Source organism: Cetorhinus maximus, chromosome 10, assembly GCF_964194155.1.
Source record: "Cetorhinus maximus chromosome 10, sCetMax3.hap1.1, whole genome shotgun sequence".
Lineage (NCBI taxonomy): Eukaryota > Metazoa > Chordata > Chondrichthyes > Lamniformes > Cetorhinidae > Cetorhinus > Cetorhinus maximus.
In genome coordinates this window covers 96,862,671-96,984,566 of record NC_135888.1, presented here as the reverse complement: position 1 = coordinate 96,984,566, position 121,896 = coordinate 96,862,671, and the positions used below count along the sequence as shown (strand labels likewise).

Here is a 121,896-nt window from a genome sequence, read left to right as displayed (position 1 = left end):
CAGAAGAACTATAGAACAAAAAATAACACCAAACTACATAAGTGATATTAGGGCAGATAATCCAAGGCTTGGTCAAAGATTTTAAGGACCATCTTAAAGGTGGAAAGCGAGGTAGAGAATCGACAAAATTTCAGGAGGGAATTCCAAAACTTAAGGCAACTAAAGACAAAGCCACCATTAGTGGACCAATTAAAATCAGGGCTGATCAAGAGGCCAAAATGAAACGTATGTAAATATCTTGGGAGGTTGTCATGCTGGAGCAGATTGTAGAGATAGGAAAGGGAAAGGCCAGGAATGGATTTGAAAACAAAGATGAGAATTTTAAGAGCGAGGCATTGCTTAAACAGAAGTCAGTGTAGGTCAGCAACACAGGGAAGATCGATGAATGGGACTTGGTGCACATTAGGACAGGGGAGGAGAGCTTTGGATGATTTTAATCATTTAAAATTCCTCATTGAAGCCATACTTTTTCTTGCTTAATAAAACTCCAGAAGTTCCCTTGTAGCTGAAATGGCCTGTAAATAAGGATGCAAGTAAAGATGTTTTACTTCTGTGACATTTCACTGTATGTAATTGAGTCCAATGAAAATATGTAAATGTTTCAATACAAGGATAGACATCATAGCTGAAGATCGCACTGATTTAAAACAACAAAATTAAATGATTAAGAATGTAGATTAACTTGTCCATGGTTCCTTTTCAATTCAAAAGAGCAATGAAGGGTAACCTTTTTGAACAGTGTAATGCAAAGTTAGTGTTCATTATCAGGCCAGAATAATCCCCTTTTACTTCTTCCAGAGCTTGCTTCCAACATTAGATATCAACACTTCAAGTTTGTCTTTCACTGTGGCCTTTACTCTCGCAGGGTATTCTCCTGTCAAAATACAAGTAGATAATGGCTAATGCATGGAAAAATTATGACAAACTGTCAGCAGCAGTTAATCTAGTTTTCCATGAATTTAATATATTAGTGTTTTGTTGACATTTGTTGATATTTTTATTATTTGTTAACTTTCTGAGAAATTGTATTTTAGAGTTTGGGGAGTAATATCGCATATGCTTAAAATATTGAGATTATACATACAAGCTATGTTGATAATGCTAGAATCATATATACAAGTGTTTGTCATGGTTACGATGAAACTGCTGGATTGTCAGAAAAACCTATCTGGTTCATTAATGCCCTTTAGGGAATGGAATCTGCTGTCCTTGTCCAGACCAGTCTATATGTGACTCCAGACCCACAACAATGCAGTGAACTCTTACCATACGCTTAAACAGCTCAGCCAGCCACTCAGTTCTACCCAACTGCTGCAAAGTATAACAAGGATAAAATCATGGATTGCAGCTGCTCACAATCACTTTCTCAAAGGTCAGCTAACCCCTCCATGGACCACAGAGTGCCAGAATAAGAGAGACTTCCAGGATTTACCAGTTGGCCTCCCAATGTGGCAGATGGCCCACCCACCACTGGTAAAATGCCAGTGGCAGTGGAAAGATGCCCTTAATTGGCCACTTAAATGGCTTAATTGACTTTTGGGCACGAGGGCCATCATCTACCTTCCCCGCGGCAGGTAAAATGCCGTAGCTGAAGGAAAATGATGGCACTCCACCCTCCACTTTCCCTTGCCATTTTATAGTACCTCTGCCTCCCAGCCTATCCCTCATGGTCTGGTAAAATCCAGCCCATGAAATCAGATGGACAAGAGCACACAAGCATTGTTCTCTCAGTATACACCCACATAGAAAATAGTAAGAGTACATTCCATTATTTTCGTTTTCTCCTTTGCGGCCTTCAGTCTCTCATACACCAATAACTGTAGAGCCTCCACTGCTACTGCTCTCCAACGTACTTGCAAGACTGCTGAAGTGTAAGTCCTGGAGGAACTCTTTTCAATTTTCCTGCTGCCAGACTCGCATTTTCCCTCAGCCTTGTACTTTGCCTGAAGTTCTCATAAACCTCCATGGCCTGCTGACTAACGGAAGATTAAACACAAATATCTGCTGACACTGAGACCAAATTTTAGTTCATAATCCAATGCACCAACTTTACAATTTCTCCCTCAGCCCAGATTTGTTCTCGATTCTAATGGCAACCCTGGAAATCCATTTCTCACTCAAATTAACTTCATCACTCAAATAAATGACTGGAGGAAAATATCTCCAATAGTTTCCATTTATGTCACATTGTTGTTTCCCTTGCTCACATTACACAACATCTTGCAATTATATAGTACCCCTAATGTAGCATAACATTCTAAGGCTTGAGAAGGAGAACACTAATGTTATCTTCCTTCTATCGGGTCACTTTGTTCAGCGAACACGGTTGCGTGCCTAGCTACTGGCGAGTGAGTTGGTAATCAAGATGCTGCTGACGAAGGGACCATTGTAAGGTGAAACACATACTGTTTATTAACATTGTGACGGAGCATTAAACCATGTGTGCTTCTCAAACCAAGTGCTATTCTACAACTACTGATTAACAATATAGCCCACACTACACAGAAATTGGGTAATACAATCACGTGGTCAATCTGCTCACCTTCTCTTAAAGGTATATTGCACCTCAGATTACCACAACTAAAAAGCACCAGACGCATAGCCATTGTAACTGAATTCAGAAAGATAACCAAATCTTGTCAAGTGGAAGTTAGAAAGGGGCAGGATATATCTACACACACACATAAAAAAATTTGTATATATATATATTTTTTATCTCCATAATGAAAAGGCTGATCTTTGATCTAGGCCACCTCTTAACAGTTTGACAAAGATCAAGAATTCTTTGTCTGAGAATGACATGTTAGAGTTGCATCAGCATAATTGTTTTAGCAAATGATGAGATTGAGGATAAAAACAGTTTGGCACTAATTATTAATTATTTTGTCAAACTAATTAATGTTTAAGGAACAGGAGCGGACCATACAACCCCATGAGCCTATTACACCCATTCTAGTAGATCATGGCTGATCCATACCTCAAATCCATTTACTTGTCTTTGTTCCATATCCCTCAATATCCTTATCTAACAAAAATCTATCTCTCTCAGCCTCGAAAATGTCAACTGACCCAGCATTCACAATCTTTTATGGGAGAGAGTTCCAGGTTTCCATTTGTGTGAAAAAGTGCTTCCTGATTTCACTCCTAACTCTAATTTTAAGATTGCTCCCCCTTGTTCTGGATTCCTCTACCAGATGAAGTAGATTCTCTGCCTCTACCTGAATCCATTTAACATTTTAAACACCTCAATGCAATGATTCCTGAACTGTCTAACCCCAAGGAAATACAAACCAAGTTTACGCAACCTATTCTGAATGTTAGAAATCTGTGCTGCAGCCTCTCCAAGAATAATGGCCAGAATTTTACGTCCTGTGGGCAGGTACGCGCTTGACCCATTTGGCTGCGAAATAGTGTGAGATGACGTCGGGTCAGCGTCCTGATGTCATCACACACTCGCGCAATATCTCACTCGGTAGGCCGCGCAGCAGTTGGAAGGGCGCCCGCCGACAATTAAGCAGGCAATTAAGCCCATTAAGGAGGCAATTGAAAGCGATTTTTCATGGCCCGTCCGCTTTAACGGTTGGCAGACGGGCCAATCGGCCAGGCGGCCTTTAAATTGTTGCTCAAACCTTGATCCAGGGCGGGATGAAATCTCCGTGTGGAAATAAAATAAAATGAGATATCTGGAGACTGTTTTTTATAAGGTATGCTTTCAGGTGCTTGATTGTGCTAAATAGACATATTTTGCGGCATTTTTGTTATTCTGTTTATTCTGTGGAGGTCTGCAACTCTCTGGGGCAGTTGCCTGCCTCCAGGGAGCTCAGTAGAAGTGCTTATCAGCACCCACGGTGATGTTGGCACCCACCCTCTTCCTGCCCCCACTGGTAGTGCTAAGCCTTTCTCAGAGTGTGTTTCACAGCCAGCCAATGTAAAATTGTAGTCGGGGGCTGACTGAGGTTGGGGGCCCGTTTCCCGTCCGCTCCCGGGCCCGCCAACCACGTGTGCCCAACGAGTGAAAAATTCAGGCCAATGTATCTTTCCTGGGACACAGGATCAAGGAAAGATCGATTATCATAGCTACAAGTTGAATTCACATTACTGTTGCATGCAAAACAGAAGAATATTATCTTTTTCATTTGGCCTGATCCAGGCCTCTAGTTTGCCCTCTTGGAGCTGATTCTCACATGTGCACCCATTGCCCCATTATTTAAATGGCTCCATCTTCAAAATTTGAGTGAAAGCGACAAGAAGTAGTTCTGACCCAAGAACTTTTGGTGGCACAATGGCATCACTGGAACTTTTATGCTGATATATATATATATATATATAAATAATGAAAAGGTACACACATAATTTACACAAATAAATAGATATATTTTGACAGATTTTAGGTATTTTCATTAATAACATGGCACGTACCAGAGTCCTAATTCAGAAATTCGTTTACTTCAAGAAATATTTTTCAGTTATTCCATATTATGTTTTTTTTACTGTTAGACATACTTTCATAGTCAAAAGGTTATCTGCACAAAACACACAGCTGGTGATGAATGTGGTATGGTAATACCATTGACTTACCATTTATTCTTTCAATTCACAGAGATATTTATATCAGGACCTTTTTGTAGGTACAGGTATTCAGACTAGAGGAAGAAAATAATTTGCAAAATGTTAAATTAATTTTTAAGCACAATTTCAGCTATTTAGAGCTGTTGATGTAATTCACACAGAATATTAATTCCTTTGCTGCAATAGAGTTTTTTCCATTTATTCTTCTGCTAACACATTCTTCTGATGACACTAAGAAACGCTGGAGCACAGATTCTTAGGTATCAAGAGCTTATTGTTATCTTTCCGAATTTACAAGCCTCCATGTGCAAGTTTATGAGATATGGTTAGGCTTTGAAATAATGGGGGTGCCACAACCAAGCCCTATTCTGCCCTTGATAGGGTTCCCCTTATCCTCACTTATCACCCCACCAGCCTCCGCATTCAAAGGATCATCCTCCGCCATTTCCGCCAACTCCAGCATGATGCCACCACCAAACACATCTTCCCTTCACCCCCCCTGGCGGCATTCCGTAGGGATCGTTCCCTCCGGGACACCCTGGTCCATTCCTCCATCACCCCCTACTCCTCAACCCCCATCTATGGCACCTCCCCATGCCCACGCAGAAGATGCAACACCTGCCCCTTCACTTCCTCTCTCCTCACCGTCCAAGGGCCCAAACACTCCTTTCAAGTGAAGCAGCATTTCACTTGCATTTCCCCTAATTTAGTCTACTGCATTCGTTGCTCCCAATGCGGCCTCCTCTACATTGGAGAGACCAAACGCAAACTGGGCGACTGCTTTGCAGAACACCTGCGGTCTGTCCGCAAGAAAGACCCAAACCTCCCTGTCGCTTGCCATTTTAACACTCCACCCTGTTCTCTTGCCCACATGTCTGTCCTTGGCTTGCTGCATTGTTCCAGTGAAGCCCAACGCAAACTGGAGGAACAGCACCTCATCTTCCGACTAGGCACTTTACAGCCTTCCGGGCTGAATATTGAATTCAACAACTTTAGATCTTAAACTCCCTCCCCCCATCCCCACCCCGTTTCTTCCCCCTCCCTTTTGTTTTTTTCAATAATTTATATAGATTTTTCTTTTCCCACTTATTTCCATTATTTTTAAATCTACAACTAATACCTTGTCAGTCTTTCCACCTCACCCCCACTAGAGCTGTACCTTGAGTGTCCTGCCATCCATTCTTAATTAGCACATTTTCTTAGATAATATCACCACCTTCAACACCTCTTTGATCCTTTTGTCTGTGACATCTTTTGATTATCTGCTCCTATCACTGCTTGCTTGTCCCTACAACCACCCCCCCTCAACTTCTCTCCCCACCCGCCCCCCCACCTTAAACCAGCTTATATTTCACCCCTCTCCTAACTATACTCAGTTCTGCTAAAGGGTCATGAGGACTCGAAACGTTGACTCTTTTCTTCTCCGCCGATGCTGCCAGACCTGCTGAGTTTTTCCAGGTAATTCTGTTTTTGTTTTGGATTTCCAGCATCCGCAGTAGTTTTTTGTTCTTATTCTGCCCTTGCTTGGACAATTTTCAGATAGGATCAGATGTAACAATTTGGAGTTGCAATATGAGTATATTTTTCCCTTCACCACTCAGGGACACTGCATGATGGATTTTACTATCCTCTGGAGATGGGATGGCAGGCAAGAGGCCTCGTAATATGGTGGCGGAAGGAGTCAGGAGGGAAGCCAACATCTCCTCCACTAGGAGGTATTCTCAGGAGTGGGAACCTCAGTGGCGTGGCTGCTCTCTAAATGGAAACAAGAGGCCAATTAAACAATTAAGTGCTCAAATAAGAGCCACTTGCCTCCCCTGCCAGGATTTTACTGGCATCGGGAGGGGCTGCCACCACTTGGGGAGACCACCAGGTAAACATTGGTGGTTTTCAAATAGGCTTCTGGTAGGGGCCCCTCCTTTATGGCCACTAGATGGCCCACATCAATGTTCAAGCAATGTTTTCCCTGGAGTTCAGGTGTGTCAAAACTCTAATGGACATCTGGGCTCTCAGCCAAGCCTCTTTATGCATTCTTGACTGACAGCCCAGACATCCATCTAATGAGTTAGAGTAATGAAATACCTGAGCCCCAGGGAAACATTGCTTGATTGACAGCTTTGGCTCTCTGATCTATGCTGTCATTTCCACAATGTTTATTTACACAAGATAAAGAGGTTTCAAGTGTTTGCAACTTCTGCTATTAAAACTTTAAAGGTTCTGTATGGTTGATTAGCCTATAATAAAAAGGAGGTTTTTTTTTAAAGAAAGTGGAAAGTTATCAATTAGTGACTTTTTTAAAAGTTTTTTTTACACATCCTGTTGTCAATTGATTCTATATAGTGTATAGAATGGACATGGAAATGCCATAGTTTGGCATGGGAAACATAAGGGGTCATAGGGGTGGGGGTCATACCTTGGCATGGGTGGCATGAAGGGCTATAGGGGGTGGGTGGGGGGACATAGTTTGGCATGGAGGTTATGAGAGGCCATGGGGGTGGATGAGGGCATGAGGTGGCATCATTAGGACATGGGGAGTGCATGGGGTGTGCGAGGGGTGAGGGTTGGAGGGCTTTTCTTTTTTTTATTATAACTGGGATGAAGTCCCATAGCACTGAGCCTTTTAAACAGCCCACCTCGGCGTTCAAAGCCTTTTCCTAGGTTGGCTGGCTAGGCAGCAGTCCACACCCATTCCCCAGGAACGACAATCCTGTCTTTGCAGCCACTTTCTCCAGAGGTAGACCTAGCCGGGGCCAAGCTGGGAATTTTCCTGACTCCCGCTTCCTGCTTCGAGGATGAAAATCCAGCCCATCATTGATGACCTAGGTGAGGGCAGTCTCAGTGGCATGCCATGTGCAGAATTTGAACAGGAAACCTCTGGAATTTGGCATGGAAGTGAGAGGTAATAACACTCTCTACAACCTTATGGAATAAAGAGAGATTAGAAGCATGACTGGAGAGAATGCATGAGTCAATGAACAAGTTAGGGCTGGTGCCTGTGGAAAAGGAACAGTTAACAATGTCAGCTAATATGGGATTGAGGAATTATAGTTGAGAGCTGAGGAGTGGACTAAGGAGAGGATCATGCAAGCAGCTGCTTAGGAAAAATGGGGACAGATGAAGGATAAGCTGGAAAATGATGAGGGACTTTGGCCTGAATGGTTGAAAGACTTGGATGAGTCTTTGGATGGAGGGAAGAGAAGAGGGAGAAAGCAGCAGAGTGAGCTGCACAGCTGGCCTTGGTGTTAGAGGCAAAAAATTCCATGCGCCCTTTGTATTTCATATTGAAAGCCATGGTTTAAGCAGATGTTTAGCTTTACAAAGTAGGAGCATAGGGCTGCTCTTGCAGCCCAGCATGTAGAATAGTAAGTGACTTGGCAAAATTGGAGAAAGACATGTGGGATCAGATTTCAAACAATGTTACACCTTCAAAGGAAAATGTTGCTCCATTCTCTGGAGAAATTGAGTATTTTAGCACTCGGCATAGTGATTAAGGGCATACTCTTTTTTTAAACTTATAAATTACAAATGAGACACAGAAGTTAAATCAAAAATACTGCATTTTCATTTAAAAGTTGTCAACTAATTCTTAGTTCCACTTCCTGACCTGAGTTATGATTAAGTTACATAAATCAAACCTACAATTATAACATGAGTCATTTCCATAAATTGAATTATATTTGGATAACACATTTTCACAGAATTACAGAATTGTTACAGCATAGGAGGCAGCTATTCGGCCTGTTGTGTCTGTGCCAGCTCTCTGAATGAACAATACCCTAATGCCATTCCGCTGCCTTATCCTCCTACCCCTGCACATTCTCCCTTTTAAGATAATAGTCCAATCCCCTCATTAATGCCTCAATTCAATATGTCTTGATCACACTCTCAGGCAGCACAGTCCCAATCTTAACAACTTGTATGAAAAAGTTTCTCCTCATGTCCCCATTGCTTCTTTTGCCAATTACCTTATATCTGTTAAATTTTTAAGTATCCCTTTGCGAATTTGCTCGTTACATCATCACATAAAATATTTGCTTATGGAAAACAGAAAAATAGAGAATAGTTTATATGACCTGTCTAAATTGACTTAGTTCTGAGAGTCACCTCAGTCATGTAGAGAACTTGGATGTTGTCTGCTGCTGTCTATTTTGGCTGTTCTCCATGTGGATCTAAATGAGCAGATTGGCTGCTCTCTGGACTTGACCAGACTGGCAGTTCCTTATGTGTGAAGACATTGTCTGCTGAGCATGCTTGTGACTGAACTTAAAACATCCATTTGTACATGTATCTGTGGGCAAGTGGACTGGCTGCTGTCTAAATCTGCATGCAACTGGCCCATCTGCTGTCTGCACTTTATTCAACTGGCTGGTAAGTCAGTCAGGCTGTCTATTGGATGTGTGTGACTCAGTCAAGTGTGTTTGACAGGCTGAATACAACTGGGTTGGTTCTGTTTTTGATTGGACAGACTGCATCTTTCAAACTGGGCTGGTTGCAAGTGACTGTTGGTTGTATGTAGCTGTACTGATAGTATGTGACTTGGCTGGCTGACGTCTGCATGTGACTAAGTTGGCTGCAAACTGAATGTAATCAAACGGTCTATGCGAAAGTGAGCTCCCTGACTGCTTTTTGCACTCAATAGATATGTCGTTCCTCTTGCTGAAGCCAAAGCTATTAACTTCAAGGATATATTGGGATTTTTTTTTGACCAAACAGAGAGAGACAGATTGAAAACCTACTTAAACACATGAAGCTGTGTTTATTTTCTTTGAGAGAGGTATCAAATAGGTTTCATTTCTAGAGAAATGAGCGAGCCTTGACAGGAATGGCTGAGGCTATGCTGTAAAACTTTCTATACAGGGCATGCTATTTCACAGTAACATGCTGTGAAATAAAATCTGGCATCAGTGATTGTCAAACACAATGGGCAGTAGCATTTTAGTTGGAGCTCAATTGTGGAATTGAACTGACTGACTGGCATGCATTCAATGCAGGATTTAAGAGATCACCTCTGTTGAGAGCTTAATTTTTCTCACTTAAAATGTTGAAATATATAATAACATATTTGGATATAAATAAAACATCAATGGTTACTCCACATTTGTGGTATTTCCTGAACTACTAGATGCGTTCTATTTTTAATCCAGATTTGAATCCAGTCTGACTAGTGCAAATGAGGAGGGTGGGCACTTTAAATAGCCAGGAGGGGAGTGGCATGGTGGTTTTGCACTGCATTCTCCCTTGCCCCCCGGCAGTTTGGAAGCTGCCAGCCCCAGGCAGATCGGGGGCCCATCAAAATAGGAAAGCTCTGTCTCAATGGCATTATCTGTGCTGTGATGCAATATTAACTTTTGGGATTTGGAGGCCCACACTTGTGATAAAAGTTAGCAAAAATTAGCAGGTCAGCAGAGGTCCAGGTAGGTTTTTTTTTACATTTTCTTAAATTCCTTGTGGACCAAGAGAAGCAAGAGTGACCAAAAGGAAACCTTGGTCCTCCTCTTCCCTTTCCTTCCTTTCCCTTTTCTCCTGTCACTCAGAGCATTTAGTAAAAAGTCTTACTTGAGAATTTACTTTAAAATTTTCCACTTCAAAACTGGGTAAAATTCCCTTTTATGTTCTGAAGTAGTGTAGGGTAATTTTATATCTAATATTTATCTCTACAAATTATTCAGGCGTCGACATGGTTGTTTTACAAGTAGTACTATTGTGTTTTTTGGTGGAGACGGTATTTACAGGTTATTGTGGCACACAATATTGTCTTATAATATGTTATATTGTCATATTTGTACTCGGATTAATGTGTTGTCAGTTCAGAAAGCAGCACATGGCTGAACTGTGCTCTGACCATTAGAGAAGAATCATTATTTAAATCAAATTCTAAGCCAGCGCTTGATACTACTTGGAAGTAATACTAAAATACATCTGTTGAAAAGGAATCATCACTCAATATAATCACCACCTGTTTACAGAATGAGGGGAATTAAACTGCCACTAGATGGCTGCAAAGATCTCAAGTTTCACATGTGTTACATTTCTGTATTAAGAAAAGACAAAATAAAAAGAAAGATACTCACATCTTCACTCTCATTGCTTGAAATCACTTTCTCTGTCTTCTTTTCTTCCAGTGCTTTGTTCTCTTTCTCAGGCATTGCATCATCAAGCCAGTTTAGGTCATGTCTGGAGAAGACGCATTCCATTGCCTTCCGTACCCCCACTAAGGCCAGGAGCTACCACCAATCAAACACCAACATTGTCATTTAATAAAATTCTACTCAAGCTACCAAACAACATTCTCAATTATATAAGTAAATGGCAGAAAGCATAAGGGGGCAAACTCTCCGCTGATTGGAGTCATACCTAGCACAAAAGGCTTTGGGTCAAGTGCTGGAAAATGAGATTAGAATAGATAGGTGCTTGATGGCCGGCACGGACGTAAGGGCCTGTTTCTGCGCTGTATAACACTATGACTCTAAGATGGTTGTGGTCGCTGGAGGTCAATCATCTCAGTTCCAGGACATCACTGCAGGAGTTCCTCGGGGTAGTGTCCTAAGCCCAACCATCTTCAGCTGCTTCATCAATGACCTTCCTTTCATCATAAGGTCAGAAGTGGGGATGTTCGCTGATGATTGCACAATGTTCAGCACCGTTCGCAACTCCTCAGATTCTGAAGCAGTCCATGCAGACTTGGGTTGACTAGTGGCATGTAACATTTGTGCCACACAAATGCCAGGCAATGACTATCTCCAACAAGAGAGAATCTAACCATCGCCCCTTGACATTCAATGGTATTAACATCCTGGGGGTTACCATTGAACAATGCCTTGTTTTTAAATTCAAATGATTATTTTCAAATCCCCCCATGTCCTTGTCCCTCTCTATCTCTGTAACCCTATTCTGCCTCACAACCCTCCAAAAATTCCCCAATTTTAATTTTTCCATCACTGGTAGCTGCGCCTTCAGCTGCCATCGACCTAAACTGTGGAATTGCCTCCCAAAACCTCTCCTCCTGTCTCCCTCTCTTTCTTCCTTAAAGGACTCCTTGAACTCTACCTCTTTTGGTCAACTGTGCATATAAAACGCTCCTGTGAAGCACCTTCAGTCATTCCACTATTTTAAATGTGCTATATAAATGAAAGTTGTTGTTCTTACAAAATAAAATTCGCTAACAATTTAGGAATCATTCTGCAAGTCAGATAAAACTCAGCTGCCTAAACAGCAGTTTCAGCTAAATATATAACTGAGTACAATGTTATTCACTTATAGTTCTAAATCAAGTAATCTTGATTTATGTCATATATAGTGACTATTATAATCAGACAAATTAAACTTGTGTGTTTGCAGATTAAGCTTAAATTTATGCTAGAGATTGCACATGAGTGACTGCGTGAATTTTCAGGAGAGAAGAATGAATATTGCACTCTTAGGCCTGGATTTTCACCACAACAGAGAGCCCCTCCATTGTTGCAAACATAGTGGGAGATACTGAAAATCAGAAATCCCACCATTGATCACAGCACCTACCATTTCCGCAGGGGCAGGAATAGGTCTGGATTGGGGTTTACACATGCACGTTTCATGGAGGCAGTTGCCCATGTAAATCAGCAGCTGCCTCCACTTATATATAATTTTGGTAATCCAGGTGTGTGAAACACAATGTGCACATGTTAGACCTGATAGGAGCAGGTCTGAACTTTGTAAAATTCTTTGGACTTTTGGACAGGTAAGGTACCCCTTTGGATATGGTCCTGGAACACCTATTTGGGTGGGGGGGGGGAAACGGTGCCCTTTGGGGGAGGTCAAAGCCCTTGGGATGGTTCAAATTAGACATGAATGTGCATAAAAAGTGCATAAACTCATTAACTGTCAAGCTCATTGGAACTATCAAAAGTGTCAAAATGAACTCAAAGACAACTGAAGCTGCTAAGGCATTTAAGACCCCTGCCCTTTAAATCTTGGAAAAATAATGCCTGGAGCGTTTTAAAAAATAAACCATTGATTGATATTTCACTCTGTCTATTGACCTAAGACTGAGAGATACCATTACTGGATCAGTGCTGCATGACTGATTTCACAATCTTCCATTTCACAGTTTGATTGACAGCTCCAAGTGGTTATAGATTCTTTGAAGCTGCTTCAAACATCCAATGTTTGTTTTTATAAGGATGTAACTGAAGGAATGTAAATGTAGTGAATGTGTTTTTATGAATGCGAGTGTTTTTAAAATAAAATCTACAGCAGACACTTAGAGCTTAATTTTACTTAATCTCAGCACTTTATCCCCTGGTGCCCATGGTGGATACTAGGTGAGGTGGCATGCAATTTGATGAGATATCACTTTCCTTCCACAGAAAAGGTTTTACAGCTCTCAACATGGATGCTTAAGGCACAAGTCCAAGCATTGCTCCTGAACCAGCTGCATCCAGTATAGCTACAACTCTGGCATCTAACCAACAATGCGGAAATTTGCCCAGCCATGTCCTGTCCACAAAAAGCAGGAAAAATCCAATCAGACCAACTACCACCCCATTAGTCTACTCTCAAGCATCAGTAAAGTGATCATCAACAGTGCTATCCCTGCAATAACCTACTTACTGTGCTCATTTTGGGTTCCACCAGGACCACTCAGCTCCAGACCTCATTTCAGTCTTGGTCCAAACATGGACAAAAGAGCTGAATTTCAGTGATGAGGTAAGAGTGGCTGCTCTTGACATCAAGGTAGCATTTAACCGAGTGTAGCATTAAGGAACCCTAGTAAAACTGAAGTCAATGGGAATCAGGAGAAAAATTCTCCACTATTTGGAGTCACACGTACAAAGGACGATGGTTATGGTTGTTGGAACCCAATCATCTCAGTTCCAGCACATCGCTTCAGGAGTTCCTCAGGGTAGTGCTCTAAGGCCCAACCATCTTCAGTTACTTCATCAATGACCTTCCCTCTATCATAAGGTTAGAAGTGGGGATGTTTACCAATGACTAGCACAGTGTTCAGTGCCATTATAACTCTCAGATAATGAAGCAGTGAGTGCCCACATGCAGCAAGACCTGGACAACATTCAGGCTTGGGCTGATAAGTGGCAAGTATAATTCGCACCATACAGGTGTCAGGCAATGACCATCTCTACCAAAAGCAAATCTAACCATCTCCCCTCGATATTCAAAGGGATTACCATTGCTCAATCTCCCACTATCAACATTCTGGGGGCCACCATTGACCAAAAGCATAACATGTGCATTCATGTTAATACGGTGGCTAGTAGAGCAGGTCAGAATCTGGAGATTCAGTGCTGGGGGGTGTATGTGGTAATGTGGCAAGTGGTAATGACCTGGAACTTGCTCCCTATGACGGTGGTGGAAGCAGAGGTGGTAAATGATTTGAAAAGGAAATTGGGTGGGCACTTGAGGGAAATAAACTTCCAAGGCTATGAGAATAGAGCATGGAAATGGGACTGATTGGATTGCTCTACAGAGAGCTGGCATGGCTGTGATAGGCTGAATAGTCTCCTTTTATGCTGTTGTGACTCCTGACTCTACAAGTAAATTACCTCCTGACTGTCCAAAGCCTGCTCACCAACTACATAGCACACCTGGTGATGGAATACTTTCCACTTACCTGAATGAGTGCAGCTCCAACAACACTTGAGAAGCTCAACACCATCCAGGACAAAGCAGCCCACTTGATCGGCACCCCGTCCACCACCTTAAACATTCACCCCCTCTGCACCAACGCACAGAGGCAGCCATGTGTACTAAATACAAGATGCACTGCAACAACTCCCCCAGGCTCCTTTGACAGCACTTTCCAAACCTAGGACCTCTACCACCTAGAAGAACAATTGCAGCAGGCACATGGGAACATCACCACTTGCAAGTTCCCCTCCATATCACGCTTCATCCTGACTTGAAAAAGTATTGTTGCAGGGTCAAAATCCTTGAACTCCCTACTTAAAAGCACTGTACTAAAACTACAACACATGGACTACATTGGTTCAAGAAGGTGGCTCACCACCACCTTCTCAAGGGCAATTAGAGATGGGCAATAAATGCTAACCTTGCCAGCAACACCCACATCCCACGAATGAATGAAAAAACCTATATTGCCAAAGCCTATAAGAAATTCATCTGTAAATTACTAGACTAGGACAGATGCCTATTATAAATGGGATGGTGGAAAAATAGAAAGTCCTTACCTTTTAAATGGCAAGGATTAAGAATTTTTTTAAACTATTCCATCTCTGAAGTTAATACACCATTCCTGGTTCTGTTGGCTAATTTTACTAACATAAGGGCTGAAATCAGGTTATTGCATGTTTTGGTTGAAAACATCTGTAAACCACAAAGTTGAAACTTACCATAACTGGAAAGATGATTGCAGCAGCTGTAGATTTCAAAACCCACAGCAGAACCAGACACAAGACCTGAAGTAATGTGAAAAGGTGGATACGGCGCAATGGAACATGACGCAAGAATATTAAGTCAGGCTGGTGCTTAGCAGGAGTCAACAGTAACTTCAATCTGTCCATGAACTATCAAAAAAAGGAGAGATGCAGATAGTTTTGTTATTATTGCCATGCCTTTTTCCTCCTCTCATTCATTCAAGCTTATTCATTGTTGTTCCTTTTATTTTGTTCCGTCGTTGTCAGCATTGCACTTGTTATCCTTTACAACCAGTTTTGTTCTTCCTCAGATTATTCTACCAGCTTTGGGCCCAACTTTATTGCAAAATTCATACATTTCAATGCTTACTTACCAAATTACTGTGCTTTGTCAACACAACTTAGGTTGTTATGAATGAATTTATCTTTAATATTGAAACTTCTCTTCATCAAGGCAGCAACATTCCTTCCTCAACTATTGTCCTTGACAACATCACTCAATCATGTATAGTCCTCTCAAATATAAAAATATCTCACATGAAATACATCTGATGATATTACAATAACAGTGCCCCAGCTGTTCTGTGGGACAGTAACTCTGCTAACTAAACTGGGATTACATCTGTAGCTGCCTTCCACTGTTGACCCCATTGAAGTCAGTGGGAGATCAACTAAATTAAATGCTGGCGTCAGGAATCACATCACTACTGTCGGGCTTGGGTGCCTGCCTTCTTGCCCAGTGATGCTGTAAAATGTGGCCTTAATGTCCAGCTTGGAAGAAGAGAGGTTCAGTTATCCTCCATTTAGCTCGCCTAATGTGTTCCTGAAAAATGGTGCACTAAGTGAAAGTGCGCTAAATGAAAATAATTTTGCCATAAGAAAATGTGTTATAGGGGTGGGTTACGTTCCTGCCCCAGAGCACTGCCCACTGCCTTCCTTCCTGCTTAGTGCAACTGCACCAGACATAACAAGCACTACCTGAAAAAACCTAAAACAGAAGATTATTGTAAATGCATTTTTAAAACAGAAAACATCAGGTTTGGGCTCTGCAGTTTCACACCCCCAACCAAAATAAAGATCAGAGTGTCAAAAGATAAAATGAAACTAAAATATTCCACATGTTCAGAGCTGTGTCCCAGTGTAATGTGTCTGCAGCCTCCTTGCCTCCCCCAGACTACAGGTTCTGAGTGAAGCAGCAGCAGGGTTACCTTGGCAGAGTCTCCTGAAGTGGCCACAGCTGCTGCTGGAGAAATCCAGAAACAACTCCGGCTTCCACTGCAAGAGGGGAAAACAAAAACAACAGCTTCATTGTCAGAGAAACTCTTTCATTGAAAATTGGAAACTGCAAGGTTTACTCAATGTGTGTCTTGATATTATCGCCAGGGCATAGTATTTTACAAAACTTCAGGTAGTTGTGAAAGCTGAATGCAGTAAAAGGGACTCTGTAAGATGGATCAGCAATGAAACTGAAAGGTGTGCTTTTTAATGCATGTGCGGTATGAACATGTCAAATGCAGTAAAGCAGAATTGGCCAGCAGTGCTCTTTGAGGAAGTTCATTTACGTTAAAGCCACTCCAAAACAAAACGGGTTATTGGAAAGTACACTAAATGGGGCATATTTTGTTGCCCCCACCCCATGACCCCCCCAAAGTTAAAGCTAAAGAATGCTGAAAGGGCCAAGGATTTTTGGCCCCACTATATTTAACATTGCTGAATCCCTCACTATGAACATCCAGAGGGTCATCATTGACCAGAAACTGAACCGAAACAGCCATATAAATACAGTGGCTACAAGAGAAGTATAGAGGCTGGGAATTCTCTGACGAATAGCTCACCTCCTGATTCCCCAAAGCCTGTCCACTATCTACAAAGCACAATTCAGGACTGTGATGGAATACGCTTCAATTGTCTGGTTGAGTGCAGCACCAACAACATTCAAGAAATGCCAGACCATCCAGGACAAAGCAGCCCACTTGACTGGCACCCCATCCACCACCTTAAACATTCACTCCCTCCACCACCAATGGACAGTGGCAGCAGTGTGTCCCATCTACAAGATACACTGTGGCAAGCCAAGGCTCCTTCGACAGCACCTTCCAAACTCAGGACTCCTACCACCTAGAAGGACAAGGGCACCACCTTCATGTTCCCCTCCAAACCACACACCATTCTGACTTAGACTTATATCGCTATTCTTTCACTGTTGCTGGGTCAACATCCTGGAACTCCCTTCTAAACAGCACTGTGTGTGTACCTACACCATATGGACTGCAGCAATTCAAGGTGGTGGCTCACCACTACCTTCTCAAGGGCAATTAGGGATGGGCAACAAATGCTGGACTAGCCAGCGATGCCCACAACTCATGAAAGAATAAAAGGTTAAAAAAATGCATTTCCTGTCAATCACTTCTCCTTTAGATACTTGAAGTAGAGCACTCAACTCTCTGTATATGATATTGCAACCCCTCTGAAGTGTTATCGCTCGTCATGTGTTCCACGTACCCACTGAGGTGATCATGTGATGCCATCATTGTACTATTTTGACAGTGCATCAACATGAGCTGAGGCTATGGTAGGAATTTGTAGCCCCAGAGTGCCTAAAGAGCTGCGATCTGGCCTTAAAGCTGCATTTCAGATTTTACCTAAAAAAAAATGACAGGTGCAGAACTGTTCGGTTCTGTAATCAGGAAGTGGAGGAGACAGTCCCTATCTGAATGAGAGGGCCGTCCTGCAATAATCAGTGAAGTTAGAGCAGCATAAGTAGATGTGACAGAGCATGCAAACACAGTCACACACTCGTCAAATCATGGAAGCAAGTGAAGAAACAATATTTTGGCTTATGCAAGTTTGCCAAGGGAGGTGTGCAAATAGTGTACAATATCTGAACTCATTGTCTTGCTATGTTTCTGTGTTGTTCATTACTGTACACCTGGCCCATCATCACAGAGGGAGAATACAGGAAGGTTTGCCAATTGCTGCTCTTCCTGAATATAAAACTTGGCATGCTATCATTGGGGCCCTTCTGGAGAAACTTCCAGAAAACAGTAGGGCAGGCATTCACATCTCATAGTCACCAGGGGGTCTGCTTGTGCTGTATTTTTCATGAGAACTGGACACATGGGGATGTACTGGTAGCAAGGTGCTATTAATGAAAGGTATAGGCAATTAGATCCTGCCTGATGACTGTAATGGCCTGAGCAGCTTCTTCAGCAGGTAATTCTTCTTCTTCATTACTGGTCTCATCATCTTCTTGCAGCCTTTTTTTCTTCTGGCTGCTCCATGAGTAGGCCGCTTTGCAGGGCAAGTTGTGGAGAGCACGGCAGACAACTATAATTTTACAGGCCTTGACTATTTGTTGAAGCAACAAAATTTGCATTTCAGGATGCTGAAGATGAGTTCAACACCATTCTTTGCAGTTGCGGGACATACCCTTGATTCCCTAAAATGTTTAAGTGTACATTTGGGACTCCAGCTGTATACAATAAAATTGAGGATTCCTTAAAGCTGTCAATTGCTTTTCACAGGAAATGTGTTAAAACCTCCGGCTCCTGCAGTGTGAGAATTACCTGCTAGGTACAATTTGAGATTGAAGTGCAAAGCATGACAGAAATTTGAACTGCATTTGTCCAGAAGGAGCTTGCAGCAAAGAAGTTCAAAAGAGCTGTAACATTTATAATCACTGACAAAGCTGTCCCTGTGCTGAAAAGAAACCTTGGCCCCCTCTAAACAAGTGCCAGCGTACGGGTGAGTCTGAATGAAGCATCTAAAGATGTATTTTCCTTTTCCAGAACCAGCAAATGGAGAGTTACATCATAGGAATATCATTGTTGGACACTTAGGAGCTATCCAGGACTATAACTATACAAACCATCCAAATTTAATTAGCTATTAGAAAACTTCAACAAATTCATTGAGTTCCTTTGCCCAACAAGACCAAAACATACAGAAACAGTTATTAAAAGATATAGTAATAACAGCAAATGGTAAGGACCCGATGGAAAGAAAGAGGCCTCCCTAGCAAATCTATTCTCTCCTCAGCTTATCAGGTGTCCCACACTCCTAGATCCTATTATATGGGCTCTCAATGAAATAAAATAAATAAAATATCAACACTGTGGGACTATTGCATCCAAAGTACTCTATGTGAGTCACATGCTTAATGTCACATTCAACTCCCTCCATATTACGGTCAAATAAAAGTATAATGAAATCACAAAACTTCAAATGGAGGAAAGAGAAAATAAATGAAGTGTACAGGAAGCCCTACCCATAAGATTGCATCATAGAAATATTCTATTTGAAATAAAAGTTACACCCTATTTTTTTCAGACATTGAAGTTACTTAGTGCAAAACATATAACCACTCTGATAAATGGAAAAAAATGGTATTGTGTGTGAAGAGAGGGTGAATCAATACAGTTCATCCCTGCAGAATGAACTGCAATCCTCGGTTTAGTTTAATTTTACAGTTCTTCATTCTAGTGATTATCATTTAGAGGGCTATATCGTGAATCTCTGGGCACTAATTTCTGAAGGCAGGTTTGAAGCAGACCTCTGCTTGCTCTAGAGAGATTGAGTTTGCTAAGTCTCTGCTAAATTATGCTCAGATGCACACACTCATGGCAGCATTTAATGGAGGTGACGGGGGTCTCACCCGCTAAAGGGGAGAGCCAGCAAAAGCCCTGCGTTGCCTCTTTTAGGGAAGGCCTACCGAGTTAAGTTCCACTCAGGCACTTAAACGGGCAGAGGTGGGCCTTCCCTGGGATCAAGGGCCATAGGGGCAGAAGTCCTGCTCGCTGAGAGCTACCAGCCATTCTATTGAATGGTAGCGCCACTGGGAGATGGTGGCTGCTGCTGGTATGACAGCCACACGAGGCCCAGGATTGTTGCTGGATCCCAGGCCACAAGTGAGTGATGGTGGGAGGGGGGTTGTGGTGGAGAGGGGCACGGCAGCAAGGGCAAAGGATGTGGCTCTCAGCAGGCCCCCTTTTCCCAGTGCTGGGTACCTCGATCAGGCACCAAGTGCCTTTGAACGAGGGGCCCCCACCCGGGAGTCCGTATGCAACCCTACTTGGGGTTGTTTGTCGTGCTCCCTACATGGCGAGTCCCCCGCTCACTGGTGGGTTAATACCAGCTGTGGTAATTGCCCACTTAAGGACCTCAGTTGGCGGCAGGGTGGGAAGACTGCCAACTGGTCTTCATGCCAAGGACTTAATCAGGGTGGAGGCAGGAAGGTGGCGGGGTCCTCACCCGCCACCTTCCCGCCCGATTAAATGATCACACTGCCAAACTCGCCACGGGGAGGGGATTAAATTTCACCCCCACTTTCTGGAATTTTGTAAACAAAGATGATTTTAAAAACTGAAAAGGAACAATAAGCTGAGAAGAAGCAAGATCTCTAACTTGGGGGCATCTATAAGTGATTGTGAAGTGCTTATTCACAGGAAATGTCCCATTTAAAAAAAGCTTCAATCCAACATTTAGTTTATAATGCAGTTGTTAAAATTAGGAATCATGGGATCATAGGAAGTTTATGGCACAGAGAGAGGCCACTTGGCCCAACATGTCTGAGTCCAGTTTTGGGATAGACTGTTACTAGTCTACCATTTCTAGAAATAAGTGGAGGTCTTCAGCCTAGTTAGTTTCTGATTTGAACTGTAAGATCAGGAATTACATATCTATACTAAATTGACAACCTAATGAGACCGAACATGAAGAAATGTGTACAATATAAACTCTTTACACTGATGTTTTAAGTAGATTTGAGATTTTGGTAATGCTGCTCCAGTGCAAACACGAAAATTGGGAGTATTGACAATTATCACTTTCCTGCCTCAATTAACAAGAATCACCCAAAGGAAGATTAAACATTGGCTGTTCTTGTGGGTGTACATCAGGAAATATCATGTTTGTCAGAAGCCCTGCGCAAGTAACTCAGAATAGAACAGTGAACAAATATTATTTCCTCCATAGTTCCTTCCGTTTGAGAAGCAATAGACTGGATTTTCCTCGCAATGGTGGGTTAGCAGCAGACCAGGAATAACACTGCTTACATACATAACCACGCCTGGAATCCACTGCTACCTAACTGCAATTTACTCCTGGGGCTGGATTTTCCCCTTGGAGGCAGGATCGGGAGGCAGGTTCAATTCCGTGTTGAGAACCTGTCTCCGTCGCCAACCTGCCAGAAAATGGAATTTCCTGAGGGTCAGGTCCTTAATTGGCCTGGAGACGGGTCTACCATCCAATTCGGCAGACCTGAGGTGGGAACGGAGGGGGTGGGAAATTCCAGAGTCGTTCCAATGAAAGACACGCCTCAGCCACCATCTGTGCTGAAAAATTCAAAAACATTTGAAATTGGCTGTATAAGACATCAAGGTTGCTGTGAAGTGTTGGCTGCAGCTTGGAGTGTGAGTACTGACCTTCATATTCTCTCTTCTTGTTCTCCGATATATGAATGACCCCAGGGGTGCAGTGCCAAATTTTGAGGTGCAGGAGCTCTAAGAAAATGTGTTGGCCACATCATTTCTAAATCTACTATTCCATTGTTTTCCTATGTGTCATTCATTTGAGTCCCCAAAAATCAGAAAAACTACATTTTTAAGTGAAAAATATTAGTGCTGGTTGGCTGCTGGCATTTTAATTTGAACCGTGTGGTATTTTGAATCATTACTCTTTAGCTTAATTAGAATTTCATTACGCAACATTTTAATTATTTAATTCAAACCTATTAAAAACATGAATTACAGAAAACTTTACATACCAAAATGACACTTCACAATAATTTCCACAGCGGGTCCGGTTCCACGTTTCTGCTAAAAGAAGAGGCTGATCTTGTCCTTGAATCCTCTGCCGATCAGTGACATCGCAGCCAGGTTGTGACATGTGATGTTGGGTCCCAATGCGTTGGTTGGGGGCGGGAAGTGTGGTGAGGGTGGTCCAAGCAGTCTGACAAACATAAGTGCTGGTACCCGGCTTATGAGAATTCTTGAGCACTTTGGTGTTATAAATAAGTTCATTTGACTGAACCCTCGCTCACATTCTGCAGTGCTGCTTGGAATTACTTGTGCGCAATTTAGTAATGGTTGTAAATCCTGGGGAATGCATTGTCCAGCTTCCTCCAAATAATCTCTGAATGCAGTGTTTACAGAAGTAGATGACAATTTGACCCACTCTCAGAGAGAAGATATTGCCAATTCTCCATAACCTGGTGGCATTTCAGCTGGCCAATAGTCTTGGTTACGAAGGCACAATTGGTCGATCAGAGATGCATAACAGGATTGGGCTTCAGAGGCTGAATGAGAGTCTTTCAATGACATGGTTGTGAACATTAGATTTTCTAAATTATTAACAAGACTGGTAAGAAACTGCTGATGATTAATGCTGCTAATCTTCCTGTTGCTCCCTAATGACCCGTTCCAAACTTTCCCTGTGCGACTGCATCTTTGGCCTCAAGAGTTTTTGTGCCAGATTGCCCTTTCAGTCCACGCAAAAAGCATTTGCTGCAAAGGATCTGTTTGTCTGCATACACAGTCGTTGTAGTGTGTTTCTGCAAATACTCTGAGAGCGTGTCATCTTCATGTAAGGTGTCATACATCAGAGCTACGTCTAAGAGAAACTGTTTTGAGGAAATTCTCTTTAACAGATCCTCATGGATTTTCCTGTCAGAGGCAGACCTTGTTTCACCTTTCATTGCCAGTTCAAAATGAGCACATAATGCTTCATAGTTGCACCACACAGCCGACACTGTTCAAAATGAACTTCCTACCCCTCTAGTGCTTAAAATGCGGCCTATTTTGGAAATTTGTTTCTCTAATTCAGCAGCGCATTCTGCCAGTCGCCTCTGATCGAGAGGTGATCTGTTATATCTGTTATAGGCAGAGTATAATTTGTCCATAAAGGAATGGAATTGTTCACGCCACTAACTTCTATCACCGAATCGCCCACTGCAAGTTCTAATTTATGGTTCAGGTAATGCAAAATAATATCTGGGTATTGCTCCATAAGTCTGTGAGCTACACCTGAATTGGTGCCCAGCATAATACTTGTTCCATCACTAACAAACGTTACAAGATGCTGCTTCAGACAGGAGTCATCAAAGCCATGTTTCTCGAGGCATTCAAGAAGGTATCAGCTTTTTGATCTGGAAATGCAATCAAATCTAAAAACACGGGGAAGAATATTCCCCCCATTTGGGGGAGGTGGGGAGGTAGTGCAGGAGCGGGCGCGGGCAGGTGTGCCTCCGATCGGCGTCCCCAATTGGAGGCACGCCGCCATTTTAAGTGGGTGGGCCAATTAAGGCCCACCCAGCGTGATGCCCGCCAGGAAGCGCTATGCGTTCCCTGTGCGGGCCGGGGGTAATTCCCTCAGCTAAGTGCTGCCTCAGGGAGATTGGCTCCCCATTTAAAAATGGTAAAGGTACAAAAACAACATTTCCCTGACATGTCCCCTCATGTGACACTGTCACATGAGTTGGGACATGTCCATCATTTTAACTCTAACCTTTATTAAATTTTTTTAAACCCTCACGAAACCTCATCCTGCCCATGGATGAGGTTTCATGCTTTTTCAGAAGCCCGCCAGGGCTCCCAGCCTGCTCGCCAACATTAAGGTTGGACGGGCAGGTCCATTAATTATGTCAATTACTTTTTAAATGGCCTCAATAGGCCGTTGACAGCTGAGCCCCCGTCGACCTGGAAATGGAAATGACGTGGGGTGACATCGGGAGTTCCGCCCGACGTCATCCTGCATCAGTTTACACGTCGGCGAGCAGGCCCTGCCCCCCCGTCGCTCGCCGACCTAAGGATCCTGGCCATGAAGTGTGAATTATCCTTCTTATCACTTTCACATCTCAGATAAACTACAAGAGCAGTTTTGTTACTTAGACTTGTACATTCATTAATAAGAATCAAATCTTTACCCTTGATTATTTGATATGCTGGCAAATGTTCTTCATCTCGGTAGCTATGTGGTCAATAATTTCTGCAGTACTGTAGCAGGAACACAACCCAATTCCCGTATCAACACCATTTTCATTTTGAAGTTCCAGCAAACCAAAGTGGTCAGAGTAAGGCCTGTTTTGAGCCAAGTAGTGTGCAGAATGGGAAACTGCACAAGTTGCTTTTAGATGAGATGCATTCAGGTTGTCACAAATTTTTCCAGGAGTGTCCTTGTTTGCTTTTTCAATGACACATTACGCAGTGATGTGAGCTTTCAACAGTTTGTGTTGTACAATTTTTTTCTGAGAGGTTTTAAATGTGCACTCCAGTTGGATCCATTGTATGACACTTGGTCCAAATGCCATTCATTCAAAAGTATCATTCCCTTGGACGTGAAAAGTGATAAGCTACCAACATTTGCACACACTTTACACCCAGGTTTTTCACCCTTATAGTCTAACCAAGGATCTGTCTCTTTTTCCCTCTTCCACATTTCCTCTGCTGTCACATCTGCACAGGGATACAGACCTGCCATTGTATCAAGCTCAGATTTACACTGTGTCCTCAATGTTGAATCTCAGGCAGCTGCAGCACTGAAGCTGTCCTCTCCATCATCACTCAGGTTGACTGTACATGAATGTTCTTTACTTTCTTCACTTTCTCGACGAAAGAAGGAGGTTATGCTTTTTTGTTTTGCAGCCATTGTGTTGTTATCAGGCAGTTTTGAAGCTTTGCTTGCTTCTTTCCCCTGATTACACAAGCAGCAGGTTCTTGGACTTGGGGCAGGATCTTCCGGTCGGCCCATGGATGAGGTTTCATGCTTTTTCTTAAGCCCACCAGGGCTCCCGGCCTGCCCGCCAACCCTAAGGTTGGATGGGCAGGTCCATTAACTATGTTAAGTACTTTTTAAATGGCCTCATAGGCCGTTGACAGGACGGCTGCTCCCCCGCCGACCTGAAAATTGAAATGACACCGGGTAACGTCGGGACTTCCGCATCGGCCGCTCGCCGACCGGAAGATTCTGCCCCTTGTGTTTACTCTTAGTCAGGTCTCACTTAGATAACTGGCCAAATATTTGGCAGTGTGACATAAAGGTTGTGGAGCCTGTTGCAGCAGCAGGTGAGCTGCGGTATGCACGAGGAAACTGAGAGAGATGGAGTTTTGCTCGGTGAGGGTATTATTGAATATGGAGCAAAGATGAAATTGAAATGCAGATCGAATGTGTGGCAGAACAGGATTGCAAGTGTGAATGGCTTACCCCTGCTGCTATGCTCATTGAAGATCACAGAATTGTCCCCATTCAACTGGGAATTATTTCACTATTTTAAAAAAATCAACCATAGCCAACAGTTACGATTGTGGCTGGGTGTTATGTCCCTGTGGTCAGCTGTGTGAAACATGAATTCGTTACTGAGAATTGGAGACTGGTTGATTATGATACACCTCAAGCAACAGTCTTCACAGATCCTAAGCAGCTAAATTGCCACTTGAATTAAGCACTATGGTTGACTAAAGCTTGTAATCCAACCGTGGAGTTCTTGGTCCTTTTGTTTAAGACCCCCAAGAAAATGCAGGAGAATACAATTTACCTACCGATTATTCCAGTTTATGCTGCATAATGAATTTAGGTTAAACTGAATGAAGTAAACTTCAGAAGCTGTTGCTTGGAGACGCTTTAGAAGTTCCAGCCTCTTCAGCAAATAAATGAAAACTAACCTCCCTATCTTTCCTCCTTCAGCTGTATATTTTTCTCTCTACTTACTTGGGGCTTTATTTGTCTGAGTTTTGACTGATGCCTTTCTCCCTTCAGGCTGGCAGTGAATACTGAGTAGGCCAGTGGATCGTAGGCCATTTTATTTTATAAGCTGTTAACCTGCCGTCGAGGAAAAAAGACAAAATACGTAGACATTAAACAGGTGACGACTTTTGCTGCTGGAAACAGAAAGTAGTTTTGATGCGTTGTTCAACTCTAAGATTTCAATCTCACCTTCTGCAATTCCCTTCCTCTGGGTCTCCACATACACTCAAGCTTCACCTTCCAAGCACACTTTCAGAGCTTTGGCCATGTCAAGCAGAACACCACTGTTCCAAAGGCCATCAGTAAGGAGTCACCAACCTTTGGCTCCTCCTTGGATCTTCATGGCTTCTTTCAAGCCCGATTTGCTTCAAGCCTGCTCCCCACGGCTCTTTCTTTAAAATTTGGAGCATTTTCTCTACTCCTGTTGTTTATCTTGACTCAATGGGATCTATCTCTGATCCCTATCTTTGTCCCTTACCTGGGGTTTTACTTCTGGGACCGCTCCCTGTCCCCCTCCCTGTGTTCTGCTCCATGGGATGCCTCTCTAAAGGTGCTCCTGTTTAGGTCACCTGACCTGTAGTTTCACGCTGTTTCACTTCTTTACTTCCTTTTCGTCCTTCAGGCTGGGGAACAGCCCTGAGCACTTACGCATAAGAAAAAACACTAACTGCACATGTGCAGCCAGTACCCGGCTGGCGCATGTGTGAAACTCCCAGGAGTTGCCAGGAAATGTAGTTCCTGGCCTCCAAACTCCTGATCTCCGACTTCTAGTTAAGGTAAGTTCCTCGGGGTTCGTTACAGAAGTAAACATCCAGCAGCGAATATTAAAACCTTTAAGTAGGTAGTACTGGAGTGCCACTCCAGTGCACTCCGGCAGCACTACACCCCTGAATGCCTCTAAGAAAGGTGGCCCAGCATAATGGAACATTTATGAAATAGTCAAACCATTGCAGATTTCTTGGAACCTTTACTAAACTGCCTCAGAGCCTCCTCACAAGTATACTGATGACTCAACCTGTCTCTGTTCCTCCTGCATGTGTCTGCACTCCATCATGTGCAACCACAGCAGGTCCCAGCAGAGTACTTGAATTGAACACAGCAGCCCACTTTTCTCTCCACATACCTCCCTGAAGTGAAGCAATTCCCCAGTAACCCCATTTGACCACCCTTTAGATACAAGGGCACTGACTCTGCAATATCCTGGGCACTCCTAACTTCACACCATCACAATAGAAGTGAACACCTCAAGAAGGTCTGTCTCCCAAAAACCTTGCCACACAGCAGGAACTCATTCCATGATGGCCCGCACACGGTAACAGTGAGGCAACCGCACAACACCCAGGAAATGGCCCAGGTCCTGCAGCAGGAGCAAGTTGATGATAGCGAGACCATCATCCCAGGTGCAAACGACCGTTGAAGAAGCCCATGTGCTCATAGTACGGTGATGGGGGTGAGGTAGGGGTGGGGTTGTTACCCTGTTTGGCAGGGCCTGGCTATTAGTGGAGCGAGGTGTGAACTCCTCAATGACAAGGCCACCGACATCTGTGACCATTTCCCTGGAGAGTCAGTCTCCTTTGGCACTGGCTTTCTGACATGTTCAGGTAGCTTCGCCTGATCCGGTATATCCTGAGTGCCCTCCTTCTCCTCCATGGTTCTAGCTCTGCAGCTGTGGGCTCCTGGTGCCCGGGGACTTCCTCACTGTGTATGCTGCAACTGAGATGCATAGATGGCCTCTATGTGTGATGAAGCAAGTCCCATTTTCAGGTGCATCCTTCCTGTTGTCCAGCTGATGTCCAAGTTGCCTGGTTCAATGCCCCGATGCTGAAGCAATGCCAGTTGCGTTCCCAGCCTCTGAGGTGGCAGCGACCACACCCCTGCCTCTCCACCCTCCCTTGATGAGCCCCTGCAAATTTTTAGTGTATGCAGTGAGACCTTTCAGCCAGTTCAAACAACTCCAATAAAGCCTGCTGTCTCAACTAGGTTACTGTTCACGACTCCACTCACTGGGTTTGATTGCTGAGTGACCTGATTCATAGTCGCCTTCCGGAAAATAGTGTGGCACCCGAAGTCGAGCCTTTTACTGGGCCCTCGATGAGCTTGATTGGTGGTTTCCTAGGTGTGGGTCTGGTTTGCTGCCCGCGCCCTTTCCAGCGCTGCACAAAATGGAGGAGGGCGGAAATGAAGGCAGGAATTCAGCTGCACTGCTCAGAGGCCTTTTTGTTGCCATTCCACTTCCATTCCGTCCCAATTTAGAATGGGAAAATTTCAGCCCTTGAGTTTGAATTGTACATTCAGGATTGGTTTGATATAATAGTATGATTCATGATAATGTTACCACAGCTGGGAGGAAACTTCAGCATCAGTACATCCTTAAAAAGGCTTCAGCCAGTTAAAAAGGATCACCCATTTCCCAACAACTGACACTTGTAAGATTCTGGCCGGGAGTCACAGATTATCAGAATGGGGGTTGAGCTCATTTTAAAATAGTTTATTAAGTCGTTTATTCAGAACCAACAGTTTAAATATGATACATAACCTAAATAGAGAGGACAAGCAAAAGACCCACGATAGGCAAGAAAGACAGGATCACTGACTCCAACGTCAAATCCATCCCTTTAAGTGCTGGGAAAGTAGTCACCTGGGCCAGTTTTGTGATGAATCATGATCGATCTATACAGAAGGTATTTTCCTGTACTACAGGCTCTTGTTTAGCCAGCTCCCTCTATTTGTCAGTGTGTCAGTAACTGGTATTCTATTTTGGTAGTCCAAAATGCACTATAATCTCTGAATTCAGATATCCCAAGTCACTAAATTATACACCCTGAGAGCCAGCTTGATGTTTATATTGCGAGGGCCCCGAGAAGGTGTACACCAAGAGGAAACTCAGGAAAGGAAAAAAACCCCACAAATCTTGTTTGGAATAAACTCCTGAGCATTTCTGCCTTCTCGCTGTAGTATTAACTCCTACATATTATACCACTTCCAATATCTGCTTTTCCTACTATCCCCTTTACCCTCTTCTTTAGCTCTAGATACACAGATCACACCACTGTTTCCTTTACCCTTGGTGGAAAAGTAGCTAAACACAAATCTCACTGAATGGTAGCTCCTTTTTCCTTACCGCATTCCTTTCCTTGGTTAGTTTTATTTATTCACGGGAAGTGGACGTCACTAGCAAGGCCAGCATTAGGTAATCCCTAATTACCCTCGAGAAGGTGATGAGGCCCACCTTCATGAATAAATTTCAGAGCTCAGTTAGTCTGGGATCGCATCTAGGCCAGACCGAGGGAGGATGGCAGCTTTCCTTCCCTAAAGGGCCTCAGTGGGTCCTTAGTGAGATTTTTACAACAATTCAGTGGTACACGGTCACCATTACTGGTAATAGCTTTTTAATTCCAGATTTATTTAATTGAATTTAAATTCCCCAGCAGCTGTGGTGGGACTTGAATTTATGGCCAGGATTTTACAGTCGGCGTGTGGGGGCGGGCCCGACATGCCGGCACGTAAAATGACATCCCGATGTCATCGCGCTGTCTCACGATGTTTCGTTCACCAGGCGCGCGCCGGAGTTGACTGCGCACCCGCTGATAATTGATGGGCCATTAATGAAGGAATTAATTTCAAGTTTACGCTGCCTGTCCAACCTTACGGTGGGCAGGCGAAAAGGCCAAGCAGCCGTTACATTTTTTGGGGAACATCATCCACGAGCGGGATGAGGTTTCCTAAAGCTTTTATGAATTAAATAAAAAGTTTTTCTGAAAAGTAAAAACATGCCCCATCTCATGTGACACAGTCACATGAGGGGACATGTTTCATTAAATTTTTATTACATTCATTTATTTTTTTCAAAGACGCTTCAATCTCCCTGAGGCAGCTCTGTGCCTCAGGGAGATTGAAGCGCTCTTTTGCGGGCATGCGCAGAAGAGCACTGGACCCGACTCTCCCTCTTCCCCCCACCCGCACAGGTAGCGCTACCGCTCTTGTATTATGCTGGACGGGCCTTAATTGGCCCACCCGCGTAAAAGGCAGCGCAGAGTCGATCGCTGGCAGCGGTTGTCTCCACGACTGCCCCCACCCAATCTGCCCGACGCAGGAAAAATTCAGACCTATGTGCCAGATCAGTAGTGCAGGCCTCTAGATTACTAATCCAGTAACATAACCATTCATTGGCCATGGCCAATTAATGCAGTTAAGGACCTCAACTGGCCCACAGGCGAGCAGGCCGGGTTGCCTGACATCTACCCTGCCAACTGGTAAAATTGCAGAGGGAGCAGGTAGTTGATGGGCATGGTGCCACTGCCATAGTACCCAATTTTACAATCACCCCCACCTGCCATCCCACCCCTAAGGTGGGGGGAGGGGGCGGCCATAAAATTCCAGCCAAGATTACAGCAAAACCCTGCTACAAGCTTTAGTGCATTTTCGTTTTCATTACAAAAGATCAACATAATGAAAGGTTTAATTACTTATTTTACTTAAAATAAAAATTAATGTGCTTAGAAACCAAAGGCAGTGCTTACCTGAACGCTGCTGAGAGCGGATACACCCATATACAGAAAGATTCCAAATAGCACTGGCAAAGGGATGTACTAAGGAGCAATACAAATTAATTTGTTAATTATTTTTAAAACACTCACCATCACTAAAATTCATAATTACCATAATTTATACATTTAAGTGGTGTGGAATTATCATCACCTTAAGAATTGGTGCCAGACACAATGTTAAACCAATGAGGATGAAAACAAGCAGCCCAGTCACTCGCTGTTCCCTACAAAACACACAAAGCAACAAGGAATAAAATAATACATTTAACTTTTCCAATTAAATAGGATTTTTTTTTTTAATCCTGGAATTTTAGTGTAGATGTATATGGTTGAAGAATTGCATTGTCCTTATAACACAGTGTTAATAATGCTCTATAAAACAAATTGGACTAGAAGTTGGATTACGCAGTACCAGTTCTTGACACCAAAGGATTCCATTGGTATGCAGGATTTTTGTGTTCGTCCACACTGGATATGCACTGTAAATAATATTGGTGAGGGTGCCCTATACCTGTCCAGGGCAAATCGGGGGCCTCATGCCTATTTAAGACTCCTTTTCTTAATGGTTGCCAAGCAACCATGGCATGCACCATGCCTACTTTAGTCAGTATTTTCAGATGAAAAGCAGCCAAACGAATGGGCTTTAAAAGAGATCAATGGAGCTTCCAGCAACAAGGCAAGTAAAACAAAACAATACTAATTTGAATTTGAAGTCCGAAGGAGCAGAAATGCTCTTCCTATCTCCATGTTAAAATTGTGAGCTGCTGCTGGCCTGCATTTGTCCCCCTCCCAATTATCCACCCAAATCCACCTTGGGCCTATAGCTTGCATTCTCTTAAGCCTTGCTCCCCACTGCCACTAGCAAGTTGCCTCTAGGGCCATGACTGGCTCCACAATTTTAACGTGGAGGTAGGAGGAGCATTTCTGTTGACAGCTCGCTGACACAATCAAAGAGACCAATGACCCAATTTGTCATGATCCAATTTCTAGGCCATTGTATCGTACGTTGATAAATTCCCTTAACACATTATTACAGAACTGGAAACTACTCAAAATAGGATTCATGAACTCTTTATTAATGAAGCCACAATATACAAAATATGAACTGTCAAAGTCATGTTATGTCAGAGCCTTCAACTTTCATCCAGTATTCGCTGTGTTAATTGTTTCTTTTTTTCTGTTGTCTCCTTGAAGGTTCCTTGCAGGAACCTATGCTGGATGCAGTTTTGCCTGCAAAGTCAGCCATCTTGAATCTTACTCAACTGAATTTTCTTTTCAGCAGACTGTTTAATCCAAATCCTGGGGTGCTGCAACCAAATGTAATGCCCTACTGCTACACTGGCTAAAATAGATACATAGGAACAAGAGTAGGCCATCAGCCTGCCTTCCCATTCAATAAGATCATGGCTGATCTGAACTTCAACTCCACTTCCCTTGATATCTTTACCTAAAATCTATCCATTATTGAAAACGCCAATGGTCCCAGCATCCACAGCCTTTTGGAGGAGAGTTCGAAATCTCTACTATCCTTTGTGTGAAGACAGGAGGAACTCCTCTGCTATACCTCAGGTATGTATTTTTTTTAAAACTTATCTTGTTTCTGATTTTACTCCTGAATGGTCTAGTTCTAATTTCAAGTTTCTCCTTCTGAAGTAAATATTTTCTCTGGATTTACCCTATCAAATCATTTTAACATTTTAAACACTTTGATCTCTGTAATCTCTATAAACTAAGTTTATGTAACCTACCCTTCCTGAGGCATGGTGCCCAAAACTGAATGCAGTGCTCCAGATGATGTCTAACCAAGGCTCCGTACAACTGAAGTATAACTTCTTCCCCCTTGTATACCAGACCGCCTTGAGGTAAAGCCCAATATTCCATTCCTTTTTTTTAATTGCTTTTTGTGCCTGTCTAGTGGTTTTTAATGATTTTTCTATTTGAACTCCCAAATCTCTGCTCATCCATAAACTTTAGTTTCTCACCATTGAAATCCATTTGCCATAGCTTTGCATACTTGCTTGATCTATCTGTGCTCCTTTGCAGCTTCCCACCTTCACTACTTACTATCACTCCTAACTTAGTGTCATCTGAAAACATGATATATACAACTTTCCAAGCTTCATCCACATCATAAATAAATATGGTGAAAAGTTGAAGCCCAGAACAGATCTCTGAGGAACATCACTTGTCAGATCCTTCCAGAGTACCTAACCTTTCTCCCCACTTACTGTCTCCTGCCTCCCAATCAACTTCTAACTCAAGTCAATAGACTACTACCAATTTCATATGCACTCATTTTTGTTAATAATCTCGTGTGTGAAGTGTTACTGAATGTCTTCTGGAAGTCCGTATAAATAATACCCATTGACACTCTCTCAGCTGCTTATGGAAACTACTGTCTAGCCATGAAATGAGAGCATGTACTGAAAAAAAAATCCTTGATGCAACCGTTGTAGCTGACCTGAGAATTCCAGGTATAACTGCTACAGTTCATGGATATGCTGGGTGTGGATGTGGTTTGGTTGTTTACACTAAGAACACAGTTATGCTCAAACAAAGCATATGCACCCGTTTTAAGACAACTCTAATTATATATGCATGGGTTCCATCATCATCAATCTATACAAAATCCTCAGAATATTGCTCAACATACCTCACTCCCATAAATGTGGGCTCTACCCCTGGGGCAGATGTTGCCGTCTCCATTTTCAAGCTGTCTATGTGTGCAAGGGATATTACAGTTGCAGACACGTACCAGGGCAGACCCATGAATGAAGTAAGGATCATAAGGATAGCTATCCAGAACAGGTCTAGGTGAAAGCCAGCACCTTTCTGTGGGGTAATTGTCACAGTTTGAATTGGGAAAAGAAAAGACATACTAAATAGAAATTACATCTGTCCAAAATATTTTACCAGAGTGCTTAGCCTCATTGCTATTTCTCTAAAAACTTCGGTAAAGGTCTTCTTGCATTGTTAGAACAGTACAATGGAATTCCTTTCAGATCTCATAAAATAACATTATTTACCTCACAACAATCTTCTGAATTTTCAGATCTATTATTTTGCGTGAAGTTCTATTCAATTTACCTACTATTCCATCAAAAGCATTTGTGTTCTACTTTTTCAATATATTAATTCAAGTTTATGTAGAATTGTGATCCATATAACAGGTTCATATTTTGCTTGTTGAACATGGGATTGAAACTATATGATCCTTTTCAAATAGACCAATATTTCAAATATTAATCTGATAAACTAAATTATAGCCAGTAAGTGATATTTTTGCATTGCAGCAATTATTTTGCTTGGTAGGGTATATTGGTACACAGATTATTAAAGCAGATTAATTAATTAAAATGGTTTATAGTGAAATTGAATTAGTGGTAAATTAGTTTTAAATACTTGCACAATAAATATTGTTGTTTATAGCAGGGAAAATAATATGGAAACTTAAAACACTTTTGTATTTATTTTTTTCTGCCTTCGTTGTCTTGTAATTTTCTCCATTGTTCTTCACTTGAAAGTCATTGTCACTTTGCTCATGTAAGAGTTCAACTCTCCAGTACCCCTTCCAGGTGATGAATCTTCATGTTTGTACCTAGTTAGTTGGTATTAGTAAGCTATTCCATCATGAGAGATATGATCCCAAACCCAATTCTGTGCATAGGAGATGAGAAAAATAAGACTTCAGGATGGTAATCTTTAGATTGCCTCCTCTCTCAAATACTAAATAGGTTGAAGGAAGGGTGATGAGAAAGGAAAGTATGTAGCTGCAGGGCTAGTGCAGAAGAGTTGTGTTTCCATTCCTGGAGCACTAGAGTAACTACTATAAGGCTGTAACAGTAAAAAAATTGCACTTATATAGTGCCTTTAAGAAGAAAAATATTCCAGGGCATAGGGACATAATAAGACAAAAATAGATGCCGAGACAGAGAATGAGATAATAGGAGTGGTGACCAACGCTTGACCAAAGAGATGGGGTTTAAAGAGGCCCTTGAAGGTGGAGAGGGAACTGGTGGGGTGGGGGGGTGGGGTTGGCGGGGTGGAATTAAAGGAGTTTTGAAATAGAGTTCAAGGGGATGGGGCCTAGGAAGCTGGAGGCATAGATGAATGAAGGGAAAGAGGATGCAAAAAAGGCCATAGTTAAAAGAAACAGAGGGGAATTCTCGGCCTGGAGCAGTTTAAAGTGATAGCAAGAGGAAGAGCTGCGAATGGATTTAAAGAGGAATTAAATTTTAAATTTGATGTGTAAGGGAACTGGGAGCCAGGATAGGTCAGCAAAATCATCAGATGATGAGTGAGTGGGACTTGGTGCTGGATAGCACATGGGCAACACAGCTTTGCTTGAGCTGAAGTTTACAGGGGATGAGAATGAAAAGCCAGTTAAGAGTGTGTTGGAATAATCAAGTCTGGAGGTGACAAAGGCACAGATGAGGGTTTCAGTGCCAGATAGGTTGAGGCAGGGGTGGAGGTGGGCAGCATTACATTGTCAGAAGGAAATAGCCTTTGTGATGGAGTGGAAATAGGATCAAAAGTTCAGCTTGGGGTCATATAGGATGGTGAGATTACCAACAGCCTGATTCATCTTGAGGCTGTGGTCAGAGAGGATGGTGGAATCAGTGATAATGGGCTGCAGCCAAAAACAATGGCTTGAGTCGTCTCAATGTTTATCTTTGAGGAAATTATGGCTCATCTAAGACTGGAGGTTTTACAACAGTTTGACAACACAGAGGCTGTGGAAGCCATGAGAGATGTAGTAGAGAAGTGGAGCAAGGTATCATTAGTGTGTAACTGGAAGCTGACTGCATGTCAGCCGTCTGCAGATTTCTCCCTCTATCCCATCTCCGCTGTTTGGCTGCCTGCATTACAAACTGAGAACTGGACCATTTCCATTCTCAATTCTTAACTCTTGCAGAGGAACATAGGCACTTCACAAAGGCATGGTCAGAGAAAAATGGATGCAGAGAAATTGGGTATTAGGTGTGACCAAAACCTTAGCTAATAAAACTAGGATTAACAATACTAAAGATGGTCTTGAGGAATACAGAAAGAGTAGTAGGCAGGTGAAAGGGAAACTTAAAAGAGCTAAACAGGATCTGAAAAAAGCCAACAAATAATCTAAAAGAAAATAGCAAGCATTTTTATAAACATATAAAAGGTAAAGGAACAGATAAAAATAGGATAGGAAAGCTCCAGGATGTACAAAGGAGTCTAATTATGGAGAATGAAAATAGCAGATATAGGTAAGGGCCATGAAATTTTCTTGGAGTTGCCCATGCTCCATCATTATAACTTCCAGTGAAGTTATGGCAGCAAAGTGTGAGCAGCTCTGAAGACATTGCCACTTGATATTTTGCATCTACTTTTACAAAATGATGGTGGAAGTTAGAACATTTGTATGCATTTCAAATATAATAAAAAGGTCATTGCATCGTGGAAGCTTTTTATGGATACAAGGACAAGCTAAGCCAACAATTACTATTTAACATTATTATTACTATTTAACATCATTTATAAGGCTAACATAGGCTAACATCTGCAAATGAGTTAACAGAGAATATTTATGCTGTGTTCACGGTTTTGTGCTAATATTAGTAAGGTGGCTTATTAAAGGCCAGACAATAATTGTTTTTTTTCCCAGTTTGTGACTTTTTTGATTACAAATATTGTGTAAAGTTGTTTGCTTAAAACTCAAAGCAAGGTCAAAAGGTAATGTCTTAATGTAATGCAACTGATGATTGCTGTTTGTTTAGAACATCATTGAATATGTAGAAATTTGGCAGTTTGTAATCACCCTTATGCTTGGTGGAACCGGGGACAGATGAGGGAGGTGCTGAAGCAACCGAGCAATCTCGGAGGAGATTGGCCAAACTTGCTGTGGGGACCTTCCTACTCTAGGGAGGGTTGCCGGGAGTGAAAATGAGCCAATCATAGACGTCACTATCAGAGAAAGGAGCAAATCATAGACCTTCACTATCAGAGAAAGGAGCCAATCATAGACCGTCACTATCAGAGAAAGGAGCAAATCATAGACCATCACTATCAGAGAAAGGAGCAAATCATAGACCATCACTATCAGAGAAAGGAGCCAATCATGAATCGTCACTAAGTGTGTATATGGCAGGGTGGGAAGCAGAGGCCTATTTAAGCATGGTGTTCATTAGGCTTGGGACCATCATTGCAGCCGGACAAGGAAGGGGGATAGCCTGGTCAACTATCTGAACAGAGGACAGGCAAGGATGGATCGACCACCCGATCCTGTCTGTTTCTCGGGGAAGCCAAGCAATGAAAGCACGGGGTGAGAAATCACTGGGATAAGTATTATTGAACTGTCTGTAACAGAAATCAAATAATAAAGTGCAATTTTTTGGGCTAAGTCTGGAGTTTTGGGTCATTGATATCCGGAGTAAACATCTGAATCCAGGTTGTAGGAATAGCCCACAATAAGTGCCCTAGAATTTTCTTGGAGTTGCCCATGCTCCATTATTATAACTTCCAGTGAAGTTATGACAGCAAAGTGGGAGCAGCTCTGAAGACATTGCCACTCAATATTTGCATCTACTTTTACAAAATAATGGTGGAAGTGAGAACATTTGTATACTAGCAGAGTTTTCAGATCAATAAAATAATTGAATGAATGATTGTTCAGAAAATGTTAGAAATACTCAGCAGGTCAGGCAACACCTGTGAAAGGTCATAGACCTGAAATGTTGACTTTGTTTTTCTCTCCACAGATGATGCTTGACCTGCTGTGTATTTCCAATATGTTCTGTTTATTTCTGATTTACAGCATCTGCAGTATTTTGCTTTTATATGACTAATTATTCAGGGTGGAAAAGTTAGGCTATGGAAAGGAAGCAAACAGGATCAGGCCACAATTTGTGAATCCTGATTAAGTATAGAAGTTGTGCTGTGGGACTGGAGAGTAGCAGATACAGTTTCATTGTCCAAGAAAGGATAAAAGGATAAGTCATAGAACTAGAGATCTGTTTGTCTAACAACAGATGTGGCTAAACCCTTAGAATCCATAACTTCAGTTAAATAAATCAAAGACAGACAACATGGATTTTCTTAGGAAAATTGTGTTTGACAAATGTACTAAGTGTTTTTGGACAAAACTGGATAAAGGGAATACATTATATGTGCTCTATATAGATTATCAGAAGATGCTCAATAAGTATTGTACAAGAAACTAGTTAGAAATTTTAGTTGCATGGTACAAGAGGAAATATAATAGTATAGATAGTAAGTTTTTTAAAAATTCATTTATGGGATGTGGGCGTCGCTGGCTAGGCCAGCATTTATTGCCCATACCTAATGGCCCTTGAGAAGGTGGTGGTGAGCTGCCTTTTTGAACCGCTACAGTCCATATGGTGTAGGTACATCCATAGTGCTGTTAGGAAGGGAGTTCCAGGATTTTGACCCAGCAACAATGAAGGAATGGCAATATATTTCCAAGTCAGGATGGTGAGAGACTTGGAGGTGGTGGTGTTCCCCAAGTCTGCTGCCCTTGTCCTTCTAGATGGTAGCGGTCGTGGGTTTGGAAGGCGCTGTTGAAGGAGGCATGGAGAGCACCTGCAGTGCATCTTGTAGATGGTACATACACTGCTGCTACTGTGTGTTGGTGACGGAGGGAGCGAATGTTTGTGGATGTGGTGCCAATCAAGTGGGCTGCTTTGTCCTGGATGGTGTCAAGCTTCTTGAATGTTTTTGGAGCTGCACTCACCCAGGCAAGTGGAGAGTATTCCATTACACTCCTGACTTGTGCCTTGTGGATGGTGGACAGGCTTTGGGGAGTCAGGAGGTGGGTTACTTGCTGCAGGATTCCCAGCCTCTGACCTGCTCTTGTGGCCACAGTATTTATATGGCTGGTCCAATTCAGTTTCTGGTCAATGGTAACCCCCAGGATGTTGATTCAGTGGGGGATTCAGCGATGGCAATGCCATTGAACATCAAAGGGCGATGGTTAGATGCTCCCTTGTTGGAGATGGTCATTGCCTGGCACTTGTGTGGCGTGAATGTTACTTGCCACTTGTCAGCCCAAGCCTGGATATTGTCCAGGTCTTGCTGCATTTGGACATGAACTACTTCAGTATCTGAGGAGTCACGGATGGTGCTGAATGTTGTGCAATCATCAGTGAACATCCCCACTTCTGACCTTATGATGAAGCAGTTGAAGATGGTTGGGCCTAGGACACCTGAGGAACTCCTGCAGCGATGTCCTGGGACTGAGAGGACTGACCTCCAGCAACTACAACCATAGGTTAGTGGTATGATGGCAGATGCAATTTAATATAAATAAGTAATTAGGTAATACATTTGGGGAAAAAGACAAGGAATGGGAGTATTCACTTGTACATAGGCACTGAAGGGAGTGAGTGAATAGAGAGATTTAGGGAATTGAAATGTACAATTCGCTGAAAGTGCAGATAGAAAAAGCCATAAATAAGCTCAACAGAATTTTGGGTTTTATGTGGATGAGAGGAGTGAAGAAATAATTATGAATTTATACAAAACATGGGGCAGAATTTTGCCCTGGGTGGGCGTGCTCGGTGGGAGCAGGTGGGTGTGGTCGGGAAGCCCATGATTGGCACCGCACCACAATTTCACACTGGTGGGCCTGTGCGAGAATGGGCGGGTGGCAGAAAGAGTGCGAGCCAGCCAAACGTGAACTTGGCGCATGCACACGAGTGAGCGCGGCATGATCTCCCTGAGGCACAGAGCTGCCACAAGGAGATGAAGAGATATAAAAAAAATTAAAAATATAAAAATGTAATAAAACATGTCACATGAGCAAGGACATGTTATTAGTTAAAAATTAAAGTTTTTATTTTATTTTTATTTGCTTTTGGAAACCTCATCCCGCCCGTGGATGAGGTTTCCAAAAAAATGCAAAGGCTGCTTGGCCTTTTTGCCTGCCCGCCAACTGTTAGGTTGGATGGGCAGCAAAAACTTTATGTTAATTGATAACTTAATGGCCTTAACAGGCCTTTTAATTGTCAGCGGGTGCACTGCCGGCTCCGGTGTGCGCCTGCCAACTGAACTATCGCGCGACTGCGCGTTGATGTCAGCACGATCGGCCAACATCAACGTGCATCATTTCACGCTCGAGTGAGTCATGTGCATATCCGCCCACCGAGCAAAAATTTCTGCCCATAGGCTCAGCTACAATTACAGTACTATACAATGTTATGCATCTCATTATATAAAGGACACTAAAGCCATAGACAGCATTCAATGTAGGTTCACCAGGATGATGTCAGGAATAGGACCCTATGGTTGTGAGAGGAAAAATAAGAAACTGCGACTCTTTCCATTAAAGCAGAGAAGGCTAAGAGGAGATTCTGTGGAGCTTTTCAAAAATATAAGAGAATTAATAGGGAAAGACTATTTAGACTGATTGAAGAGACAACAACATCAGATCATCAGTTTAAAATTATTAGGAGAGTGAGGAGAAGGGTTAGGAGATGTCTGTTTATACAAAGGGTTGTTGGAATGTAGAATGCTTTGCTACTGGGAATGGTTGAAGCGGAAACCATTGTTTCTTTTAAGAAAAAAATGGATAAATATTTGAAGCAGCAAAAGGTACAAGGTTATAGGGAGATTGTGGGATTAGATTCTGACTGCTCTACCAAAGAGCCAGAACAGATATGATAGGCTGTATTACCTCCTTCTTTGCCATAAACCTTTATGATTGTAATGCAAGTATGTTATATACTTAGCATAATTGCAGAAAATAATATGAATTGTTTAAAGTACTTATTTTCTAAAAAGAATATTGAAATAAAATTCAGACTTGTGCTTTACTTTTGCAAATATTTGAACCACTTGAAATGAATCATCTTGCGAAGGTTCCAACTGACAAAGTGGTAAAATAAAATATAAAGAAAAAAGACAAATTAACAACAAACCTTGAGTTTATGTTCCTTGCGGTTCAGGATGAGTGCAGTAATCTGCTGGTCCATAAAGACAAGTATAGTGACCAGTAAAGCTGGCACAATTGCAATGAGGCACATCCACCATTCATTCCCTCCAAATGGATATACAAACCACTCTCTGTGTGGGTTTGTTGGCTTTAATAAAAAGAATTATATTGATTATATTGCATTTTCTCAAGGTATTGGAAGATATTTATGCTCCATTTATCCTCCGCCCATCCTTCCTCATCTGACCATCTACATAAACCTTTATTCCCTTCTCTCTCATATGCCTATTAGCTTCCTCTTAAACATATGCACATTATTCATGTTAACCATTCCCTATGGTAGCGAGTTCTCACCATTCTTATGATTAAGAAGTTGCTTGTGAATTCTGTATTGGATTTCTTGGGACTAATAAAAAAGGTTTACTCACAGAGAAAAATATTTTGCTACATTTTCTGAAACTCTGACAGTTCGTAAGCTAGTGAACATATGTTTACTGTTTAAATATTTAAAAAAGCATTAAAATGAAGGGTTGTATGATGGCAGAATTTAATATTGGTCTTGAGTAGTTTATAATCATCAGCTTAAAGAAAAATTGGTTATATTAAAAGTTTCAACAAAGAATTATTGTATTTGGGAAGTGGAAGACCCTGAAGAGCTGCATAGGTTTCATGCTGATAACTTTATTCAAAACTCATGTGGTCATATAGTTCAAAAAGATTTGAGTTTGTAAACAAATGTTAAATGATTTAGCAACCCCTTTATCAAGGAAACAGTATCCTCTTTAAATTTATTATTGTTGCATGTGTAGTAATAGCCAGGCCAAAATCCACTAAAGCTCTAATTATGTAAGGATATAGAACTCAAATACTATTGTATGTTCTTCCTACAAATAAAATCTTCTGCTGCTGCTTTTCTAGCTGTGTAAGTCATAAATAATTATTAGTTGAGCATTGTGGTGTCAAACCAAGAAACCACTGTCTATGCAATCCTTAAAAACAGACTTTTAAGCATCCTCAAGGGACAGCAATTTGCCACTTTGCCACAACAGTGACTGACGGTAGCTCTAATATTTTGCAATCACATCTGAAAAACAAATGAGATTAATTTGTGACTGGAATGTCAAAATGGGAGTTCATTAAATTGGTGTAGTTGACTTTCTGTAACATGATAAGCTCCTGGGACAGCCAAGTGCAGTTTACCTCACAGTGCTGGCTGGAATCACAAAATCATTACAGCATAGAAGGAGGCCATTCAGCCCATCATGTCCACACTGGCTTTTGGAATGAGCAATTCACCTAGCGCCATTCCCCACCTTTCTTCATTTCTGTAGAGTGCTATTATTTTTCAGTGAGATCTTTTACCAAACAAGTTTGCCCAACTATTATTTTACATTTACATTTACCTAACTAATCCCAGAATACAAATATGGCAACGTAATGATACAGTGCCATTTCAAGGCTGTAAAAGATAGGTCCCTAGAACATTAATATTAGAGTTCAAAAAGCACCAAACTTTGCTCAAATTACATTTTTACTAATACAATCCAGTGAATAATACAACAAATGTAATGTCAGAAACAGATGATGAACAATTACATAAAACAATTTCTCTAATAATTGGACAAGTTCTCAGTCTGCACTGAACTGTCTGAAGGGAGTGCACTCGAAACGCATCCTACGGACCTGATTTCTATTCATTCAGTGCATTCTATTGCAGAACAAAATACTACTTTTCGGAAGTCATCACTTGAGAATACAGAATTCGGCAGTGTTGGCAGTGGCGTGTGTAAAATAGAATCCTGTTAAAAATAGTTGTTATAAATAGTTGTTGTACCAAGACTGGACTTCAGAGCTTTTTTGATGGGGAAATCAGCGTGAAAGGAAAAAAAAAATCCAATCCCTGCCCTATATGAACCACTCACCATGTAAAAAAGTTTGACTAAATCCCTTTGCTATAAGGACTGGTGCAAACCATCATTAGCAGGAAGATATTGTCCCAAATCTGGATGACTGGAGACCAGATGTACAATAGGAGACTCTCATCAAGACCCTGCAGAGGTCCTGACGTGCGGACCTATGTGGAATTGCCTAGCAAGTTTAAACTTCCAATGGGTAATTCCCCTTCTGCCCGGACCCTCCGCAAATGTCTCCAATTCTGAGCTAGAGACAGACTTGAGACAGGAATAGTTAGTTACCCAGGAAATGTTACAGTTTAAAACCTGGTCTAACACCTTTGTAACTCCACAACAATCCGACCCCAATCTTCACCTTGACTACCCCCTCCGACACCCCCAATCACCCACACTGACCACTCCACTACACCGCCCACCAGGTCCGACTACTCCCCCGACCTGACCTGATTATCCCCCTGACTTGACCTCACCTGACCACCCCCCTCGACCCAACCCAACTATCCTCTGATTGACCCAACTATCCCCCGACCCAACCACCACCCCCCAACCCAACTAAACCCCTCCACCCAACTACTCTTCTGACTCAACTACCCTCCTGACCTGATCCAACTATCCTCCTGACCTAACTAGCCCCTCTGGACCCAACCCAACTACCCTCCAACTCACCGAACCACGTCTGACCATCTGATTACCCCCCAACCACCCAACTACCCCGCCAACCACCCCGCCGACCACCCAACTAACCCCCTGACCACCTGATTACCATCCCCCATGATTTGACTATGCCTCGACCACTTGACTACCCCCCATTACCCATCTACCCGCTGTCCCACCTACCCACATCATAATGTGGAGTATAATGTGGATAAGTGTGAGGTTATTCACTCTGATAGAAGGAATGGAGGTGCAGAGTATTTCTTAAATGGTGACAGATTAGGAAGTGTTGATGTCCAAAGGAACCTGGGTGTCCTTGTTCATGAGTCACTGAAAGCTAACATGCAGGAGCAGCAAGAAATTAGGAAGGCAGATGGTGTGTATTGCAAGAGGAATTGGGTGCAGATGTAATGGTGTCTTGCTTCAATTGTGTAGAACCTTGGTAAGTCCACACCTGGAGTATTGTGTACAGTTTTGGTCTCCTTACCTAAGGAAGGATATACTTGCCATTGAGGGAGTGCAGTGGAGAATCACCAGACCGATTCCTGGGATGGCGGGACTCTCCTATGAGACGGGATTGAGGAGACTGAGCCTGTATTTTCTGGAGTTTAGAAGAATGAGAGGTGATCTCATTGAAACTTAACAAATTCTAAAGGGATTAGACAGGGTAGATGCAGAAAGGATGTTTCCCCTGGCTGGGTGGTCTAGAACCAGGGGATACAGTCTCAGAATAAGGGGCAAGCCATTTAGGGCTGAGGTCAGGAGTCATTTCTTCACTCAGAGGGTGGTGAATTTGGAATTCTCTACCCCGGGGGGCTGTGGAAGCTCAGTCAGTGAGTATGTTCAAGACAGGGATCAACAGATTTCTAAATACTAATAACATCAAGGGATATGGGGATAGCACGGAAAATGGCATTGAAGTAAATCATCAGGCATGATCTAGTTGAATGGTGGAGCAGGTTCAAGGGGTTGAATGGCCTACTCCTGCTTCTCTGTCTCTACATACCCATTCACCCACCTACTAATTCACTGACTCAGCCACTCAGCCACCTACCCCCTCAGCCACCTACCCCCTCAGCCACCTACCCACTTAGCCACCCACCCACTCAGCCACCCACCCACTCAGCCACCCACCCCCTCAGCCACCCACCCCCTCAGCCACCCACCCTCTCAGCCACCCACCCCCTCAGCCACCCACCCCCTCAGCCACCCACCCCCTCAGCCACCCACCCACTCAGCCACCCACCCACTCAGCCACCCAACCACTCAGCCACCCACCCACTCAGCCACCCACCCACTCAGCCACCCACCCACTCAGCCACCCACCCACTCAGCCACCCACCCACTCAGCCACCTACCCACTCAGCCACCTACCTACCCATTCACTCACATTTATTAAAAGACCATTTCAAAATCTAAATTACCTCTTCTCTACTCCCTTGTCCTTCAATCTCTTTGTTCTATTTTTGTTGATCTTACTTTTAACTCCTTCATTTGAATACATATTTTTCTGATTGTTAAATGTCTGGAGTTTTTTAAAAATCGTTTTTAAGTATAAGGTTCAGCTGTCTAAGTTGGTTAGAAGGAAAGATGTCTGACTGCTATATATGGAAGTAGGTGAATTAAATTTGTAACTCATTTAAAAATGTATTTGACTTCATGCAGAATATATATTAACTTCAATCACGCAAGCTTCCTGATAACCTAGGCCAGAATTTTATACAGAGGTGGTGACCCGAATCTCTGGCTGATGTTTGGGACCAAGCTACCTCTGCTTTGCCAAGAGGCCCCGCAGACTATTGGCTAATTGGCTCAGGGTGACTTCTGCCCCAATTTGGGAGGAAGTCCTGCCTCTGAGAGCTGGCGACCAATGTGGCTGGCAACTCTAGTCTCAGCTGCACCACTGGGAGTGGTGTACACTGTTGGGATGATAGGCAGTCCCCAAAGCAGAAGAGCCATGTTGCTGGAGACCCAGGTAAGCCCAGGGAATTGCAGGGCATGGAAGAGAAAACCAACAAAGGGGGGTGTATTGTGGCAGGGGTCGCTCTCTGATGGGCACAGGGTGCCCGAACAGGTGGGGACACCCCTCGGTCCACATAAAAACCATCTGTTGCCATATGGCATGGAAATCTCCCATCACTGATAAAATACCAGTGACAATGGGAGCAGGCCCCTTAAATGACCATTAATTGGCCACTTAAGGGACTCATTTGGCCCAAGGGAAGGCAGGTGGGTGGGCCTGATGTCTCCCCCCACTTGTAAAATACCAGCAGATGTGATAGGCGATGAATATGACCGCTGCCAAGTCACCCAATTTTATAGCTCCCCTGCCCGCCAGCCCGCTCCCGTGTGGGGGGTGGTGCACAACTCCACTCATTAACTTTGCTTTTCATCATCCCTGAATATATGAGAGGGGACGAAATCAAAGCTCCCACTCTGAGTGCTACCCAGTACCTCATACTACAAATCACACATTATAGGTATTAAGAGAGAATATAAAGAACAAAGAAAGAAAAGAACAAAGAAAAGTACAGCACAGGAACAGGCCCTTCGGTCTTCCAAGCCTGCGCCGACCATATTGCCCGTCAACTAAAACATTTTGCACTTCCGGGGTCCGTATCCCTCTATTCCCATCCTATTCATGTATTTGTCAATCTGCCTCTTAAACACCACTATCGTACCTGCTTCCACCACCTCCTCTGGCAGCGAATTCCAGACACTCACCACCCTCTGCGTAAAAAACTTGCCCCGCACATCACCTTTATAGTTTTCTCCTCTCACCTTAAATCTATGTCCCCTAGTAATTGACTCTTCCACCCTGGGAAAAAGCTTCTGACTATCTATTCTGTCCATGCCACTCATAATTTTGTAAACCCCTATCAAGTTGCCCCTCAATCTCCGTTGCTCTAATGAAAACAATCCGACTTTCTCCAACCTCTCCTCATAGCTAATAATCTTCAGACCAGGCAGCATCCTGGTAAACCTCCTCTGCACCCTCTCCAATGCCTCCATATCCTTCTGGTAATGTGGTGACCAGAATTGCACGTAATATTCCAAGTGTGGCCTAACCAAGGTTCTATACAGCTGCAGCATGACTTCCCAGCTTTTATACTCAACACCCCTGCCAATGAAGGCAAGCATGCCATATGCCTTCCTGACTACCTTATCCACCTGCGTAGCCACTTTCAGTGACCTGTGGACCTGTACACCCAGATCCCTCTGCCCGTCAATGCACTTAAGGGTTCTGCCATTTACCGTGTAATTCCTGCCTGTATTAGACCTTCCAAAATATCATCAAGTTCACTTAAAATATTCTTTAAATAGCCTACTCACATTCATTGTCTGGGCTCGCCTATAAGGAATGGCCATTGAAGAACTGCTGACACCGCTAAAACCATACTTCAGTAAGTAATGGAGGGGAAGAAAATCTAGAAATAAAATTCAACTGTGACATGATTCAATTAGATCATGTCTGATCATCCACATCAACATAATTTTCGCATGCTAGCCCCATATCCCTTGATGTCATTAATATTTAGAAATCTACCAATGTCTATCTTGAACATACTTAATGACTGAGCTTCCATAGCCCTCTGGGGTAGAGAATTTTAGAGTTGCAATCTTAAATCATGATTGAAAGAATGAACAATGGTGTGAAATAGGTTGAAAAAACAAAGCAGCACTTAAAATTATGACATAGGAACCTAAGTATATACTTAAATTCGATACCCAAGAAATAATTCATGGGGCAATAGAATTCTTTCCCAATAAATTATTAATTAAATAATTAGACAATACAGAGAATGTTCATGTTCAGTGACACAAACCTTAAGCTCACTTGGCACAATAAGTTTTGGGGTATCCACACCAACTAGGATATCAACTCCACAGAAGATCAGTATTGACAAGATGATGGAAAAATCACTGATTAGTTTCCTGACCTAAGGAAGAAATCAATAACTTGTAAAACAATCAATCAATCATACTACAGAGCCATTTTAAATTGTTTCATTTGGACCAACTGATCCAATATAAGCAAGCATTATGATAAAGGATATGTGCAAACAAATTACCATTAAGTTAAAAACACAAACTTTATACAAGTGCAACCTATAATTAAAGCTGCAACACCAATTTTTAAAAGGACACTTCCATGGCTGATTTTGCGAAACTGTTACTATTAATGTTAAACAAGAATACCGAAGGTTATTTACAAACAAGGGTACACAGTTTTAAACTGGTAAAAGACAAATTTAAAAATAACGCCTAGAAGTTCTTCTTGATGTAGACAGCACTTAGCACACGGAATGGACTCCAGGCAGCGAATTAAAGGCAAAAACCTTGGATCTATTTAAGATGCCCTGACGGGAAGACCGTCAGTTTTTTCTGGAAGGATGAGCTCATGTAGGTTGAATGCCCTCTCCATCCATATTTATCCTGTGACCTTTCCAATTTGAGACAAAAATGAAAACTATTTTCAATGTGGGAAAACATTTTGTCCCAGGTTTAAGGATATTTAACCCCAAGTCGTTGCTGGGTTCAGTTCCATATGATTATTTCAGTCTGATTTTCAGTCACAAATCGAGAAAAAAGTAAGTTGCACTTACCTCAAATAATTTTAATACCCTCTCAGGGAAAATATAAAATATATCCAAACACCATGACAACATAAATCTCTGCTGTGTATTTGCTATTGCTGAAGTACAAAAGGAGGCTTTCGCCTCCTTTCACATTCCTGGGCCAGTTCTTGTTTCAAAATCATCTCAACATCATACCAAAGCTGCCCAGAGAAACTAACTTCACGGGAAAGGAGAGTCCCAGCCACCAGGAGGCACATCTTGCAGGTAATGAGCCCAGAGCAATTCTATCCTGATCTGACATTCACACGCACTCCAGTTTCCAGCAGGAGTTATGGAAAGTGTTCAGGAGTGGGAATACTGGGTGATTTTCCCCTCCCCTCAGTGAACATGGAGAAGCTTGGAAACTCTCACACTCTATCATCATCCAAGTAGGGTGGGATGCCAAAATGAATTCACCAAAGTTGTTTCCAAATACATAAATTTTACAGCCCGCCAGCAATGAATTCAACTGCGTTCTGCTGATAGCTCATTGAGTTTATTCAGTAAGTAGCAGAGTCATACAGACCAGGAAGGTTTGATCACCAGTTAACTGGACCTCAATATTTAAGTCCTGCCCCCATTATAGGTGGTCATGGGGGCGGGGAAGTTAAACATTAAAAAAGGGGGAACAAATTCCCAACCTACCAAATAGATGAGTTGCCATTTTTACAGCAGCAGGTAATGAGGTGTGCAAGTGTTCCATCTTTTAGTGAGGCTGGACATTACCATGTTTAAATCAGGCTCACACAATGCAATTATGAATCTGATTTAAAACTAACTACTGCCAGTCGGGTTTCCTAGCATCAGGGAAACCTGGCAGCAAAATAAACAGCTGCTGTCTCCAGAATACAAGTGCTTTTTACAGCACTACTTTGTGGCCAGGAGGAGCAGGAATGCTTCCTCCAAACCCTTATGGAAGCCGTTTGTTTCACTTCTGCCGATTATGTCTGTCCAGCTGCAATCACAGACTTCTGCCCCTACCACCCCTACCCTGGTCTGCAGCCTGCGTTTCAATCTGATCAGCCCCCGCACCTCCAATCCCAATATGTTGCCTGCCCTGCAATCAGACAGGACGTTCCCCACCTTCAACCGTGATTTAAAGTCTGGGATCTCTGGGATCAGTTTCCAAAGCGGCATGGTTGCGGCTTTCTGCCCCGGGTTTTCCCATCCAGCAGCTGGTCAGCTTGTCCAATCTGTCCGGCTGCCAGGCGGGAAATTAGAAAAAAAGATAAGACGTTTTGCCCTTAAATTCACCAGGATCTCCATGTCTCTGGCCTGGACAGATTTCCCCTGTGCTACCGAGCTCCCCTGCACCCAATCTATAAATATCGGGAATATTTTTACTTAGTTCTGTTGAAGGGTCATTCGGACTCGAAACGTTAACTGTGTTCCTCTCCGCAGATGCTGTCAGACCTGCTGAGTTTTTCCAGCTATTTTTGTTTTTGTTTTGGGTTTCCAGCATCCGCAGTTTTTTTGCTTTTATAAATATGGGGACCCTGATCTCAGCTGGAGGAAAGGAGGTGGTAGCAGTGCTGCAATTACTTTCAAAGGAAAGGAAACCGGTGTTCCTGTTCCAGGTCACCTTGCAGTGACCCCTGCTGGAAGTGAGCATGTGTGGATCTCAGACGAACATCTGAGCAGACTCTGCTGATACTCAACATCAAAGCTCATAGGCACAAGAATAAACACAAGAGGCGCATAACAGGAGGACAGGAGAAATTATTTTATACAGTTTTATGAGGTTGTAGAATTCATTTCCAGGATTATTGTTAGAGAGTCACTATGGGATGAATTTGAACCCAAGTGCTTGGCAGGAATAGGGCAGGTGCATGGATATAAGTACTGTGCAAAGGTTTACTGCATCATTCCTGCATGATTACCACCCACTGTTATTTTAACTGACCCATTGTTTTAGGTGGGAGCTTCATTAAAGAAGCAAATTAGAGTTCTCTCATGTCATTAGGAACTCAATGACAATTAAGTGCAGATGCCCCGTTCAGTAAAACCTGGCAGGGAAACAAAGCCCTCTAAGATAAGTTAGAAACTTACTTTAGTGGGGCCAGGAGGAGCAGGAGTGCTCTTCTGGGTTCTGCAAGCAAAATCTGGGCCTTTGGTGCCCTGGGCTTCCAATAACCTTCTCATATTCTGTTTTGTTGTATTATCTGTAAATAGCTAGGAACTACTTAGCTAGGGACTAATGTGTTATGTGTAAGTGTTCCGGGGGGCACATTTCACAGCTGCACTTGAGATTGAAATGATGTGTACATAACTAATTCAACCTGGTTCTTCTTTTGAACAAGCCAGCATGGTAAAATTAAACATAAAGTGTTTCTGATCTTTACAAACTTCAAGGATGATTATTAACAACATCGGGGAACCAAAAGACAACAAGAAAAAGCAGCACAGGCAAAACAGCCAAATTTGCCCCGTCCCCACCTTATTGCTGGTGTGCAGTCTCCATGATTTTGATCTGCCCAAACCAGCCAACTGCCTCTTTTCGCCCATTTCCGACAGACAGTTGGCCAATATAATGCAAATAAGGCCTCTCAGGAGTGCCATCTTTCAGATGAGAAGTTAAACTGAAGCCCCATCTGCTCTCTCAGGTGGAATTAAAAGATCCTGTGGCACTATTTTGAAGAAGAGTTCTCCCCAAGATCTTGGCTAATGTTTATCACTGTAATTTGCTATCACTATTGAAGTCTTTTGCCTTATGGTAAGAAATCTACTCCCTCCAAATGTATTAAAGAATTTTATCTTGGATGAGGGAATATCTCCACCTATTTATCAAATTTCATTCATAGATACTGAGATCACATCAGGAGGTTTTTAGATATCCAGAACCAGATATTAGATTTAATTCAACGGCCCTTATTTTAACTCCCTCTACGGAAGCCAGGGGGAAACATAAAATGAAGCCAGTGACTTACCTCCTCTGATCCAGCTTTCCCACTCTGTCACAATCTTAGCCTGCTCTTTTGAGCAAAACATGAAGAACATGACACCCACAGGAAAGCAACAGGATCCTTTTTTAAAAAATGCGGATTGGGTCCAAAGATCTCTTCAGGACCTGATCTGCTATTTTAACTGAAGATTTGAGTCAGGGCTGCCCAGCAGGTAGGTTTTAAAATTTTATTTTAGGTTTCTTTGTAGATGAAGAGGGGCAGAAGTGCTTCACTCTGCTGTCCCCAATCACCTTCAGGACGCACCCCCCCCCCACCACCCCCCCACCCTGGTGACTGCTGGGAATAGTTCCCACGGGTCCTGGGCTGCCTCCTGCTGCTGCCAAATTCCCTCTCTTACTTGCAGGCCAGGTGGATCTGGCTGAGTTCAGATAGAACTCTGAAATTTTTTATGTAGATGTAGCTCAGCCATTAAGATTGGCCTGGCCTACATGTCCCAGCGTCCACAGATACACTGCCTCCTTCGAGCACACACTATATGCCCCTCCGCCCCACTTAAATCACAGCCAATGACTTGCTTTCTCTCTCCCAACCAACTGGTCTTGATGAAACATGAACTTCGTTACCCAGAATCTCTGTGCCTTCATTGCTAATATTAGCTTTTTAACAGTCAAGTGACTGGTCTTTGGGTATTTTTAGTTTCAGAACTGCCTAGAGGCATATTGATTTCAACAACGTCCAACATGCTTGTTCTCGCCCAGTTGTAGTGGCTTTTAAAGTGGGTCCAGTGGATCATTTGCTTGGTAATTTCTTTTGGTTCTCATTTTATCTCAGCAAGTTGAAATGTTATCACAAATCATTTGACGAAATAACGTTTTGCAAAGCTCCATAAGCTTGCCTCATCGTAAACAGGCTCGCAATAAAACTTAGTTAGAAATCAAAGGACTTTGAAAATTAGGCTCATTACTACTTTCTGCAGTGAGAAAATCCACTATTAAAATAAAAAAAACAAATTATACTTACTGCAGCTGGGAAGTATCTGCTTGTTTTAAAGTTCTTCAGCGACATAGAACAAACAAATGTACCAAAGAAAAGAATAAAGGAAATGAGTGCGATGTCTGGAATATAATCACAGGTTTTGCCCACAAGCTGTCCTCCAAACTTCAAACAGTCTCTCTTTGTAAGTGAAGACCAGTTGACAGATTCCATATTGGACTAAAATGAAAACACAGTTAAATAGGATTACAAAAACCTCGTGCAAATGTTTGGATATTTATCAAAAATCTTTAAATCGTAAAAGTTAGCGATCTTTTTAATTGTGAAAAAATCCTGTGTTATATGATTGCACTTAAAAATCAGAAGACATTGTGCATGATATATTTCTTTCCCAGGTGCTGGCAAACTGCATTATCCTGAACTGGAAATATGACAAAGCTCTCAGAAACATCACAACTGGAATTCTACTGAAGACTCGGTGAGTAAATGCAGCAACCAATGTGATATAGATGGTCCCAGATTTGATTTACGGTCAGTACTGAGTTCACCAATCTCATTTGCGGTTACTTTGATGATGCTAGAAGTGGTTTAATTGTCTTTGGTTGAGAGAGAAATATCATCTGCGATTCCTCCCTCTGATTTTTGTTCAGTGACATCTAATGGGAAGTGTGCATGTGGTGACATCTGGTCAGAGCAGTCTCAGACTCAGTTATGTTGCTGCCTTTTGTTCAATAATAACCAGCTAACATTTCAGGCAACCTATCCCAAAGAGCAGAACCTTGCCATCCTGCTCAGGCTCTATTCCTGCAACTGCTCCTTTAACTGGAATCTATTTTAGGCAGGAGCCTTGTTAATCATGTAAATTGATTTCCATGACATAATTAGAACCCCAACGACATTTTAACTACCAACTTACTTGAGTGCCCCTCTCATTAAATCCTGTTTTTTGGGTGGGGGGGGGGGGCTTAAAATGCAAGTTACAGAGGACCAGGAGGAGCAGGGGTGTTCCTTCAAGTCCTACCTGGAAAATCTGGGATCCTGATCTCCAAGACTCCCCCATTACTATCCATGAGACCTTGGCAAAATATCCATCATAACTTACATGAGTGCCATAAGTTGGCCTCTATGCTACCTGCTCTTTGTCTACTGACCAGCTACCTCTTTATACCCATTTTTGCAGGCAAGTGGCTGGCAGGGTGTAAAAGTTAAAATCACCCAGGCTACCAACTGATACTGTTTGGAGATGGGGAACAATTTGACGCTCACCACCCAAAACCCACCTCCAGGGCTCTCTCCATGGCCATCTAGACTGTTATGTGCGTTGCTGAAGGGCTGTTATACGAACATATGAATTAGGAGCAGGAGTAGGCCATTCGGCCCCTTGGGCCTGCTCCACTATTCAATAAGATCATGGTTGATCTGATTGTAGCCTCAACTCAACATTCCCGCCTACCTCCTGTAACATTTGACTCCATTGTTAGTCAAGAATCTAACTATCTATCTCTGCTTCAAAAATATTCAATGCCCTATTTCCACAGCTTTCTGGGGAAGAGGGAGTTCCAAAAACTCATGACCCTCAGAGAGAAAAAAATTCTCATCTCCATCTTAAATGGGAGATCCTTTTTTTTAAAACTGTGTCCCCTAGTTCTAATCTCTCCCACAAGGGGAAAACATCCTTTCAGCATCCACCATATCAAGTCCCCTCAGGATCTTATACGTTTTGATAAGATCACCTCTTAATCTTCTAAACTCCAATGGATACAGGCCCAGCCTGTCCAACCTTAAGATCAACATGATCAACCGCCTGCTACAATACAATCATTGCCACATTATTGTCTCCACTAGCCAAATCATTACCCAGCATAAAATCCACCCCTTCAATTGGTGATTTAGGAATAATTCCCACCGTAACAATTCCATTTACAAAGCAACTTTGTAAGTTAAGTTAACGCAAAGAAACAGGTTCATAAATTCCAATAATATCCCTTATTAATACTTTTTCCTTCATAACACTAGCCAGAATACAAATTGTATCAGCCACCATTAATGATTGATCTGCCCCTATATGCCTCAAAATTTTAATCTGTTTACTTATTTTGTTGGAGGAGTAAGAGGACACTTCTCCCTTTGACACAAAATGTCCAGACCCTCTGTTAACCTGACTTCCTTCACCAGTAATAAAAGAAGAATCCTCTGGACTCTCCTGAACCATATCCCCCTTTCCTGTATGTTCTGAGGGAACGTGTTTCACCTGGACCATTGCTACAGTTTTAATAACCATTTCCTTTTCTGACGCAATCTTTTCTGAGGATTCCTTAGGCGTTCCTATTACTGCAATAGGTCTACCATTTAATTTCCAGTGATTTGTCCTAACATGTCCCACCTTGTTACAATGAAAACACTTGGGCTTTTGAATGTCATTTCTACCCTCAGCACCTTCCTTCCTGGCCTGAGGAGAAATCTACTGAGAACTCTCAACTGTCCATTCTCTTCCCTGACTACTTGTCATCCTTTCACCTACCCATCTTCTATCCTTTTCACGTTTATGGGAATGATGGAATAAGGGTTTAGATCTATGGACCAGTTCATAATTGTCAGCCATCTCTGTTGCCTGTCTAGCTGTTTTAACCTTCTAGTCTTCAACATGGGTTCTAACTACAAGAGGAAGTGAATCTTTAAATTGTTCCAAGGGAATTATTTCCCTAAGAGCTTCATATGTTGTCTCTACCTTTAATGCCTTTATCCAACAGTGAAAATTACTTTGCTTTACCCTTTCAAACTCAATATAAGTTTGCCCAGGTTGTTTCCCTATATTCCGAAATTTCTGACTGTATGCCTCAGGGACTAACTCATATGCACTCAGAATAGCCTTTTTTACTGCATCGTAATCCACTGATACCTCTTCTGAAAGTGAAGAATAAACCTAATGAGCTCTACCTACCAACCTAGACTGTAAAAGTAATGTCCAGATTTCTTTTTTGCCACTTCATTTGCCTAGCCACCTTTTCAAACGAAATAAAGAATGTCTCTATATCCCTTTCCTCAAACTTCAGAAGAGCTTGTACAAATTTAAACATCTCCCCGCTGGGTTCTGGTCTGGAAATAAGTCCTTCCTCCCCTACTGGTCTCTCTTTCTAAACTGCCAGCATTTTAAGCTGGAATTCTCTGTCTCTTTCTTTTTCTTTCTCCTCCTTTTCTATCCTCACCATTTCTAACTTCCTTTCTTATTTTCTTTCTCTCTCCTGCCTTTCTGCCTGTTCCCTTTGGAATGCCCTTTCTCTTTCCTTTTCCTCCAATTCAATCTTTTTCATTTGCAACTGTATTTGAGCTCATTCCAACAACTCACCCCTTGGGGAACTCGGTCTCTAGGGTATTCCTTCCAACTTTAAATGCAGTGCTGTACCTTCAATTATGTCTGATTTCCTTACCGCTGCATGTAATCCTAATTTTAAACTTACCTGACAACTCTGTTAACTTATTCTTGGATACTTTTTGTAACCCAATCAGGGTTATATCTTTCACAAGACAAGACTTAGCAACCTCCAACACCATTTCAAATTCCAACCTGTATAATACCTCACAGCAACTCCAATTCCTATGTCCGGGAGCACTTTACCTCCATGTACTTGTTTAAAAGGATTCACAAATCCCACCAATGTCAAGGATTTCCAGACCCAGACCAATTATTATTCCGTGTCCAATCACCAGCTGTCTGCATTTCAAAATCCTGCAAGAGCTCCCACTTGTTATGATCCAAGCTGAGGTTACCCCTAGACAAAAACAAAAAAACAAGCCTGATCCCAGAGTGGAACCCAGCTTGACAGATCCTAACTTTTATTTTGTTTTGTTTAGGTACGTGGAGAGTAGTGACTGAACAGAGGCATAGGAGTGAGCTGATGAACTTTTAACAAAAGAATGAAACATTTATTCAACAAGAAAAGATGAGCTATATTATAATATTCCTTCACCCACAACTATACCTTTACAGATGCATACAGATTTGCAAGGATAACATAAGTTACAAAAGCTATCTTATACTCTAATGTACACAGTAAGTACTCAGTCCATGTAAACCTATGGCACCCTGTGGTCAGACACACCACACTCTGACTTCAAGTGACAGACGCCACCTCAACCAGATGCTATGGATCTCTCCTCAACTCCCCCCAGACACTTGTCACACCGTGAGCCAACTAGTCTTACTGAATTCTGTCCTTTACACGAGCGTTTCCAATCTCCACTCTCCAAGACCTCGCCTTGGAATTTTCTCCCAAACTGACGTTTTCGCTCAGACACCTTCCACAAGGGTTCACCTCCAGGGTTTCGAACTCTCTTTCTTGGGTCACCATATGCATTCAAGCTGTCTCCCATGTACTCTCTCTCTCGCCAACTCGGCCTTAACAGTACACCACTGCTTCACATGCCCATAGCAAAGAATTACAGACCTTCAGTTGTCTCTTTGAATCTTCTTGCTTCTTGCAAGCTGTTCTCACTTTAAACCTGAAGCTTGGAGCCTTTCTCTCTGCCCCTCACTCTTAATTTCACTTAACAGGACTTTTTCGCAGGTTCTGCCCTTCCTTTGACTACAAGGTCTCATTTGGACTTTCCCCACTTTCACTCTCCTGGATTTTTGGGGTTTTTCTTTAGCTTGGGACTTCTATCTGACACCTTTGCTCCAGTCTCCCCTGGCGGCAACTCCAAAACCAGCTGAACTCCAACAGCTTCCAAATCTGTTTGCGGTGGCATCTGCTGTCTTTCTTCTTCTGTGTGTATGTCTGTGGGAGGAACTTGCCCATCTGGCCCCCCTGTTGCTAGGCAGCAGCACTATTCTTTCTACTCTTGTGCATTTACTTTTACCTTATAGCAGTCGTAAACTCCTCATTAGAAATGCAAGCAGTCTTTTAAAGTGAAACTAAAACTTCATTTGGCCTTTCTTAACACAGAGATACAGAAATACAAATCAGACTCAAACTTTAAAGCTAAAACTCATTCCTAACACCCACAAATCCAAATATAACTTACTTAAATTATCTCTATTTCCTAACATTCACATTTTCCCACATTATACTCCATCTATCAAATTTTGCCCACTCACTTAACCTATCTATATCCTTTTGCAGGCTACTTGCATCCTCTTCACAATTTACTTTCCTACCCATCTTCGTGTCATCAGCAAATTTAGCAAGCATACATTTGGTCCTTTCCTCCAAGTCATTGGTATAAATTGTAATTAGTTGAAGCCCCAGCACTGACCCCTGTGGCACTCCACTTGCCAACCTGAAAATGACCTATTTATGCCTACTCTCTGCTTCTTGTTAGCTAACCATTCCTCTATCCATGCTAATATGTTACCCCCTACACTATGAGCTCTTATTTTGCATTGTAACCTTTGATGTGACACCTTGAAAATGCCTTCTGGAAATCTATGTACAGAACACCCACTTATTCCCCTTTATCTATGTTGCTTGTTATTTTCTCAAAAAACTCAAATAAATTAGTCAAACATAATTTCCCTTTCATAAAACCATGTTGACACTGCCTGATTGCATTGTGATTTTCTAAGTACTCCGCTATAGCCTCCTTAATAATAGATTCAATAATAGAAATAATAATAGTGCAATTGTACCCCACCATTCATCAACACCTTCAGGAAAAGAGAGAAAATTTCACAAGAGCATTACTTTGGAAATATAAAATCTCTAGTTGGAGCCAAAACTTACAGTTGTATTATAGGTGGCAGTGCCGAGTTTAAAAGGAGGTTCAGTTGTTTCATTAAACAGACTTGTAACATTATCTGAAGAAAACAATAAAGTGAAATTCAATGAATAAACTAAATCTTTTTTCAATGGGTTTGTTAAAATTGTGTATTTAAAGATTGACATTTTTTTTCGTAGAATCTTACCTGCTTCAAGGGGAAAACAGGAGCAATCATAGAGAGTAACATGGTCGATGTTATAATCAGAATTGATTGGATAATTCTCAGTCAAACTAAACATTTTCTGAAAAGCATCATGGATAAAGATGAAGCTGATAAGCGTGCAGAAACCTTCCTCAGTGAAACGTGTAAAATACTGGATTAGGTAGCTAGCTTCTGTGGCAACCAGAATGAGACAAAAGAATGCTGTCCATATTCCAATCCAAAGTCGAAATTCCAAATAGTCAAGCTGATAGTCACTGTCAATTCATGTTTGGAAAATAAAGGATAAATATTGATCAAGAGCATTTAATAAAATGCAAAACATTTCCAACCATTACATTTCTATATCTGCAAAACTGATCAACACCAGTTAATACAAAGTAATTGGATAAATACATGTATATGGTTGCAAACTGTGCACCAGAATTTACACAAATGATAGTGAAATCAGAATTTTTTGGTGCTATAGATTTACTTAAACTTCATCTGGTTCTTCACCTAGAGATAAATTTTAAGAACAAGCCACATTTCCAAGTACAGTATCTGGACAACATAGCGACTTGAGCCACATGGAACAGAGCATCCCAGGTTTTATATCTGTGCTGAGTTAGCAGATCTCAGCTGGGGAACTAGAATTGGCAGCGGTGCCCCTGCCCTAGGGAGAGAAGATCAGGTAAGAGTTTCCAGTACAGGTTGTTATTGCCTGCTGCAAAGTGTATGTGCATGAAAAAAATGCCCCACAGCACTGAATGTATATCAATATTCTCTGCTTATATAGAGAGAGCTCATCTGCCGTGAGACCATAACCAAGTGGTCACTGGCGTGGAATTCAAATTACCCCACACCTTTTGAAAACGGGTGGGGTGTATAATGGGCAGCTGATCTACTCCCTCCCATTTTATGACCCACCAAACTGGAATTTCATCCCCAATTATTTCAAAGGTCCCACTAAAATTAATTTGTGGTTAAGCAGAGACTATCAGGATATGTGGGGGCATCTCATCACAAAAAAAGCATTTTAGTCGCCAACACAACCAGCCAATTTTAGGAACATTTCTTCAAAAAGATGTTTTGCATTAATTGGGAGGAAAAAGGGAAAATAGAAAGTAAAGGAATTATAAATGAATATTTTTAAAGCCGCATATTTGCTACATGGAGTCTTGGAATATTCCCTAAAAGACCTGTTTGCCACTTTTTTTGTAAGGAGTAACTAAAAAATAAAATTTTCCAATATCCTCTGTGGTTAATGAATTCTGGATAGGTATTTATTTCCTGTTGAGTCAGGAAAATATCAATTAACTGGTACAAAATCTCAAAAGAAAATGCATTTATATCAAAAAATTTATTTTCAAGACCCTTTAAAGAACAGACCTTAGACCCTTTAAAGAACAGACCTAGAGTGGTGGCTTAACTGGTTAAGGGAAGGTATAACTAAGGGTGGAATTTTCCCTGAATTGCACTAAGTGCAGTGGCGGGCTGAAAAATAACATTTTTCCTACCGACCACAGTGGCGGGCTTTTGCACTGTATCATCCGCTTCCCAGTGCATCCCACCTCATTAATATCGCATGCACGGGAAACACATCGGATTGTTGGCAGGCGGCCTCGGATTTGCCAGCCATGCTATCACTTCAGCACTTCTGCATTCTGGCACCATATTTAAAGCGCACCAAAGCACAGCCTACTTTATATATACAGACCAGGACTGCTCCAGGTGACAAATGGCCCCGAAAGTCAGGAAGATGGCAGCCCCCAAATGCAGTGACGCCTCACTGGCGCATATTTTAGACACCATTGAGGCCTGCTGCGATGACCTCTAGCTGCGCTGTAGCCGCAGGAGGTCCACCATAGTCACAAATCCAGCCTGGGAGGTGGCGGTGTGATGAAAGTATAATAATTTTCATAATATTTTTCTGGTTTATTGTGAAGTAGGTTTATGGGGGTAAGTATAGTTGGGTCTGTGTGTGATTTAATTACACTTGGAGTCAAGTAGACTGCAAGCTTGAAATCATCAAAAGAAGCCATGTGTTTGACATGCTAATGAGTGAACATGGGTGCTGGCTTAGCATGTAAGGTGTGAAGGGAATTTGCATTTGTAGATAAATGAAGGGATTATTTGGATTTCAAAGGGATCTTAGTCTGTTTATAACATGCCAGATAAGCAAGGCCAAGGAGTGTGTTTATTTTTCCCAAAGGTTACTGACAATATTGGCAGCATGAAAGTTTTTATATTATGAGGAAGATACAGTTTCAAAGACATATGGAACAATAGAGTTTACATGTTAAAAAGAAAGAAACATATATAAAGGAGAAGAAAAGCTATGTTGGAGAAGGCCATGTAAGATCTAACAAGAATGTGTGAAATAGCCTTAATGAAGCCTCCAGCCCCTCCCAACACCTTGCCCCCTCCAAACACCTCCCTCTCCCACTCACACCTCGACTTTCCACTCCCCCCCACCCCAGTTCTTCACCGCTCGTCCATGCTTGCCATGGCAAAGTCCCTGGAAGATGGTGCGAGCGCATGGCAAAGTCCCTGAAGTCCCAAAGTAGGTCCAAAGCATCAGCGAAGTTGAAACTGCTGCATCGAGACCTCCCACCTTCCGAGAGCCGCTTCGTGGCAGAGCCATATGCATGAGGATCCACCCACCATGCAATGCACGTGTTTCCCCAGGGTCCAGTAGCTATAGGCCTCCAATATCTTCTTTTCCTTGGATGTCCGGTTCTGAGCAAGGCCCTGACAGTAAGTCCCGACTTCTACACGTCTCGCCTATCCAGTCGTTTTCTGGACTGGTGCGTTTTAACGCTGGCATAGCAATAAATTGGGCATAGGGAGATGATTCCAATCAGGCCTTACTTTGCATTCCATTAGCGGGATGCAAGTTGGTTTCACACCGGCCTCCAGCGGGATTTGCAATCCGCTAGGTGGAAACCATCAGATGATCCCACTGTGATTTCATACCAGTATGAAACCTATTTCTGTCCCTCCCACTGAATATCCCCCACCCTCCCGCCCGCCCTGATGCCCATTGCAAACAGGAGTGAAAAATGCCAGCTTAAGTCTTTCAGATCAACAAGATCCCAGGTTTCATTACCAGAGCAAGATTTCCATTTTGGGTCAGACTTTGGCATCAAATGCAGGTCCTGATCGCACTACCTGCCAGGAGCAGTAACTCGACATCTAGTTTTGCTGGATTAGTTAATTAAATGGTCAGAGGGTGTGTTATGGCACAGCTGATGGTAAATGCTGAGCTGCTCAAATCCCAATGGGAAACTTGAAACAACTGCCGCAACTGTTTTGCAATTTGTATAAATTTCAAGATGCATACCTTGAATTCAGTAGTAATAAGACCATCAAGTCTTTTAGGTTTCTTATAAAACTAAATTAAACCTTTATTAATAGAAGAAATGATTTTAAATATATGCATAGTTCTACAAATTACTGCTATGATAACTTCTAAATCCCCTAGTTAATCTAAACTCCCAGTTACACTTTTGTTAAGACAAGTAAAACACATAGATTTTATAAGACCCAGGCAAAGAAACATGACACCCTGAATGATCCAATTCAAAGTGAGTTTTCTTAACTTCATTTCTTTGTAGACAGCAGCTTGAGGCTTAGATGCTAAAAGCTTTTCACACTTGTTAGATCTTAAAATGCCTCCCCTTACACACAACCTTCATTCCTTTATACATATTTTCCCCTTTGGATGCAAATTACCATTGTTTCACTATGTCTTTGGACTTTACCTCTATGATAATAAAAATCTCTCATAGCACCAATTTTACCAGTAATCTTTGGGAAAGATAAACACACTGGGGAGAATTTTCTCCCTGTTTGTGGGGGGGGGGGAAGGTTGGGGGGGGAGCGGGCGTGCATGCAGCCGATTGCCGCCCGACAATTAAGGCCCGCCCAGCGTGATGCATGCCCAGAAGCGCTGAGCGCTCCCTGTGTGGGTGGTGGGGGGGTTGCCTGAGTCTGGGCCTGCGGTCTTTCGCACATGTGCACGAAAGAGTGCAGAAATTTCCCTGAGGCACAGAGCTGCCTTAGAGAGATTAGTTTAAGTTCCAAATAATTTAATAAAGGAAAAAAGAAATTTTAAGGCATGTCCCCTCATGTGAAACTGTCACATGAGCTGGGACATATCTATTAATTTTATCAAAAATTTTTACAAGACTTTAAAAACCTTCATGAAACCTCATCCTGCTCATGGATGAGGTTCCATGAAAAATGCGAAGGCCGCCTGGGCTCTTCACCTGCTCACCAACCTTAAGGCTGGACAGGCAGCTCAGTTTATTGCTTTAATTGATAGTTAACTGGCCTTAATAGGCCTTTGACAGTTCAGCGGGCACGCAGCCAACTCGGGTGCGCGCCAGCCAAACTGAAAATCTGAATGACGCGTGGTGACGTCAGGACGCATGCCTGACATCACCGCACATCATTTTACGCCTCGGCGAGTGGGCCCCCGGTCGCCGAGCTGTAGATTCTGTCCACTTGTTTCTTAACTTCACCTGGCTAGGTGACACATTCTACCCCTCCTTTGAAACAATCTAGTTTGGTTTATTTAAAAATGCAAACGTTCCCTTTACATCTATGTCTACCTACTTAACATTTCAAACCTAGCTTATCTTCTAATACATCAAAGCCTTCAGATCAGCTGCCTTTAATTCAATTAAGTCTCACACAGACACACACACACACACACACACACACACACACAGAGACATAGACCTATAGACACAGACCCCACTATTACTCTACTTTATAATAAGTTCCAATAGCTTTATGAGAATTATTATATCTTCGTGATGGAGTGATAGTAACTAACTGTGGAGATTATCAAGATATTTTCCTCTTATCCATAGCTGGGAAAATCCTAACCCACATTCTCCTGAACCACCTACTTTCTGTGGCTGAAGAAATCCTCCCAGGCACACTGGCCCAGAATTTCACGGAGTTAGGCAGACTCTGAAGATATTTAAAAATGGCCAGTGGGACCTGATTCCGGGGCTCCCGCCTCCATTCCTAGTGCTAGCTATTTTCGTCTGCCTGGAATAATGGTGTTGGTAGCAAGACCACACCCTGTATTCCTGACCTGGTTGGCTCATTGCAGGGGTAAGCATCTCATAGAGGCCCGCAATTTTGTGGAGTCAGCCAGTTTCTCCATGATTCTTGGATCACGGTCCTTCAGAGGAGCTGTGAGCCATAGTCTAGATTCGGGAACCTTTTGAAAGGTAAGTCCAAAAAGTCTTACCCACAACTCCAATGCCCATTCACCCAGTATGATGTACAGAGCCAATGCGCTATATAATAATAATAGCAAGTATTGAAATGCTGAGGGAAAAAACACTCAGAAATCTGCTTTGAAAAATCTGCTGCACCTATAACATTATAAAAGTATCAATCAGACATTGCTATTATAGGTATCAGTAACAGAAGCCTTGCCCACTTCACACCTCTTAATCTTATCCAAATAAACATGCAGACATTTATAAAAGAGATCACAGAAGGAATAACTTATAACCTCAAAGATATCAATCAAGTAAAGTAAACATTCCACTTCAGTTTGCCCAAGCAGACCCCTGCTGAGCTAATGCATTTCTGAGGTTTAGAGCCAAGCATTCATAATGAACCCCTCTTGAAACAGTATCAGCTGAAACAGATGACCAGACAACTGATTTTCCACTTGGCTCATTTTGCATTCCCAAAGCCTGTCCATCATCTACAAGACACACGCCATGAGTTTGATGCATTTGCCTGGATGAGTACAACTCCAATAATATTCAAGAAGTTCAACAACATCCAGGAAAAAGCAGCCCACTTGATTGGAATTCCATCCACCAACCTAAACATTCAGTCCCTCCACCACCGATGCATAGTGGCAGCAGTGTGTAGTATATACAAGATGCACTGCAGCAGCTCACCAAGGCTCATTTGACAGCACCTTCCAAACCTGCGACCTCTACCACCTAGAAGGACAAGGGCAGCAGATGAATGGGAGCACCACCACCTGCAAGTTTCCCTCCAAGCCACTCATCATCCTGAATTGGAATTATATCTCAGTTTCTTCACTGTCACTGGATCAAAATCCTGGAACTCCCTTCACCACTTTGTAACTATACCACATAGACTGCAGTGGCTCAAGAAGGCAGCTCGCCACCAACTTCTCAAGGACAATTAGGGATGGGCAATAAATGAATAGTTTATGTACTACACCAGCACAAGAATTTGGGTTTTGGGTTGGGACCCTGATGTCAGGATCATTTGGGGGTCACAATCCTGCCCTCTGTGGGAAACAGTCACGCATTAGTGATTTACCCCGAATTGGCCAATTACTGGCGGGCAGTCTCTCGAAGCTGGAGGCCCTTCAGCTCAGGAGAAGCTACAGCATGCAGTTCAGGTCAGAGAGAGAGAGAGCGAGGTGGTGGGGGGGGGAGAGAGAGAGAGAGAGGGCATTTCCATTTTGAGGCGCCCTCTCAACTTTTATAATAAAATAAATTATATAAAAAATGATCAAAGCTGCCAGGTCACCAGCATGGAGTGGGAATGGCCGAGTGGAGGGATGGTGCTGACAAATTGGAACGCTGGCACAAATTTTCACGCCCACCTACCTCTGTACTGGGAGTGAAAATTCTGCCCACAGTTTCTAAACCAACTTCATTCTCTTACACAAGCCAATGAGTTTAAATGCCCAGCAGAATGTGACCATTGAGTACTTTACAATCATTATTATGGCACATTCAAAAAAAGAACTAAGAAAGTCAATTGGTATTTCACCTAAGATAAAAACTCCAGTATCAAATTTATACTGAAACTTAAGTAATATTCAACCACAATTACTGTACCTGCTAATGTTGAAGAGGAGTCGCTCAAATACCAACACAGGACCCGTGCTACCAAGAACTGTTAACGGTTGGCCAGCAAAGAGACAAAAAACTGCTCCAGCAATAGCTGTTCCAAGGAAGCTCTCTATGACTCCCTAGACAAAAAATGCTGCTCATTATGATGTGAAACTGATTTTGTTTTTCTATAACAATACAGTAGTGGAAGAAAAAAAGCAAGCAACAGCAGAAATAAGGAAAAGACCAGAGGAGAAACAAAGAGGAGAAGGAAAAAACAGAAAGTCAGAAAAGAACAAAGGAAGTATGAGTGAGAAAAAAGAAACTGGAAAAATGAAAGAACATAAGAGTGAACAGCAAGTTATAAATATTGTAGTATAACCTGAGGATAAAATTATTCTCATATGTACAGAACATGTACAGAAACAAAAATAGAAACTAGAAACCAGCGTAATTATTTTTACACTAAGATAAAAGCAAAAAACTGTAGATGCTGGAAATCCAAAACAAAAATAAAAATACCTGGAAAAACTCAGCAGGTCTGACAGCGTCTGCGGAGAGGAACACAGTTAACGTTTCGAGTCCGATTTTTACTTTTGGTTAGACAAGCTGACTATCTGACTAGGGTAAAGAGCATTATAATATGTAATTACTATGATTAAAGTAGTATTTTATTGTGCAGGCACTGTGAACTAACATACCAGGCGAAAACTATAATGATATAATACTCTTAAAATAAATAGCACCCAAGTAATTTGCATACAAACCTGCATGTTGTCAGTTGCATCACCCAAGATTCCCCCAAATGTAATTGCATTTGTTACACTGGCCAAATAGATGAACAGGACAGCTGAAAGGCACTGGAGGTTCAGAGCATCATAAAAGTCACTGGCAAACCAAGGTGCTTTTCTTTTGATGTCATTGATCAATCCCCCAAATAACCTAGAGATGAGACAAAAAGTAGTTTTTTTCTGATACTATTGCAATAGATTTTTCAATGGTTTACATTATTAGAATAATTTTCTGCTCCGCTATTTAATTTTAAAGGAATACCCCAGTTCTGTCTAATGAATCAAATGGTAACTGCAATGTTCAATTTGAAATTGAGCAGGAAGGTCCCAGCTTCAATTTTTGTTCTGTGCTGAATTCTCAGCTGAGATATGTTAGATATGTTTCTTCTTGTAATTACTTTATCAAAAAATATATTTTATTCATAAAACTTGTAAAAGCACAATTTTGACTAATTGGCATTACACAAAGTTTTATTTCTTTCAATAAAGCATGTGACACAGAAATGACTCCCCACATTTACAATTACAGATTATATATAAAACATACATTACATGTCAAACATTCCCTGGTGCCTACAGCCAGAGAGGTTTTATAGTTGCCCCAGTCCCTCAGCGTTTTAAGTAAGCCAAAAGAAGTATGTAGATACTCACTTTCCTGTTCTTTTCAAATCTTCAGCAACATGCGGACTACTCCCATACCTTTCTTCACGGTGAATATGACTTCCTTTATGCATCTGAACTTTAAAACTATGAGAATACACAGATTTTTTACAAGATAAAATATTAATGGGATAAAAAGGTTTAACTGAGATACAACTTTAATATAGTGCTATGATGATGTGGTACGCAAATTATTATACTATCAAACTGAACTGAGAACAATTTATTTCTGTAATATATTCCAGGCCTACAATGACAGAAACGTGGCTAATATTAAAATACCGTCTGCATAAGACTCCTTCTAGTGGCGGTCACATTACAAGATACTAACAGTAAATGCTGTTTGTGTGGTTGTATGTATGTCCATGTGCGAGTGATTGAGAAGCGGTACCAAATACAAAAAGACATTAATAGGTTGAGAAAGTGGACTGAGGAATGACAAAATGGTATTTCATGAGGACAGCAGCAGAACTTGCATTTATAGAGTGCCTTTAACACAATAAATTGTCAGAAGGCACTTTGCAGGAGCATTATCAAACAATCCGACAGCAAGATACAATAGGAGATATGGAGATGAGACCTTGGCGGAGAGGTAGGTTTGAAGGAACAACTTAAAGGAGGAGAAAGAGGCGGAGCAGTTTAGTGAAGGAATTCCAAAGTTTGAGACTTGCTAGACTTCTCCTCATTGGCACATTTGTGTAATTAATAAGGCTTAAGTTATTAAATTGCACTTTACATAAGCTTAGTGATGAAAAGTCTTAATTTGCATGCATTATTGGAATATTGTTAACAAAGTCTTTAAGTTGGTATTCCTTTAAGTGACAAAATAGTAGTTTTGTAATGTAGCTTTAAGAAAGAACAGGTGGAGTTATAGCTAGGACACATTTGGGCTCCAGTGTGTCTGGCCTTAGCAGTAAACTATGGCATCCAGTCAAACATGGGCAAAGAAACATCCTGCTGATTACCATGTACCACCCTCCCTCAGCTGATGAATCAGTGCTCCTCATGTTGAACATCACTTGGAGGAAGCACTGAGGGTGGCAAGGGCGCAGAATGTACTCTGGGTGGGGGACTTCAATTTCCATCACCAAAAGTGGCTCAGTAGCACCACTACTGACCAAGCTGGCCAAGTATTAAATGGCATAGCTGCTAGACTGGGTCTGCTGGAGGTGGCGAGGGAACCAACAAGAGAGAAAAACATACTTGACCTCATCCTCACCAACCTGCCTGCCACAGGTGCATCTGTCCAGGACAGTATTGGTAGGAGTGACCACCGCACAGTCCTTGTGGAGACAAAGTCCCACCTCCACATTGAGGATACCCTCCATCGTGTTGTGTGGCACCATCACTGTGCTAAATGGGAGAGATTTTGAACAGATCCAGCAACTCAAGACTAGGCATCCATGAGGTGCTGTGGGCCATCAGCAACAGAATTGTACTCAAACACAATTTGTAACCTCATGGCCTGGCATATCCCCCACTCTACCGTTACCATCAAGCCAGGGGATCAACCTTGGTTCAATAAAGAGTGCAGGAGGGCATGCCAGGAGCAGCACCAGGCACACCTAAAAATGAGGTGCCAACCTGGTGAAGCTATGACACAGGACCACTTGGGTGCCAAACAGCATTAGCAGCAAGTGATAGTCAGAGGTAAGTGATCCCACAACCAGCAGATCAGATATAAGCTCTGCAGTCCTGCCACATCCAGTCATGAATGGTGGTGGACAATTAAACAACTCACTGGACGAGGAGGCTCCACAAATATCCCCATCCTCAATGATGGTGGAGCCCAGCACATCAGTGCAAAAGATAAGGCTGAAGCATTTGCAACAGTCTTCAGCCAGAAGTGCCAAGTGGACGATCCATCTCGGCCTCCTCCGGAGGTCCCCAGCATCACAGATGCCAGTCTTCAGCCAATTCGATTCACTCCACGTGATATCAAGAAACGGCTGAAAGCACTGGATAGTACAAAGGCTATGGGGCCTGACAATATTCTGGCAATAGACGGAAGACTTATGATCCAGAACTTGCCGCACCCCTAGCCACATTGTTCCAGTACAGCTGCAACACTGGCATCTACCAACTATGTGGAAAATTGCCCAGGTATGTTCTGGGCAAAAAAACAGGACAAATCCAACCGGGCCAACTACCGCCCCGTCAGTCTACTTTTGATCATCAGTAAAATAAAGGAAGGGGTCATCAACAGTGTCATCAAGCGGCTTTTGCTTAGCAATAACCTGTTCACTAATACTTAGTTTGGGTTCCGCCAGGGCCACTCAGCTCCTGACCTCATTACAGCCTTGGTTCAAACATAGACAAAGAGCTGAACTCCCAAGGTGAGGTGAGAATGACTGCCCTTGACATCAAGGCCGCATTTGACAGAGTGTGGCATCAAGGAGCCCTAGCAAAACTGGAGTCAATGGGAATCATGGGGAAAACTCTCCACTGGTTGGAGTCATACCTAGCACATAGGAAGATAGTTGTGATTGTTGGAAGTCAGTCATCTCAGCTCCAGGACATCAATGCAGGAGTTCCTCAGGGTAGTGCCCTCGGCCCAACCATCTTCAGCTGCTTCATCAATGACCTCCAACAAGAGAGAATCCAACCATTGCCCCTTGAGGTTCAATGGCATTACCATCGCTGAATCCCCCACTATCAACATCCTGGGGGTTACCATTGGCCAGAAACTGAACTGGACTAAGCCATTTAAATACTGTGGCTACAAAAGCAGGTCAGAGGCTAAGAATCCTGCAATGAGTAACTCACCCCCTGACACCCCAAAGCCTATCCACCATCGACAAGGCACAAGTAAGGAGTGTGATGGAATACTCTCTGCTTACCTGGATGAGTGCAGCTCCCACAACACTCAAGAAGCTCGAAGCCATCCAGGACAAAGCAGCCCCCTTGATTGGCACCACATCCACAAACATTCACTCCCTCCACCACTAATGCACAGTAGCAGCAGTGTGTACCATCTACAAGATGCATTACAGGAATTCACCAAGGCTCCTTTGACAGCACCTTCCAAATCGATGACCACTACCATCTAGAAGGACAAGGGCAGCAGATAGATGGGAACACCATTACCTGGAAGTTCCCCTCCAAGTCTCTCACCATCCTGACTTAGAAATATATCGCCGTACCTTCACTGTCGCTGGGTCAAAATCCTGGAACCCCCTCCCTAACAGCAGTATGGGTGTAACTACGCCACATGGACTGCAGCGGTTCAAGAAGGCAGATCACCACCACCTTCTCGAGGTCAACTAGGGATGGACAATAAATGCTTACCCAGCCAGCGAAGCCCACATCCCGCAGATGAATAAAAGAAACAGAAGCCAAGACTGCAATACTGACCGGCTAAAGGAATAGTCTGAAGATGGTTCTCCAGTCAAAAGGGTACTAGTTAAGGTTAGATTGTTGTGGGGAAGCCAGAAGCACTCTTCCCGTTGATCAAGAATTGTAAATAGTTGGTGAGATGTTGTTAGTTTTGTTGGCACAGGTGCACTTTCTTTGGCTGGATGTCGCAAAAGCTTCCTGCAAAAAAGGTATGCTTCACTGGGGTTTTTGTACTTGTCAGGGATAGCATTTTTCTCAGGACACTTGTTGTGGGCATTGTCAGGAAAGAGAGTTAGGAGTTAGTATTAGAGCACTTGCTGGGAAGTTAGCATTTATGCAGGTCGTGGCTAGTTGACAAGTAATTGTCAAAAGTTGGGGATTGCCATAAGCACCCAGAAGTGATTAAAGTAATTGTCAAAGGTTGGGAATTGCCATTAGAATCCAGATCAGTGTTAGAATCCAGTATTAGGGCTAAAAGTAATTGCCCTAAGAGAAAGTGAGTAGTCTTTGTTAGAAAGCTGTCTCTACCAAAGAGAGAGAGCGAGAGAGAGAGGGAAAATGATCCACTCGAGTTGAAGTCTTAAAGCTGCGAAGGAATTTGTATGTATGTTACAGTTAAATTGACTAAGTTAAAATCTCGAAGGATGTCATGAGTCAAGAAATCAGGTTAAAAGAATTAAGAAGAGAAGACTCCAGAAGTCCTGGGATCCATAGAAAGACAGACAGACACACATAGAACTCAGAGATCTCGGAGGGCTGTGGGGTTAGTGAAGGCTACAGAGATGGAAGAGGCAAAGCAATGGATGCATTTGAAAACAAGAATGAGAATTTTAAAATCAAGGCATTGTTGTACTGGGAGTCAATGTAGGTCATTAAGCATGGGTGGTGGGTGAACGAGACTTACAAAGAGTTAGGATGTGGGCAGCAGAGTTTTGCATGAGCTCAAGTTTACAGAGGGTGCAAGATCAGAGGTCAGCTAGGGGAGTATTGGAATTGTTAAGTCTATAAATAACAAAGGCATGGATATGGGTTTTGATAGCAGATGAGCTGAGGCAAGGTCAAAGGTGGGAGATGTTACGGAGTTGGAACTAAACGGCCTTTGCACTGGAGAGGATGTGTAGTCGGAAGCTCACCTTGAGGTTAAATAGGACGCCGGTCTGGTACAACTTCAGACAGTAGCCAGGCAGCTGGATGGACTCAAATGCTAGGGAATGGAGTTTGTGGTAGGACTGAAGATAATGACTTGGGTTTTTGCAATATTTAATTGGTAAAAATATTTGCCCATCTAATATTGGATGTTAGACAAGCAGCCTAACACGTCAGAAGCATTAGAAAGGTCGAGAGAAATGGCAGAGCCGGAATGTTGGGTGTTGTCATTGTACATGGAAACATGACATTGTGGTTTCAGATGGTGTCGTCAAGGAGCAGCAAGTAATTGAAATAGAAGGGGTCCAAGGAAAGATCCTTGGGGGATTCCTGAGGTAATGGTTCAGGATGAGAAGATAAACCACTGCAGGAGATGCAGGCTATGACTTGATCGATAGGAATCGAATCAGGTGAGAGCAGTCCTATCCAATTGGGCAGCAGAGAAGAGGCATTGGAGGAGGGTGGTGTGGTCAACTGTGTGAGGCAGTAGTTGCAAGGACAGAGATGTTAAAAGAAATGACATAAGGATCAAGATAATTTTTCTAGACCACAACAGCTACAGAATCATCAGGAAAGAGCTGAAAGCAATAAAGGAAATAAATTGGTTTAAAACTGAGGAGGAGCACAAATTTGTAAATATTCTGAATGAACATATATCCGCTAGGTATTTACAAGGGAAGACATGAGCAACATGCTCTCTCAAATCAAAGATACCCAAGAAAAATCTGTGAATTTGTTATAAATGAGATGGAGTGTGAGAAAGAAAGACAGAAAAGAACATACATTATATATTGCCTTTCATGGATTCAAACTGTTCCAAAGCACTTCACAGCCAATGATGTACTTTTCAATTATAGTCATTCTTATAATGTGAGGTGATGTGGCAGCGCATGCTGCAGGGTCCCACAAACAGTAGTGACATAAATGACCAGATTTTCTGTTTTAGTGAAGTTGGTTGAGAGATAAATATTAGCCATAGTACTGAGAGAAACTGCATGCTGCAGCACTTTCTCACTAGGCTCACTATGCTGGACTGGGTATTGAACCCACAACATTCTAAATCAGAGGCACTGCCTAAAATGGACAGCTGCCAACCTCTGATTAGCTGGCAGCTCTCGGGGTGGGGGGGGTGCAGGGGCAGGGTTTCCACTCCCGAGGCCTTGACTCCGGGGCAGGCCCACCACTACTCATTTAAGTTCCCAATTGGCACTTAATACAGTGGGCCTTCCCCAAAGGCGGTGATTCGGGGCTCTCACCAGCTCTCTAGCTGGCGAGAGAGACCCCCATCACCTAGATTAAATCCTACTCAATAGTTGTATCCTACCCCAGTGCTACTTTGCAGTTCTTTTCTCTCTGGGAAGCATAATGGAAGAATAGCTTTAAGAAATTACTCAAACACTGATCTCAACTTTGTTGTCAGAGGATTGTAGAAATGAGAATAATGCCTTTTAGAAAGAAAGGGTCTATCCTCAGCAAATGCACCACCTCATGCCATGTTTGTGGAATCTCTAGCAGCCTAACAACAGACAACAGGTGGAATATTTTCCTGCTATCAGTCAGGGAACAATCCAGGTAGCTGTAATTTTCCTGCTTAGTTGGTGGATTTATTCTATTGCATGTGGTGGACAAAAAAAAATGAAGATAAAATCAATTTACTCAACGCTTACCGCTTGTGCGGTGATGGAAGAATCTTTGGTGGTGCTATCCGTAAAGTGGGATCCCACTTCCCTGGAGGTAGCACAGCTACCTCATCAAGGAACTCATCAATTCCGGCTAGTAGGTCTTCTCTCAATTTTGCCTTGAGTGCCACAATATGGAATAACTGCAAAATAATTGTTGTGTATTATTTAATCAACTAATTAAAAGGAATGAATTATTTATTACAAAAGTAAATGCCAACTATAAATATAGCTTTTAAAAATTATTTAATGAAGATCTAGGATCAAGTAAATGTAATTTAAAGATTAGAAAATGCTTTTGTGATTCAAAAATTGTAAAAATCTATTCCAGTGGTACAATTCAGTTATAAAGCCCATTTGACCAAATTGAAAAATGCTAACTCAAAAATTGCTATCAAAGTAACTGCAAGTTTCATGTGCATACTGTTTCCAGTGTATAAATCATCCAGCAATTTATGGCAAGGAAGAGATACCCCATGAATTATGAATTACCACAAGCTGCTAGATTTGTACCACTCCGCAGTTAGCCTCACCCACACAGCAACTCACCCTCAACCTTCCCATGAGCTTCAGGAAGTTTCTGGATTTGAACATTAACTGCCCATTAAACTCAGCACAGAAAGTTAATGCTGGTAATTTATCATTTAAATCTTCTTAATTAGGTTTAGTTAAGGCTCTCTCTCTCTCTCTCTTGCTCTCTCTCTCGCTGTCTCTCTCTTCTAATATTCCAGATGCCAATTGTCCTGACTGGCTGCTAGATGTGCTGCTCTAGCAAAATCTGCACCATTATGATTTTCACTTTCATTAGAATTCAATATCACATTTAAGTATAAACAATAGAACAGAGGTAGAAGTCCCACAAAGTAGATATAGGAGACGGATGCGTCTTCCACTGACCGGCTGTGATCTGCTGTTAACTCTTGTACCAGAGACAAGGGTATTTGAAAATTGTGTGTCTATCCAAGCACAAGAGCTGACGAAGTGGAGTCTGAAGCGGTACCCTGTTCCTCCAAGAGGGAGCACCTAAAGCCTGGATAGGGCCCAAGAAAAGGATCCTGCTTGCCTGTGAGGATTTTTTTTAACCCTCAGGTCTTAAGGCCCAGAATGGGATCTAAATTAGCACTTGCCAGACATGGATCCTGCTGGGCCCATCAGGGGCATTTTGGATGGAATATCTAGGATGTCTTCAATCCAAAAAGTGTCCTGGCAGATGTTTTTGGATGTAGCAAGACAGGCAAAAACTCTCAATGAAGCATAACTATTCGGGGAATTTTAGAGGGACAAAAACCCAGCAGGTTCAGATTTGTCTCCAAGTTATTGCTCCCGCACTCTGCATAAATGCCCCGCAGTTACATCTCCCAGATCATAGAATATTTCCATTTATTTCCTGAAGGTCGCGCAACATAAAACTGTAATCGGACAAAATGGTTGGTATGTTCCTTAGGGCCATACTAAATTGGTTCCCATGCATGCTTAGCAATTAAGTGGGTAACCAGTTCTCCTCAGCACTACATTGGCAACTCGCTTGACAGAGGTGTGTGGAAAATTGTACTTCAGTGATATCAGTTAAAGGCAACCTCTTAAAAGTGAGCTGCATTGTGGCTCCCAATGGGAAAAAACAGTAAAAACTGGGAAATAAGAGTACTGGTCTGAACTGTCTTGTATACCTTAAAATGGAGTGCCATACTGAGCACTACAGAAATGATAGGCAGAAGCGATACTGAAAGGGAGGTCAGCAGGAGAAGGGACCTCATCATTCCACTTAGTAAGAAAAGTATCCTGGATAGCTATGTGACAATAGCGAGCAGAGAAAGCAGAGGAAATCAACACCAGAAGCACTGCTGCAAGGACATTGCCACAATGCAGAGAAAATTCAATGACATGACAATGAATACGAAGATGCAATTCCCAACTCATATCTCTCACTCCTCTCTGCTTAGCCCAGCATTACCTGATGCTTCAGCACTCACTTAGGCGGTTGGGGAGCCTCTCGGTATATTGAGGAGGGAGGGGAGTATTCATGAGAACTTCTAATCAGTGAGTTGTTGCTTGCTTGTCCACTTCCTGATCCCCTTCTTCCTGTTCTTCCTCAACTTCTTCCTGCTTTTGCAACTTCAAGGCTTGCCTCCTTCCTGAGACTCTAATCCTAAACCTTGTGCATGACACAGTAGCCAATATTGACACTCGTTTCTGATCATATTGAAGAAGTCTCCAGATCTGAGGAGGCATTGGAACTTTTGCTTGATAAGCTTGCTGGTTTTCTTTGTGATTCCTGGTTCTAGCATGGTTTTCATTCTACGTACTCTATTATCATGATAATCATGCAGGGGAAAGTAAAAGGCCAAAGATTAAGAAAAGATGACTGGTTGATACACGGGACTGTAATACCAATCATACAGAGAGCAGGATTGTGTACATGGCTGTCTAATCTCAGACATGAGGGTGCTACTTAAAGAGGAGGGAGTATTACTGGTATCAAAAAAATTCTATCAGAGGACCAGGGAAAATAGCTGTCTAACAACTAACTCTGTTTAAACTGAGCTGTGTAATCACAGGGGTCTCGCAAAGATTTGCAGTTAAGTTCATGTATCAGCTGAAGGGGGATGCATAATAAATTGCACAGCAAAGAGAAAGGAAATTATACATCTCATAGAATTTTTAAAAAAATATTTTGTGCCTACGGGCCTGGGTGAGGCAAAATACAAAAACTTGAAGGTTGTACATTTGATTGCCTATCGTCTTATATGTATTGTCTTGTATGTCCTGCACTTGTTTGCCTATTGTCTTATACGTTTACACGTTGTCTTGTACGTTTCAAATGCCATGTGAGATAGCTTGTACATTTGTTACATTTTTTGTACAGTTAACAAGTTCCACCAAAGATTTCATTTTGTAATTGATTCCTGGCTTGCCTCATCAGTAAGCAGAGTTGCAACAGCTCTCCCAATTTGATGATAAGCCATTGCCTTAGATTTTGGCCCAAGAAGAATGAACAGAAACCTGAAAGAGAAAGAAAAAGATACTCTAGCACAGTTCTACCCATAAATAATATATGTTTTGTTTTGAAGCTGACTTTGTGAGGTCTCAAACACAGCCAGCATGTTATCAGAATGTCAGAGGCATGTTGCCTGTGTAACCAGGGTCTCAAAATTTACTCTTTCTTAATTGACTAAAAACTATTAGAATCTAGTGCCAAATACAAGAATCATAGAAAATATAGCACAGAAAGGAACCATCTGATTCATTGTGCCAATGCTAGTTTTTAAAAATTTGGAAAATAAAATAAAATCAATTTCTGTTCTGGAGGGGCGCTGCTCCTTATTCCTGTTTGGTAAGTCACTGAAATAAAACAGTATGTTGCACATTATAATTAGGTCCTTGCAAAATTTAAATCTAACCAACAAAGTTAAAGCATAAAACTTGGCAAGCAAGTGTGCCTTAAGAGTGTAAATGTATGCTGTTCCAATATTTTGGGCATATCCTAATGTATTGTTCCTAACGCTTTTAATCATGTGAAAATACAATATAAGATTTTTCTTCAACCGTAGCCACACATTTCTACATTTTTGTAGCAGACCGATGTATCACACCTAGTTATTCATGCAGATAAAGTTCAGTTTCAAAACGGATTTGAGCTGGAACTGTAGTGAGGTACTCAAATTAGCTCTGGTGTTCCTGTGTAAAGAGGGGAGTAAAAAGGAAGAATTCCCATTTCTAACGAGTGATTTGCTGCTGAAAAGTGGGCCTCTGTAGGTGGATCATGCTGAAGTATGGCTATTCCCCATATTCAAATAGCCTTGCAACAACCACTATTCAGACTCAAGCTGAGAGAATGCCATTTAGGAAGATACGGAGAACTTCAGGAGAATCATATCCCAACGCAAGTCAGTGGGAAAGGGTCATTTAATTAGTGATTCAAATAATATTTGCAACAAAACACAAAGCTGAAATTAATTGTCGACAAACCCAAATGATATAATATCCTTACCTGGTTGGCAGTGGAAGCTCTGTAAGAGCCCCTAGGATCATAGCCTCTTTTAATCGTACAAAGGCAACAAATGGCTTATCCAAAAAATCTACTTCACCTACAAGCACATTTGTGGCTTCAGCACCCTCTGGGATCTGCTTCTTGAATTTATTTTTCAGCTAAAATAATAATTTTTAAAAACATCAGAAATGTAAATGCAACTTTGGAGAAATTCTAATAAAAGGCAATTTTTAGCTCTTACATGAATTAACTATAGACCAAAACAGTACGCTTATTTTCTTTTCACCAATCAATCATTAGAAAATAATTGAGCCAACAACAGTTCCTATGTTAAACTACTAACAGAAGTAGTTACATGTGCCTTGTGATGTGCAACCAAGTGATATAGACTCGAACACTGAAGGTTTGTGTCTGCCGTGGCTCAGTAGGTAGCACTTTGGCTTCTGAGTCAGTAAAGTTGTGGGTTCAATTCCATTTCAGAGACTTGAACACAGAAACGTAGGTTGCCACTTCAGTGCTCTATTGAGGGAGTACTACACTATTGGAGATGCTATCTTTCAGGTTAGATGTTAAACTGAGGCTCCTGTTTGCCCTCATAGGTAGTTGTAAAAGATTCTATGGTGCTATTTCAAAGAAAAGTAGGGAGTTCTCCCAGGTGTCTTGGACAATATTTATCCTTCATACAACACAATTAAAACAAATTACCTGGACATTATCATACAGCTATCTGTGGGATCTTGCTTTGCATTTCCTACATTACAACCATTGGGATGTCCAGAGATCACAAAAGGCACAATGTAAATGCAATTCTTCCTTTTCTTTTTTTTTTTGAGTCTTTATCTTTGATGATATCTATTGAAGAATGCCCTGGTCTCCAGAGATAAAAGCAAAAAACTGCGGATGCTGGAAATCGAAAACAAAAACAGAAACAGAAATACCTGGAAAAACTCAGCAGGCCTGGCAGCATTGGCAGAGGAGAGTACAGTTGACATTTCGAGTCCTCATGACCCTTCAACAGAACTAAGTAAAAATAGGAAAGGGGTGAAATATAAGCTTATAGGGTATGTGGAACATTCCTTACTCCAGTCCTACTCCGGCCCCCTCCCACAACTCTTTCTCTGGTACATCGATGATTACTTCGGTGCTGCTTCATGCTCTCGTCAGAACCTGGAAAAATTTATTAACTTTGCTTCCAATCTCCACCCCTCCATCATTTTCACATGGTCCATCTCTGACACTTCCCTTCCCTTCCCTTCCTTGACCTCTCTGTCTCAATTTCTGGTGATAGACTGTCCACCAATATCCATTACAAGCCTACCGACTCCCACAGCTACCTCGACTACAGCTCCTCACACCCCGCTTCCTGTAAGGACTCCATCCCATTCTCTCAGTTCCTTCGCCTTCGTCGCATCTGTTCTGATGATGCCACTTTCAAAAACAGTTCCTCTGACATGTCCTCCTTCTTCCTTAACCGAGGTTTTCCACCCCCGGTGGTTGACAGGGCCCTCAACCGTGTCCGGCCCATCTCCCTCGCATCCGCCCTCACGCCTTCTCCTCCCTCCCAGAAACATGATAGGGTCCCCCTTGTCCTCACTTATCACCCCACCAACCTCCGCATTCAAAGGATCATCCTCTGCCATTTCCGCCAACTCCAGCATGATGCCACCACCAAACACATCTTCCCTTCACCCCCCCTGGCGGAATTCTGTAGGGATCGTTCCCTCCGTGACACCCTGGTCCATCCCTCCATCACCCCTTACTCCTCAACCCCCTCCCACGCCACCTTCCCATGCGACCGCAGAAGATGCAACACCTGCCCCTTCACTTCCTCTCTCCTCACCGTCCAAGGGCCCAAATGCTCCTTTCAAGTGAAGCAGCTTTTCACTTGCACTTCCCTCAACTTAGTCTACTGCATTCGTTGCTCCCAATGCGGTTTCCTCTACATTGGAGAGACCAAACGCAGACTGGGTGACCGCTTTGCAGAACACCTTCGGTCTGTCCGCAAGCATTACCCAGACCTCCCTGTCGCTTGCCATTTCAACACTCCACCCTGCTCTCTTGCCCACATGTCTGTCCTTGGCTTGCTGCATTGTTCCAGTGAAGCTCAACGCAAACTGGAGGAACAGCACCTCATCTTCCTACTAGGCACTTTACAGCCTTCCAGACTGAATATTGAGTTCAACAATTTTAGATCTTGATCTCTCTCCTCCATCCGCACCCCCTTTCCGTTTCTTCCCCCTCCTTTTTGTTTTTTCCAATAATTTATATAGATTTTTCTTTTCCCACCTATTTCCATTATTTTTAAATGTATTTCCACCCATTGTTTATCTCTACCTTTTAGTATTCCCCCACCCCCACTAGAGCTATGTTTACCTTGTCTGTCCTTCTCTCTACTCTTAATTAGCACATTTCTTTAGATAATATCATCACCTTCAACACCTCTTTGTTCTTTTGTCTGTGACATCTTTTGGTTATCTCCACCTATTATTGGCTGCTTGTCCCAACAAACCCCCCCCCCTTTAAACCAGCTTATATTTCACCCCTTTCCGATTTTTACTTAGTTCTGTTGAAGGGTCATGAGGACTCGAAACGTCAACTGTTCTCTCCTTCGCCAATGCTGCCAGACCTGCTGAGTTTTTCCAGGTATTTCTGTTTCTGTTTTTGCCCTGGTCTCCATGCTCTTTGAATAAGAAAGGGCAAAAATAACCAGGCAAATTTCCTGCGCTTGATTGCTATCTACTGGTCTCTGCGGGAAAATGAGTTTCTGTGGATTTGGGCTGAGCTTAGCATTAGTCTCAGCTGTAATAGCAAGTTATCCAAAAATAGAATAGACTGGAGAAGAGAGAGTAACTGTGGTGAGGAGGAGAATTTTTTTTCCCCAGTCTCCTTAGGACAGTTTTCTCAGTCAATATGCTGCTGCCCAACAAAGAATCAAGTCTACATAATCTAGTTCTGGATAAAGAGACAGAATAAGTGGGTAACCTAAAAGTAGGGGAACAATTGGGAAATAATAACTACAATATAATTAATTGTGAAAAGCAAAAGAACAAGGATACCATGAGTCAGTGGGCTGGATTTTCAGTCAGGCATCGGGAACCTGAAATTAGTACCAGTTCCAGGTCCTGACCATGCACAGTGTGTTCCAGACTTGTCCGCCTAGATTTTTAAAGGGCCAGGCCAATTAATACTGGGGTATAGATTGCCATCCAATTAACAACATCAGGCAAGTTCCTGAGACTGGAGGACCAATGAGAGGCCCTCCAGCATTGACACATCAGCAGCCCCAGCAGCCAAGGTGGAAGCTGCAGATTCTTAATGGAGTAAGAGGAAGAGAGCGTGAGAGAGAGAGAGAGACTGAGCCTCATCATGTAAAAGGGGGTCAGTTTTTTAAAAATTCAAAATGGCCACAGGTGCCTGGCCATGCTGATGGACAGCCAGAGGCACAGCTGTAGCCCGGCAGCTATCACTGGGCGCGGGTGGGGTTGTCTCTCGCAGGATTAATCACGGCAATCTCCCATCAATCCTCCACACATTGCTTGACATGAGCCCGCCATGGTTGCCTGGTTGAGGTCCAGTCCCAGTCAATATGGGAACAGGGCCTTAACAGGCCCTGTGATCGGCCCTAATTGCTGTCAACTGGTTACCTGCAGCTTGCTGACAGGCATCCGATCCCACCTCAACCTGACCTCTCCAAAAATGGCTCAGGATCGGAATCATGGTGCAAGCCGGCACAACGACCATGCAGTGCAAGATTGCAGGGCTGCCCACCTCTAATTTTGACACCAAACTGGTCCCCATAGGGCAGAATTTTTTGTCAGGCGGGCGGAGCTGGAATGGGCGCGGGCAGGTGCACCTCCGATCAGCGCCCCCGATCGGGGCGCACCGCCATATTATGTGGGTGGGCCAATTAAGACCTGCCCAGCATGACGTCCGCCAGGAAGTGTTATGTGCTCCCTGTGCGGGCGGGTGGGGGGATTCCCTCAGCCGAGAGCGCACTCTTTCACGCACGCGCACGAAAGAGCACGCTGATCTCCCTGAGGCTAAGTGTTGCCTCAAGGTGATCGGCTCCAAATTAAAAATTGTTAAACAAATGATAGAAAGATTTCCCTGACATGTCCCCTCATGTGAAACTTTCACATGAGTTGGGACATGTCCATAACTTTTATTGAAACCTTTATTAAATATTTAAATAACCTCATGAAACCTCAGCCCGCCCGTGGATCAGACTTCCATGCTTTTTCTGAAGCCCGCCAGGCACCCAGCCTACACGCCAACCGTAAGGTTGGGTGGGCAGGTCCATTAATAATGTTAATTACATTTTCAATGGCCTCAATAGGCCGTTGACAGGTCGGTGGGCGGGCAGCTGATTCGGCTGCGCCCCCTCCGACCTGAAAATGGAAATGACACAGGGTGACGTTGGGAGTTCCACCCAATGTCATCCTGCGTCATTTTACGTGTTGGCGAGCAGGCCCCATTCCCACTCACCGACTGGCAGATCCTTCCCGTAGAGCAATTGTGGCACAGAAGGAGGCCATTTGGCCCATTGAGTCCAAATTATACTGAGATAAAAAGGGAACACTGGTGAATAAATCAACAATAGACATTTTTAAACAGGAGATGGAAAAGGTGTGATTTAAATATGTTAGAGTATGGAAAAAAGAAGGCCACTTTTAACTTCAGGGGCACAACAGGGAGTAAGGAGGAGCACATCCACTGCCTACCCCCATTTGTTATAACCTGAGCTATTTTATGGTCTGATCCTCATTTTCAGGTAGTTGGCAAGCTGCACCCAACAAACTAACACTTCAAGACAGCTTACAGATGGAGGACAGCAGGCAATCTTGATGTAGGTCAACGCACCCAAAATGTTAACTTGCAACTTGTTTTGCCTGGTTTGCTGAATATTTCCAGCATTCTCTGTTTTGTTGCAAATTTCCAGCACCTGCAGTATTTTGCTTTTTGTTTACATGTAACAATGACTGCTTGGGTACCAGAAGCCTGCTGGTATAGGAACCATACCCAAACAAGAGTAGACACTTTCAGGAGAGATGGGGGGAAAAGGAGGAAACTGGAAAATAAAACATCAGAGCTAGGCAATTACCATCCATTTGCACATAGAAAGGTATTGCTATGACTTTTTTGTAGTAAAAATATTGGCACACATTTTATACAATATAACAAAGTGATCAGAACATCTAAAAATTTAGGCATTGGTCTTTCATTGCTAGCACTGTTGGGGCTGGATCTATCATCTTCCAGTTATTGAAATTTAATGCGTATAATGTCAACCATCAATGTTGCTCTTAAAAAGTATTTTTGGAAAATTGAAATTGTGTGCGCTCTGAAAAGTAGTAAGCACCAAGCACATATCAAGAGGGGAGGTTTTTAAATGCCAAACACTTGTTTCTCACCTGAAAAATTTACAACTGGTGGACGAAAATCTGGTGAAGAACCATGCTCACCCATTTGCTCATCCAAATGATTTTTCAAGCAGACTTCTCCACCATGAGCCTGTTTAAATATGTAAACTGGGGTCGGACACCAGTTGTAGGACCCCCATTGCAAGTTTCATGAAGAAATAGGCATGCTTGCCACATGCCCTCCAGGCGTTGAGAGGCCTAACCAGTGGTCCTTAAAGGGATTGCAAAAGGCTTCTCCAAAAATATATATTTTTGAGGTTGTTTCTAAAGGTTCTTGTGGAACAAGGAGGAGCATCTTCTGACCCATTGCGGGACTTTTGTCCACCCCCAGCATCTACTTCCCACCACCTGCCACCACTGAACAACAGGCCTCACCTGCTAGCTGGTGGGCAGCTGATATTCTACCACAGGAAATAGGCAAACTGCAGAATAGCACACAAAACTGTTTGGCATCTGCAGCTCACCAAGCATATTTAAAGGGAGCCTGAACCTGAAAACTTGCCAGTCTCCTGCCATATTGAATGGATATCTTGGGCCCACTATTCACTTAGTGCCTATTCAGCACCTATATATAAAATCTCTCACATTATTTCTTGAATCAGTATTTCAACAAAAAGTTCATTGGTAACTTCACCAAACATAAGAACCACAATAATTCCAGATTTTTATTGAATTCAAATTCCACCAGCTGCCATGGCAGGATTCAAATCCAGGTCTCCAGAGGATTACCCTGGGTCTCTAGATCACTAGTCCAGTGACAATACCACTATGCCACTGCCTCCCCTGAGAGTTTGGGGTGGGGGGGGTGGTTGGGTGAACTGTGATTGGGACCACGAGGAGTTCTCCCCACTTGGGGAGTGGGGGTGAGTGAAGAGACTGGCTGCAGGAAATATGTCATGGACACCGTCCTTTTTTAAAAACTTTGTTTTAAGCAGGTTTTTCTTTTCTTCGGCATTTTCTAAAGATGGCTTCTATTTCTTTATTTTTAAATGGGTGAACAGGCTTACGAAGACTTTTGAGCGGATAAGCAAATTCGAGAAAGAGGAAGTCGCGAATGGCGGGACTTGACTGTACATAGAAGCTATGAGATTCGGTGTAAGGATTGGGTGAGATTGGAGGGCGAAATGTTTAATATCATGAGAGGATCCAACAGGGTAAACAGAATGACTCTTTCCTGTAGTTGACGTGTGAAGAAAGATAAAAGGCCACAGGGCAGCGAGCAGGAGAATCTTCACACAGAGTTGTGAGGCTGTGGAACTTACTTCCAATGTTGGTGGTTGAGGCAAAAACCATATCAACATTCAAGGTTAGATTAGATAGGTGGATGAAGGGAAAGAGGACAAAGGAATATGGGAATAGGGTGGGTATATGTTATTATAAACTACTTGCTCATGGGGACAGGGGAGGTAGGGGTAAAAGCCAGTAAGGACTGGTTGGGTCCAATGGCTTGTTTCTGTCTTGTGGCTTCTGTGTACAGTCAAGTCCCACCATTCGCGACTTCCTCTTTCTTGAATTTGCTTATCCGCTCAAAAGTCTTTCTACACCAGTTCACCCAATTAAAAATAAAAAAATAGAAGCCATCTTTAGAAAATGCCAGAAAAAAAACCTGCCCAAAATAAAGTTTTTAAAAAGGAAGGTGTCCATGACGTATTTCCTGCAGTTAGTCTCTTCATTCACCCTTCCGCCACCCTCCATGGCACTGGCAGCAAGAACTCATGGTCCCAAGAGCAAGAACTCCCTGTGGACCTGATCACAGTTCACCTCTGCTTTCAGGGGATGGGACGACGCAGTGGTATTGTCACCAGACCAGTGATTTAAAGACCCAGGGTAATACTCTGGGGACCTGGGTTTGAATACTGCCATGGCAGATGGCGGAATTTGAATTCAATAAAAATCTGGAATTTAAAAGTCTAATGATGACCATGAACGCATTGTTGATAGTTGTAAAAACCCATTTGGTTCACTAATGCTCTTTAGGGAAGGAAATCTGTTGTCTTTACCTGGTCTGGCCTACACAGATGACTCAAGACCAGGTTGACTCTGAAATGCCGAATGTAACAAACTGGAAAAAAGGATTGAAACCGGATGAACCACCTGGCATCAACCTAGGCACCAGAAACGACCAGGAATCTCAACCCTGCAAAGTCCTCCTTACTAACATCTGGGGGCTTGTGCCAAAATTGGGAGACTAATCAAGTAACAGCCCATAGTCATGCTCATGGAATCATACCTTACAGATAATGTCCCAGGCACCACCATCACTATCCCACTGGCAGACCCAGCAGAGGTGGTGGCACAGTGGTATACATTCAGGAGGGAGTTGCCCTAGGGGTCCTCAACATCGACACTGGACCCTATGAAGTCTCATGGCATCAGGTCAAACATGGGCAAGGAAACATCCTGCTGATAACCATGTACCGCCCTTCCTCAGCTGATGAATCAGTGCTCCTCCATGTTGAACACCACTTGGAGGAAGAAGTGAGGGTGGCAGGGGTGCAGAATGTTCTCTGAGGTGGGGGACTTCAATGTCCACCACCAGTGTGACTCAGCAGCACCACTGCTGGCTGAGTCCTAAAGGACATAGCTGCTAGACTGGGTCTGCAGCAGGTGGTGAGAGAAAAACATAGCTGTCTCATATGCATCTGTCCATGACAGTATTGGTAGGGGTGACCACTGCACAGTCCTTGCAGAGACGAAGTTCTGGCTTCACATTAAGGACACCCTCCATCGTATTGTATGGCACAACATGGTGCTAAATGGGATAGATTTTGAACAGATCTAGCAAGTCAAGGCTGGGCATCCATGAAACACTGTGGGCCATCAGCAGCAATAGAATTGTACTCGAACACAATCTGTAATCTCATAGCCCAGCATATCCCACACTCTAACATTACCATCAAGCCAGGGGATCAACCCTGGTTCAATGAAGAGGGCACGCCAGGAGCAGCACCAGGCATACCTAAAAATGAGATGTCAACTTGGTGAAGCGATAACACAGGACTACTTGCGTGCCAAACAGCAAAAGCAGCAAGTGATAGACAGGGCGAAGCGATCCCACAACCAACGGATCAGACCTAAACTCTGCAATCCTGCCACATCCTGTCGTGAATGGCGGTGGACAATTAAACAAGTCACTGGGCGAGGACACTCCACAAATATCTCCATCCTCAGCGATGGAGGAGCCCAGCACATCAGTGCAAAAAATAAGGCTGAAGCATTTGCTACAATCTTCAGCCAGAAGTGCCGAGTGGATGATCCATCTCAGTCTCCTCCAGAGGTCCCCAGCATCACAGATGCCAGTCTTCAGACAATGTGATTCACTCCACATGATATCAAGGAACGGCTGAAGGCACTGGATACTGCAAAGGCTATGGGTCTTACAATATTCTGGCAATACTGAAGGCTTGTGCTCCAGAACTTGCCGCGCCCCTAGCCAAGCTGTTCCAGTACAGCTACAACACTGGCATCTATTCGGCTATGTGGAAAATTGCCCAGGTATGTCCTGTACACAAAAAGCAGGACAAATCCAACCCAGCCAATTACCGCCTCTTCAGTCTACCCTCGATCATCAGTAAAGGAATGGAAGGGGTCATCAACAGTGTTATCAAGCGGCACTTGCTTAAGCTTAACCTTGCTTAACCTCCTCACTGACCACTCAGGGTTCACTCAGCTCCTGACCTCATTACAGCCTTGGTTCAAACATGGACAAAACAGCTGAACTCCCGAGGTGAGGTGAGAGTGACTGCCCTTGTCATCAAGGCAGCATTTGACAGAGTGTGGGATCAAAGATCCCTAGCAAAATTGGAATCAATGGGAATTAGGGGGGAAACTCTCCGCTGGTTGGAGTCATACCTAGCACAAAGGAAGTTGGTTGTGGTTGTTGGAGGTCAGTCATCTCAGCTCCAGGACATCACTGCAGGAGTTCCTCAGGGTAGTGTCCTCGGCCCAACCATCTTCAGCTGCTTCAGCAATGACCTTCCTTCCATCATAAGGTCAGAAGTGAGGATGTTCGCTGATGATTACACAATGTTAAGCACCATTCGCGACTCCTCAGATGTTGAAGCAGTTCATATCCAAATGCAGCATGACCTGGACAATATCCAAGCTTGGGCTGACAAGTGGCAAGTAACATTTGTGCCACACAAGTGTCAAGCAATGACCATCTCCAACAGGAGAGAATTTAACCACCACCCCATGATGTTCAATGGCATTACCATCACTGAATCCCCCTCTATCAACATCCTGGGGGTTACCATTGTCCAGAAACTGAACTGGACTAGCCATATAAATACTCTGGCTGCAACAGCAGGTCAGAAGCTAGGAATAGTGTGACGAGTAACCCACTTCCTGACTGCCCAAAGCCCGTCCACCACCTACAAGGCACAATTCAGGAGTGTGATTGAATACTCCCCACTTACCTGGTTGAGTGCAACTCCCACAACACTCAAGAAGCTTGACACCATCCAGGACAAAGCAGCCCACTTGATTGGCACCACATTCACTCCCTCCACTGCCAATGCACAGTAGCAGCAGTGTACACCATCTACAAGATGCACTGCAGCAATTCACCAAAGCTCCTTTAACAGCACCTTCCAAACACATGACCACTACCATCTAGTAGGGCAGCAGATAGGTGGGAACACCACCACCTGGAAGTTCCCCTCCAAGTCACTCACCATCTTGACTTGGAAGTATATCGCCACTCCTTTACTGTCGCTGGGTCAAAATCCTGGAACTCCCTCCCTAACAGTACTATAGGTCTACCCACACCACATAGACTGCAGAAGTTCAAGAAGGCAGCTCAACACCACCTTCTCAAGGGCAACTAGGGATGGGCAATAAATGCTGGCTCAGCCAGCGAAGCCCACATCCCATGAATGAATTTTAAAAATGTATTGTAAGTGTGACAAATTTTACATTTTTTTTGTCTTCTTGTTTTATTAAACAATTTCTCCAGTAAATTTCTCTTTATAATTTATTAAACACATAGGGCAGAATTTTTCAGTTGGCATGCGGGGGCAGGCCTGACATGCCAACGCATAAAATGACACGCGATGATGTCAGGCGTGCGTCCCGACGTCATCACGCTGAGTTGCGATGCTTCGTTCAGCGGGCACGCGGCGGAGTCGGCTGCATGCCCACCAATAAGTAAACGGCCTATTAAGGCCATTAAGAATCTAATTAAGGTTATTGTAACCGTTGCCCGTCCCACGAGTTTTCCTAAAGGTTTCCTAAAGCTTTTGTTAAATAAATTTTGAAAATCTTCAGAAAAATAAAAACATGTCCCATCTCATTATTTAATAATTTCAGAAGCCCTTCGATCTCCCTGAGGCAGCTCCGTGCCTCAGAAAGATTGAAGCGTTCTTTTGCACGCACGTGCTGACTCTCCCTCCTACCCCCGCCCTCATAGGTAGCGCTGAGCACTACCGGTTGTATCTTACACTGGGCAGGCCTTAATTGGCCCACCCGCGTAAAATGGCAGTGCGGAGCTGATCATGGTCGGCAATCAGCTCTGCGATCGCCCCTGCCTGATCCCGCCTAGCCTGCCTGTCGCATGAAAAATTCAGGCCACAGTTTTTATTGCCTTTGATCCTTTATACATGTAAATTTTTAGGATGGTTGGAAACTATCTAATCGAATCCCATTGTAAAGTATGTTCATTGTTTGCAATTTTGCCGTTTGCGAGATTTCACAGGACCATAACCCCTGTGAATGGTGGGACTTTACTGTACTTCCTCCAAGCCTGTCTCCTGGAACCTCCTGTGCTGAATGTAAGAATCTATATCCTATATCACAGAAGCTATTACCCAACAAGTCAATAGGTGGTTACAATATTTAATTTTCTAACCATTATTATGTAAATGGTGTTATATTATTAGAAAAGAAAAATTAAAACCACATTTTGTGGATTAGTATGTTGATGTGAATAATTACTTAGAAACCCCAAAATAACCATACTCTCCACCAAAAGAGGTTTGTGAAAGCAAGAGCTGATGATGAAACTTGACACCGTGATAACATGAAAAATAGCCACATACTTACCTGTTCCTGGAGAGGTTTTTCTGAGATTTCATTGGTGAAGTCTGCAGTTGTGTTATAATTCAAAGGGTCAGATTTATCTAAATAGAAAAGTAAAATATTTTGAAAAGATATAGTTTTCATTTCTTTATCAATCCTTGAAATATTCTGAAAACATTTCTGACTGACACATGAGGCACGGCTGAACAATTTTTTAAAATGGTAACGGAGACACCAATAGTGGTCTTGTATACAACAGTGGAAAAATGTTATCTTTTGGCCAACATTGAATGATTTATACACTGTTGTTCAGGTATATAGATTTTCTTTTTGACTTAGTAAATGCTGTGCAAATGTATAAAAACTATAATATTAAAGGATTATCGGAGAGGAATAGCCAAACATTCATCGGTAAATCAAGACAGCATCTTCTGATTTACTACACAATTGAATGTATAGCAAAGATTTAGTCCTGGGCTTTTGTAGCTGTATTATGAGACATGGAAAATCATGGCATTTTACCTTCAATGCTGTGGCACAAAGGTAACATCAGGACAAGGTCCTGCACTACCATTATTGTTGTATTCCATTGGCAGCACATTACCAACCACAGATGTAATAATTGTTCTGTTTGTCTCCCTCCTTACATGTAAATGTTATTTAAGTATATTTATCAGGAAAAAAAAATAAAACACAAATAGCACATTGTGATACATAGCCAGAACAATTTCTATATGCTGGTAGATTATCATGTACCAGTCCAATCTCACTTGGAAAACAATGTGCAATCCTGGTCAACACACAGAACAAAGGAGAGAAGGAGCAGAAGATCAACAAACATTACCTCTAGTATGAAGGGGATAAGGAAAATTAAGGATTTTAAACTCTTCAGCATTTAGTGACAGAGTATACCCTACTGAGGTTTGTAAATATTGAATGCCATTCCAGGGCATTGTTTTAAATTAGGCCAAAAGGGAAAAACTAATTAAAACAAATTTCAGGGCCAGGATTCTACGGCCCCTCCTGCCCAACGAGATATTATGGTCCCGCTGAACTGAATGGAGATTTAAACAGCTCACTGCATCCCCCGGGGGAAGACATGCTGCAGTTGGGCCGTAAAATCCTGGCCCAGGAAAACAATGTATTTAATTCAAAAGGCTACAAATTCAGTGAACTACCAGGTAAAGTAGTGGAATTGAAAACTTTAGGAGAATTCAGGATGCAGTTAGGGTCATAGAAATTTTAGCACAGAAGATGACAATTCAATCCGCAGGCATGATGGGCTGAATGGCCTCCTTCTACACTGTAACAATTCTGTGATTCTGTGAATCCAGTACTTACTGTGCCAGTGACAGCTCCATATTTGAGCTGCTTGCCTTGCTCTTAGGAGTAGTGGCTTGCTAGGCTGGCTAAATTGAAATACTAAAGGGACACTCTTGACGAGCTGAATGGTCTTTTCTCATTCTTATTCTTTTGTGACCTTACCACCAAAGGTGTATTGTTGTATACCTGCAGGGTCATTTCCACAGATTTTCTCATAGTTCTGTGAAAGCATCAAACAAATGTACAGTAGCTGAAATATTTTATCTATATCTACATTTGTTCAAAAGTGCAGATCAGCAAGGGCTTAATTTCATATGACACAGAAACACATGGACAAAACAACACCATTCCCTGGTTAAGTGGCATTTAAATTTTTTCCTCCATTCTCCACCAGTTTTTCTCCTTAAACATTTCCGGAATACCTTTTTGTTACTCATTCTCATGGTCTGAGCATTGCTGACAATGCTGCTGGGGTGAGCGAAAAGGCCCACCTCGGTACTCCGGCACTGTGAAAAAAGAGAATATAACCAAAATCAGCCCTCCAGCCCTTACCCCCCCCCCCCCCCCGCCACTCCCCATGCTCCATCCATACCAACCCATGCCACCTCATGCCACTCCACCCACCCTCATGGCCCCTCATACACTCTATGCCTACCTCTGCCCCTCTACCCACCCCCCCATGGTCTTAATAGCTGCTATGCCAACCGATACCCCTCTCCCATGGCCCATCATACCTACATGCCAACCTGTGCCCTTCCACCCACATCTCATGTCAACCTTTGCCCCTCCACCTGGCCCTTTATAGCCCTATGCCGACTTACTGCCAATCCATCACAACTCATGCCCCCCACCCACCACCCTTTGCTGTTACACCCATGCCAACTCACCCAGTATTCATCATAGGCAGACTTCAGGGCCCATGCTGAGATTACATAAAGTTCTTAAGTATTTATTGATGAATTCACTATTTAAAAAAAAACACTCTGATAAAACCCATTCACTGCATTTAACTTCCTTTAATCCCTTATATGAACAAGCATTTGTATTCATAATCCCACTTCAAAGACTTTATAAGCACTTGAAGCTGTTACTCAAACTGTGAACTAACAGGCAAAGGTATCTGTCAAAAGCAGCTGTTCAAGTGAGCTGACTGGCACCCCACTATAATAATAATAATAGGTCGTGAGATCAGTCATGTAGCAGCCAAATCTGTAATGGTAACCCTCAGGCTGATGTCAACAGACAGAGTGAAATAGCAAGCACAGAATTTTTTTCAACATTGTAGACAATTTTTTCAAATATTTAAAGGGTGGGAGATTTAAATGCCTTTACAGTTCCCTTTTGACAGCTCTCTTTGGTCAGTTCTAATGAGTTCATCCACTTTTATGCACATTCATGTCCACTTGTAACAATTCCAAAGGGCACCTGACCCCTCCCAAAGGTCTCCTGGTGCAAAAGGGTATCCTACCTCTCCAAAGAACTGCAATTAGTTTGAACCTTTTTCTACCAGGTCTAATGTGCACATGTCATTCCCATTCCCTCCTTGTGAAAATCAGATCAGGCTGAAAGCAGCTGCAATTTAACATGTACAGCTGCTTCCGTGAACCATGGATGTGCAAAATTCGACCTTCCCCCGTTTTTCACTGCCCCACCCACCTCCTGCCCCACGCAAAAATGGTGGAAGCCAGGTTCAGGACAGGACTTCCACATTCAGGCCTCTGGAACCATTTTCGCAAAGATGGAGAACCTCTCCTTCTGCACCCGTGTCAGCATTACAGTCAAGTTCAGTCCTCTCCTTAGCTGATGTCCACACATACTATTTTCAGCTAGATGGTGATCCAGAGTGAAAACCTAACCCAAGAGCATTAATGCCACTCTTAACAACTGGACATCTACCTTGATTAGCTAAAATCATTTTGCTGAACAGTGACTGGGAATCAAAGCAACGATATTTCTGGTCTATATGGTTCAGGCAGCCATATTCTCAATCAAAACTAAGTTCTTTAGCTTATCATCATTCCACCACTTTGATTCAAGTGTACACAAAGAATCTCTTACATGCTCAACAATATGATGATAAGTTATGCCGTTGTTACTCTGCTCTCAGCAGAATGGGAGTATGCTACAGTGCCTCAAGAAAGCAATTTAAATCGTACAAGCTATCATCCTGTTTATATTGTGGTGGGAGAATCAGATTTATAAAGCAAATCAGACTTTTACTTCCTACAGTGAACTTGGGAATTATGCCAGTTTGACAACTGTTATATATACACAAGTTACAAGGTATGTTGGTATCTGCTCCCTGGCATCTTAATTGAGCATATTCTCAACTGGTTCACTAAGTGGAGCATGGTCAAGCAGTACCATCTTTGATGAAAGAAAAGCATTGCAGGGCCAGCTGAATTTTTTAGCCTGCGCAACTCTGAAGGACATCAGCCAGAAACACGTCAAGTAGCCCAAAATATGCAACGTCATGACTGAAGGAGGACCTGCCAAAGTGAGAAGCAGCATGATGGAACTGAGATGGTAGGAGCAATGGAAATACAGTAATAATGCAATTCTTTATATATAATTACATTTTGGATAAACACTAGTCTTTTAGTTGTTAGTTACTCATGCCAAATTATCTATCGGCAGCCCAGTTAAGCTGCAGAATTCATGTTTTGATTTCCTAAATACTAAGTTCTTGATTTTTGCTATATTACCTACATAAGGTAATATAATACATACTACATAAGTAAACTACATAAGGATCTGTTACATACAGGGTTAACGTCGGACTGAGTGCAGTACCGTCCACACAGCAATGTAAGAAGGCACATAACCCAGGTCTAGGGATCAGTGTGGTGTTGAACAGAGACTGGTAAAGACCTAAGAATGGAGTAAGCTCCTAGCCTGTACCTTTCCTGTACATATGTAAATAGTTCTACTCGTTCATAAAGACTTACAGTTAACCTACTGAAGCCTATAAGACTTCTTTAAGAGACATCGTTCTGCAACCAACACCCTCCCAACACTACTAGGGAAGTGCAAAGCACAAGCTAATGCCTGTCCCATAGGAAAGGAAATAATTTATGCCTCAGGACCATTCTCACAGCCACATAGGAAGGTACCAGAAGCTGACAATGTCTATTAAACCATACACTAAAATATGGGTTGCTGCTATTGGGGAAGGAGAAATAAAAATGGTCAGAGCTGAAACAAAAAAAAATCTTAAACTTTTCTGAGTAATCAGAGATGCTTGAGCACTGGCGCAAGCTGGGAGTAAGTCCCTTTGCTGCCCTCAACAGGTGTTAAAGGCTGCAGAGGACCTAAAATGAAAGTCAAAACATAGGTGACAAATGTAGTAACATTCATGCCAGGCAATTTCCATATCCAACAGGTGAGAATCCAACAATCTCCCCTTGACATTCAATGGCATTACCATCGCTGAATGCTCCACCTTCAACATCCTGGTGGCGTTACCATTGACCAGAAACTGAACTGGACTAGCCAAATGAATACTGTGGCTACAAGAGCAGGTCAGAGGCTGTGAATTCTGCAGAGAGTAACTCACATCCTGACTACCCCAAAGCCTGTCCATCATCTACAAGGCACAAGTCAAGAGTGTGTTGGAATATTCTCCACTTGCCTGGATGAATGTAGCTTCAACAACACTCAAGAAGCTTGACACCATCCAGGACAAAGCAGCCCGCTTGATTAGCACCCCATCACTACCTTGAATATTCACTTCCTTCACCGCTAGCACAAAGTAGCAGCAGTGCATACCATCTACAAGATGCTCCAACAACTCGTCAAGTCTCCTTTGACAGCTTCCAAACTCACAACCTCTACCACCTAGAAGGACAACGGCCACAAATGCATGGGAACACTATCACCTGCAAGTTCCCCTCCATGCCACACACCATTTTGACTTGAAACTATATCGCTGTTCCTTCGCTGGGGCAAAATCCTGGAACTCTCTTCCTAACAGCATTGTGGGTCTAGCTGCACCACATGGACTGCAGCAGTTCAATAAGGCAGCTCACCACCACCTTCTCAAGGGCAATTCAGGATGGCCAATAAATGCTGACCTAGCCAATGACACCCACATCCCATGAACGAATGAAAAAAATGAAAGAGTGTATTATCATTGAATGACTTAAAGAAATGACTTACTTGCACAGGAAACATTCCTCCATAGATCAACCATGGTCTGCATTCTCGACTTTTTTATGTGGTGTCGATGATTCCTAAGAAGGACGTACATGACCTTTTCCTTGAGCACATTTTTAAGATTGCCATTTGTAATTTCATTGTTGACTATTGTCTCTGAAATCAAACAAATTTTAAAGATTATACCCAGTACAGAATTTAATGCTAAATTAATGTGTGTAACAATTATCAAAAATTGTTTTATTTTCTACTGCTAACCTCACTCTTGAAGCCTGACATTTATCAGGGTATGGTTCAACATGGACTAGCAGCCTGTCAGCTTGTCTGAGTGGCTATTTTCCACATGTGAGCCAAGAAAGCGAGTGTCTCCAGGTCACTCAAGGTTGGTCGGCATCAGAGCAGAGCTTGTTCCACTTTTAGTCCGTATTCTCACACACACCGGGTGGAATTTAATCCCATCCTGCGAGGTATGTTTAAAGGGGATGGCGAGGGGGGTTGTGTGGTTGGTGGAAAGAGACATTTAATCGGGCAGGAGACTGGCAGATGGAGACCCTGCCACCTTTGCCCCCTCTCTGCCTTGATTAAATCTGGGGCTCGTGGACAGCCTTCCTGTCCTGCCATCAATTGAGGTGCTTAAGATGGCAATTAATGCCTACTTAAGGGCCTCATTCCACTAACGCTGGTATTCAACCAGCAGGCAGAGGACTTGCCATGCGGGAAGCCTTGCAGGCTCTCAAGGTGGGTCACTCATTGTCGGGCACTCAGTGCCTGATCGAGGGAGCTGGCTCAGAAAGGAGGGACCCGCTGAGAGCCACTCACCTGCCCTTACAGCTGACCTCCACCCCCTACCCCCTTCCTGCAAACAGATATCCTGCCCTCACTCACCTGTGGCCTGGGCTCCCTCAGATACCTGTTAGCACTGCCTTCAATGAACAACTGCCAGCCTCTGGCCGGCAACTACTGTGGGACAGAGCTTCCGCCTCGGGGTCCTTGATCTCAGAGAAGACCCAATGCTGTCCACTTAAGTGCTTGATGGACACTTAAGGCCGGCCTTCCTGAAAAGAGGGGACACAGGGCTCTCACTGGTTCTCTAGCCAGTAGCAAGACCCCCATCACCTGCGTTAAATACTGCCCACACACACACAAACACACTCCAGCTGGTGTCCCAGGATAACAATCAGGAGAGGGAACTGTGACTAAAATCAGCTGACAAAAACCAGAATTGAACTTCAGACTTTTGGTCAGTACACAGATGGTAGTCTGTGCCTTTACCCACTGCTTTTTGTTCATTCACAGGATGTGGACATTGGTGGTAAAACCAGCATTTATTACCTATCCCTAATTGCCCCTGAAAAGGTGGTGGACAGGCACCTTCCTGAATACAACTAAGTGGCTTGTTAGACCATTGAAAAGGGCAGTTACGTGTCAACCACATTTCTGTGGATCTGGAGTCACTTATGGGCCAGACCGGATGAGGATGGCAAATTTCCTTCCCTATAGGGAATTAGTGATTGACTAGGTCACTGTAAACACCTATTATAGTTTATTGATCTTATGCACTTTGAGGAAAACATAACTCATAGCATTATAATATGTTCAGGTATGAATCACCAGGATCAGATGAGATGCGGCCAAGGATACTGGTGGAAATTGTGGAGGCCCTGGCTATAAATTTCCAATCCTCCTGAGATACAGGGCTGCTTCCTCTGGACTGGAGAATTGCAAATGTTACACCTTGATCAAAAAGGGTGTAAGGATAAACCCAGCAACTACAGGCCAGTCAGTTTAACCTCACTGTTGGGAAAGCTTAATTTGGGATGACAATCACTTGGATAAATATTCATTAATTAAGGAAAGCCAACACAGATTTGTTAAGGGCAAATCCTGTGTAACTAACCTGCTTGAGTTTTTTGATGAGTACTAGAGGATTGATGAGGGTAATGCAATTGATGTGATGTACATAGACTTCCAAAAGGTATCTGATAAAGTGCCACATAACAGACTTGTCAGCAAAGTTAGAGCCCATGGAATAAAAAGGACAGTAGCAACATGGATACAAAATTGGCTAATGACAAGAAACAAAGTAGTGGTGAATGGTTGTTTTTGCACTGGAGGAAGGTATATTAGCGGGGTTCCCCAGGGGTCAGTGTTAGGACCCCTCTTTTCTTGATTAAATATTAATGACCCAGTCTTGGATGTATGGGGCACAATTTCAAAATTTGGGGATGACACAAAACTTGGTATTGTGAACTGTGAAGAGTGATAGACTTCAAGAGAAAATTATACAAGTTAGTGAAATAGGCAGGCAAGGGGCAGAGATGTGTGAAGTGATTCATTTTGGTAGAAAGGACAAGAGGTAATTTTTTTTTAAAGTGTGCAATTCTAAAAAGTGTGCAGGAGCAGAAGGATCTGGGGGTATAAATCATAGGTGGTGGCCAGGCAGGTTAAGAAAGCGGTTAGTAAAGCAAATTGGATCCTGGGCTTTATAAATAGGGGCACAGAGTACAAAAGCAAGGAAGTTATGGTGCACCTGTATAAAACACTAGTTTGGCCGCAGCTGGAGTATTATGTCCAGTTCTAGAAACCACACTTTCGGAAAGATGTAAAGGCATTGGAGAGGGTGCAGAATGGATTCATGAAAATAGTCCCAGGGGTGAGAAACTTCAGTTATGTGGAAAGATTGGAGGAGCTGTGCTGTTCTCCCTAGAGAAAGGAAAATTAAGAGGAGATTTGAAATCTTAAGTGGTCTGGACAGAGTAGGTTAGAAGAAACTTCCTGTTGGTGGAAGGGTCATAAACCAGAGGATACCAGTTAAAGGTGATTGGCAAAAGAAGCAACAGCAACATGAGGAAAATCTTTTTTTAGGCAGTGAGTGGTTAGGATCTGAAATGCACTACCTAAGAGTGTGATGGAGGCAGATTCAATCAAAGCCTTCAAAAGAGAATTGGATAATTATCTGAAGAGAAAAAATTTGCAGGGCTGCAGGGAAAAGGCAAATGAGTGGGACTAGGTGAGTGGCTCTTCTAGACAGCTGGCACACACAAAGGGCTGAATGGCCTTCTTCTGTGCTGTCATCATTCTATGAGCATCATGTAACATTTTAATCTGATGATATCAAAAACCTGAAATTGTACTTTCAATCAAAAATTAAAGAATGTTGTTTTTCAATGTAATTAATAATCTGATAATGAATTTTTGGAAACTCAATTTCTGACTGTGTGATTTTGTTAGCATGTTGTTTATTAAAAAGAAATATAGATGTTCTGTTGTATATCATCTCCTTACCAGCTCAAAGAACTGAGGCCAATTATAGCATCTCAACAATTTTCTCAGCTTAGATTGGTGAGCATTGACCAGGAATGAAGCCTGTGATGTTCTGGCTTGTATATCTTAATGCTGCACCAATTACAATTACAGTTTATTCACAAGACAATTATATACAAAAAGTAGCTGCAGCAAAACAAATTCAAATCTACATAGAGCAGGCTATTTACTGCAGCAGTGGAAAGGTCATCCATGCTGAACTTCCTCCTAACCTCAAGACATGTACACTTGCCATTAGGTGACATTCAGTAGCAGTCAGGAGAAAGAACCATGATTCACATTTGTTCTCCCATTGGGGCTCCAACCCAAATTCACATCCTGATTCCCCAAAGCCTGTCCACAAGTCAGGAGTCTAATGAAATGGTCCCACCGACCTGGATGAGTGCAGCTCCCACAATACATTGAGGCTCAAAACCATCCAGGACAAAGCAGCATCCCATCCACCAGCTTACATTCATTCTCTCCACCATTAAAGGAACATAGGAACAGGAGAAGGCCATTCAGCCCGTCGAGCCTGCTCCACCATTCAATACGATCATGGCTGATTGGACACTTCAATGCCTTTTACCCATACTATCCCCATAACCCTTTACGTTATTGTTAAGCAAAAATTTATCAATCTCTACGTACTCAATGACTGAGCTTCCACGGCCCTCTGGGGTAGAGAATTCCAAAGATTCGCAACCCTCTGAGTAAAGAAATTTCTCCTCGTCTTGGTCCTAAGTGGCTTCCCCCTTATTTTGAAATTGTGTCCCCTGATTCTAGATTCCCCAACCAGGGAAACATTTTACCTGCATCTACCCTGCCTATTCCTTTAAGAATTTTATAGGTTTCAATCAGATCACCTCTCATTCTTTGAAACTCTAGAGAATAGAGGCCCAGTTTCCCCAACCTCTCTTCATAAGACAGTTCCACCATCCCAGAACAAGTCTGGTGAACCTTCGTTGCACTCCCTCTATGGCAATAATATCCTTTCTGAGGTAAGGGGACCAAAACTGCACACAGTACTCCAGGTACAGTCAAACCAAGCTTCTATACAATTGGAGCAAGTCTTCACTACTCCTGTACTCAAATCCTCTTGCGATAAAGGCTAACATTCCATTAGCCTTCCTAATTGCCTGCTGCACCTGCATGTTAGCTTTCAGTGACTTATGGACAAGGACACCCAGGTCCCTTTGTACATCTACACTTTCTAATCTCTTACCATTTAGGAAATACTCTGCACATCTGTTCCTTCTACCAAAATGGATAACCTCACATTTTTCCACATTATATTCCATCTGCCATGTTCTTGCCCACTCACTAAGTCTGTCCGAATCCTCCTGTAGTTGCTTTAAATCTTCCTCACAACACACATTCCTGCCTAGTTTTGCATCATCCGTGAATTTGGAAATATTACATTTGGTCCCCACATCCAAATCATTTATATATATTGTGAACAGCTGAGAACCAAAGTACATATTGGCTACAATTTGTTTCATATATTCACACCCTTTTCCCTTTGGGTAATAGTGGGGAAATATTGGAAGGATCAGCACAGACTGACTAGCAACCTGTTTGAACTGCATCATGAACATTCCTTCCATAGCCAAAACATCCTGGAGTGGGACTTGAACCTGGAGCTTCTAACTCAAGGCAGGGCACTACCTACTAAGCAACAAGACTTCCTATTAGCTATAGTGTATACCACATACAAGATGCACTGCAGCAACTCACCAATGCTTCTTCAACAGCATTTTCCATACCGTGATCTCTGCCAGCTAGAAGATGCATGGGAACACCACCACCAGCAAGTTCCCCTTCAAGTCACACACCATCCTGACTTGGAACTATATTGTCATTCTTTCAATGTTGCTGGGTCAAAATCCTGGAACTCCCTTCCTAACAGCATTGTGGGTGTACATACAGCAAATTATTGTAGTTATTCAAGAAGGTGGCTCACCACCACCTTCTCAAGGGCAATTAGGGATAGTTAATAAATGATGCCCTTATCAATAACACCCGCATCCATATGTGATCTCTGACAGCCTTTTGTCTTGTAAGATGATGGCTTGTGCCGTGGTGGTCAACCCTGTTAAGCATCCCCTTACTGTGGCTCAGGAGCTTCGACCTGGTATGACAGTCTCTGCTGCATTTGCTGCAGGGGAAGAGAGTGGGCTGAGAAGGTGCACTGTTCACTGGCCTCTTTTCTCTGGGCCCTGTTTTCAGTTGGCTGAGCTTTTCATTTCTGCTTGCCACTTCCAATGCCTTTCCAGTCAGTCTCTAATGGGGCTTTTGGCAATGTCCTATTTCCTTGTTGGGAGACCTACTGACAATTCTGCTGTGGCAGGTGGAAGAGGAGAATCATCAGCAGCAGGAAGAAGGAACAATCAGAGCTGCTGCTACAATGATGGCAAATAAAAGGTATTCTATCAGGAATCCTTCTCCTCCCAGCAGTGTTTATATACTGAAGAAAACATAATCTGCACTGTCTGAGGAACAGTCCATAAGGAGGTAGTGTTTCTCTTGGGAACTTGTGTTAGAATTGTGTAGCCTTTTGCAACAAGATCCACAACTAAATGGTGCACAGCTGGCAAATGCTCTTATCAGACAGAAAATATTTATTCTGTGTTGAAGTTTTAAAAGTGCATTTTAGAACTGCATCAGAATATCACAGAGTAGTCTCATCAATATAAACTATTTCTTTACTGTTATAAAAATTAATGTTATAATTTTATAAAATGTTTCATGTGCTATCTTGATTGGTGTAAATATACTTTAATGCTCAGTTACTTAATACAGCACTTATTTATTATTACCTAAAATCTCTTTAAAATTGTTTGCTTCTAAATCAAACAGAAGAGTTCCCCTTTCGATACAGGTACGTAGCTCAAACAAACTGTGTAAGGGCAGTGTGGTAACATGGGGTTTGCTCCACCTTTCGCCTCCTTCTTCTATTTTTTCCTCAAACTTTATCCACCTGTGAACAAATAACAGAATGGGTATTAGAAAATGCATTCTCTTTCACTTGAAGGACTATATACTTGCACAGTAAGTTTATATATTGAGCAAATGAACCATACATAACTTCCACTTATATAGTGCCATTATTATAGAAAATCATTCCAGGGCACTTCAAAAAAACACGAGGAAAACTGGGCCAAAGAAAGAGCTATTACAAAGGTGACCAGAAGGTCCATCAAGGAGATGGGTTTTAAGATGTGTTTTGAAGGAGGAGAGCAAAATCTATGTGTTTAGGGAAGAAATTCCAGTGTTTGTGATCCACACAGTTGAAACCAAGGCTATGGATGTTGCAACTAAGGGAAAGGAATGTCCTGGAAACCGGATTGAGAAGCACAACGAGCTTGTAGGGGACGTGGTTGTGGGAATGGAGGTTAAAATGATAGGGAAATCCAATTTATAGAGTGATTTAATTAAATACAATGATAAAAGTTTAATTTTGACTCCCAGCACCCCCAGTCCTTCGATGTTAGCCATGAAATCATTTGAATAATGAAGCTTGGGGGTGACAAGGATACAGGTGAGGGTCTCAATAGGAGGTGAGCTGAGGTAGGAGCAGAAGTGGGTGATTTTTCATGCAGTCTTTATAATATGGAGTATATGGATTGGAAACTCGGCTCGAGGTTGCACAAGATACAGGATATTCCATTCTGGATCAGACAGAGCCGATGGCAAGGTTATGGATTTGAAGTGGGCACCAAAGATGATTGCTTCATTCTTTCCCATATTTACTTGGAGGGAATTAATTATCCAAGACTTAGGGCAGAATTTTCCCTTTCCCAGGGTTGGGGGGTTCTAGGAGGATGAGGGGAGTAAAAGCATCAAGCTGGCTCCAATGTGTTCCCACCTCCTTGTGCTTTTCCAGAAGGCGGGTTCACAACAATCCACTTGACGGCGGAGGGAATGCAATTAAGGCATTGAATGATCCAATTATCGCCGATTTTACGTCAGTATTACTACCTTCCAAGCATCTGTGTCAGCAACCTGGCAATTCTGAGGAGGCAGCTAACAGCGGGAGGTCGGAGGTGCACTTGATTTGAAGGATGTTAAATGCGCACATGCAAAGAAAAATGGCAATGATGCTGTACATCCTGGGACAGAGGCTTGCCAGTGCTTCAGGATCCTCTAGAGACTGATGTCTCTGACAGTGATGGGGCTGATGCAGGAGTAGGCATTCCCCTGGTTATGATGGCATCTCCATTGAGTTGTGAAGGTTGCCGAACAGCCGCCCTACCAATTGTCTATGACAGATCAAACTCCTGCTCCACAACCTGCCCTTCCCGAGTTGAGTGTCAAATGCATAGGCAGCCTGCCAATCGGCTGCTTCCTGTAAGATTTTGCGGGCAGGCGGGGTGTACCGCTGCAGTGAGTGGGCTTAGGACCCAGAAATTATCCCGATGCTGGAAATTAACCAAGTGGAGTTGATCCATTCTTAATGTCAGACAAACATAGAAGCAGTGGAGGGGTCAAGACAGGTGGTGGAGTTGCAGAGGGATGCCATCTACATACATGTGGAAGCAGACTCCACGTTTGAGGATAAAAATAGAAAATGCTGGAAAAGCTCAGCAAGTCTGGCAGCATCTGTGGAGATAGAAACAGAGCTAACGTTTGGAGTCTGTATGACTCTTCTTCAGAGCTGAAGAGAGGTAGAAATATGATGGGTTTTATACTGTTGAAGAGAAGAATGGAGTAGGTGGAGATCAATGTTAAGAAGGCTGTAAAGTGCCAATATAGAGTGGGGAGGCATTGGGGAGACCAAACACAGGCTGGGTGACTGCTTGCAGAACATCTTTGGTCAGCCCACAAGCACGACCCCAACCTTCCTGTCGCTTGCCATTTCAATTCACCATCTTGCTCTCACACCCACATTTCTGTCCTTGGCCTACTACAGTGTTCCAGTGAAGCCCAATGCAAACTGGAGGAACAGCACCTCATCTTCCGATTAGGCACTTTACAGCCTTCTGGATATAACATTGAGTTCAACAACTTCAGACCATGAACTCTGTCCTCCATATATTATATATCCTTTTATTATTTTTTTTACCCCCCCCCCACCCCCACCCCCGGACCAGTTTGTAACTTATTCTCATATTTTGCTTTCAGAGAGCGCTGACCTTTGATCTGCTCTTGACACCTTCTGCTGACTGACCTTTATGCCACTATCAACACCTGCCTTAGTCTTTAAAACTACCTTTACCACTCCCGTTGTCTTATGTCCATGACATCTTCGTCAAATCTCTCCTGAGTTCCCACCTATCCTTGACCTTCTATGTTGCCCCACCTGCTGCACCTCTCTCTTTAGTCTTTAACGCTACCATTACCACTCCCTTTGTCTTGTATCCATAACATCTTCGTTAAATCTCTCCTGAGCTCCTACCTATTCCTGACCTTCTATTATGTTCCACCTGCTCCCCTCTCTCTTCAACAGTATAAAATCAATCACATTTCTACCTCTCTTCAGGCCTGAAGAAGAATCATGTGGACTCAAAATGTTAACTGTTTCTCCCTCCACAGCTTTTCCAGTATTTCTGTTTTTATTTCAGATTTCCAACATCTGCAGTATTTTGCTTTTATCCACATTTGAAGATGTTGAAAAATGAGAGAGGGGAGTCACGTAGATAAGGACGAGGAGGCAGCTACAGTTAGATCCTTAGGAGTATCCCAAGGTATCAGTATTTGGGTTCAAAGAGAAGCTATTGATAGAAATGCTTGGCTTACAATCAAAGTTAACAGTAGAACCAAGTAAGTTTAGCAGGGGACAGGCACTACATTATGCCAAAATTGAAAAAGGGTCCTCCAACAAGCACAAGATCCTACTTTGAATAAGTTATTGCATCACTCTGGACTACCTAAGAGAAGCCCCATCCATTTTGGTAGGTGGGGCACTTCCTGTTCATATTATGTGCCCACTTGGCACCTGGAAAATGGGTGCAGTGCGATTGAATTCTGAGGCCATTGTTTCTATTTTGGTGATGATGAAGTACAAATGCTCTTCACACTTATTTTAGAAATAAGGGCAGGGAGCAGGTGAAATGAGGTTAAGGGGATAGTTAGTAGTAGAGGAGTCTTTGGTTACCTTTACCCACAGGATGATTCAAGGGTGGTGGGTGATTTTGGCAGAGGAGGGAAAGGCATGGTGGAGCCTGGTGTCTGCCAGATCGGGTGATAGATGTCTAAGCCAGTTGTGCTCCAAGTATGCTGAAGTTAACAGAAGAAGGAGGCCCCCAGTTCCATTCTATATTGAGCTAATGTCGCCATGGACAACAATAGAGGTATTACAATTGGCCTCAATGCTCCTAGGTTAGAAAAAATACAACACTACTCATTGTCAAATCACATACACGAAGATTCCTTCAATAGCACCTTCCAAACCTGCGAACTCTACTACTTAGAAGGACAAGGGCAGCAGATGCATAGGAACACCACCACCTGCAAGTTCCTCTTCAAGCCACACACCACCCTGACTTGGAACTTTATCGCTGGGTCAAAAACCTGGAACACCCTCCCTAAAAGCATGGTGGGAGTGCCTTTTTTTTAATTCATTCATGGGATGTAGCTGACTAGGCCAGCATTTATTGCCCATCCCTTAGTCTCCTTGTTGAGAGGGCATTTAAGAGTCAGCCACATCGCTGTGGGTCTGGAGTCACATGTTGGCCAGACCAGGTAAGGACAGCAGATTTCCTTCCCTAAAGGACATTCGTGAACCAGCTAGGTTTTTACAATAATCGACAATGGTTTCATGGTCATCATTAGACTTTTAATTCCAGATTTCTGATTAGACTTTCCAGATTAGACTTTTAATTCCAGATTAATTCCTACAGCAGGTGGACTACAATGGTTCAGGAAGGCAGTTGACCACCGCTTTCTCAAGGGCAAATATGGATGGGCAATAAATGCTGGCCTTGCCAGTGACACTTGTGTCCCTTGAAAGAATAAAAAAAAGTGAATTAGTGAAGGTTATGGCAAGTGCCATAGCAATTTACATAAAGGGATATGGGGATAGTGGGAAAAATGGCGCAAGAGGTAGATGATCAACCATGATCTGTTCGAATGGCGGAGCAGGCTCGACGGGCTAAATGGCCTAATCCTGCTTCTATTTCCTATGTTCCAAAGAATCAACATCTTCAGGGTGGTGAGGGTGTGCAGGGAGAAAATCATCGAGAAGAAAAATGAAGATTTAAATGTGATTATTTTTGCCAATTTTATATAGATATACTTGGAAGTTACAAAGAAACTGAACAGTCCATGTCTGTATTTACCCTCCACATGTGCATTTTATCCTGTGTACTCCTGAATGCACCGACAAATGCTGTGGTACTGTTTCACAGAGCACTAAACAGCCCTCCACTATCTCAACCAACTAGCTATTCTTCCTGAGTGCCTAGACAGAGTGCTGGCAGGCCATTCAATACAAAATGTATTTATCATGCAAACTCAGTTGATTTTATTTAACATATGAATGTGTGGTAGCTAGCATTTGACTCATTAAAAAAAAACTTAGGTCACCTCACCAATAACATTTGTGACAGGCACTCCCTTCATTCATCATGAAAGATCTTGCTCTGAACATTGGGAAGTAACTTTAAATTAGCACAATCAAACATGTATTATGTTAATAAACAACATACTTCTTTCCATTTTGAAAGTGTAATCCGCAATGGGGCATAATTCCATAAATAGCAGCCACCCATTGTTGCTGCAGGAGTTGAACACTGAGTATTGATAGGTTCTTTGAACATGCAGGACATTATAGGTAAACCTGATCATTTTCTCACCTGGAGTATAAATGTGGTCACTTTCCAGCAGGAGTCAGTGATCAAGAGCAGGAATCCTGACTATTTATTTCCTTCTCAGTTAGGTACAGAGGGCATTTGGAGCATGCCTATTGCTGACTCACCGAGATCAGCTAATTTAATGTATAACAGAAATCAAACTGGGGACCTTCCTGGATTGTATGCCTCAGTACAACAGCAAATGGTGCATTAGCTCCAGTGTGCATCTGTGATGCTTTTTGTATTCACGTTGTTTATAGGTGCTTCACCACTATAGTTGAAGCTCTAGCCTAGGAAGTCAGTGCATGATGAAAGACACACTAGGCTAGTTTTACTGCTGAAATGGGCTTATGCAGAACTTTACAAAGTTGTCCCATAAAAGAAATATTAGAAATAACTGATTAGACAGGTGAGGCTTCCAAGATCCAATCAGTAAAGGTACAATTCTGCTGTGGTACTGAGCCAAAAAGCAAGTGCTATGTTTGATTCCTGGTGTATGAGGAGTTATAAGCCAGGATAGCAGATGTAGCATTGCAGTTTGTTCATATCCCAAGGAAGGGAAATATCAGCCAGATGACAATAGGATCAAGCTTGACTGACAAGGAAGTAACCGATAGAGAATTGCTGCCTAAAGGGCTCTCGAGAGAAGCTCCCAGTGTTCAACTCCTGCAGCAACAATGGGTGGCTGCCATTTATGGAACTATGCCCCATTGCAGATTACACTTTCAAAATGGAAAGAAGTAAGTTGTTTATAAATATAATACAAGTTTGATTGTGCTAATTTCAAGTTACTTACCAATGTTCAGAACAAAATTGGAGGATGGCCAGTTGCTATGCAGCCACACCACAATGAATCAAAGAAAAAAATAGAAAGAAACTCCAGATAGGATGAGGGATAATCATTCACCATTCATAGTAATTACTCTTGGATTTACCTTCTCCATTAACAATTAGAGGTGTGATTTTATTCTAACGTCATTTATCTCAGAGGAAAATACTAAAATTGGACAGAAAAAGCATTAACAATTAGTGTGTGGCTTTCTGTGGGACTCCTCAGAGATAAGACTGCTCTAATCATATAATTAAAGATCCTTTGAGTTCAAAATCTATTTATTTCTTTCCCTAATGTGGCATACCCTTAATTTAGTTTAAATTAATTAAGCTGTTACATTAATACAGATGTGTGGGAGAGTTTTTAAGTAATACTGCTGATCAAAGTTAATCCCTCAGTATTTGAATACAGATGAACATGGGCTATCCTGAAGGTTCAGCAAGTTTAACTAGTGAACATATGAGCCACACAGATCTACCAGATTCTATCACATTTTATGCTAAATTACTTAATTTTAGCTGTGGTTGGGATACTGTTGCTACGACTGGTATACATACCTTTGTTACAGGGAAAGGAAAGTCAAACCTTTGCCTGATTATAAATGTATGGGGTGAAGTGAGAACATGAGTGGGCTCAGCTGCAAAGCATCTACACTCCTATTGTCTGTCAAGGCACACATATACCCAATTAGTCATTATTCATGTGCGTGTGTGTAAGATATCCAGGTGGTACCTGTGAAACGTTTCCCACAGAGCCAATGTCTTTAGGTGAGGTGGAAGGAAGAAAATGATGACACACATTGCAAGGAAAATCAGTCTCCCTTTACAAGATAGAGAGGACTTTTCCAAGCACTGCAAAAAAGTAGCAAATGAAATCAGATATATAAAGAATTTTTTTTTTTTTACTTGTTTAGTACTTTGAGGTATTTACTTATATATTTTCTTTGAATTTTGTACCAAAATATTGTTGCATGTATTAGTGCATTTTTAAAAATTGAACTCCAAATATGTGCAAGATACATAAATAAATGACTCTTACCTTGCTGTTTCTTTCCATTGCAATTCTTTCTCATTGACAAGAAAAAGCTCATCTAGTTCAGTGAAGAGAAGAGGGGCTATGGGTTCATCCTCCTCACCCAATAAAGAGCAGATTCTCTTGGTAGCAGGTGAAGCACTTGAAGTAAATATACCTCTACTTACTGCTTGTGAGACTATAAGGGAATTGTGGCTCTGCAGTTCTGTTTTGCATACACAATCATTGGGTGTTTCATTAGTCTTATGGGGAAGCAGCTCTTTTGTCTCTTCAGGTGTCATTGCTCAACTGGAAAAGTGCACACTGGAATCCAAAATTACTTGCTTCTGTAGCAAGTGTGAAGTACGACTGAAGTTTTGCCCCTTAAATGCAGTGACCTACTGATTCTCAGCCACCAAAATTACTGAATACAGTCCTGAAAACAGTGGAGCTTTACCAGTATATCACAGATAAAGCTTGTTCTGTCCAGACTGATGCAGCTCGTGTTACTAAAGTATGATGTGCCACTGCAAAAACAACAGCTCTCCCTTCCCGGATCCCTGAATTCTGCAAAACACCTAACAAATATAGTCATTAGGTATGCATGTAATAAACCATGCTCCTTACTATTTATTTTTGTATAGCAGATGAACATATTTTCAGAGATAATATTTGTAAAACAACATTTGCTGATGTTTCAGTGGCTACAATTTTGACTATGTATTAATTAAATGATTTTCTCTTTTCCAATTAAGGTTTAGACTGATGCTGGAGTGCGGTTCTGTAGGTTACCTACAGGACCTTCCAACAAAGCTATTCTCCACGTGTTGGATCACTGCTAGCAAACTATTTGACCAAGGGGAAGAGAATTAAAGCTGCTCTGGACTTGTGTCCCATCCAAAGTCTCTGCAAGCACATGTTCCAGAAGGGATTACTAGACAGAAATCTTGGTTCTCTTTTGTCCATCCCAAACACAGCACCAAGACTAATTGTAACATCTCAATTACTTCTCCAGCTGAGACCAGTGGATTTAAGACATAACTAAATATGGACTCTCCTAGTCCGTACGGCTGAGTTCCAGGCCACCAATTCAGTAAGGAATTAACCCATCTCCAGTATAGGCATAACCAAAGTACAAATTTGACAATTTTTAAAAATTTGCATTAGTAATCTGGTATCTTTTTTGGATGTAAGCTTAATCTTCATTTTCAAAAGGCCATTTATACAATAATAAATGGGAATCATTCTATAAGTTGCACATTTGGTACAATTAGTTTAGCATTGGTGTTGAAGGAATTTTTAAAAAATCAAAGTGACATTGGCTAGAATCCAATAAAATTGTTATACAGAGAGTACATAACAGAGTTGTCTATGTCTTACAGAAATTTTTACAAACAAGCAGCCACGTTTACTGTGTAAATATTATAATGTATACAAAAACAAATTTCACCATACCCAGTATTATTACAAAAACAGCATTGTAACAAAGCACAGCATTTTTTTTCAAGAATTTAGATAAGGAATCTCATCAAATAAAACAATTTTGAAAATTCACCTGTCTTCCCTTATGCCATTTCTTAAGTAATGGGTCAAGCTTGGTTTGTTATCCAGCCATTTTCTGATATATAACTAAAGTGGCCATTATTCATTTCTGGGGCTAGATGAGGACAATACTGTTTTATGCAACCATAAAAGGACATCATGTCCAATACTATCTTCAGCCAATGTCGCACTTCTAGCAAGGTTCACAGGATAGTTATCAGGAATAAGAATGTTGGCTGATCATTACTTCTCCCAAGCTCATCATCGGCTGTACTGCTGGAGTTAATAGCATCATATCACTGCGCTGGATAACTCAGCATCAACTTGGGATCAAAACTGGGATCTTTCTGATACTTATGGCTCAGTGTCACACCAAACAGTTTATTTCCTTTCTCCATTATCATGTAAGTTCTATAAATTCTTTATGTTTTACCATCAAATTTTTGCCCTCTTCTACTGAGGTTTACTGACAGAATAAATGATGATAGATGCGATCGGACGGTACCTTGACCAAGTGGCCAAACTTCATGCATGCGTTTAGACAAGCTGATAGTACATTCCATGGTGTCTGTACACAAATTAGTTGACCTCACCAAATGAAATGAGACCAGACCATTTATTTAATTTTCAGATGCTCCAGGCACATCTTCCAAAAAGTATCAAACAATGATTAGGAATGGAAATCTTGGTTTGCTTTCTCCCTTCTCAAACACAACACCAAAGCTATGTGTAGCACCCTGACTACTTCCCTGGCTGAGGTCAGCTACTGTATTAAAGGCAAAATTGAATATTGACCCCCCCCACCCCCCCCACCCCCACCCACAGTCTGTATGGCTAAGTTCCAGACCCAGCAATTGACCCATCTCCAATAAGCTTCTTGATTTTTTTTTTATTTTTATAAGTAGTCTAGTTTTTTTTTAGATTATGTGCATCATCTTCACAGAAATGTTACAGCACGGGAGGCTATTTGGCCCATAATGTCTGCACTGGCACTCTGAATGAGAATTTCACCTAGTGCCATTCTCCTGCCTTCTCCCCATAACCCTGCAGATTGTTTCTTTTCAAATAAACATCTAATAATCAAATAATCAATGGCAAAATCAGCCCTCTTGACCCTGTAAAGTCCTCCTTTCTGACAGCTGGGGGCTTGTGCCAAAATTGGGAGAGCTGTCTCAGACTAGTCAAGCAACAGCTTGACATAGTCATACCCATGGAATCATACCTTACAGAAAATGTCCCAGACACCACAATCACCATCCCCGGGTATGTCCTACCCCACCGGCAGGACAGACCCAGCAGAGGTGGCAGCACAGTGGTATACAGACGGGAGGGAGTTATCCTGGGAGTCCTCAAAATCAACTCCAGACCCCATGAAATCTCATAGTATCAGGTCAAACATGGGCAAGGAAGCCTCCTGCTGATTACCATGTACCACCGCACCCCCCACCACCTCCCCCCCTCTCAGCTGATGAATCAGTGCTGCTCCATGTTGAACACCACTTGGATGAAGCACTGAGGGTAGCAAGGGCACAGAATGTACTCTGGGTGGGGGATTTCACTGTCCATCACTGAGAGTGGCTCATTAGCACCACTATCGACCAGGCTGGCCAAGTCCTAAAGGACATAGCTGCTAGACTGGGTCTGCGGCAGGTGGTGAGGGAACCAACAAGATGGGAAAACGTATTTAAGCTCTTCGTCACCAATCTGCCTGCCACAGATGTAATTGTCCATAACAGTATTGGTAGGAGTGACCACTGCAGAGTCCTTGTGGAGACGAAGTCCTGCCTTCGTATTGAGGATACCCTTTATCGTGTTGTGTGGCACTACCACCGTGCTAAGTGGGATAGATTCAAACAGATCTAGCAACGTAAGACTGGGCAACCATGAGGCTCTGTGGACCATCAGCAGCAACAGAATTGTCCTCAATCATGATCTGTAACCTCATGACTTGGCACATCCCCCACTCCCCACTCTACCATTCCCACCAAGCCAGGGGATCAACCTTGGGTCAATGAAGAATGCAGGAGGGCATGCCAGGAGCAGCACCAGGCATACCTAAAAATGAGGTGTCAACCTGATGAAGCTACAAAACAGGACTACTTGTGTGCCAAACAGCATAAGCAGCAAGTGATAGACAGAGCTAAGTGATTCCACAACCAACAGATCAGATCTAAGATCTGCAGTCCTGCCACATCCAGTCGTGAATGGTGGTGGACAATAAAACAACTCACTGGAGGAGGAGGCTTCACAAATAACCCCATCCGCAATTATGGGGGAGCCTAGCACATCAGTTCAAAAGTTAAGTCTGAAGCGTTTGCAAAATTTCAGCCAGAACTGCCAAGTGGTGATCCACCTCGGCTCCTCCAGAGGTCCCCAGCATCACAGATGCCAGTCTTCTACCAATTCGATTCACTCCATGTGACGTTTTTTAATTCATTTACAGGATATGGGCGTTACTGGCTAGGCCAGCATTTATTGCCCATCCCTAATTTCCCTCGAGAAGGTGGTGGTGAACTGCCTTCTTGAACCGCTGCAGTCACTGTGGTGTAGGTACACCCACAGTTCTGTTAGGGAGGGAGTTCCAGGATTTTGACCTAGCGACACTGAAGGAAAGGTGATATATTTATAAGTCAGAATGTCGTGTGGCTTGGAGGGAAACTTCCAGGCGGTGGTGTTCCCATGCATCTTCTGCCCTTGCCCTTCTATATGGTAGTGGTCGTGGGTTTGGAAGGTGCTGCTAAGAAGCTTTGTTGAATTTCTGCAGTGCACCTTGTAGATAGTACACACTGCTGCCACTGTTCGTCGGTTGTGGACGGAGTGAATGTCAGTGGAAGGGGTGCCAATCAAGCGGGCTGCTTTGTCCTGGATGGTATCGACTTCTTGAGTGTTGTTGGAGCTGCATTCATCCAGGCAAGTGGAGAGTATTCCATCACACTCCTGATTGTGCCTTGAAGATGGTACACTCTCCGATCCCACAACGATCACAGAGCCCAGTTGAAGAGGAGAAGTTACACTCTCCGATCCCACAATGACGACAGAGACTCAGGCTTCCTTTTAACCAGTTTTACTCAAGCATATGCAAGGGAACCACAATCATTCCTAAGAATGAAGACCCAGCTCCCAGATTGATTACATTTCATTACTTTTGTACTTTTTCTTATCATAATACATTTGAGTACATTTGAATACATCCAATCAGTAACCGACACACCAGTCCCATGCTAACTCTATACTATTGAGTACATAAACAGGTGATTTTGCTAACCAATTATTCTAAAGGATGCATACATAATTATATTATCCAATCAAAATTAAAACACGTACACAAAGACCTTGGTTCCCACAATTCAAGACTGTTTGTGTTTCATCAAAGCTCCCTCTTTGTCCATTGTTTGTCTTCCCATATCTAAGCTAAAACCATCTGCCATTTCCCTATGTGAGAGGGGAGTACACTTATCTAATTTATGTCATACTTTTGTCTCCAGTCTGATTCTCAAGGCTGTGCAATGTTCATCTGGTAATCTGCAACTCTTAATATGTTTAGCAGCCATGTCTGCCTGGAGATTTTAAGGGTTTTTCAGTAAATTCTTACTGTATTCTCTTTTAGCATTTTTAATTTCCCCCTAACATGCCTTGTGGCACAAAGCGGACAGGCTTTGGGGAGTCAGGAGGTGAGTTACTCGCCACAGGATCCCTATCCGCTGACCTGCTCTTGTAGCCACGGTACTTATGTGGCTAGTCCAGGTCAGTTTCTGGTAAATGGCAAACCCCAGGATGTGGATAGTGAGGGATTCAGTAATGGTAATGCCATTGACTGTCAAGAAGTGATGGTTAGGTTCTCTCTTGTTGGAGATGGCCATTGCCTGACAATTGTATGGCGCAAATGTTACTTGTCGTTTGTCAGCCCAAGCCTGAATATTGTCCAGGTCTTGCTGCATTTGGACATGGAATGCTTCAGTGTCTGAGGAGTCGCAAATGATGCCGAACATTGGGCAATCATTCGCGAACATCCCCACTTCTAACCTTATGATATCAAGAAATGGCTGAAGGCACTGGATACTGCAAAGGCTACAGGCCCTGACAATATTCCGGCAATAGTGCTAAAGGCTTTTGCTCCAGAACATACTGCATCTCTAGCCAAGCTGTTCCAGTATAGCTACAACATTGGCATGCACCTGGCAATGTGGAAAATAGCCCAGTTATGTCCTGTCACAAAAATTAGGACAAATCCAACCAGGCCAATTAGCGCCCCATCCGTCTACTCTCGATCATCAATAAAGTAATGGAAGGGGTCATCAACAGTGTTATCAAGCGGCACTTGCTTAGAAATAACCTCCTCACTGACGCTCAGTTTGGGTTCTGCCAGGGCCACTCAGCTCTTGACCTCATTACAGCCTTGGTTCAAACATGGACAAAAGAGCTGAATTCCAGAGGTGAGGTGAGAGTGAGTGCTCTTAACATTAAGGTAGCATTTGACCGAGCGTGGCATCAAAGAACCCTAGCAAAACTGAAGTCAATGAGAATCGGGGTAAAACTCTCCGCTGGTTGGAGTCATACCTAGCACAAAGGAAGATGGCTGTGATTGTTGGAGGTCAATCATCTCAGTTCCAGGACATCACTGCAGGAGTTTCTCAGAGTAGTGTCCGAGGCCCAACCATCTTTAGCTGCTCCATCAATGACCTTCTTTCTGTCATAATGTCAGAAGTGGGGCTGTTCTCTGATGATTGCACAATGTTCAGCACCAGAGAATCCAGCCATCGCCCCCTGATGTTCAATGGCATTAACATGACTGAAACCCCACTATCAACATTCTGGGTGGTTACCATTATCCAGAAACTGAACTGGACTAGCCATATAAATACTGTGGCTACAAGAGCAGGTCAGAGGCTAGGAATCCTGCTGCGAGTAACTCACTTCTTGACTCCCCAAAGCTAGTCCATCATCTACAAGGCACAGGTTAGGAGTGTGATGGAATACTCTCCACTTGCCTGGATGAATACAGTTCCAACAACACTCAAGAAGCTTGACACCATCCAGGAAAAAGCAACCCGCTTGATTAGCAAAAATCCACAAACATTCACTCCCTCCCCAACGATGCACTGCAGCAGCAGTGTGTACCATCTACAAGATGCACTGCAGGAAATCACCAAGGCTCCTTAGACTGCACCTTCCAAACCCATGACCATTACCATTTAGGACAAGGACATGTAGAATGTTGATAGTGAGGTTTCAGTGATAGTAATGCCATTGAACATCAAGGGACGATGGCTGGATTCTCTGTTGAACTTTGTGCAAACATCAGCGAACATCCCCACTTTTGACCTTATGATGGAAGGAAGGTCATTGGTGAAGCAGCTGAAGATGGTTGGGCCTAGGACACAAGCCTGATGAACTCCTGCAGGAGATAGATAGGAACACCAACCCTGGAAGTTCCCCTCCAAGTCACTCGCCATCCTGACTTGGAAATATACTCTCCACTTGCCTAGATGAGAGCAGTCCCAACAACAGTCAAAAAGCTTGACACCATCCAGGACAAAGAAGTCTGCTTGATTGGCACCCTTTCCACAAACATTCACTCCCTTCACCACCGACAAACAGTGGCAACAGTATGTGACATCTACAAGATGCACTGCAGAAACTCACTAAGGCTCCTTATACAGCGCCTTCCAAACCTACTATTGCTACCAGCTAGATGGACAAGGCCACAGACACATGGGAACACCACCACATGCAAGTTCCTCTCCAAGCCACTCACCATCCCAACTTGGAAATATATCGCCGTTCCTTCACTCTCGCTGGGTTAAAATTCTGGAACTCCCTCCCTCATCGCACTGTGGGTGTGCCTACACCACAGGTTCTGCAGTGGTTCAAGAAGGCAGCTCACCACCACCTTCTTGAGGGCAATTAGGGATGGGCAATAATTGCTGGCCTAGCCGGAAACACCCACAGCCCTTAAATGAATTATTAAAAAGTCAGGAGCGTGGTGAAATACCCTCCACTTGCCCAGATGAATGTAGCTCCAATAACAATTAAGAAGCTCAAAACCATCCGGGGCAAAGCAGCCAGCTTGATCAGCACCCCATCCATCACCTTAAATATTGACTCCCTCCACCAGTGGTGCACAGTGGCAGCAGTGTATGCCACCTACAAGATGCACTGCAACTGCTCACCAAGTCTCTTTGATAGCACCTTCAAAACCCATGACATCTACCACCTAGAGCGACTAGGGCAGCAGACAAATGGGACCACCACCACCACCTGCAATTTCCTCTACAAGCTACTGACACCCTAAAGTGGAACTATGTCACTGTTCCTTCACTGTCAATGGGTCAAAATCCTGGAAACCTCCCCCCAACCCCTCCTGACAGCACTGTGGGTAAAACTACCAAGAAGTTCAAGAAAGTGGGCAATTAATGCTAGCCTTGGCAGCAATGCTCAAATCTCATAAACAAATAAAAAAACTAACTGACCTATAGTTCAATTTTTTCCCCTCACTATTTTCTCAAATAACAGGGTTTCATTTACTACCTTCTAATCTACAGGGACCATTCTAGAATCCATCGAATTCTGGAAGATCAAAATCAATGTAATCAGTCTCTGCAGTTGCCTCTTTTCAAATCCCAGGATTCAGGCCATCTGGTTATTTTTTCAGGCCATTAATTTTTCCAGTGCTTTTCCCTCTACTATTAGTTACTGTTAAAGGTCATTTAATAAGACCTGGGTTCTACATTCCATACCCTCCTCTCATTTTGCTTTGTGTCCACACTGAAGACATTCAACTTTTGTCTAACATCTCTATCACTTCCTTACTCCCCATTATAATTTCTCTGGTTTTGTCTCCAAGGATCTCAGGTTTACCTTTCTTAATATCTTTTTCACAAACTTATAAAAAGTGTTGTTTTTACACTTTTTAAAATTTACGCCATCTATTAATTGCTCGGCCATTCTTTGGTGATTTCTAAAACCCTCCCCATCCTCAGGTTTACCGCTCTTTGGCAAGGTTGGATGCCTCTTTTAATCCAGTACCATCCTTACTTTTTTCTGTGAGCCACTTTTCCTGTGGAGTTCTTAAGAAAAAAAAATGCAAGGGAATATTGTGTCACTTTGGCAACTACATATAGTTGTAGCATTAAAAAAGGATAGAACTAGTAAGAGCATGTGTCATTTGTTCATGTCCATATTTGCAAACTAAAGTTATGTTAACATTGTATCTGAAAAGAGTAGGGAAAAAAATGGCTTCAAACTAAGAGGGTTAAAATGAAAGGAGATTTAGGAACCCAAAGATAAAAGCTGAAGCAATAGGAAAGTATCCAAATCTGAGTAAAGACAAGTTCAATGAGACAGTGAGGGGCACAAAGTTTAACGGTAATAGTGCATTAGAGAGTAAGGTCCATGCAGGGAATAGTACTAAAATAAAATTGAAGTCATTTTGTCTGAATGCAAGGGTCATCCACAATAAGATAGATGAATTAGTGGCACAAATAGAGATAAATGGTTTCTATCCAATTGCCATTGGTGACCAAGGTTGGAAAATGAATATTCCAGGGTACACAACATTTCGAAAAGACAGGCAGAATGGAAAGGGAGAAGGGGTAGCCCTGACAATAAAGAATGATCTAAGGAAGTTAGTGAGAACAGATGTTGACTCAGGGAATCAGGATATAAAATCAGTATGGTTGGAGATGAGGAATAGCAAGGGTCAGAAAATGCTGGTGGGTGTAGTTTATAGGCTCCCTAACAGTAGTTATACTGTAGGGCAGGGCATTAAGAAAGAAATTATTGGAGCTTGCACTAAAGGCTGGACCATTCAAATTGGCAAATGTCATATGGAAGATGAATTTGTAGAATGCTTTTATGAGTTTCCTAAAACAAAAGTTGTGGAACCAACTAGGGATTTAGTATTGCGTAATGAGGCATGGTTAATTACCAATGTCATATTAAAAGATCTAGTGGGAAATGGCGGTAAAACCATTGAATCCCATATTGATAAAAGCAAAACCTGAAAGTGACATACTCCAATCACAAACAGGAACCTTAAACTTAAACAAAGCCAATTGCATAGGTATGGGGAGAGCTGGCTAAGGTTAATTGGGTAAATGGAGTAAAAGGTATGGCAGTAAATAAAGAGGAAAACATTTAAAGAAACAATTCAAAATGTTCAACAAAAATACATTCCACTAAAAAACAGAAACTCAGCAAGAAAGATCCATCCATAGCCTACTAAGGTGGTTAGGATAATGTAAGATTAAAAGAGGCTTATAATGTTGCAAATTGTAGTAAGTCTGAGGATTGGGAGTGTTTTAGAAACCAGCAAAGGGCAAAAGTCATTAAAAAAAAACAGGAAAAAATAGAATGAGTAAACTCAACAGGAATTCTATTATTAAGGAAATCTTAACAATGGACTTAGAAAAGCATAGTATAGTTAGAACAAATCAACATGGTTTTAAGAAAGGGAAATCCTATTTGATAAATTTATTAGTTTTTGCAGATGTAACTAGTAGGATAGATCAAGGGGAACCTGTAGATGTAGTAATATGCATGGATTTCCAAATTGCATTCAATAAGGTGCCACACAAAAGGTTAATACAGAAGGGCTCATGGAGTTGGGATGATATATTAGCATGGATAGAGGATTGGTTAATGGATAGGAAGCAGAGTAGGGATAAATAAGGCATTTTCAAGTTGGTGGCTTGGGACTGGAATGCCACAAGGATCAGTGCTAGGGGCTCAGCTACTAATGCATCCAAGTTTGCTGATAATACAAAACTAGGTGGGAATGCAAGCTGTGGGGAGGCCACAAAGAGATACAGGCAGGTTAAGTGAGTGGACAAGAAGGTGGTGAATGGAGTACAATGTGGGAGAGAATGAAGTCATTCACTTTGGTTGTAATAGAAAAGCAGATTTTTTTTAAAGCCCAGGATCAGCCATAATAATATTGAATGGCAGAGCAGATGCGATGGGCCATATGGTCTTCTCCTGCTCCTATTTCTTATGTAACTAATTAGGCATTTCCAAAATGGTGATTCCCTGGCAGAAGTACTTAAAAACTGGAAAGTTTTGTTCCAGTAATGCCAACTTTTTAAAACCAACTAGCGTAATTTTATATTTCCCCATCTGATTTGTGATCATAATATTATTATTATAAAAAGAAATAACAAGATTTATATTTTTATTGAAGTAAATAGAAAAAGCACATTCAGCAAATACAAAAATGGATTTGAAAGCAAATATGGATTTGAATTTTGGGCTGAAATCATAAATGCTGTAGAAAAACTGCAATAACCGGTTAATATAAATCTATAATTCACATCTATTTACATTATTCCATCAATTCATGGAGGAGCAATTTTGTCACTGCAATTGTGCCTGTTAAAGTGGAAATTGTAAAAGTCCCACTTTGAAAGGGATACTATAAAATGCAGTGGTTGGAAGCAAAAAAAAAAACAAAATATTAAACCCAAACCACAGAATGCTTTGCAAAAGGTGGAGAGAATTACAATAGCACAACTCCCAAAATACTGAAAAATTGTCTTGAGAAAATTTTGACATATGCAGAAATCTGAAATAGATAAATAATAGCAATACACAGCAGATAAGTTAACATTACAAATTTTCATCAAAATTGATGGGCACAAAAAGGAGGTGAAGTCTTGGAAAATTAAACCAACCTGCTTAAAAGAACAAAGAGGAGATGGCTGGTGACTGAGTTAATCTATTCATCAAGATAACTGAAAGGCAGAGAAATGAACAAGTGTATAACTAAAGTAGTGCTGGTAGTGGGGGGTGGTGGTGGGGGTGGGCGTGTGAAAAATTAAGGAATACATAAGATGGAGCTATTATATACTTGTAGATCAGATCTGAAATTAAAACAAGTCAGCAAGAAATGGGGGCCTTATCATCCTGGAGAAGGAAAACGATCTATTGTTTTTCCATATGAAAGATCAGTTTCCAAAAGACAGAACTGGCCAAGCTCAGAGATAGCACTGAGTCAGAAGGCTGTTTAATCAAATCAAGAAGTTCAGCTTTAATCCAAGCGATGTTTCCATGTAACATGAAGGAAATGCAGCATCACAGAGGTTATCCTTCAACAGAAGTGCGACCAAAATAGCTCAATGGTTATTGATTTACCATTTGTGGCTGTTTGATATGCACAATATTTTCACAATTCAGTTACTAACACCAGTTCATTAACAGTATAGTAGCACACCAGACTATGGGTTATGCAGAATTCTTAACTCATTACAATCGTAGCCACGTCATTGCAGGAAATTGGCATTGTTACATCATACTTGTAAGATTGACATTCATGACTACCTTGCCAATGTAGTTTGGATGAGGGAAAGAAAGGCAAACAGGAAACACAATAAACAAGCATAGGACGGAATACAGATCCAATTGCGTAACAAGTAGCTATTTAAGTTATTCTTGCATTATCTGTACAAAATAGTCAAAATATATTCTTCAAATACAGGTATTTGCTTCCAATTCCACGTGTTTAAAAACAAAAATCAGTGCAATATCAGGTGAAGATTTGTTGTCTGTTCCGTTGTACTATAAAGTCTGCAAGAATGCCTTCACCTGTGAACAAGTAGTAACATTATGGTGTTACTAGCTGCTATGAATGTGCTGCTCAACTGTTAAATATGTCAGTTAACCATTTAGTCATAAAATTGACTTACATGAATTTTGAAAGTTAATTTTAAAATACTCAAGCAAAATAATTGTAGAAACTAATCAAAGAACTTTGCAATGTTCAGAAAACCTGATTATCCAACCAGGGTTCTTCCTTTCGTAAGAAAGTCATATTTTAGATGAAAAATTCTGAAAATAAAATTCCAGAAGATAGGACCAATTTAACTAACAAGATGCTACATTGGGCAGCTCATGCCCAAATACAGAGAACTGAGGTCATTGAAACAGAAATTCAGCTTAAAAATTTACCTTATCTAGAATGTCTTCTTGTTTAATCTTGTCATCTTTAAAATCTTCATTGACATCTAGCACCAGGATAGGGATGTCCTTCAAGTATTCAAAGTCAAGCCTGAAATAGGCCAACAAATTAAAGTAGAACATTGGAGGAGACAGAAAAGAAATTGAATTACTGTAAGATTAATCCACATCCACACTAAGATAGAAACAAGACCCAAGACAAAGTCTTAACTAATAAATTCAAATGGGCCCTCCATACCTCATTGTCCGGCTATGAAGCCAAGATTCGTGTTTGTAATGCAGTTTTTCTAGGTACTCCATCTCAATTCCTTGCTCCTCCTCCCTGCCCCTCAGATGAAGGCGTTCCATGCATTTCTACCAAAGAAAAAGTGACAGATTTCTATTACTACTAGAATACTGAATTAGATACTTTTTGTTTCAAAAGACAAAATAAGTCACTTATTTACTTACTTCAGGGGTTGCACGGAGGTAAATCATGGCATCCAACTCAATTTGTGAACCAAATTGGTTTAATATCCAACCATGCCAATCTTGGTAAATAGACCATTCCGTTTCATTAAGGTTTCCAGATTCAAACAAATTTGAGGCAAATATATACCTTTTTGGGGAGAGATAAAATGAATAAACGTTACAAATTTAAAGCATTCTAAATGATTATTGCTAAATACTAAACATCAGAACAAGTAAATAGACATAATTCAATTTATAAAAGGAACTTGTATTTATATTTAAAAAAATCATGTAACTTGGATCATTTTATATTACCTACCCCCCAAAAATTTTTTTATAACACTAAGTTTGTCTCACCTGTCACTGTATAGAGATCTTTCAAAGAATTGTACAGGATGTTCTGCTTCCTGAATTTTGGCGCAGAATGGTTTAAGCTGTGCCCGAACCCGACTCAGACAAGCGTAGGTCTGAAACGTGTACGCCCATCTACTTGGCTTGTCATAGAGCATCTGGAGAAGATTGCCACCACTCTTTTGGGATGTTGAAAGTTCCTTTCAGGGGAACAATAAAAAAATCAGAACCAAAAAGAAGTTAAGAGAAACATCACTAAAATCTAGACATCAGACTCCCAGTAATGTAACCCAATGGTGCTGCATTGTAAAGTTAACTTGAAAATAGAAGTCTCACAGCCAGACAATTCTTCAGCAAGCATTGACATGAACTACAGATAGGCTTTCAAACTAGCCAATTCAACTAGCAGAGCTAGGAAGCATAACATTGGGTGTAATGAGAGACACTGAAAATACAGCAGTTTTTGTCCTGAGCCGTCAGAACAGAAATTATTTCCAAAAGCTTTGAAGACAGAAATCAAAAACATGCCAGGCCATTTCCTCCCCCCTCCAATTTCCAATTGCAACTTATTAACCGCAAGTGATGGAGAACAGTTTCCACAAAAGATAGCAATTCCAATAATCCATCATCTAATCAAAAGTTGAAGGGCAATACTTTGAATTTCATATGTTTTAATTACCTGGAATTCATCTTCTGTTGTTTGTACATTACACCATTTGGCAATAGGTTCAGGAACAACTTCCCATTCATCACTGGCTTTTTCCAAAATTTGAACAAAAGTGGATTTCCCTGCAGCTGTTAAAAATACACAAATTAAAATGGATAACGTCCCACTCAAGAATAGAACCATATCATAATCAAACATTTGTAAGCTTCCATTAGATCTCCAAAAAGCCTGAAGACACGTAGTGCTGCGTGCAGGGGCAAAGAAATTAGAGAACAAATAGGAAAAGCTTAAAAAGTGCATCTGAAGTTGAGAGCATCACTTAGTCACAATAGTGCTTTGTGCAAAAAGACTGGACAGGAGGGGGGATGTTATTAATAAAAGGAAGATGCAAAAGCTTCATTTCATAAGCATAGTGTGACTGACGTCAGAATAACTGCCAAATGGTCTAAAGATGACAAGAGATCAAGATATTGCAAACTACCTATTTCAAAGGTTAAAACAGGGAAAGATTTCTTAATTCGGCTTGTATGGAAGAGCCAGGAAGCAATCAAAAACTATTTCCATAACTGATACGTACCAAGTAGCAAGATTTCCCGCGCAGTCGTTTACCTGATTGTAAGTGACAAAAGTGTAACTAAATCCAGATTCTCCGCCCAGAATCAACTCACCTAACCCAATGTTAATGCTGTGGAATTAGATTTGAACACCATTTCAAAAACCTTCCTCTCGACACTGACAGGTAAAATATTGGAAACTTTCAGCCCGCCAAAAACCATAGTGGCGCCAATGCCGCTTCCCTTTAACCCCGATCTCTGCAAACAATAAACGAAATCAGTAGAAGCTATTTACTTCACACACCAATGTTTCCTTCAATCGAAACCTTCCTCACTCTCTTTTCAAAGCTGTCGTCGAAAGCAGGACTGACACACATTCTTTTTGGAGGAGTAGCCATGGCCTTTCTTGGTGATTCTGCAGCCTCTCGTCAGCAGCGCTAGGAATGTTTGAAAGTGGCGGGCTCGGTTCGCATTTGTACCCTCACAGGGTCCTGGCCGCGCCTCTCTGCTGGCGTAACTCAGCTCAACTGCGGAAGAGCAGTCTCACTGTTAAATTCATTGCAGCCAATCCACTCCTTACATTCAACAACGAGGACCGGGTTAGTTCACCCGCAATGTCTGCAGCGCCCACGCAGAAACAGTCTTGAACAAAAAGTGTCCCCTTTTAAAAGGCCAATAGAAAATGATAGATCAGATCAAAGAAACTGGAACGTGTCAGATTATGGTTATTATTTTACGTCGTATATGCTGCCGGACTTGAGTATTTCCAGCATGTTCTGTTTTTTTTTTAAATTTAGAATACCACCCTCCACAGTATTTTCCATGTCTTCCGTTGTGGTCAATCCAAAGTCTCCGATCGAAAAATGCCACCCCTGGGAAAAATGACAGTCCTCAAAGCTGGCAAGCGGAAAACACTCTTTAACTGTTATTTTATAGGAGTCACGCACGGTAAAGTCCAGTAGTAAACCTATTGCGAGGGGGGGGGGGGGGGATTTTCTCTCCAGTGGGGAGCAGAAACGGGCGTGGATACGACAGCCTCATGCCGCCATTTTGCGCGGGCCAATGAGGTCCCGCCCAGCCTGACGCGCGCCCTGTGCGTGCGAGCGAGCGAGCGGGGAGGGTCCGCGGCGCAATCTACATGAGGTAAGGAGCTGCCTCAGGGAGATTACTTTGCTTATGAAAAATTGAAGTAAAAAAAATAAAATAAATCAGGCATGTTCCCTCATGTGACAGTGTCACTTTGAGCTGGGACATGTCAATGAATTTTAATCAAATTTTTTATTACATTTATAAACTCTTCGTGAATCCTCATCCCCCCCACCCCCCACCCTGTATGAGGTTCCATGAAAAATGCGAAAGCCGCCTGGGCTCTTCGACTGCCCGCCAACCTTAAGGCTGGACCGGCAGCCCTGTTAATTATTTCAATTGCTATTTAAATGGCCTTAATAGGCCTTTGGCAGTTAGGCGGGCACGCAGCCGACACTGGTGCGTGCCCACCAAACTGAAGATTGGAATGATGTGTGGTGACGTCAGGATGCATGCCCGATGTCACCACGCATCGTTTTACGCATCGGCGAGCGGGGCCTACCCCCACACACGCCGACCAGAAGATTCAGGCCATGAGGTTGGAAGCTGCGGGAACAAGATCTCCAGAGGAGGTCAGGTCAGTGACAGTCCTAAAAATGTTGGCTTGACGTTCAGTGACAGAGTCGTGGTCCATGGTGAGAAAGAAACCTCTGATAGGTAGAGGTCAGTGTGCCAGAAAACAACAGCACAACCCCTGTCCACAGGTTAGATGACAACGGGCAGAATTTTGCGTGGGGGCAGGTTGGGGTCTGTAAAATGGCCTGCCCCTACCTGTCTGCAATTTTACGCCTGGATGCTTGAGGCCTAGGCCTGCCCTTGCCCCATTTGAGGCCCTTAAGTGGCCAATTATTGACCACT

At 42.4% G+C, this 121,896-nt stretch overlaps 2 protein-coding genes and 1 pseudogene across 2 annotated transcripts; 1 reads left to right on the top strand and 2 right to left on the bottom strand.

Annotated features, from left to right (window-relative positions):
• Positions 1-560: 560 nt before the first annotated feature.
• Positions 561-105,740, bottom strand: LOC144685862 (electrogenic sodium bicarbonate cotransporter 1-like). Its single transcript, XM_078550819.1, has 22 exons — positions 105,466-105,740; positions 98,622-98,782; positions 92,503-92,655; positions 87,046-87,122; positions 75,584-75,741; positions 74,508-74,595; positions 71,584-71,738; positions 65,426-65,542; positions 64,751-64,925; positions 63,990-64,123; positions 57,133-57,404; positions 56,951-57,024; positions 51,258-51,449; positions 46,543-46,656; positions 40,135-40,296; positions 32,877-33,055; positions 30,375-30,447; positions 30,197-30,265; positions 14,916-15,089; positions 10,641-10,793; positions 4,579-4,643; positions 561-874 (listed from the first exon to the last, which is right to left on the bottom strand). Exons 1-21 carry the CDS (start codon positions 105,738-105,740, stop codon positions 4,590-4,592), a joined length of 3,009 nt encoding a protein of 1,002 aa, XP_078406945.1. The 3' UTR covers positions 561-874; positions 4,579-4,589.
• Positions 105,741-116,137: 10,397 nt separating this feature from the next.
• Positions 116,138-120,565, bottom strand: LOC144685861 (deoxycytidine kinase 2). Its single transcript, XM_078550818.1, has 7 exons — positions 120,257-120,565; positions 119,411-119,526; positions 118,738-118,931; positions 118,381-118,528; positions 118,169-118,284; positions 117,922-118,021; positions 116,138-117,558 (listed from the first exon to the last, which is right to left on the bottom strand). The coding sequence occupies exons 1-7, from the start codon at positions 120,348-120,350 to the stop codon at positions 117,532-117,534; spliced, it is 795 nt and encodes a 264-aa protein (XP_078406944.1). The 5' UTR covers positions 120,351-120,565; the 3' UTR covers positions 116,138-117,531.
• A 1,327-nt stretch (positions 120,566-121,892) lies between these two features.
• LOC144685273 (ATP synthase F(0) complex subunit C3, mitochondrial pseudogene) overlaps positions 121,893-121,896 on the top strand; it is a 588-nt pseudogene continuing 584 nt past the window's right edge.

Coding starts and splice junctions, on each gene's coding strand:
- LOC144685862 (XM_078550819.1), bottom strand. CDS start 105,740: ATGACACCTGAAGAGACAAAAGAGCTGCTTCCCCATAAGACTAATGAA. Junction 57,025..57,132: donor CTGTTTTCCCCTTGAAGCAG/GTAAGATTCTAC, acceptor TGTTTTCTTCAG/ATAATGTTACAAGTCTGTTT. Junction 30,266..30,374: donor GTCTGGCACCAATTCTTAAG/GTGATGATAATT, acceptor ATTGCTCCTTAG/TACATCCCTTTGCCAGTGCT.
- LOC144685861 (XM_078550818.1), bottom strand. CDS start 120,350: ATGGCTACTCCTCCAAAAAGAATGTGTGTCAGTCCTGCTTTCGACGAC. Junction 119,527..120,256: donor TTCGATTGAAGGAAACATTG/GTGTGTGAAGTA, acceptor TATTTTTAACAG/CTGCAGGGAAATCCACTTTT. Junction 118,285..118,380: donor ACCTCCGTGCAACCCCTGAA/GTAAGTAAATAA, acceptor TTTCTTTGGTAG/AAATGCATGGAACGCCTTCA.